Below are 113,761 nucleotides of genomic sequence, written 5' to 3'. Positions count from 1 at the left end.
CAGAACTGGTTTGCTCATATTTTTTTTGTGGTTGATGATATTGAATTTTTTTTGAGGTTGTTATCGTGCATGATGATGCCATTGTTGGCTTTTTAAATTGTGCTAAAATGCAGTTAAAAATTACCATATTAACCACTTTAGTGAACGCTTCAGTGGCATTAAGTACATTCACATTGTGGGGCTAAGATGTCTTAAAACTAGAGTCATCTTTGTTACCTGGAGTAAAATAATTTTTTCTATTTCCAAAAGTCTATGTATTTTTTTTTAAATAACACTTTAGGGAATAGAGCAGTAACTATGACATAACTGAGCCCTTCATTCACACTGGCCAGAATCAATTGTTGGATAGCAGTAATAGCCCTGCTAACATTTACTCAGCAGCACTTACTCCTGGTAAAGAAGTTTCACGTCTGATCTCATTTACTCTACATAAGCATGTAGTTATCTTGCCCAGCTTTTCAGACGAGGAAGCTGAGGCATAGTGCAGCTCTGTGACTTGCCCTTGTTCTCCTAGCGCCAGAAGCAGGATTTTGATACTCACTTGCCAGAGGCTGTCCTTGGACCACTGTGTGTTTGACTGTCCCAACTTCTAGTCCTCGGCAATTACTTATCTTTAAGAACAATAAAAGTGCCCTGGCTGGTGTGGCTCAGTGGATTGAGCACTGGCCTTCAAACCAAAGGGTGGCCAGTTCAATTTCCAGTCTGAGCATATGCCTGAGTTGCAGGCTAGGTCCCCAGTAGGGGGTGCTCGAGAGGCAACTGTACATTGATATTTCTCTTCCTCCCTCTCTTCCCCTCTCTAAAAATACATAAATAAAATCTTTTTAAAAAGTAAAAAATAAAAGGCAGGGATAACCCCTGTCCCCCAGAAGGGCTCCTGCTGCTTTGATACTCACCTTTTCACTTAACAATGTATCATCCAGGAGAACTCTACTGGACGTAGCCCAGAGCTTATAGATCCATGTCTTGATAAAGCTCCATCCTACCACAGTGAAGTGGTTGCCAGCCTTTTCCCCCATGAACAAGGCCTTGCACTTAAATCCAGGCATACCCTTACTTATTTCCTTAGTATAACTTCTTAGCAGATGAAACTGCTGGGTCAAAGCGCAGGCATTCCTCTCAGGACTTTTGATACATGCTGCTAATTGCCCACTGCCAGCCCCTCTCCAGATGCTCTCACTCTCGGTGGACACAAAGACAAGGTCAAGGTAAATGCCAGTCCTTGCCGCCATACCAAGCCACACCCAACATTTGGGAACATTGGGCACATTAAGCAACATCAATAACCTCTACTGTGGAATGTGTATCTCATAAGCAGCTTTGCTCAGAAACCTACTGAAGGTTGTGCTGGTCTAAATGAGCCAATAAGCCAAGACAGTAGGCATGAGATCCGGAAGAAGGAAGGAGAACTCGAAGGAGGATGACGACGGGAGTCCTGGGTTTTGTCTTTTCTGCAAATACGTGTCCCCACCTGAGTGTCCCCACCATGCCAAGCACTGTGATAAGATATTGGCTGTTCGTTGGTGACAAAACACAAAAATCTCTGCCCTCGTGGGACTCCAATACCACTGGCTTGTGGTTCAGGGTGGGGGTGGAGACAGCAAGCATAATAAACAAATCTTATGGGATATTAGAAGGTAGTAAGTGCTGTGGGAGAGAAAGAAAATCAGCAAAGTAAGGACTCAGGAGTGTGCAGGGAGTTGGTACAATTTTGCACAGTTAGTGAGGAGAAATCCTGGGCAAGAATGGGGAACGCACACACTCAAGGGCTTCAGAGAAATACTGAAAATGATAGATTCTCTAGTGGGTTTCACCACGTAAAGGTTGTTAAATTAACTTACAGACTAGTTTTAGAGAGAGAGTGGAGAGAAGAGAGAGGGAGAGTGAGAAACACCCATTGATGCCTTCATTAGTTGATTCCTGTGTGTGCCCTGACTGGCAAGGTCTCTTGATCAGTTCCCAGGGAGGCCACATGCCTGGGTTGCAGAGAGATGAGGAAAACCTCAGAAAAACAGCCATACTGGAGAATAAGCGTAAACACAGTTTCCTAGGCATCTCAACTCATCTCATCTCAGCTGTCAGATATTTACTCGTAGTACAGATGCACTGATTCAACCAGTAATCATCACACTCCACCTTCGTAGGACCTGGAGATGAAGGAAAGTAGGAATCAGTTGACTCTTCACTTTTCCCAGACGGGCAATAGATAAAAAATGATGAATCAATATATCAAGTATCTTAATTTAAAGTAATAAAGATATTATTTAAGAATTTGGACATAAACCACAAGATCATTCAAACCTGTAGTAAGTAGAATACGAGTATGGAGACTGAGGCAGGGCTTCTGTTTCTCATTACAAGCCTTTTTAGAACCACTTGGCCTCTTTATCATTGATGGAAATAAAGAGTAATAAAATGCGTGCTTGTTTCGGCAGCACATACACTAAAACTGGAACTACACAGAGATTAGCATGGCCCCCAAGCAGGGATGACAGGCAAATTGGTGAAGCATTCCATAGTTTAAAGAACGTAGCTGTCTTGTTCATGGAAATTCTAAGAAGCTCTCAGTCATGAATGTAAAGCTGTGCGTGGATCTTCCCAACGTCAGTTTTAATGTGACATAAAAACTGAATAAGAAACCAAAATTATTATCAACAAAATTATGAATTTTGATACATCCAGGTTGAAAAACTCTATGTAGTTCCTGAAAAGAACAGGGCAAAGCTCTGAGGGCAAAACAAGGTACAGAATATAAAACTGGAGTCTTTTAACTCTTTTTTAAATCAGAGCCTATTACAACAAAGCATGGCCATGCAGTTCTTGAGTATCTCAGAGTAGAGGAAGGGGAGAAAGAACACAGTGAACACTAGAGCCTAGTGGGGCAGCAGGTGGAGCCCACCTCAGGGCTCGCCCCTCAGGGAAGGGGTGAGGGGGAGGGGTGATGTGGTCCTGAGAAAGGTGACTGAGCAGAGAGCAGGAGCAGGGCAAGTGTGGCAGCTGAGAGAGGAAGGAAGGACAGTTCAGTTCTTGTGGGGCCTGAATGGCAACCAAGGTGCAAAGCCCAAGCCAGGCCAGTCCAATCCTCAGTCCTGGCAAGAGACAGTGTATGTGGATCAAGTTACCGCAAAACTTAAAGGCATAAAGCACCATTACCTAATGTGTTCTGAGTCAGGAATCAGGAGCAGCTAGGGTGGGGGGAGAAGAGATGGAATTGGCCATGTTGGGATACACTGGTTGGTTGTTAATTTAGGGAACCTCCAGTTTGGAGAACACTGGCTACCTTGTTAAAATTGTGAGAGATAGCCCTGGCTGGTGTGGCTCAGTGGATTGAGCGTGGGCCTGCGAATCGAGGAATCGCGGTTCAATTCCCGGTCAGGGGCACATGCCTGGGTTGCAGGCCGGTTCCCAGTGGGGGACGCATGAGAGGCAACCATACATTGATATTTCTCTCCCTCTCCTTCCCTTCCCCCTAAAGATAAATAAATAAAATCTTTTAAAAAATGTGAGAGATATTCCTCCACTTCACGTTTAACTAAAAAAAAAGTAAATGGCACAGTACTACATATGCCAGTTTATAAAACAAATCCAAACAGAAATGTGAAAAAAGTGCAGAATCACATTGCAACTGTGCCAGCTGTTAATGGTGGAGGGCTTTGGCACCCTCAGAGAAATGCGGAGGATAAGTAGGTTTGCGTTGTCTGGTGGTCCTTAGGATCATGATGGGGTGGGAAACGAGGTAACCAGGAGCAATGGAAGGGGGAGCATGATGTGGCCCCAGAAGCAGTGCAGGGGTGGGAACCCGGCAGGTTGAGGCCACGTCTGGTCTGCAGGGTGTGGTGAGGGGTGTTGGGACTCAGGCTCCCAGGCGCCCTCCTGGCTTCCAGGCCACCCTTTCACTGGTTTAGAGGACAATGCGTGTCCCTGCTGCTTTGACATGGCACATGCCTCCCTTTGGAAATCCTAACTAGCCCCACCCCTCACAAAGGATTCCTAGTGTGCTGTACCCCATCTTGGATCTGAGGTTCCACACTGATCTAGTGCCTCTGGGTGCCGCCAGCCCAGGGTACAGCAGAGCCAACTGTATCTGTGTCGTTTTGGGGGCAAAACTGGTCAGACTAGTCAGACTGGTCCTGGAGTTCTGGCTCAGAAAGAATGAAGACAAGACCCTTACTCTCAGGGAAAGTTTATTTAGAAAGTCACAGAGGTAGAAGTGAGCCATAGAAGAAATGGGCTCAGGATACAAATTACAGAGCAAAATAAAGGCCCTTGCAGCTCAGGAGAAAGAGGCAAGGAAAACGCGCGTGGGGGGAAAGGGGACAGGGAAAGGCTTGGGGGTGCTCCATGGAACTGCTATGGGTCCTCAGTACTGAGGGCTTTTATATGGAGGTCTCAGGAATGGATCTCAGAATATTCACCTGCTTTCCGGCTGTAGCTCCTCAGGGTTGTGATCATTGATTGGTTAGCACCAGGGTAGAGGGTCATTAGTCATTGCAGCTCGCTTCTCTGGGTCTGGAGCTGAAACCCAGCTGAGGCCTGGCATCATCTCCAGGGGCTATTGCTTAAGGGAGGGTAATGAAAGGACTTACAGTTTTGTCCCACTGCTAAGCACCTGGGGCTCTCAGCTCTGGTGGCATGTGGCTACCTTTCCTACTCTGCTCATGCTATTTAACTGCCTACCACAGATTCACTGTAAAAGCCCTGTTGCTCAGACCCAGCCCCAATTCCGGGGTGTGGCTGCTGCTGTCCAACCCCCCACTGCTAAATCCCTTCTCCGATGGTCAGCCTCCAGCCCTTAGTGCACCTTCCCCTGTGATGTCTTTGTCATCCTGATGTGGAGCCAGAGGCTTCAAAAGGGATCCCTCCAGCATCAGGGACCCCATGTGGTTGGCACAGTCTATATGTGTAAAGTGAAAGCCACTGGTCTCCCAAACTTGGCAGTCCAGGAGGCTCTCGCTAAACCAAAAGTCGGCCCTGGGGTCTTCCCATTCACCCACATTAAACAAGCCAGGGAGATGCTGGGGACACACCAGTCACCTCCCCAGGGGTCCCATCCCAGCCTTTCAGTGAGTCACCCTGACTCACCACTGAGTCAGGGACAAACCCAGCATCACCACCTCTGCCCACCTGGTTCACACCCACACTACAGCAAGCTTGTCCTCCCATTTCACTTGTCTCTGGTCTCACTGCTACCTCACAGCCAGCCCCTCAGGGCCTCCTTGCCACCGGTAGCACGACACCCCCTAGCAACTTGAAGGCATACAGTGGCAGCCTCAGACTCAAAACCAAAGTGGGCAGGCCGGTGCGAGGGCTGGTGGAGGGGGAATCTGGGTTAGTGTTCAATGGGTGCAATTTCCGTCTGGGGTGACGAAAATGCTCTGGAAATGGTGGTGATGATTGCACAACAGTGTGTGTGTGGCCTGACACCAAGAGCCGGTACACTGAAAAATGCTAAAGATGGTCGCTGCTATGTGTATTCTACCACAACTTGAAACATAAAAATGAGCTCTGGCTGGTGTGGCTCAGTGGATTGAGTGCCAGTCTGTGAAGCAAAGGGTCACCAGTTTGATTCCCAGTCAGGTACCTGCTTGGGTTGCAGGCCAGGTCCCCAGTAGGGGGTGCACAAGAGGCAACCACACATTGACATGTCTCTCCCTCTCTTTCTCCCTCCCCTCCCCTCTCTCTAAAAATAAATACGATCTTTAAAAAATAAGTAAAATAAAAATGAAAAAAAAGGACCCTCCAGCCACTGTCCCAACCATTCTGAACTTCCTCTGCAACAGCTGCGGGGCCCGGCTCCAGTCCTCATCCCTAGACCACTCTCCAGCCCCAGTGGCCATCAGTTCTCTAAGGCACTAAGCCTGTGTGTCACTGGCCTTTGTAGGGCAGTTCCCTTTGCCTGAAGTGCTCTTTCTTCCCAGCCAGAGCTGACGCCTGTCATCTCTGGTGTCACCTGGCTGGCCACCATCTCAATCAGTCCCAACCAGTCCCTCCATGATTCTCCACCCAGACAGGTCTTAGTGACAGGTCTAAGGGAGACTCCCAGGGTTGTCCAGGCCAAATGCTGGCCCTGATGCTCACATTCTCTGGGACTTAGTGCCCTGGACAACAAACAGGACACCCCTCTGGATTTTTGGCAGGAAATGGAGCAAGTGAATACCCACAGATCACTAGGACAAGGCCTGGCAGCACCACAAAGCTGACAACCACTGCTCACCTTCTAACCTGCCCTCGCCTGGGGACCTCTGCCAGGGCCAAGACTCAGAGGTGGGCTCCAGCTGCAGGGCACAGACACTGGTGAGCAGGAACTGCCCACCAACACCAGACAGGTTCGCCCACAGCCGTGCAAACACCAGAGCGCAGGATGGCTCATCACACCCTCCTGGGAGTGGGATCAGGAGACAGGGTTGTTCAAAAAAGATGCCAGAAGAACTGGAGCCTGAGTGATTTGAGGGCTCAAGAAGATGGAGTGGGGCTGGGCAGGTAACGAAGCAGCGGCCACAGCCAGGTCAGGCGCCCTTCAACCATGCCCTCTGCACCCAGCTGAGGAGCCTGGGGTCCCGGGGCCAGCATGGATTCCTCTGAAGGTAGGGGAGCAGCTGCTGGACAGTGTGCCCAGGCCCTACACAACTCTGGTGTAAAGAGCAAGACCACAGGACCCCTCACATACACCTGGGCTCCCAAACCTCTGCAGTGCCCACCTGAGGCCCTTCCCTGCCCATCTAATTTGTCTCCAGGATCAATACTTCCCTGTTCAAAATTCCAAGATGGATCTTTCCTTTCAGCCCACACAATAATCAAACTTCTGGAGTTGTCTATATTCACTGTCCCCAAGCCCATTCCTGCCAACTTTCAGCTTTCCAATGTATTGCCCGTGGCTTCCCTGCTCCAGTCTTCATTCATTTCCAAATGACACGCCTGCCCATGGGTCTGCAGACCTCAGACACAACCTTGTAACAGAAAGGGGCCCTGCCATCACTTTCATGGACCCCACAAAGCCTCCTCCCAGGGCCGAGCTGAGCCAGAGTCCAGCCACTCCCAACCCTAAGCCACAAACACCCCCCACCCCCCAGGAGGACCATCAGGGTGACAGTGGAAACAGCAAGAAGCCCACTTTGAAGCAAAACTCGGAGACCAGGCAAGTCCTGTGGGGTACAAGGTTTATCCAAGCCAGCTGCCTCCAGAGCCAAGGCCATCCACCTGAGACAGGGTTCCTACTCACTCCCCAGAGACCAGCTCCCACACGACCCAGCACTGACAGTGTCCAGATGGGGCTGGGTGTCCTTTCCAGCTGTAGTCCTTGCCTACTGCCGGGCCTCCTCTGCCTGCCACACCAACTCGCCCGAGATGTAGGTGGCCCAGACGTGGAGGGAGTCGTCGAGCATCACAAAGTCTGGGTCAGAGATGCACTGTGAGAAGAAGGCAGGGGTGGGGCTGCCCCCACTATCCCCAGCCCAAGACCGAAAGGAAACCAAGGTCCGGGACACAACTTGTACAGGATGCCCTGAACCAGCATAGACTGAGGGCCTGGAGCCAAGATTCCTGGCAGCAGGGGGACAAGAGATAAAGGTGCCAGCAGTACCTTGTCTGGCTTTGTCTCAAATGCCAGAAAGCCTGGTCTGATGGGAAAATGGGGCCAGACCAAGGCTGATGGCCAGGTAAGGCTGCCTGGACATAGGGAAGGTCTCACTCTTCTGCCCTCCCTGTTCCTGTCCCAGGCCTCCCAAGAACTCCTGAGTCTTCTGGCTGTTCAGGCCGCTCCACATAGGGCTCTAACCTGCATCAGCCCCGAAGTCCAGGGTTCCCTTGTGCTTTTCCAGTCCTAGCAGCTGGGCAGGGTGCAGGGACGCAGCCTCCAGGGCGGACTCCACACTGCAGCCTGCTCAGGAAACACAGTGGGTAACATCCTCAATCCCCAGCTGGCCCTGTGGGTTCCCCCCTTCCCCCATCCCCACAGCACAGGAGCTCCAAGTCCTATGGACTGGGTTGGGGGACATACCCCAGGCCTCTGCAGCAGGTTGACAAGGTCCCTCAGTCCCACTGTTCCCAGCCACTCGCCCACCCCAGCCCTGCAGGAACCATATGGACCCAAATGCTCGTGGGCCCCTCCTCCGCCTGAGTCCCAGGGAGAGCACCCCACTACAAAGTAGTAGACTGGGCATCCATGAAGCCACTTGGGACTAGATGCTCTGCCCCTACCCTCCACCAAGGAATAAAATAAACCCAATTCTCTCCATCCCCTGTATCATTCCCCCCGACCAGGCCAGGCCACAGTGTCTCTTGCCTCCCAGCCTGTCTCCTTGCTGCTCTAAGCAGAACCTTAGATCTTGGTGACCCTCAGCCCCCCGCATAACAACCCTCCCCTGGGTGCTGTGGAGCATCCCACTGGGCTTAGCCAACCAAAGATACCCTCTGCCCACTTTCCCTGGAACAGACAGTCCCCCGAGGCGGCCACATAGCTCAACCCTGGAGCCTTAATTGCCGCTTTGGTCCCTTTCACCTCCCCACAGCTCTACACCTGCCAAGTCTTGCAATCCCATAGGTCCCAGGCCAAGACCATTCCCTTAGATGCCATGGTTTGGGTGCCTGTCACCCTGAGTTCCAGCCATTTGCTCGCTTGTCCTCCTCTCCCCCTGCCTGTAAACTCCCTACGGGTGGGTTCTTGGCCACATTACCAGTGCCCATCCCCATGGAACCCCACTGGACATGACAGACTAGGGATGTGGGCACAGGACCCTGGTGGTCCCCACTGTTCCCTCCAGCCTCTCTCAGATGCAGCCTCCACTCCCAACACGCACACACACCAGCCTTGCTGACCTGTGGCCTGCAGGAAATGCCGAACACAGACATCCATCGGAGCTATGCTGCCGCTCAGTGTCTTCGTGCCTTGAGAGCAGAGAACAGGCTCTGGGGGGCCGGGAGGGGAATGGGGGGCCACCAGGTACACTGGATGGGGTGTGGGTTAGCAGGGATCACCGAGGCTCTTGCATCCCACCCAATGGGCTGAGGGGCTCTTCTAATGTGGGCAGCCAGTGGGGACAAGGGTCACTCACCTGCCACATAGGCCGTCAGCCCATCTACCTCCACCTCCTGCTGCCCCAGCGTATGACGGCCATTGCCCAAGCCCAGGGCAGGGACAGCATCAGTGACCAGCACCATCCCTGGGGATGAAGAGGCCTCAGAACCTGCCTCACCTGGTATTCCTATTGCCACCACCCTGCCCAGCTGCTCACCCTGGGGATGGGCCCGGTGGGCAATGCGCAGGGCAGCAGGGTTGGTGTGCATGCCGTCAGAGATCATGCCATAGAAGATGTGGCGACCTGGAGGTAGCCGGTCACTGGTCAGGAGCCCCACAATACCCGGGTCACGGTGGTGGAACTGGGCAGGGTCAGGAGAGAGAATGCTGAGCCATACCAGGAGCCTCAGATCCCACCCACCCGGGAGCTGCGCAGCACTCACAGGCAGCATGGCATTGAAGAGATGGGTGATGAAGGTGGCACCGCTCTGCACAGCTTCCTCTGCAACCCTCAGGTTAGCCACTGAGTGCCCTGCACAGGGGCCTTGAGTCAGATTCTGCAACCAGCCCAGGCCCCTCCAGTGGGCCTGCCCCCTCCAGTGGTGACACTCCCCCTCACCTAGGGACACACAGATGCCACGGGCTGTCAGTGCCTGGATCACCTCATGGCTGCGGCCAAGCTCAGGAGCCAGCGTCACGATGCGAACGTTGTCCAGGGACCCGTAGGTGGCCAGAACATCATTGAAGGCATTAGCCTCATAAGAGCGCAGGTGGGCCTCAGGGTGTGCACCCCGCTTCTCCCGGCTGATAAATGGGCCCTCCAGATGCACCCCTGAGAAAAGGGGAGCAGATGGCTCCAGCAGGCCTCCCACGCTCTAGTCCCTGCTTTGGCCCCTCTCATCTGCCCGCCCTACCGCCCCATTTGGGCATCTGGAGATGTACAGGCTGCCAACAGGTCCCCAAGGAACATTCCAGGGTAGGGTCAGGGAGAGGGGTCAGCCACTCACCGAGGACCCCTGCCCCATGGGGACCACCACTCTTCACAGGGATCTGAGGAAGGACCTGGGGGGAACCAGCTGTTAAAAGCCCTGCCTCCCATGGCCCAGCACCCAGATTACAGCCCAGCCAAGGTCAAAGTTCAGAGCCCAGCCCAGTGCCCACTGGCTTCCCACTAGTTATTAGAAGACGGTCAAAGACTCCCAATGGTCAGGGAAAGCACGGTACTCAGAACAAGCAGCACACAAGGTCAGGAGCACCAGGAATTGACAGGCCTTGGGATGTAAGACCAGCCTGCCTGTGAGGACCGGGAGAGTCCCCAGGCAGGGGGTTAGGTGCATAGACACTAAGGGCAGCTCCACCTGTCCTGGCCCTCAAGATGACCCGAGTCCTAGCAGCAGCTGGAACACAGTGAAGTGCATGTCCTGAGGGACTGGACCCAGACAGGGCGATGGGCCTGGCCTCCCCGATGGCAGGAGTACATGCAATCCAAGCAGAGTGAGGGGGCGAAGCAGGGGCTCAGGCATCAATGGTGCAGCCACGCTGTGCCTGGAGCTGGACACAGTTGGGAGAGTCAACTGTGTGACAAGTGTTCACACGATGCAGTATCTTGGAGGCAGGCCGGCAGGCAGGCAAGCATCCAAGCAGGGAGCCCATAGGATACTGCAGAGTCCCTGGGGTGAGCCTGGGACAAAGTACAGAGAAGAGGCTCACACCCAGTGTGACAGAGAAGACAGGAAGGGCAGGATGACTCGGGAGTCCAGCAAGTAGAAGCTGGGCAGATGTGGGCAGCACAGTGGGAGCAGGTAGGAAACAAGGCCCACAGCCCCCAGGGGTTCAGGCCTTGGCAGCACCTGGTGCTTGGAGAAGTGGGGGGACCAACAGCGGGAGTCTCACTGAAGAGCAGCTGAAGCCCCAAGTGTGCCCCAGCAAGTGTCTAGAGAAGTAAACCAGACAGGTGGGTAGAAGTGGATAATGGGGCAATTAAATGAAGTTTATATTTTTAATGCTCCTGGAATGTCACCAGTCAGGACTGTTCCCTCTGAGCAGAACAAGAAAACTCTTCTCTGGGGATTCGATCAGTCCAAGAGAAAAGATTTAGGGATCTCACCCTAAGGGTGCCCTGAGGAACCTCCCCAGGCTGGGTGCTCCTGGGGGCTGAGACAGCTCTCCGTCGGAGCAGGTGACCGAGGCCTCCCAGCAGCATGGGCCAGCCTCTGAAAGGACACACAGAAAGCAGAACAAATGAACAAATGACGGGTACACCCAAGGAGGGGAGGACTTGTGAGAAGAGGTTTCACACCCATGAAACAAGGATGGGATGTTAGAAAAAAAGAACGTTCCTGGGGAAAAGCACGCACTTCCACATGCAAGTGTCCCCAAAATGAATGGAAGCACTGTCAGACGGAGGTAGAGTTGCCATGCCACAGGAGCCACCATGCACGCCTTCTACCTCACATCGTAAAAACAGGGCAAAACAACCTTTGCACTGGGCTTAAACAGCACTGTGCTACGAAGAACTGTTTGCGAAGATCACAAGAAATTATTATGACTACTGAAGTGAAAGTTAAAAATATCACTTACAATTACATTATCCACACCAACAAAAATGCCTTCCTTCTATTGATGTAATTGTTCTCCTTTTCCTTCTCATAAATACCCAGTGCCTTTGTCTCCAAATCAGAACAGTATCTGGACTTCCCCTCAAACAGTACTTTCCAAAAACTATTTTTTAAAATCTCAAATCCTTGACTGCCTCTCACCTTAAAATCCCTTCTTATTTTTAGGTTAACAAAAATGTACACTTAAGCAAAAACAAAAGGGGAGAGAGAGAAGAAATGGAAAATTTAAAAAGCTAAGAAAATGTCCAGAAAACAGTGTCAACAAGGAAGGAAGAGAGAGAAATGAGAGAAGCCGTTCGGGAGGCCCAATAGGAGAGTAACTCCCAGAAGGGAAAGACAGAGAAATGAGGGAGAAAAATCACCAAAGAAATAATTCAAGAAAAACAGCCCTGGCTGGTGCAGCTCAGTGGGTTGAGCACGGGCCTGCGAACCATAAGATCGCAGTTCGGTTCCCAGTCAGGGCACATGCCTGGGTTGCGGGCCGGTTCCCAGAAGGGAACCCACAAGAGGCAACCATACACTGATATTCTCTCCTTCTCTCCTTCCCTTCCCCTCTAAAGATAAATAAATAAAATCTTAAAAAAAAAAGAAGTAATTCAAGAAAAACAACCCCCCCTTGAACTTCCAGATTGCAACTCTGTTTGGGGAAGATGGGGGCCTGGAAGGGCATGCTGAAGCCTAGCATAGTAGATGAACTGTCCCCAGTCCCCAGCGTGTCACCCTGAGACTTCAGAACCCAGTGACAAAAGGAAGATCCTACAAGCTCCTAGAGGGAAGAAACAGGTCACATACAAAGGATCAGGGGTCAGATGGCTTCCAACTTCTCATTGGCAACTCTGGAAGTTAAAAGCCAATATAGCAATGCCTTCACAATTCTAGAGGACTTCCAGTCAAGATGGCAGCGTAGGCAGACATGCACACTCTTTGCATGTTTACAACCGTAACAAAATTACAACTAAAATATAGAACCACCGTTGCTCAACGCTGACAAAAATCTAGTTGAGTGGAAGACTGACAAGTACAGAATTAAAGAAACCACATCCATCCAGATGGTAGGAGAAATGCAGACGTGGAACGGCCCACATCCACGTGTGGTGGATAGAAATGCGGGCGGGATATCTCAGGAGCAAGGAGTCCCAGCCCCACTCCAGGCCCCCCAACCCAGGGTTCCAGTGCCAGGAAGATAAGTCCCCACAACGCCTGGCTGCAAAAACCAGTAGGGACGGAGTCAGTGGAAGAAACTGCTTGAACCCCAAGCAGTTCCTCTTGGAATCCACAGACTCACCTACTCAGACTCACTCCCTCTGGGCTCTGGTGACAGGGTGGCAGCTTGAGCAGCACTAGTGGTGTGTAGGAGGAGGCTGATGTGTCTGGCATTAAGGTGAGCAGAGACCACTGTCCCTTTTCTGAGCCCTCTCCACCCCAAAGAGCTGACAGACTGGTACCACAGCCAAGACTCCAAGAAATGGCTAATACCGTTTGACCAGCCTTGGAGATCCCCAGAGACTCCACCCCACCCACTTACACACCCACCCAAGCTGCTTTTCCACATGAATGGTCTTGCCTCATTTTTCACAACTTCCTAAATCCTCTCAAACAGGCAGCAGCTAGCCTCAGTGAGCTTGAGGCCTGGAACTGGCAACCTAGATTCACAATTTGGCTTTGCCTGGAAATCTCCAAGGCCAGCACCACAAGCAGCCATCTCAGATTGCTTTACAACCCAGGTAGGGTGGCCCAGGGCAAACACAGGCTGATCTTAGGGCATACCTCCTAGGAAACCCCAAGGCCAGCACACCCAGTGCACAGCTGCAGGCCACATTGAAGCGCCTCCACCCAGCCCCTGCACAGCTGATCCTCCACAAAGGGTGGAGGTTGATGGTCAACGGTCACAGCCACTCCCTGCAGCTAACTAGCCTCGTAAATACCTCCCACTGATCTGCCAACAGCAACCAAGGCCCAACTACAAGAGGGAGGTGTACTCAGCCCCTATGAAGGGTGCACCTTGAGATATGCAGCTTGGATGACAGGGGAAGCTGTGTTACTGGACTCTATAAGACACCCACTACCCTAGGCCACATTACAAAGACAGGGAGTCAAAACAGCTCTACCTAGTACACAGAAACAAACACAGGGAGGCTGCCAAAAGGAGGAAACAAAGAAACATGGCCCAAATGAAAGAACAGATCAATACTCCAGAAAAAGTGCTGAACAAAATGGAGATAAGCAATCTATCATATGCAGAGTTTAAAACAATGGTTATAAAGATGCTCAAGGAACTTAGTGAGGACCTATGCAGCATAAAAGATCCAGTCAGAAATGAGGGACACGCTAACTGAAATATAAAACAATTTACAGGGGAACAACAGTAGAGCAGACAAAGCCGAGAATCAATGATTTGGAACATAAGGAAGCAAAAAAAAAAACAACCTATCAGAACAACAGAAAAAGAGAACACAAAAAGACGAGGCTAGCCTGGCTGGCATGGCTCAGTGGACTGAGTCCTGGTATATGAACCAAGGGGTCGCCAGTTCAGTACCCAGCCAGGGCACATGCCTGGGTTGCAGGCTGGTTCCCTGGTGAGGGGCACACAAGAGGCAACCCCACATTGATGTTTCTCTCTTTCTCTTTTTCCTTCCCTTACCCTCTCTAAAAATAAATAAACAAAATCTTTTTAAAAATAAAAACAACAACAATAAAAAAAACAGGATTCTGGGACAACTTTGAACAATCCAACATTCACTTCATAGGAGTGACAGAAGAAGAAAAAGAGCAAGATATCAGAAATCTATTTGAAAAAATAATGAAAGAAAGCTTTCCTAATTTGGTGAAGGAAATAAACATACAAGTCTAGGAAGCACAGAGAGCCCCAAACAAGATGGATGCAAAGAGGCCCACCCCAAAATACATTATAATTAAAATGCCAAAGGTTAAAGAGATGAAAGGGTGGGTGTGGGAGAATGGGTGAGAGGTGAGGGCATTAAGAAGACAAATAGGCAGTTACAGAATAGCCATGGGATGTACAGTACAGTACGGGAAGTGGACTAGCCAAAGCACTTATACACACGACCCAAGGACATGAACAATGGGGTGGGGACTGCCTGAGGGAGTGGGGGGTGCTGGGAGGAGGGGGACAGAGGGAAAAAAGTCAGGACACTGAAACAGCATAATCAATAAAATATAATTAAAAATAAATACATAAAATTCTAGAGCAAAATGGCTATTCACTTAGGATTCTAACATAGCCAAAACATCAATCAAGAGAATAAAGACATTTTCAGACCTCTGAGATCTCAGAACCCTTACAAGTCATGACCTCCCTTTCTCCAAAAGTCACTGGAAGCTATGCTCCACCAAACAAAGGCATAAACCAGCAAAGAGGAAGACACAGGATACTGGACAGAAAGACCCAGCAGAAAGAGGCCAAAGGACCCCCCAACCAGGTGAGAGGAAGGGGACTCCCAGGACAACTCATCCCAGTGAGACCGGCAGCCTGTGCTGGGCAGAGGTCTCAAAGGCTTCCACAGAAAGACAAAACAAATGGAACCTTGGGCTGTCTAAATACCCTGAAAGGAGAAAGAAACAACGGGCACAAAACCTGGAATTGAGTTAGTAGATTAAAAAAGCAAACAAACCCCATGTAAACAGAGTAGTAGCTCCAAGGAAAACAAGAGTTTACAAGTAAGGAGAGTTAAATGAGCTACAATCCCTTTACACAGTCCCGACGACTAAGCTAACCCAAATTACAATAGACTATTTGGGAAGACTAAGCTAACCCAAATTACAATAGACTATTTGGGAAGGATGCGGTGCTGGGAGAGCACAAGAGGGCTCGAGGGGCCAGAGAGGGCCCATCCTTATCTTTCACGGTGGGAAGGAAGTAAATGTATACTGCCTGCCATAAACTGAAAAGTCAAGGAGTACCAGCATAGTTTGTTTAAACATAAGGGCAAATTCCAAAGGGTCAACTGAGTTAAAGGTGATTGTCCCTTGGAGCGAAGGGCTGCTATTTTTCCTAATGAGCCATGTGACATATATAAACTCACTAAAGATTAAGGAAAAGACAATGAGTGGGTTTTACAAGGGAAACTGAGAGCACTAAGCAGAGAGGACCGAGTATCAAGGGCAGCCTGGAGCTGAAGGGAATGAGGGGCCTACAAGGGAAGAAAGCAGAGGGAAAGGTCAAACTGCAGAGGGCACATGATCTTGTCTCTGCAGAAATGGACCTCAAGCAGAGAACAATGCAAGGAAACCTTCCTCCTAAAAAGGTAACAAAGGGCAAGGGTAGAGAGGAAGACCACAGAAAAAGAGCAGGTGGTCTTGATGGACCAGAACATGACATCAAAGAACCTGGGTAACTCTAACAAAGTGGCAGTGCGGTTCTGCTCAGTGTGAAGGGGCCCTGAAGGAAGGTGGGATGGACGGGAGTTAAAAGCTGGGGAGATATCCAAGTAAACAGTCCTGTAGTTTCTAAGATGATACCTGAATTTTATTTTTCATATTCAAAGCCCTCCATGATTTCCACTGTAAGTCAGTTTACTCTCTGTATCCAAGGTCTTAAACCTGTATTTAAAGAGGATGGTGAGCGCAGGGGAGAGAATGTAAGACAAAAGTCCTACTGTCCTTCCCTAAGGAAAAAGACCTCACAGTCTGTATCACGATGGGCAGATGTGCTTATGGGGGCAGATGGGCAAGCATCTGAACCAGCTGGTGCATTAGACACCGCAAGGCCTTCCAAGCAGAGAGCTGGGGTGCAGGTGAGCAAATGCCTCAAATGGCTGGAATGTGCCTAGGGAAAGAGCAAAGCCTTTGCAGGTAGGGAGGGAATGCTTGGGAGGATGGTGTTTATCCTGCAGATAAGGGTGAGAGAGGAGTGTGAGTGAATGTGCTGAGCCCTGTATCTTGGGAAGGGCACTCTTCACATTAGGGTAACAGTTACTAAGCCTCACTGGTGGGGACTGGGAAAGGGGAGGACAAAGAACAAACGGGCAAGAGGGCGGGCATGTTCCAGGATTCCATGTAGGGTAAATCATGGAATGATGACCAAGAGATAACAGAACCAAGTGCCAGTTTGCAGCAGGCAAATGAGTTTGATTTTTAGCATTTGATAGGAGAGCTGGGAGAAGTTCCCAGAAAGATGTCCACAGCTGACATTTGCTAAGTGCTTAACATGTACGAAGCACAGTGCTGACTCCCAACAGCCCTAAAAGATGAACACCATTATTATTCTCACTTTAGGTTTGAGGAAACCGAGACTCAAGGACAGGCATACCCCAGTCTCCCAGCTGATAGATGATAAAGTCAGGAGCCCACATCTACCTCCCACAGCTCCTGGCTCTGGGTGTCCACACACCCAGGAGGAAACCCCACGAGGGTAATGCAATCAGTGACCCTGGAATGGATCCTATATTAGAAAGGAAAAAAACAAAACAGAACAACAACAAAAACCCTACAAAACTGGAACAAACACGGTAGTTTAAAGGATAACTGTTATTTTCCTAAACTCAATATGCCCACTGTGCTCACACAACAGAATACCCACATTTTTGAGTAACAATTAAGTTTTAAGAGGTAAGAAGGCATGACATACACATACACAACCTACTCTCACACACCTTTGGAAAAAAAGAGCATGCACACATGCACAGAACATGAGACCCAATAGAACACGTCAAAGAGCAAAGTGAAGACCCTGCATAAAAAGTGAAATTTCTTAGCCCTGGTTGGTGTGGCTCAGTGGATTGAGTGCCAGCCTACAAACCAAAAAGGTCGCAGGTTCGATTCCCAGTTGGGGCACATGCCAGGGTTGTGGGCCAGGTCCCCAGCTGGGGCATGGGAGAGGCAACCAACTGATGTTTCTCTTGCACATTGTTCTTTCTCCCTCCCCCCCCTTCTCACCTGGAAAAGGCCAGAAAGTGGGAGAGTGTGGGGTAAGAGGGAGACTGTAGGGTGTAGGCAAGAGCAGCACAGGAAGCCTGGGTTAAAACTGGAGCTTCTCCCTGGGAAGTATGTTTACCACATACCACTGGCACACTATGGGGAGAAAAGCCTGAGAAGCAGCTAAGGATGTGAGGAAGTCCCCAGCGGCCTCCGTCCAGCAGGCAGTTTCTGGAGCCTGGAGGTAGCCAGAATGCAGGATAGGAGAGGCAGGTGAAGGTGCTGAGGCAGCCAATGTGCAGGCCTAAGGGGACAGTCAGAGAGGAAATGAGGGAGGAGGTATTAGGGGAAGGGGTAGGGGTCCAGAGAGGCAGGCAGAGGGACACCTGAATTTGAGAAAGACCAGAGGACAGGACCCCAGGACTAGGTAGAGGGAGGCCAGCAGGTTAAGGTCAAATCCAAGTGTTAGGAGGCATTTGTGGGGAGAGAAGAGATATTTAAGTTAAAGACCTAGCTGCTTCTCAGGCCCCCTTTGCATGAAGTCGGGAGCCTGACCTTACCTTGTGATAAACCTCAGGTGGCGAGGTGACTAAGGTGGGACAGAAAGAGGTGACTCCATGTGATAGGATCCTCTGGGCCACCAGAGCTACTCCCGAACCCACGTCCTCTGTGGCCTGAGAGAAGTCAACGCCAAATCCACCTGCGGCCACAGAAAAGAGGAGGTAGCACAGTGCTCCAAGCCCCTCCCCTGGGTCTCCACCACCGGGCCCTGGACCCCACCATTGATCTGCACGTCGATGAAGCCAGGTGCCAGAATGCAGCCTCCACAGTCCCGCTGCTGGTCGGCCACGAGCCGCTCCTCAAAGAACAGCTTCTCTGGGTCCACAATGTGGCCCTCCCGCACCCACAAATCCTCCCTGTGAACAGAGGGGCCGGGGCTCGGATCAGCGGCCCAGCACCCCGCCCCCAACTGAACATTACTGGGCCCTGCGCCCGCCAGGCCCACCCCAGCAGTGCCAGGCCCCGCACCCACCGGCGCCACACACCACCTGAGCAGCTTCCGACCCCGCAGGATACGGCAGTTGGTGAACTGGAGCACCGGTGCCTGCGCACTGCCCTTCCCGTTGCGCATCTTGAACCGCGTGAGGTGAGCTGAGCTGAGCGACCCTAAAGCCCGCAGGAGACTGCTTCGGCTAGCTTGCGGGGTAGCCTCGCTCATGTGACTTCTCAGCTGACTAGGGCACTGCACCACGTGATTGACGTGCCCACGTGACCACACACCCAGCGGCCCACCCCCTCCTGCTGGCCCACACAAGCGCTGCACACAGGCATCCAGTCACATCCAAGAATTTTATTGGACAAGGCTCCAGGCCCGGCAGGCCCGGTACACTGCCCCACAGTCAGGGCTGGAGGACAGTGATTCCATCCAAAGTCTCAGGGCACACGGTAACCCCACAAAGCAACACTCTAAAGATTACTATATAGTTGGGAGACGGGAGGGTTGCTCCACAAACGTGCGAACAGGTCAAATCTTTATAAATAAACATCCAGTGAAAATGACAACTCGAATTCATCCTTATACAGAGCACTCTAGGGCAGGTAGAGGGGTGGAGGTGGCCAGAAACCAGCATCCGCACTGGTCAGGGGACCTGGATGGGTGATGAATGGGCCCAGATGTCCACAGCACGGGGCAGTGGGGGCAACAGACGATGGGCACTAGGACACTGCGCATTTACAAGACCAACTACTGGGGATGGGGGGCAGCTTCCCCGTGCCTGTGTGTCAGGCTGTTCATTCTGGAATGAGGAGAGGGTGGTCTTTACATCATATTCTGTGGCTGGTGGGCTTGGAGAGGGGCTACTTTGTGGAGAGGATGAGGGCGACGATGAGACCATAGAGGCCCAGCACCTCTGCGAAGATGAGAATCAGGATCATGCCCACAAATAGTCGGGGCTGCTGGGCAGTGCCCCGCACGCCGGCGTCCCCCACAATGCCAATGGCAAAGCCAGCTGCCAGCCCACTCAGGCCCACACTCAGGCCAGCGCCCAGTTGGAGGAAACTCCTGGGGGAAAAGGACACAGGAATAGACATTAGCTGCTTGCCGGGGAAGATGGTGGAAATGGGCCACTAGCCAGATGCCCATTCCCCAGCCGCCGTCCCCCGCCCCCCAACTTGTGCAGTGGCAGGGGGTGGGTGTGGTGAGAGGAACCCAGCACTCACCTGTAGAGAGTGATGCCTTCATTCAAGGAATTGGCAATAAGGACTGCCACTACTAGGCCGTAGATGGCAATGATACCAGCCATGACCACTGGGATGATGGATTTCATGATCAGCTCTGGCCGCATGACAGACATGGCTGCAATGCCGGTGCCACTCTTGGCTGTACCATAGGCAGCACCCAAAGCTGTTGGGGGTGAGGGGAGGCAAGGTGAGCCCAGAGCATCTGAGGCCAGGACCCTGGGGGTAGCTCTAACACAGTTGAGGGCCACCTCAAGTTATCACAAGCAATGGGGAGACAAAGGTGGCACCCAGCCAGGGGCAGGAAGTGGCCCTCAGGGGAAATGGTCACAGCAGAGCACTCAAGGAATCCAGGTAATTAACTGTTCCTTTCTCTTACCAGGTCCTTGTGACTGTTGGCTGTATAGCCTATGTGAGCTCCTGCTCTGCTAGAAAACCCCCACCTGGGCTCACCTGAACTTCCCAAGCCTGATATACCGACCCCGACCCCATATTCCCAAGCAGCTTTAGCTCAGCTGCTTACAACCCAAAAGGTGGAACTCTTAATAGCCCAGCAGCAGTCCCACAGGGAAACAGGCAGCTGGGCCCCTGATGCCTTGCTGGAGATTCTGGACACGTTCTATCCCACCTAGATTCTCAGGCACTCAGGTCAGAGAAGGCTTGGGAAAAACATGAAATGATTGTGTCAGCAGCCCAGATGTCAGGCCAGGTTCGGCCCCTGCTGGCCCTAGGGCTGTGCCCAGGGACAACATGCTGGAAGAGCCCCACTGCACACAGGGCCTGACCACTGGTCAGGGAAAGCAGTCTGGCAAGTCCTGGCCTCCCAGGCTAGTTTCCTAACTCCCCAACACCCCCAGCCCTAGGACACACTGCTGGAAGGGCTGCCATCTGTATGGATAGGATGAACCCATCCTAAGCCACACAGCAGGCCTACCCCCTTAAGTTTGGAAAGAATCCTCTCTAAACAACCAGATAAAAAGGATGAGCCAAGGAGAAGACAGGGCACAGGAAGACAATGGGTGTGTGGAGCCATCATCCAGCCCAATTGTGAGGCCTCGGCAGACCTCCCAGAAGTCTAGCTTCTGCCCAAGGCCTCCAGTAATGAAGGCGGGGGCTCTAGGGCAGCCTGTCTCCTCCACTTACACTGCCCTCCTGAGAATTCCCCTTTTCTGGCTTCTGGCTTCAAAGTCTAGACTAACTTTTGCACAGAAAAGAGCCACAGAAGGCCAAGGCAGCTCTTACGACTCCCGTCACCTGTTCTCCAGGGTCCCACTATGCTTCTTGGGCAGAGGACAACAGGGGTAGAAGACAGAAAGAACCAAGACAATCCTGGCCATTCCTCTGCATGTTTTATTCATGTTTGGGCCACAAGGTGCCTACTCTGTTCATCACTAAGCAAGGGTAAGTTCAAAGGGACGCTGCCTTCTCAGGGCTCTAAAAATCCGGTGAGGAGACAGATATGGCACCTCCAAGCAGTGACATGTTCCAGGAGAGTGGGGAAGTTGGTGATGGAGTCTGGGGAAATGCTTTATAGAGGTGACATGTGAGTAGAGGAGTGACAGTGAGCAGTAAGATTCCAAACAGCATTAATAGAGATGCTAACCAAGATGGCACTGGATGGAGGGAGAAGGCAAGGGTGGGGGTGGGGGGGATCAGCACTGCCTGCCTCCTTTCCATGGTCCTGGAGGTACCTCAACACTGCCTTGCCTAGACTTTCAGTGACTTCAGCCTGCTCAGGCCTCTGTCTTCATGAACCTCTCATGGAACTCTCCTGGTTACAGCACCTTCTTTGGGCTTCAACTGCAGGCCCTGAACAAAGGCTATGTCACATATATGCAACAGGCCAGTGCCATGACTTGTTACTCAAGAGGGAGGGCACATGCTGCCACATGGCAGAGTTTACATGGAGATCATCTATAGGGAACTCAGTATCGTAGCCAGTTGCAAGAGGCAGGGAGTCACCTGGACCCTTCTCTTAGAGGACAGCAGGGAGATCATGTAGTTGGAGCCAAGGAAGCTACAAGAGGACAAAGGGAAGAAAAAGGGATGACCATCAGGAGAGAAAAGCAGTCTGGCTGGGCAGCAGCAGGTGTCTGAAAAAGCCTTGGATGCCAGCTCCAAAGGCCAAGCCTGATAGGGCTCCAGATCCAGTGGGAGACGATGAGAAGACTGTGATCAGACGGCCGTTCCGGGAACACAGGACCAAACAGAGGGAGGGCACCATTAGCAGGGAGGAAGTCATAGAAAATATGGAAAAGGAACAACTGAAAGCTTTGTGGAAGGTATGATGAAGAAAGAACTGACAGTACATTTTTTTTGGTCATAAGTTAAGAAAAAAGGGGAAGCTGAAATGGGAGATGGGGACTGTGAAGGCCTGAGAGTTGAGTGGGCCTCATTTGGTTGTAAGAAGACCAATGGTCATAAGAAGACCAATCAGCAAAGCACTACGCAGGCCAAGGGCAATCTAGGCCAGGAGCTGGGGACAGCTTGGAATCAGCCAGGCAGCGACACCTGATGCCTGAGAAATGAGGGGCTTGTTCACATAGGTACAAGGAGGTGGATGAAGACAAGCCTTGGAGAAAAACATGTTTAAACAGAGAAATGAAGTAAAGTCAACCACGTCAAGCCCAATGTAGGGAAGGGAACAGGAGTGAGACTGCATTCAGACCAACGGAATGAGTGGCCTCAATCACAAGGAGCCTGGGGCAAGCAAATAACCCCCCAGCCAGTGCTATCCTACTCTCAGTAACTTTCAGAGACCTGCTGGTGAGGGTCAATCTGAAAGTGCCAAGTAAGTTCTAGAAGAACAGAAGCACCTGGTAAAGAGCGAGGCCAGGAGCTAGGTACAGACAAGGGCTCAGGAGGCAAACTCAGCTTCAGGAACAAGTAGTGACAGCCAGAATCCCATGTGGGCAGGCATCTGTTTTGTTCATTGATGTCTCCATGTGCTTGGCACATAGTAGGAGCTCAATCAAGACTCGCTGAACGAATGAATGAAGGCACAAGCAGCACCCCATAGGTGGCCAGGCAAAGCAGAATCCTGGAGGCAAAACACAGAATAGGCTGGGGTAAGGGGGCACAGCAACCTGCTTGGAGGCCCTGGAAAACAGCCCCTGAAGATGTGGAAAGAGCAGGCGTTGGCTGGGAGGGAAGGGGAAGTCCAGACCACTTCTCCCACCACAAATGACCTCTTACTCGCACATGATGGGAAGGGCAGAGCTCACTCAGTAGCTCGTGACTGACTGAGAGGCTCAGGCAGAGGGAGGCCCCCAGGAGAGCAGAGCCCCCAAGTCCCCACCTCAAAAGTGTTTACAGTCAGCAGAAACTGTTTGGTGTTCAAACCCTCAACATACCTGCGTAGGGAGCCTCCCAATTCACCAAGTCGGGTGGGGCAGGGCGTGGTCATCAGAGCCATAAACCAGACCCAGACCGGGCCAGACCAGTCCATGGGGAGTGCCTCCAGACCAGTCCATGGGGAGTGTCTCTAGACCAGAACTCACCTCCCTGGGTTGCACATTCCTGAGCCTACCCCAAAGGTCCTTCTCCCGGGTAGACCAATCTTCACTTAATTCAACACTATAGGACTGCCAAGATTCAACTTCAAAAACAGGGTGCCATAAAATAAACCCTGAAAGACCCCTTTCTCCATACCTAGGGCCACCCCTCCCAATACCAGGCCTCAGGGAAGGAAAGGAAGGTTATTCATTCTTTCATTCGCTGGGGTCAGAACTAGAAAACTCTCCTAAAGACAAAGCCCCAACCCTCTCAACACTGAGGAGCTGTGCGACCTTCTCACCCACCCCAAAGCAGCTTCTCAGTGAGTGACAACCCAACACTGATGCTGGCCAGACTCCCTTCTTCCTTGGCCTGTTTGATTCTCTACCACCCCCCCTCCAATTCCAAACACTCCCACCTCTGGGTCCCCGCTGGCTCTCAGCACCAACTCCTCAGCCCAGCTTTCCCAACCCACCCACACAAGGCTATTGGGAAACAGTGACAAGTCCTAACCGGAAGGACCTACCTCTGGTTAAAGACCCACCTAACCCACGCCAGGGTGGGGGGAGGGTGAGAACTGTGGACCTGGGCTAAGAGCGCTTGGGCCCGATTCCCCTGCCCCCGCCGTCCACAGACAGGGCCAGCCCCGCATCGGGGGAGCCTTCCGAGTCGTGATGTCACACCTGCCCGCAGGACTGGGAGGAGACGGATGCAAAGCAAGCGCAGGACCGCGTGCATCCACCCCAGCTCCCTCCCTCCTCTCCCGGGGCTAAGATGGCAGCGGCACTACCGCCCCACCCCCGCACCGTCACAGGCTTGGGGCAGAGGCCGACCTGTGTACCCCCGGGATACCCTTGGGACCAGCACTCCAGCTTAAACCCGTATGCCCTGCAGAGAACACCCGACGGCCCAGGCAGCCTTCTGGGCCCCGAACCCCGCCCGCGGTCACGTGAGGCCTGGGACCCCCCAAAAGCTCGGAATCACGTCAGAGTGACGTCACACACTGAGCCCCAGCGAGCTGCGGGCATGAGTACCATGCGCCCTGCCGCCCCCCGCCTCCCGAGTCCCTCCTGCCGCGGCGCTCACCGCTGAAGACCATGGCGGCCGAGGCGCCCATGACCGCGAAAAAAGAGGCGTACTCGGGGCCGCTGTTGGTCTCGGACATGTCTGCGGGTGGGGAAGGGGCGAGGTCAGCGGGCCGAGGTGGGGCCGAGGGCCGGCTGGGCGAGGCGGGAAGGCAGCGAACGGAGAGCAGGAGGCAAGCAAGGAACAAGCGATCTGACGGCTGCGAAGGCGATCGGCCGTCAGCCGCTGCGCTCTAAATATCACCACCGCAGAACAAAATGGCCGCAGCGACCGTGTCACATGACTCTGTCCCCGCCCCCTCGGTCGGTACCACTTCGTGCCGGTGGGGGAGTCACGGCCCCGGCACGCTAAGCAGCTCACTGGCCGCCCCTATACCGTGCCTCCACCCTGCCAGCCCTGACTCCGGAGTTCTGCTCCATCTAGGCCTCCGCGAATGCGCTGCGGCACCTCTCTGCTTCTCGCACCCCAGGGCGCTGCGCCCGTCTGATCCCCCTGCTGGGGCGGGGCGATGGCGTGCCACATTATCATATGGGGCTGGACGTGGAGGCGCTCCGCCTCCTCTGCGGCTGCGCGGCGCCAGCCGGTACTCGATTCTGTGGGTTCTTTTTCTTTGCATTTTGGGGCGCGGGTTGTTGCAGTTGTATTCTCATGGCCTTGACCCCGGGGATCCAGGACCTCTCTCTCCTTCTCCTGAAGCAATCTGAGTTCCTAGCAGGCCGAGCCAAATACCGAGTCCCGGGCGGCTGCCTCTTCTGTCCAGCCCCCGGGGAAGCCCCCAGACTACCTGTGAAGTCCTAGCCTCTGCTTGTATCCCTCGGTCCCTCTACCCCGACCCGGTCCCCAGTGTCCTCCACACCCAGACCCACCAGCCCCTGGCCTAGAAATTGGCAACTTCTCTCTGGCTTCCTAGGAAAAGGAACCCCCCTCCCCGGCATCTGTCTCATATCTTGCATCAGGGGCCCAGACTTCAGTTGGGGGAGGGACGTTATTGCTTCTTAAGATAACGGTGTGACTGGTTTGAATTTCGTCAGTGTTGTGACCTGTGGAGGCTTCCCCGGATTTCTGGGGTGTCCTTCCTGTCCCCACGCAAAGCTTGCACCTGCAGGGCTGCACTTATTTCTGGAGCATCAGCTAATGGTTTCAGCTCAGCACACAGCCTGGCCTGGAACTGACAGCCCTGCTGATCCCAAGTGGTGGTCTGGCACCCCAACTGTCTGCCTCATCTACCTGTTATCTCTGGTACCCTTCCCTCTTAGGAGCCCTGGGTGACTGCCTCCTGGGTGGGTGTCTCTTGAGCTCCAAGCCCTGGTCTGACATTAAAGAGTTTCTCTGAATATCCTGAATGCAGCTGTTCTCAGTCTTTTCTCCCTGTGGGATGTGGGGTTTCTGGGCCTGACCCTCCCACTGGACTCTCAGTCCCATCTTCTAGAACAGGAACGTTTTTCCCTCCCTCTTCCCCTTGATGAGGCTGGGTCAGCCACCCTAAACCTGGAGTCCACAGAAGTGCCAGTTCTGTCCTGCTTGAAAAGAGAGGAGGCAACTGCCACATGGCTACAGCTCTCTGTACCTCTCTCTGCCCTAGACTCTAATTTCTTGAAAGAGGAAGTTAGAGTCTCGACCTCACCTGCCCTCTATCCCTTGTCCCTCCCCAGCTCCTTGCCTTTGCCAAGGTCACCGGTGACTGCCATTTCTCTAAGCTGAGGGACAATTGTCAGACTTTCCAAGTGGGTTTCTGTTGCTGCAGCCTGCTTCCCACTCCTTTACAACTTTATTTCATGCTCATTTCGTACAGCCCAGACACCCTTATTCCTTCCTGGAGTCACAAGAAGCAAATACCTAAGTCCTATGAAGTCCTATGGCCTATGCCAAAGAAGCATAGGCCTAAGTCCTATGATGGATCCTCCCCTCACTGGGTTATCATGTCTTTGGTCTGCACCTTTCTAGCTCTGCCCCAGGGCCAGCCCTCATAACTTCAGACGCTTAGGTTCTAGGGCCAGGGAAGACCAGGCCAGGAAGCTGACTCTGGCTGGGGTTCCAGAGAGGCTGTGTATAAGGGGAGAATTCAGATCGAGGAAAGGAGGACAGTCCACAGGAGGTAAAGTGCACAGAACCCCAGTATGGCTGAAATCCCAAGACTGGGAAGTCAGGACTGTTCCCTCGTGGAGCTCAGGGAGCCATTCAGCTTTGATCCCAGTCCTCTCATTTTCTGCCCAAGTTCTGGTAGGAGACATCACAAGGGGTCTCCTGTGGGGCTGCCGACACTTCAGACAAGCATGTCTCACACTGAGCTTGCCCTCCACCCTCATCACCAGTAACAGGCTTCCACTCGGTTATTTCCATTTTGGGCAAGAGACACACCTATCCACCCTCCTGCTCACACCAGTAGCCTTCGAGTCATGCTCTGCTCATTCTTTATTACTCACCAGACCCTGAGGTTCCTCAGCTTCCCAGCACTCAGCTCTGACCCCACCAGCAGCCTGATGCCCCTTGGGTAGGCCTTCATTTCTGCCCCGGGTCTTTTCACAGCCTGTGCATGATCAGCCTATTCAGTCTTGCCCTGCTCCAAACTGATTCTTCACCTTAAAGCTACAGAATCTTCCTAACAGGCACATCTGATCAGTCTTGCTCCTGGAATCCTTCAGTGTCCTTCTATCATAGTCTGGACCTTTGGTGGTCTCTTCCCAGGCCCTCCCTGTTCCTTTTTGTTTAATTTATTATTATGTTTTAATTTTTTTCCATTTAAAAAATTTATTGTTCAAATACAGTTTTCTGCCTTTCACCCCCACCACTCCCCATCACCCCAGCTATCCCCACCTCCCTTCCTTGATTCCACCTCCCCTTGGTTTTGTCCGTGTGTCCTCTATAGTTTTTCCTGAAAACTCTTCATCCCTTTTCCCCCCATTATCCCTTCCCACCTCCCCTCTGGTTACTGTCAGATTGTTCTTAATTTCAATGTCTCTGGTTCTATTTTGCTTGCTTCTTTGTTTTGTTGATTAGGTTTCACTTATAGGTGGGATCATATGGTATTTGTCTTTCACACCCTGGCTTATTTCACCCATCTCTTCCTCTTGTGTCCCCCTTCCTCACCTCGGTCCTTGAGCCTGAAGTTCTCTCTGTACGAACTTCTACTCCTTATTTTTTTAATTTTTATTTAGAGAGAGAAAAACATCAATTCGTTGTTCCATTTTATTTATGCATGCATTGGTTGTTTCTCGGATGTGCCCTGTCCAGGAATCAAACCCACTATCCTGCTGTATCAGAATGGCCCTGTAACCAGCTGACCTACCCAACTAGGGCTCTTCCTTTCTTCTTACTTAGGGAATGCTACTCAGTCTTTAGAATGTAGAATGCCACTTCCTCCAGGAAGCTCTCCTGATCTCTCTTTCTCCTCCTCAGCCCCCCCTTTCATTTCTTGTACTCCATTACTACTTTTTTTACACTCACTACCTTCCCTGTGCCTCTATTTCTGTATCTGCAACCCCTGGTAGGGTGCCTGGTGCACACAGCTAACATTTACTGATCACTAACTGTGTGCAAGGCCTGTTGTAAGCATTTACTGGAGTAGTAGCTAATCCTCACAATGACCTCTGAGGGACATCTCACTATTACTTTCATTTTGTGAAAAGGAAGTAGTCCTAGGAAGGTTCATCATCTTGCTCAGGGTCAGGCAGCTAGAGAGTGGTGGAACCGAAACTTTGGCTACACAAGTTGGGCCTGAGCCACGTGGCTCAGGCACCACCGGCCTCTTACACCAGGGTTCAGGGAGTGTCCGGCAACCAATAATGGGGCTAGAACGGACCCAGGTCACCTTGCTCTAGCCCTCCCAGCACTGGGCAGGGCTCTGAGGTGGGATGGGCTGGATTGTGGAAGGGAGTGGTCAAGGACACACACCTCTGTCTTCCTCCTCACAGCTAAGTCCTTGGCTTGAAACCACAATGTCATGAGTCCCTGGCCTGTCGTTGTGCAGCTTTATTCTTGGGATTTCCAAGAATAAAGAAGGAGGGGCTTTGGGAAACTTACATCAGAGACGCGGATAGGGAGGTACAGAGAGATATGGAGTGAGGTCTTGACTCCTCCGAGAGTTTTGAGGGGGACAAAAGGACCCACTGTCCACACTGAAAGACCGTGGCAGAGTGAAGGCCAATGGCACTTTGCAAGACCTGAGGGAAGAGAGGGGGATGGCTGGGGAGAAAAAGACATTCATTAAGATTCCAAATGGCCTCAAATGATTAGAAAAATGAACTCATCTGAATAAGCCAATTCAAGAGAAAAAAAAAGAGTCAGGCAGCAGGAGCAGGGCCTTCGGAAGAACACTGGGAATCTGGAGACAAGCGAGCGTCCCAGGCAGGGCGGCCTCCCCCTGTGAACAGTCCCAGGCTCCCTGTGAGTTGCATGAAGATACACCAGAGAGGGCATAACGCTGAGAGATGACTCTTGCTCTCTTGACCTGGCCAGATAAATATTACGTGTGACCCAGGCAAGGCTGGAAGGAGATGGAACAAAAACACAGTTGTGCTAAGTTCGAGAGATGAGTAAAGGTGATTTTTTTGTATAATTTTAAAAATAGGGTTTATAAAATGATGTTATTTTTTTACATCTTTCTTATTTATTTATTTATTTATTTATTTATTTTTAGACAGACGAGAAGGGAGAGAGAAAAAGAGGGAGAGAAACAGCAATGTGTGGTTGCCTCTTGCATGCCCACCACAGGGGACCTGGCCTGCACCCCAGGCATGTGCCCTGACTCGGAATCAAACAGGTGACCCTTTAGTTCACAAGCCGGCGTTCAATCCACTGAACCACACCAGCCAGGGCTATTTAAAAAAAAAATTATTGATTGATTTTAGAGAGAGAAGGAGGGGGAGAGGGAGAGAGAGAAACATCAGTTTGTTGTTCTGCTTATGTATGCATTCACTGGTTGCTTCTCGTATGTGCCCGAATCAGGGATTGAACTTGCAACCTTGGTGATCAGGACAATACTCTAGACAATGAAGCTGTCTGGCCAGGGCTACAAGTTACTTTTTTTTTTTTTTAATATGGCCGGTAGATAAATGCAGCATAGTACAAGCAGGACCTGACTAACACACACAACGGTCAGTGGTAGAGGGTGCCCTAGGGCTGCCTCTGATTACCCGGAGTGGGTGTGAAGTGCTCTGGTTGGGCCCGCCTGAAGGAAGGAAGAAAAGGAGGAGGGAATCCCTGGCTGGTGTGGCTCTGTGGCTGAGTGCCCACCTGCAAATCAAAGGGTTGCTGGTTTGATTCCCAGTCAGGGCACATGCCTGGGTTGTGGGCCAGGTCCCCAGTGAGGGTACCTGAGAAGCAACCACACATTGATGTTTCTCTCCCTCTCTTTTTCCCTCCCTTCCCCTCTCTCTAAAAAATAAATGAATAAAATCTTAAATATTTAAAAGAAAAAAGGGTGCATGGAAGGAAGGAAGGAAAGAAGGAAGGAAGGAAGGAAGGAAGGAAGGAAGGAGGAACTTTGTAGGTTTACAGTAAATCAGAACCTGGTATTGAGCCTGACACAGACAGCAGTTTCTTGGAAAATATAAGTCAGTGCCACATGGGGCAATGACTACTCTGGACCCTCCCTCTCATCTGGGGTTGGCATCCTGAAGGCCAGCACAACCCCCTCACCTCTACCAGTCAGGGTTCCCAACCTCTGGGCCTTGTCTGTCTTCCATCCTAAGCCACTCATCTGACATTTAGTGAGCATCTACTATGTGCAGACACCAAGCTAGGCTATGAGGATAAAAAACCTAGGAAGAGAGCTCCTAACCTCCAGGAGCTCACAGCCATGGAGGCTGGACAATGATGTCCCAGCCTAACTGGAAAAACAGTTACTAGGTGCAGAGGTGATACAAAGGAGAGAGGGGCTGGGCAGCTGGGTGGCTTGGACTGCCTCCAGGGCAGTGGTCTTGGGACAAAGTATTGAAAGAGAAAGAGGGCTTCAGTAGGAAAAGACATGATCCAGTTTGCATTTAAATCACAGACCATCCTAATGCTGGAATGTTGGGCAGCTGCGTATGAGATGGAAACAGGTGGACACACTCTGGTGTGGATGATCTCAGGCAGTTAAGGAACAAGTAGCAGGGTGGGGAAGAGTGCACAGGTGTATTACCTGAACACCCATGCAGACACTGCTAATAGTGGTGACCCCTGGGGACCTGATGAAGAAGGAGACTACCTCCTATGGATAGTCCCATATGTACTGAATTGTTTTTTTTACTAGGTGTGCATTTTACCTTTCAAAAATCGTAAGACAGGTTGAAGTGGGGAGCAAATGCTCAACGGGCACACGGTTCCTTTGGGGACATGAAAATGTTGTAGACCTATACCCTGGCTGGTGTGGCTCAGTGGATTCAGCATCAGCCTGTGGACCAGAGAGTCACCGGTTCAATTCCCAGTCAGGGCACATGCCTGGGTTGCAGGCCAGGTCCCCAGTAGGGGACACATGAGAGGCAACTACACATTGATATTTCTCTCCCACTCGTTCTCCTTCCTGTCCCCTCTCTCTAAAAATAAATAAATAAATAAAGTCTTAAACAAATATTTAAAAGATAAAAGGAAGGGTGGATGGACAGAAGGAAGAAAGGAGGAATTTTGTAGGTTTACAGTAAATCAGAACCTGGTATTGAGCCGTTTTATTTTAAAAATAAAATAAAATGGTTAGATGCAATCTTTAAAAAGATAAAAAAACAAAGCACTTCCATAGATGGCACATGATTACCACGGACCAGGTCCAAAAAGGGCCCCACAAGAGGTGGTGGTGGGAGGAGGGGAGAGGGTGTTCCCACCTTGTCAAGCTGACCTGGCCTGAGACAGGCAGGCTTCTGAAACATCAGCAGTTTCTCAGAAACTTCTCTGCACCCCGGCCCAGGCCAGGGCACTTTTCACCAATTCTGCCCTGTCTCAAAGTGTCTTAATGTCAATCACAAGAAAACCCTAAGCATGCTTACGCTAAAAAGCTGTTACTGCCGGGAATGTTGGTGGCACTGCCCAACCATAGGCCCCAGAAATGCACACTGCCACAAGACCAGTGCACGCCCGTTTCTCTTCCAGAATCACCCTGGACGACACCAGCAGCACAGGCAGGACCATATGGGGGCTCCTGCTCTCCAGCTGACAGTCTCCAGGGGAAGGAATGAGGAGACTCACGAAGTGTTGTCTCCTGGGAAACAGAAGCCTCAGGGAACTTGTCCTGGTGCAGGGGCTCTGCGGCTGACTCGGGGGGGTAGGAAATGGCCTGTGGAAATGCTGGAGGCAGAGGCTGTTGGTTCGGAGGAGAAAATGAAAAACAGCTGGCACCAAGCCTCCATTCACCTGTCCCATCAGGACTTTTCAAATTTGGGCCTTTGTCTTGAGGCAGCTACAAAGGAAGAGAGGGGCGGGAGCCTGTCTCCATCCTGAGAGACAGTGGGAAAGCCGAAGGAAAGAGAAGCAGCAGTTCCACAGGAGTGGGGCAAAGCAGCCCCGCCTCCTCCACAGCAGCTACAGGAAGGGCAGGGCACTGGGATGAGACAGACAGATGGAGAAAAAAGGTGTTGTCTTTTCCTTTATATTATATAGGTATGCCGAATTAAAATCCTAGGTATTAGAGCCCTGGCTGGTGTAGCTCAGAGGATTAAGTGTGGGCCTGTGAACTAAAGAATCGTGGTTCGATTCCTGGTCGGGACACGTGCCTGGGTTGCGGGCCAGTTCCCAGCGGGGGACCCACGAGAGGCAACCATACATTGATACTTCTCTCCTTCTCTCCTTCCCTTCCCCGCTAAAGATAAATAAATAAAATATTTTTTAAAAATCCTAGGTATTAGAGAAGACATTATATTGACTTATATAACCTTCCAGATAAAATATTCTCATTTTGATGAACATGACTTTTTGAGACTGAATTTTCCACATGACAGGCAGGGATCCAAGCGATTCTTGACTGAGACATCTGACCACTCCGCTCATTCTTCTTATTTATGGAGCGCGTCTACATGACAGGCTGTGTAAACAAGAGAAAACAAAACCAAATCAGGGAAGGACTTGGCTTGCATTGACCTTGGCGGCACATGGAGCAAGACATATACCTCCTGTAGTGGAGAGAAACTTTTCTTACTCTTCAAGCTAATGGGGTCTTTTTTTTTAAAAGATTTTATTTATCTTTAGAGGGGAAAGGAAGGAGAGGAGGAGAGAAATATCAATTTATGGTTGCCTCTCGTGAGTCCCCTGCTGGGAACTGGCCTGCAACCCAGGCATGTGCCCTGACTGGGAACCAAACCACGATCGTGTGGTTCACAGGCCCGCGCTCAATCCACTGAGCTACACCAGCCAGGCTAATGTGGTCTTTTAAATTCTTCTTTTTAAAAGATTTTATTTATTTATGTTTTAGAGGGGAAGGGAGAGAGGGAGAGAAATATCAATGTATGATTGCCTCTCATGCGTCCCCTGCTGGGAACTGCTGGGAAGTGGCTTGCAACCCAGGCATGTGCCCTGACTGGGAATCGAACCGCAATACTCTGGTTCACAGGTCCGCGCTCAATCTACTGAGCTACGCCAGCTGGGGCTGTCCTCGCAAATTTTTTACCACATTTACATGCTCCAGTGTCCGTCCAGTTATCCATGTTTTGGCCAATAACCATCCTATACTGGAATGGAAGGTAAAAATTATTCACATATTTTTCTCTTTTTTAAAGATTTTATTCACTTATCTTTAGAGGGGAAGGGAAGGAGAGAGGGAGAGAAATACCAATGTATGGTTGCCTCTCCTGTGTCCCCTGCCGGGAACTGGCCTGCAACCCAGGCATGTGCCCTGACTGGGAATCAAACTGCAATCGCGGGGTTTGCAGGCCTGCGCTCAATCCACTGAGCTACACCAGCCAGGGCATGTTTTTCTCTTCAATCCTTAACTCTTAAGTCTTTGGCAAAACACGTCCTTTGTCAGTCAATGCCCTTCAGTCTGAAATACAGCAAAGGTTTGCTTCAGTCTCTCTGCATGAAGATAAAAACAGGCCGGGATTAGTCCTGACTGGGTAGCTCAGTTGGTTAGAGCATCATCCCAACATACAAGGTTGCAAGTTCTCTCTGATTAGGGCACATACAATAATCAACCAGTTAGCCCTGGCTGGTGTGGCTCGGTGGATTGAGTGCAGGCCAGTAAATTGAGGGATCACAGTTCGATTCCCAGTCAGGGCACATGCCTGGGTGGCAGGCCAGTTCCCAGTGGCGGACACACGAGAGACAACCATACACTGAGATTTCTCTCCTTCTCTCCTTCCCTTCCCCTCTAAAAGTAAATGAATAAAATCTTTAAAAAATAATAATCAATCAATTAATGAATAAATAAGTGGAACAACAAACTGATGTTTTTCTCTCTCCTTTCCTCTCTTAAAAAAAATAAAAAAACAAAACAGAGAAACAGATCGGGACGGCTGGTACTATGTGAGCTTCACCCTGTTGTTGATGGCCTTGCCAGACCGCAGTATTCCTCTACTCAGGGCACTTCTGATAAGACAGCTTCTCACTGGTGAACTAACTGAACAGCCAGATAACACACCTGTGGATTCAACAACCTGAAGTAGGAGGTTTAGTTGTTGGTGTGTCTGTCATGTCATGGATCAGTGTGTCCACTGACTTGCTTCCTCAGTCTCAAGTGCAGTGCTGACAAATTCTACACGATCGGGAGCATGTCTGCAAGTGTGTGGATGCATTTCATCTTTAGCAACAAATCACATGATCCTGCACCTAACTTGAGTACAATCTGACGTTAATTTTACAAAGATCATACACTTTTTACACCAGATTTCTAAAAATATTTTTTATTTCTTTTTAGAGAGAGGGGAAGGGAAGGAGAAAAAGTGGAAGACAAACATCAATGTGTGGCTGCCTCTCATGTGTCCCCTATTGGGGACCTGGCGTGCAACCCACGCATGTTCCCTGACTGGGAATCGAACCCGCGACCCTTTGCTTCACAGGCCCGTGCTCAATTCACTGAGCTACACCAGCCAGGGCTACACCAGATTTTTTTTTAAAGATTTATTTTTAGAAGGGAAGGGAGAGAAACATCAATGTGAGAGAGAGAAAGAGCAATTGGCTGCCTCTTGTACATGCCACAACCGGGAAACAAACCAGCAACCCATGCACGTGCCCTGACCAGGAATCAAATTTCGACCTTTCCCCTTGTAGGACAATGATCAACTGAGCCACACCAGCCATGGCTACACCAGATAATTTTTTTAAAGCCTCACACTTTTCTGCCTATTTAGTGCTGTTGTGGGTGGAAGTGGTGGAGAGAAAGTGGTACCCTCACTCCATTTGGTAAATTCTCTATGCAAATAAGACATCGAGACATTTAGGAAGAGATGAAAACAGTCAAGATCTATGGACACGTGTTTGAGACAGTTTAGTGGCATTTTTCTTTAAGATTTTACTTATTTTTAGAGAGAGGAAGGGAAGGAGAAAGAGAGGGAGAGAAACATCAATGTGTGGTTGCCTGTCACACTCCCTTTACTGGGGACCTGGCCCACAACCCAGGCATGCGCCCTGACTTTGAACCAGAAACCCTTTGATTCACAGGCTGGTGCTCAATCCACTGAGCCACACCAGCCAGGGCTAGAGGCATTTTTTAAAAATCAGTGTTGCCCTGGCTGGTGTAGCTCAGTGGATTGAACACAGACCTGTGAAGCAAAGGGTTGCTAGTTCGATGCCCAGTCAAGGCGCCTGGGTTGCAGGCCAGGTCCCCAGTGGGGGACACATGAAAGGCAGCCACACATTGATGTTTCTCTCCCACTTTTTCTCTTTCCCTTCCCCTCTCTCTAAAAATAAATGAATAAAATATTTTTAAAAAATCAGTGTTAAGTCTTATGCATTTGAGTACATTCTGGGTTTATAAAAATGTGGGTAAGTAGATGTCTATAAAAATTAAATATATTCCTGGAACAGAAAAAAGACTGCAGAAAAACTCACGACAGAAAAGGTTACAGGTTTGGTTTTTTTAACGATTTTATTTATTTTTAGAGAGAGGTTAAAGGAGGGGGGAAGAAGGAGAGAGAAACATCGATGTGTGAGATGTGTGAGAGAAACATCAATCGGCCAGTGCTGGATCCATTGAGCCACACCAGCCAGGGCAAAAAGGATATAGTTTAAGTTAATAGGATTATATCAATGTTAATTCCTTTGTTTTGATAAAAGTATGATATTAACACTGGAAGAAGCTGGGGAAAGAATAAACGGAACTCTGTACCATCTTGCAACTCCTCTGTAAATCTAAAATTATTTCAAAACAAAAAGTTAAGACGGAATCTACTGTCCCAGCCAGTGTGGCTTATGTGGTCGGTTGGACTGCTGTCCTGTAAGCTGCAAGGCCATGGATTTGAATCCCCATCAGGAGGCATATGAGGAGGCCACCAGCTGATGTTCCTCTCTCACGGGTGATGTTTCCCTTTGCAGAACAACACCCAACCAGCTGAGTTACACCAGTCAGGGCTGAAAAACACATTTTAATTCAATAATTAAAACTCTGAAAAATAAAATGGCTTATTCTTACATTAAAAATTATTTTTGAAAAACTGATTTTCTGAAGCCCTAAAGGCATACAGTCCATTTAATGAATCACTGAATAAAGTGGTTTAAACTAATTGAGTTTTTGTTTTTTAAATAAACTTTTAAACATTTCTAGAAAAATAATAATTCATTATGCAAGTCCATAAAACTTTGGCTAATTTTTTTATAGAAAAAGTATTTTTATTTTCCTTTTTGTTGCCCATTCTTTTTATTGTTGTTAAGTACAATTGTCTTAATTTTTCTCCCCACCACTTCCACCCACCCCAGACATACCCACCTCCCACTGTTGATTCTACCCCCCCTTTGGCTTTGTCCATATGTCCTTCATACATATTCCCTGACAATCCTTTACTCTCCCCCACCCCGTTATCCCCTCCCACTTCCCAACTTTGGCTAATTTTTATCAAAAGCTAATAATAAATAACCAAGATGAAATAATAGAGACTATTAACAAATTATGTGTTGTTTGAAAAAAACTAGTATCATATAAGGACAATAATAAGAAAAATAAAGATAATAATCACACATGCCTTTTAGTTTAGCAAAAAAAATTAGAAGATAAGAAATTCAAAGTGGGATGGAAGAGAATATAAGGGGGATAAATGGTAATGGAAAACTATGCAATAAAATAAACTAATTATAAAAAAGAAATTCAAAGAAACCATTTTGCATGCACACACAAAGATCTCACGATCCAGAAATCATGACTAAGCAGCAATTCCGCTTCCTGGGCTGGATCTCTGAGAAGGCTCAAGAGAGGCCTCGGAGCAGCCACAGAGAATCCTCTGGATTTTCCAGAAAAAGAATCACCCAGTTTAGGAAGTTTGTAGAGTGAGCCATGCAAATAGTACTGAAATATACCTTTAGCTGCTTCTGAAAGGCTATGTTTTTAAAAGACCTTCAACGGTCCAGCGATAAAACACAGACAAGCCTCCTGAATCCCACTTGGTGACAAGCCTGGAATGGAGGAGCTCCTGCAGGCCCCTCTAGGTGAAGAGAACAAACTTGGACTACGTAATAAGACCATGTTTAATGAACACCAAAATAACAGGTGAGAGCTGCGGGGGCTCAGCGTAAAGGGGAGTGGCCACGGCTGTAGTGACCTTAGGTGGTGGGTAAGCAGTGCTATTTGGTGGGTAAACATCGCCGCCCACCACCTTTTCCTTCACAGCCTTTCAACAGTCCTGGGGGACAGCAGAGGGGGATGACTGGCCTCATTTTACAGTTGGGGAAACTGAGTTCCAAACAGGTTCACCCGCTCGCCCAAAGCCACGCAAGTTTCCTGGTCCTTTCTTCAGCCCCGCGGTGGTCTGGTTCAGAGGAGATTTGAGCAGGTGGATGTAAAGAGGATGACCACTCCACAGGAAGAGCAAGCACGGTGTGCAGTTGGGCAGGGTGTGGTATGCAGGGACACTGAGGGGGCTGGTGGAGGGGCAGTAACCCTTGGTCACACTGCCACAGCACAGTCACCTGGGTGCCTGCTTTTCCTCTCTTCCCTCCTGGGTGCCCAGGCCTTCAGGACCAGCTGAGGGAAGTCATAGGGTAGGAGGGCTTTTACCGCCTAATCTTTACTTGGCACCTACTATGCATGAGTCGACTGCAAAGCTAGGGAGGACAGGGCAGAAGGGGAGAGGTGGCAGCACAAAAAAAAATCATGCTAAACAGCTGACTACAGTGCTGTGAGAGGGACGCAGAGGGGCTTGTGTTGAAAGTGCCACGTGGGCAGGGACCTGGGGAGGGTGCAGACCTAGCACATGAACTTGTGAGCCCCAATGAAGCAGAGGTGGGTAGGACTAGATAAGACAAACACAACAGGCTGAAGAGTCTGGATGGGATCCTGGGCCCAGGACATCGCAGTGACATGGAGGAGAAATGGGGCCACCACAAAGACTGTAGGAGAGCTAAGGAGGCTCTGGCTGGAGAGGAGGAGGTTTGGAGAAGGCTCTGTAGGTCCAGGCTTCTCCAGGCAGGCCCCTGGAAATGGAGCTCGCTGGTTTGAGGTCAGAGGGCCCTCCCCTGGCCATCCTGGGAGGCCTCTCCAGGTGTGAATACACAATGAGGCCCAGCAGAAGCTTCAGGCTCTGCAGAAACACAAGGACATATGATGTCCTCTCTAGCCCTTCATCCCACTGGCCCTTAGCCCTCCCTTGGGAGGAGCCCAGAGCTCAGCACAGGTCCTGCTTTTCCCAACCTCTTTCACCTTGTAGTTAACTGTACAAGAGGCAGCCCCTGGAGGCCAGCATGGGAAAGAGAAAACTGGGTTAGCGTCCCCAGGCAGACACTCCTGCCAAGAAATAGTCCCAGGGCACCTGTCTCTTCTCAGCGCAAACACACAACTGGGGAGCCAGAGCAGCCAGCCAGGCAGGAGGCTGCAGGGGCCTGCACAGAAGCCAGCAGGGGGTGCTATAAACCCACATTTGGCAGGGTTCCTGCTGCCTTTCCAGTCCAGTGCCCACCACCAAGGAATTAACAGGGGCCGTTAAGAGTAGTCCCTCCCAAGCCTTGGGCACAGCGCAGCCCAGACAGAGCCAGGACGTGAGTCCAAGGTGGAGGCAGTGGCAAGTCTAAGCAGACCCTACCAGGGTCCAGAGGAATAGTCTTGGCCAGCTGAGGCCCTGGCACCCCTGCCCAGCCCAGCATCAGAGCCCCAGCTGTACCCCAACACTGCCCATTCATGCATGTGCCCATGCACTTTCCTCAGCTGGTCCTGAGATCTTCACTCACTGACTCTTCCCTGAAGAGAGGGCCCGGCCACCGCCCCACCACCCCATCCCACAGCAGCAGCTCAGTCCCCATCAGCACAGGCCTGTCACTGGATGTCAGGGTCCTGGAAGCCCCAGGCCTCCACAGCAGCGATGAGGAAGTTCTCACAGCAGAGGGGCTGGTTGTTGAAAGTGTCGCAGTGGCCCGTGCGGCCCCGGTTCAGGTCCCCGTCGATGTAGAGAGCCTGGCCGCCCCCTCCACCTAGAGGATGCTCAGTCAGTGCCTGCCCATTTGGCACTGCCCAGGAGGTGCTCTCCTCCTGCCCGAGCATCTCCACTTGCCCAGCCCCAGCCCCAGCCCTGCCACAAGCCTAAAAGCACAAGGCTGACCTCCAACTCTCCAAAGCCCATCAGCCCTCAGCTGGGGTCTAAGCTCTAGGCCAGAACCCCCTTCCCAGCCAGTTTACCCAGAATACCTGTCCCCACTCCCACTCCTCATGCCTGCTGTCTTCCTCTGCCATCATGGGGACTGTCTGTACTTCAAGGAAGGCTCCTGCCATCTGGGTCAGCAATGGCTGACCCAGGGGCTTTGGCCACCATTACCCTGTACCCTTCTCCCAGGCTAAGTGAGACCAGCCTGAGATGGAGATGCGCACCTATGATGAGGCAGTCATTGGCCCCAGCCATGAACATGGACTCAGTCTTGGAGGGCAGGTTGAAGTGCCGAGTGGCCAGGAACGGTGAGAGGCGGTCAGCAGGGTTTGAGGATGAGGACAAGGATGACTGGGAGAGATGGGACGAAGTGGCAGTGGCCTCCAAGGACACTGGCTTAGTCAGCTCTGGGTGTTTGATGACCACCCATTCATAGCGCTGGACCTCTGGCTGCAACTGAGGGTGAAAAGGCAGTATGAGGAGCCGGCACACTAGGCCCTACAGGGCCCTTCTGGCCACTTTCCTCCCACAAAACTTCACTGAAGCCCTTTATGTGTGAGGCTTCATGCCAGGGCTGGGGAGACAGTGCCATACCGGGCAGGTAAGGGCCTGCCTGCTCTCATGGAGCTAGTGATCTAATGATCACAAACCAGAAGAAAATGGGGAGGTTATCCTGTAGGGTAACTGCTATAACAGAGGTAAACAGGGTCAGGTAAGTGGGCCTGATGAGGGTGCTGGGCCTGTTGGTCTTGGAGCACATGCAGGGAAACCCACTTACCCTAAACACAAAGCATTCTCCGGTCCCAAAGAAGCCCAGTTTGCCTCCAAACTTATTTCTCTCACTCCAGTCTGTTGACAGGTAAGCTCCACACACCTGAGGAGAAAGGCCCAAGGTGATGCTGCATCATGCTGGCCTGCAGGAGCACCCCCTTTCTCAGGCCCTGCTCTGGGGCCATTGTACCATCACAGCGTGGGTGGAGTGGTATTGTCACAGCATCCTCCACCCCGACTGAAGGGCAAGGGCCGAAGGTAAAGAGAGGTGTGGGAGTCCAAGTTTGGAAGGCATGGGATTGGCAGTGAGAGTTGGGGGCAGGTAGCTACCATTGGCTTGTTTGGGGTATTTCCATTTGGGCCCTCAAGCATGGGAACAAGCCCCATGTTCACACTCTGATTTTGGACATCAGCACCTGGGAGGCCCCTCAGATGAACGCTTCCAGGAGGTATGCCTGGTCAACAACATTCTCCCACCCTGTCAGCCAACAAGGTGCTTGATTTCACCATTAGAGTCATGTCCCTCCGCTGGTTGCAGGGTTCTCCCAAAGTGCCTGTCAGAGTCAACTTCTATGATATAGATGCCCAGGCTCTTTCTGGAAACCCAGATGCAGAGTGTCGAATGGGGTGAGGAGCCAACCTAAAACTCCCATGGGTACAGGTCTGGGAGCCACTGAACAAGAAGCCTTTATTGTAGGCAGACACCCCCAGGATGAGGGCACACGAGCTCTGACCTCCCTAGTCTCGGAGGACTTTCCAGGAGACAGGTACTGTGGAGGAAATGGCCCTGAGAACTACCTGTTAGGGGGTGGAGGCAGGTGACAAGAGCCAACTCACCTGGCACTGGCCCACTGTGTTGCGGGGAGGCAGGGCCTTGCTACTAGGCATTTCTGCAATGCTCCTCCTAAGTAGCAAGGCTGTTTCAGCAGGGCCTGGATCCTCAGGGGAAACAAGGAAGCCCTGGGTACTTGTGGGTCAGATAGGGAAGCTGGATTCACTTCTTTGTGGAGGGTGGCTGTGCTCTGTACCCCTAAGTACAGGAAGGCTGGGTGGAGGCTGCAGAAGTACCCACCCTACCTGGGGCACAGGAGCAGCAGACTCCCCAGAACTCAGAGGCCAGGACCCCAGGTTCCCTCTGGTTCCTGCTCACCTCCTTTTGTGTGGTCTTAATGAGCAGGAGGGTGGGCTCGTGTCCTTCGCACTGGAAATACAACCTGGGGAGAGACCATACATGCCAGTCCTGATGGGAAGCAGTTATCCTGTACCATTTTCCTGTACCACCTCTAGCCAGCTTCTACTGACTGGCGCCCCCAGTCTGAGAGTCTGAGAAACCTGGACTGTCTAGGGGTGAATGAGCCTGGAAATGGCATTTCCTTATCTTCTGGGGACCAGGCATAGTGGCCAAGGACCTGGCAACAATCTGGCCTAGGCACTCTTCTAAGCCAAGGTAGGGCTGCCCTCAGGTGGCCTGCAGGCTGAGCACTCAGGTGGGGGAAAGGCAGCATGACAAATGGCCCCCAGCAGACAGAGCTGCGTGCCAGGTGCTCCGAGGAAGCAAGAACAAGAACACATCCCTGCTCTAGAAGAGCTCAGAGTCCAAGCATGTGGGAGTCAGCTGGCACTGGGAAAAATGTGAGGAAGCCTGAGGTTGCTGTTGTGGTGGCTCCAGGTGCCCAGGGCTTGGCTGGCAGCCCTAGCAGCTCCCTTTAACCGTCCCCCAGTGAGCCTCCCATGCCACACAGGTTGGGGCTGGGTGGATGCAGCTCCAGCTGTGCCATAATATTTGTGGGGCTACAGACAGTGCCCACCACATGGGCTGGGCCAACTGCCTGTGGACAGAGACAACTCTGATCTGTCTCTGTCAGGTCACCTGTGACCCAAGCCAGAGCTTCTGAGGCCACCTGCAGTCTGAGGCTCAAGCGGGGGCTAACCTGACAGAGCTGCCAGGGAGGCAGTGTGCCCTGGGGAGGCCGGCACAGCCCCAACCCCACAGGGCCAACCTGTTCCTGGCTTGTGGACTGACGGAGTGGGGGTGGGGAGTTCTGAAACACAGCCTGTTTCCTTGAGTCGTCCTCTCTTACAGTTCTCTAAGCGAAGCCTCTCATGTCATCACAACGCTTACACAGGGACCTGGAACTGTGGCGTACACGGCAGTGACCCTTGAATTGAAGTGGCCTGGGAGTGAAAGAAGCCCAGAAAAGTGCCTCCCAATTCTAGACCCCAGAAAGAGGCAGGGCCTCACCCAGTGTGATCTCCTGGAAGCACAGGCAGAAAAAGAAGCTGGGAAACTTCACTGCTCCCTCTGTCCTTCCTGGACTAACTGCCTCAGGGCCTCAGAGGGCAGGTCCAGCCTCCAGCCTCCTGGGCATTACCTGCTTAGGCTGTACCCATGCTGCAGTGAGGAGAAGAGCAGGAGGGGCTGACAGAGGGCGAACCGCTCAGGGATCCATGACCAGATGTCTCTCATCTCCTTCACACTGACAATCTCTGAGTGGAAGTTTTCCGCATGTACAGCCAAGTGCACAAACTGCCTGAGGAGAGTTTTGAGAGGTTCAGAGCACAGCTGTGACCCCAGTCCTGACCACAACCCCCCACCCTGGAGGTGTGCATTGGCTCTCTTGGAAGCTAAGCCTGGAGTAAACTTCTCACCTATTCAACCAGGTTAAAGCCTGGTCCTAGGTACTCTTGGGGAAAAATCTGGTGCAGCTGTCCCCTGGAGCCCCACTCCCATTTCATTACTAAGAGGGGAGAGCACCCAGCCCAGGTGGGGACAAAAGCACCTTTTCTCTAAGAAATGGGGACAGAAAGTGAGTCAGCTCTGGCAAGATAAGGGCCAGCCAAGCACCAGCAGACAGCACAATTGAGGCAACCGAGCAGACAGAAGGACAAGCAGATGGCACCTGAACAGCTGCCAGGCCCTGAGAGCCAGCACAAGCAGGCCCCCAGGACAGCCAGGCCAGAGACAGAGAGAATCCAGGCATGGAGATATGGTTTCCAGACCTACCTTTTAGAAAGTGAAACACTGAAAAACAGAAGGAAGCAACCGACGTGGAGAAGAAGAAAAATAAACACAGACAAGGAGAGGTTAGTGGTAAGTATTGATATCCAGGACACGCCCGCATTTGGCCTGGAAGAAAGGCCTCCACACCTACAGTCACATCATCTGCCACCGGGACAGTCTCAGGACACCGTGAACCCTTCTCATCTCTGTTCCCCAGGGGCTGTGCTCAGGGCAAGGGGGCCAGGCCCAGCAGAAAGGGAGCCCAGAGCTGGAGGGATGGAAAAGGGGCTCCTGTAAAATGACCAGAGGCCCTGGCTCAGCCCACTGCCCAATCTTCTGACCTCATGGTCCACACCTTGCTTTCATTTCGGTCATGGGCCTCAGGCCTGAGGACTGTAGCTGGCACCTTCCATTCCCACAGTTGCCTCAGCAGCCTATGGCTATAACCAGGAAGGCCCTTTCTCCCTTCCTGTGGTTTTCTATCCATGCACAGATGGCTGGCTGGCAGCAGGCAGAATAAAAGTCCTCTGGGCAGGATAAGCTTAAGCCCAGAATCTCGGGATGTATTCCACCAAAACCCCACCCTAAGTGGGCCCCTGGCCACCTGCCCCGAGGCCTGCCTACCTCTTCTGCTTGACAGTGATGCCCTTCTGCTTCAGAGCTTTCTCATTGGCCATCTGCAGGAGCTGAATCTCCTTCCGAGAGAAGAGGCGGATGGCAAATGCTTTCTCCAGCAGCTTTTCTGGAGACACTGTCTTGGCAATGTCCTTGACAAAGGTACGGATGTCTTGCTTCACATTATCTGACTCAAGTGGCTGCCCAGCTCTCACCTTATGAAAGAATTTCAGGATTGCCAGTGCAACACGGTACAACACCTTGTAACCTTCCACCAGGAAGACATCAAAGACGCGAGCGAAGTAATTGAGGGGCAGTTCCCCAAATAGCCAGCGCTGCCAGTCTGCGTAGACCTGCAGGACATCCTCTGACACGGCCACCATCAGCTTGTGAGCTGCCTGGCAGTACTTGTTCACCAGGTCCCCAAAGGTCATGCAGGAAGACTCAAAGGCCAGAAAGCTCTGGTCGATCAGCCTCTTGCTGGGGTCGTTGCAGGCCAAGATGCGGCAGGCCTTTTCAAAGCACTCAGCCTCATCAATGCTGTAGTGCAGCAGCAGGGCTACGACTGCAGGCAGGGCAGGGCAGAAGGAGATGTCAGGGAACTGGTTGGCAATGCACAGCAGAATCTTCCGAACAGCACCCTCGCCCCGTGTGTTTAGGCAGTAGCTGGGCACCTGCGTGTTGTCCACAAACTCAGGCAAGGGCAGGCTGCTGCTACTGTGCTTACCCACGATTTTGCCCACGATGTCACTGTACACGCTGGCATCAGGCGTGACGGTGCGGCAAGGAATGTCCCGGATCAGGCGCTGGTATACCTTCCCACGCAGAGCATGGCTTTGGGCCCAATAACCTTGGCGTGCCAGCTGCTTCAGCTCTTGCAGCTCTGTGCAGCTCAGTTCCTTGGGTCCCAGGTCCTGGATGGCAGTGTTCATTTTGTCTCTGTCCACAAAGCAGTTGTACCCCTGGGAGTCCATATTGCAGGCCGTACCTGGGAGGAGGGCCCTGGGCTGCCAGGATGGGGCAAAGAGCAGCTAAATGTTCCAGCCCCCTCTCAGAGGCTTTTCTGTTAACCTGTTTGCCATGCAATACCCTATAGGATTAAAAACCATGCTTAGTATGCATGTATAAAGGTTCACATTTTCAAGAACATGTTTTCGTTTCACTCTACAGTATTACAAGGGCTTCCATTTAAGATAAGTGGATATTTTGAGAATTCACTATGAAGTGTGGCACATCTTTTCATGGGGCTTATAAAGTTACAACAGGTCAAACGGATCATAAAATATCGAGAGGCTAGAAACGAGTCCCCAGGAGGGCTTTGAGAGAGAGCCTGACCCTGCTGAAAACAACTCCCAGCTAGGTGGTGGAAGACCAATAAGGCTCCCACACACCCTGAAGCCCATGGACCTTCTGAAAAGTGGTTGATTAAGAGGACCGATTTAAGTCAAGAGATGCTTTGCTTCAGTTCGTGAAGGCTTCAGGCTTTTAACCAGCTGCGTGTCCTGAGGAAAACACACACCTACTCTGCCCCATTGTCCTCAGGTTAGAATTCAGAGGCTAGCTCTTTCTAAAAATGCCAGCTAGATGTCAGGCAGGAACTGCAGAGGAGAAGTACTGGTGGGGAGTAGATGTGAAGGCTGAGAAATGAATGAAGCTGTCACAGCTTCAGAATTAGATATTTTTACATCCAAATGAACCAGAAGTATTGGGGGATTTGGTGCTCTCTCCCCATTTGGGGCAACTATTGAAAGTCAGGCAGACATTAAAAAATGGGTAAATGTGCTATATGAAACTCTCTGGTTGACAGGTAGACAGTGAGACACAAGTCTACTACTGAGGATACCATAATCTAACATTTGCTTTTGCTACAGGCTACTGTCCTTGGCTTTCACAATGGTCCGCCCACGCGCCTCGGACTAACCTTTCTGCCCGCAGTGGTTAAGTGTTTGCAGATGTCACAAGGGTTTGCTTCAGTGAGTTTTGGTAGACAGCCAGATCATTCCGGTTTCTCTTGAATCTAGAACATTCATCTGTAAATATAAAAAACAAATAATAACTTAAGAATAATGAGTATAAAGAATTAGAGTATAAAACCTGTATTATGAGAAGCTGTCTTAAGAAAGCACTTTGATATGATTTTTACACATAACAAATACACATAACAAATTTACCATTTTAACCATTTGCAAGTGTGCAGTTCGGTGGCACTAAGTACATTCACACTGTCTGTGTAACATCACCCCCATCCATTTTTACACCTTTTTCATCCTCCCAAACTGACACTCTGTGCCCATTAAACACTAACCCCTGACCCCCCTCCCTTGCAACCACCACTCTACTTTCTTGTCTCTAAGAATCTGACTACCCTGCCTGGGGCTGGTGTGGCTCAGTGGATTGTGCGCAGGCCTGCAAACCAAAAGGCTGCTGTTCGATTCCCAGTCAGGGCACATGCCTGGGTTGCGGGCCAGGTCCCCAGTGGGGGACACATGAGGGGCAACCACATACTGATGCTTCTTTCCCTGCCTTCCTCCTTCCCTTCCCCTCTAAGTAAATAAATAAAAAAACCTTAAAAAAAAAAAGAATTTGACTACCCTAAGTGCTTCATACTAGTGGAATCATATAATATTTGTCTTTTTGTGTCTGGTTTATTTCACTGATCCCAATAGCCTCAAGGTTCATCTATATTTACAGCATGCACCAAAAAAACTTTTTTAATTTAACAACTTTATTTTTTCGAGTAGATTTAGGTTCACAGAAAAACTGAGAGGAAGGCACAGAGATTCCCCACATAGCCCTGCCCCCACACATGCACAGCCTCCTCCGATACCAACACGCCTCGCCATGAGTAGTGCATTTGTTATAATTGATGAACCTACTGTGACACATCACAATCACCTAAAATTTAGAGATTAATGAAGGTTTGCTCCTGGTGTTTTACATTCTATGTTTTGGACAAAAGTAAGATGACATGCATTCTCATTAGAGTATCATATGGACTATTTTCACTGCTCTAAAGATCCTCTGTGCTACCTACTCACCCCTGCCCCCCATTTATCAGAATTTCATCCCTTTTTATGGCTAAATAACATTCCATTACATGAATACAGTGCAAGTTGTCTATCCATTCGCCTGCTGATGGACATTTGGGTTGTTTCCACATTGTGGCAAAGTAAACAATGCTGCTGTGAAAGTGGGTGTACACGTATCTGTCCAAGCCCCTGCTCCGCTTCCTTTGCATATACGTATACCCACTGACACTGCTTTCAGCGGGGCTTCCCCATAGAAAACATTAATTAAAATAAGGTTTTCTGACCACATCCACTTAATACATCTCACTGGAAAAGCCCTGCCCACAGTAGAACTAGGCCTGCTGCCAGTGTGGAACCTTCTTCCTCAGAAGAAAAGAAACCCTAGTTGGGGTTGACTTGTTTGCTCTGTTCTGGAGAGGAAGCAGTGAGGACTCCCTTCTTCTCCAGGTTATAAAGACCAGGCCAACAGGCCCACCCCCTCCCTCATGGCCATACCCAGGTTGCGCTCCACAGTCTTCCGTATGTAAATTACCTATAGCTTTTAAATCTTCATTCTAGGCTCTGAGCCCACTAACCTCTGGAGAGACCCCAGGCCCATCGTGTTTGTGTGGAAAGGAACGAACTCCTCAGAGTGATAAACGTGTTTATAAACAGAACAAGAGCATGGCAGGACAGCCCCAACCCTCACTCAGCTGGCTTCAGATTCGGGTTGAATATTAAACTGGAAACTCCAAAAGTGATTATCACACTTTGCAAAGTTCCTTCAGAGAGGACCCATGGTTTTGCTTGTTGCAGCAAGTTGCCCAGAGACACAAAGATTCAGAGGGACTCTGAGGCAAGAACACATGCAGGAGACCCTAAAGGAACCCCCTAGGTCCCCACAGGCCTCCTCCCCAAGCCTGCATCAAGAAGAGAGTATGGTGTTGCTGGGGCCGGGCAAAAAGGCTTACAGTGACCTTCTCAGGCATCCACAAAACGAGTTCCAGGGTGGTTTCCTTAGGTTTCTTTTTACACAAATGCATAATCACAAAAAAGTCAAAGAATACAGTTACAGAGTAAAAATGTAAAGTACTATTTACATTACCCCTTCAATCCTATTCTCTCTTCCACCTAAGATAATCAACCATTGCCCACATGTTAGCACAAAACCTTTTCTTATGTTTACACACACATTCACAGCTGAATTAGATTGTTAAGGCTGGCTACTGGGAAAGGGAAGCCAGGAGACAAGGAACAGATCAAAAACATTAAATTATTCAGTTGGATGCTCACACCCTAGAGGTCTGTTTTAGAGTTGAAGTGATGCTCTCACCCTGCTGGTACTCCACCTGCAGCATGTGGCCACGGTGCAGCCATCATGGAGCCATCACACAATACCTGCTCCCGGCCATAACATAAGGCCTCACCTGTTCCCCGCAGTCCCTCAGCTCCTCACAAGGCCAAGGGAGAGAAGGGAGGCAGGAGTAAATGTGGGAAATGATCCAGTTTTAAGTCAGATAGTCCTGGCTTCAAAGTCCAGCTTCACCACTTATTTGCCTGAACCTCAAACAAGTTATGGCTCTTCCCCAAAAGGCGGGTGCCTGTCTGTAAAACTGAGCTGACAAACACAACCCACCTCACCTGCATTAGTCCCCATGTGACACTTGAAGGCTGAGCTCTTACTGGGACTCACTGGCTGGGGTGTGGGTGACATCTCCCTCACTCTGACTTCCACTCACCCTGCTCAGGCCGTCTAAGGCAGGCAGCCAGCAGGGCCCCGCAGGCAGGTGCACTTTCTCTGGTACTCAGAGTGAAAGGGAGGAAGAGAATGGTTTCTCACCACGAACAATGAACTCACCTAAAGGCCACCCCTCTAGGTTTACTGCAGAGGAATGGGGGTGGGAGCAGGACTGGTTCTCTGAGCTAATGCCTCTGTATCAGCCCACCCCTGTGGGAGAGGGCTGGCCCCAGCTGCCTTCAGCTCCCTGAACTTGCAATGTAGGGAAGTGCAGTTGACCTTTGAATAACATGTACTGCACAGATCTACTTACACAAGTATTTTTCTCAATACTGTAAGTGTACTTTCTCTTATGATTTTAATAATATTTTCTTTTCTCTAACTCACTTTATTGTAAGATACAGTGTGTGTGTGTATATATATACATATTATATAACATACAAAATAGTGACAATTAATTATATTATTGGTAAGTGACAATTAACTATATTATTGGTAAGGCTTCAGTCAACAGTAGGCTGCTAGTAAAGTTTTGGTGGAGTAAAAAGTTATATGTGGGTTTTCTTCTTTTTTAAATTGATTTTAGAGAGAGCTTAAGTGATGAGGAGGAAGCAGCCAGAAGAGCTGAGGAACAGTCACGCTGGACAACGAGAAGAGCAAGTGCAAAGGCCCTGAGGTAGGAATAGGCCTAGTGTGTTCCAGGAGGAGAAGGGCACCAGTGTGGCAGAACAAGAGCAAGAGCAGCAGAGACACCCACAGAATGGACTGTGCACAGGGAGGGGCTTGGATTTTATTCTAAGCACAGAGGGAAGCAGTGAAGGGAATCCAACAGATGTGTTTAAAAGCCAATTGTCAGGATTAACTGAGGCTGTTTATAGAAAGCACTAGCCTGATATACCAGGGCAGCTCACTCGTCCTGAGGGCATCTCAATGTTACTGCTCCTTCAGGTCCCCTGGCCTGGCACTGGCTCTGAGATGTCTGGGAAGTGACAGGGTTTTGGTGGGTCAATGTTTATCAGTCCTGCAGAGGTGCAGCACAGAAGGCTACCACTAAAGTTCTCCCACAGGCCCACAGGTCCCCTGCTCTCTCTCAGGGATGGTCCCTCCAAGTGGCCACTCTGACAGACCTTCCCCTTCCCTGCTATGCCACTGCTTCCCACCCAAAAAGTCCCTTCCAGTCACCCTCACATCCTTTTCCCTCATAATGCTTTTGCTTGTTTTGAAAGTTCAGGCTACCTGATGGAAAGCAAGTATTTCTTAAATAGAAAAATAAAAACATTCATGGAAATGAGTGACTTCTGTTTCCCCCGAATATTATCTTGCTGTGTCTGTGACACCTCTGTCCAGTTCCCCATAATGTCATGATGACAAATGCTGCCAATGCACTCCATCCTGAGTCTGCCAAGAGCGAGTTCACATCAGACTCTGAGACCCAAAGCATTACGGGCCCCCTGCAGTAACTGCAGCCCCACAGTCCCACAGAGAACTCCCCAAACAGTGCCCACAGAAAGGAGGTGGCCAGCCAGGGTGGGCGGAGCCCAGGCCACCTATGGGCTCTGCATGCAGACCTCCAAGATTTCTGATCAGGACCAGGGTGGGAGGGAAAGCAGATAAAGAAGGAAGGACAAGACTGTCCTACCTTCAATGTGAACAGTTAGGCAGGAGATGTCAGGACCAAGCAGCTGGGGTTCAAGCAGGACCCCCTCTCACCCCATCCTCGGGGACAGTCAAACATAAATCCCACAGCTGCTGGCTGTCAGGCGATTTATCTTGGCACTTCCATCTCTAGTCCTGAGGACACCGCCATGGCATGGGAATGCGTTCCATCTTACAGATAAGGAAACTTGGATACAGAGAGGTACCTACCTAGGAGGGGGCGGTTTCCAAGTACAGAGAGAACTATCCCTCGTCTGTCAGCCTCCAGAGCAACAGCTCCACTGTGCCTGAGGTCCCTCTCCCACCCAAGACAGCCAGCCCCACCCATGTTCTTTCCCCAGCAAGTTCAGGGCTAGCTTCTCCATGCCACCTGCTGTCCCAAAACACTGACTCAGGTCAGATGAGTCACAGGACCTCTTCATTTCTCACCTCAAGTAGATAACATGATTTTCCCGAAGAATTGGATTTGAAAACAAATTTGTTTTCATGTGACAAACACAGACCCGCACATTAAGCCTGGACAATTCCATCTTTACCACCCACCAACATTGGGCACTGTACCTCCCATCCAGTCTGCCTTTCCTGGGGGACCCAGCACCCCATCATGACTCCCCCTTCTCCAAATTTTTATTGATTTGACAAACTTATATTGAGTTGCCTTTTCTGTGCTGGGTCCTGGGCAGGGCACCAGGGACAAGAGAGTAAAAGACAGCTCTCAAGGACAGTAATGATCACAGCCCACACAGGAAGTGCCATGAGGCCAGGCAGGGCACTGGCAGACCACCAAGGCAGGTCACTGACTCCACACGTGCACCGAAGGAGGAGCAATGGTGCGCTGAGTGTACCATAAAGATAGGTGCATAAGGGAGGACACAGCGAGCTGGGGAGCCTCAGGCAGGTGGTGCTGAGTGGCTGAAGAGGGGATAAGAGGAGGCTAACGGCTTTGAGTGCCAGCTGCACTAAGAAACTGGACATCACCCTCCACATGAAGGAGCTGGAGGAGAGTCTAAGCAGAAGGTAATATGCATTTTAGAAAAATCCCCTTGGTGGCCCAGGAGAAAGGAGGGTAGAGTCCAGAAGAGGAAGCACGAGGAGGGCTAGGCCAAGTCTGGCCAGAGAGGATAGAGAAGATGTGGTGGACCTAAAGACTGTCTAGGGGTTGGATTCTACCAGTCGAGGTAACCTGAGGGGCCGGATCTAAGAAATAAACAGAGAATTATGGCCCCAGGGTGGGGTTTTGGTTGGCAGAGGTGGCTCTCCATGTTGGAGTTGAAAGTGCCTCTTATGACATAGATGCCTCTCAGGCAAATGCCAGGGCCACTCAGGTTGGAGGCAGAACCCTGGGCTGCCATGCCAAGGTCCTGCCCAGACACTCAGCCCTCAGCCCAGAGACCCATGCTGGTTCCTGGACTTCTCACACAGTTGACCTCACAGACAGCCCCCCACCCCACACACACCAGGATGCCACCGAAGTGCCAACTGTGGTGTCACTGGGTAAGAGGCACCCTGTGCAGAGGAAGTTTGGCACTTACCAGGACTGCTTACCCATTCCTACTGCTCCCTCCCCAGCCTGGGCCTATCACCCCATGTTGGCTGCAGGAACAGCTCATGGTTGGCCTTAGTCACTGTCACGGGAGGATGGATGCTCTATGGGCGTCAGCTGCTGTGTCTCAGTTCTTCCTCTCCTGTCTGAGCAATGCTACATCTGTTTTCCATGAGTGGAACCAGGAAACAAAAAACTAAGAGGAAGGAGCCTGCAGCTCCAGAATGGCAGATGACTGGGTGAGGACAGAAAGGAAGGGCAGTGAGGTGCTCTGTTCTGAGCCTACACAGTTCTATATGACAATGAAATGCACGCTCTTCTGTTTCCCCAGAGCAGAATTCAGAACATCTGCTCTCTAGCTAGTCTGTCTGCCTTAGAGACCACCAATCCCCAGTGAGGTGGAGCTTGCAGAGGTGGAGCAAGCAGGGACACAGCAGAATGAATGAGTCTCTTGACACCTACTTGGCATCAGGGGACAGGCAGGCAGGGGTGACAGCACCTCACTCCTTCGGGTGTGCAAGGTCTGGAGATGAGAAAGACACATTATAATTATAGGACATGTTCACTGCCTGATAAGGAGATGCTCAGAGTGCCACAGACAGGGGGCACGGGTGAGGAATATGGCAGCAGGACAGGGAAGGGAAAACCACCTATGTGGGAAGGAGGGATGCATCTGGGTGGGTGAGAGAGAGTGTGACTTAGCTTGCAGGGCATTAGGGTAGGGGGCAAGGGTCATGGGACAGCTGGAAGGCTTCTGGGCAGAGGAAGGTAGAAGGAGGTGAGAGATCAGGAGATACTACTGAGGCCATCCACTGGGGACAACCAGAAGGGGCAGGGACAGGCTTGGAACAAGATGCACTCTAAAGCTGATGGTGAGCACCCTCTCCTGTTACATTATGCAGGAACCTTCCTCTCTCCAAGCCTGAGTCAAGTTCAACTTCTTCATGAGAGGCCCTATCCTTCCACCCATAGGGAGCAGCCAGGGAAACGTCAAACCCTACCCCAGGAATCTGCTATAGCCCCCAGAGACACAGCTTTAGGACTTTGTCTCAGCTGTAGGATGATTCCGAATTCTGTGGATGGCCATTGGTGACACTGTTACTGACTGAGGTGACAACTGTCACTGATCCTCCGCATTCCCTTGCCTTGCTGCCCTCTTTTGGCCTACCTCACCACCATTCTCAGCTCTCATCTTTCTCTGGAACTTGTCTGTGGGAAATAATCCATCACTTCATCCTCTCCCAGAATGCATTCTTTCTCCTCTGGTCAGGCAGCAGCAGGCTTTGCCCAGGACCCTGATGGGCCCCGGCTCCCTTCAGACTTTCCCCAGGACTCTGCCCCTTTCTCTCCAGCTCATGGCCTCCATTCCTTGGCTGACGTCACAAAGCTCGAGGGTTGAGTAGGTAGCCCTGGTGTGAAACTCCTCACATTCAGAAGTCTTTTTTTTTTAATTTAATTATTTTTCAAGTACAGTTTTCTGTCTTTTACTCCCATCCCAGCCCATTCCCCACCCCGTGCTCCCCATCTCCCTCCCATTTCCACCCCCCTTAGTTGTCGTCCATGTGTCCTTTATACTAGTTCCTCTAAAAGAAGTCTTTACATCTCTAGCATTTTATCCACAGCCTGGTCAGCCTCAGAAACTGCTCCACCCAGATGTGGCATACACAACCCCACTCTCTCCTAACCTTTTTCTAGAGCTCTTCATTGCCCTCTTCCCACCCGCATGACTTCATCTCCCTCACCTACCAGTCCCTTGTGGCTTTATGCCTCTGCCTGCTCAGCCTAGACCTGTTCTATCAAACTCCTCCTGTGCTTCTGTCTCAGCCACGGGCAAAATCCTCTGGAGAAGCCAGACTGATAGCATGCTTCTCCATGCTGGTACACCAACCATAGAGGGAAAAATCACACTGCCTTGCTCATAACCTGGCAGCCCCTCCTGGCATGCCTCGCCTGAACCTTCTCCTATTCCTCATACTAACTTACAGCTTCACATCGGCCCTCAGCCCTTGCCCTCCTTCTCTCCTGAGAACGGGATGCCATGCAGGAGCTTCCTCTACTCTCTGACCCTGGCTCTTGAGCTGCGCCCCCATGCTTGGTCCTGGATCTCACTTCCTGGGGACCCCAATTCTCCTGCATTTTAATGGTCCCTTTCTGCTGTTACACACCCGAAAACAGACTCTCACAGAACCTGATGCTCCACTCCAGCTCTGCCTCTCCTCTCCTTCGCAGCCAAATTTCTGGTGAGAGCAGGCTACACCTGCCTCCCACCCCCTCACCTTCACTGCCTGGTCACTGCCTGGCTGCCAGATCATTTAACTGATACCTCTGGACCCTTATCTCCCTGAAGCACAAACAACTGGCCTTAGGGCTCTCAGGTCTCCTCTCCCTGGGCCTCCTGAAACTCTTGCCTCAGGTCTTCTCACCTCTGTGGCCTCTGTTCCTCTGCCTGCCTCTTAAATATCCTTTTTGCAGGAGTCCGTCCTCGTCTCAGCCTAGAATGAACTCAAGTCCTGTACTTCCAACTGCTTTTTTGAACATTTCTTTCTTTGCATACTCCATGTGACTCCAACATGTTCAGCTCTGACTCCCAGTGTGCTCTGCCCTGCACATGTCCTGGATGCCCTGCCATCCCCTTAGGATCTGGCCCTACCTGCCCTCCAAAGGCAGCTTTAGGTTGCCCACACAGCACCAACTGCAGCCTCCACGACACACACACAAAGTATGTCCACAGTCGGGAAGAAAGACAGGACACACCTGTTCTCCTTTCTCCTCTTGGTTCAATCTACTTCAAGCCTCAGCCCAAATGTCCCCTCCTCCTTCCGTAAGTCCCAGGCAGGGCTGAAGGCACTTTGGCTGCATTCTACCCTGCCTTATGCAAATCTGTTTTAACTCTTGGCCATTGTGATGACCTGCTTATGAGTCCAGCTCTTCCCCTACACTGTGACTTTTGAGCCAGGTGTCTCACACCACACTCAGTACACCCAGGAAGAAAGAAAGAGATGGAGACTCAGTAATATCCCAAACTACTTGGGCCCAGAAGGAAAATTTAATTCTAAACAATAACAACAGGGAGCATTGTTTAGGCATATGACCTTCCCAGCAGGCATCTTCACATGATGGGACAGCAGGCCATGCTCTGCCTCAGCCCTGAAGCAGAGCACAGAGATTTCTCAAATATTAATGGCAACTTGCATTCCACAGTGACTATCAGACAGCCAGTTACTGGGGAACTTGATAGTGGGCCCTTTGCTATAGCACACAATGGAGGGCACGTGCCAGCTACAAAGGGTGTAACCATTAATGGCATTAGCATTAGGCCTTAGTCATAGCACCGCAGGCCAGTTGGCTGGCCCGTCTGCCAGCCATCTGTCAGAAGTTCAAATGAAGGTCTTACCAGGGGTGCCTAAGCCTATGGCATGGGCCCCAAGCAGGGAAGTGTCCCAACCTTGTTAGCCACTCAAAACAGTTCCCTGATCCCTTTCTCAGGCAGAAAACTTTTTTCCCTGGACTGGTCTGGCCTACCCACAGGCAGGGGCTGGGGTTGGAAACAGGGGTCTGCTAATTCAGGATCTTTACCAAAGGGTCCTCCCAATAGCAATTCTGGGAAAATGCCCACAGGGCACGAGATAAACCAGCTAGCTGCACAGAAGGAGAATCAGAGAAGTAGAACTAGGCTGTCAGCAGCATTAGGACTTTGACTGGTCAGAATTCCAAGTGGGGTGCCTTCAACAGGTGGGCCTCTGAAGGCCAGGCACATAGCTGGTTCTTCATAGTATTTTAAGATCTGACAACAGAACCAGGGATCTTGCAGATTTATTAATTTTGATAGGTTCTCAAGACACCTCCTGAATGCCAGTGTGCCAAGAGCAGGGATACAAAGATGTGAGGCCCAGCTCCAGGTCTCTATGAGCTTCTGGCTGTGGGGACATGGTGTACTAACACCGTGCCAGCTCAGGTACTGGTGCTATGGCAGGAAAGCTCAGGGTATCTGAATCCCCAGCACATGAGGAAAGAGGGGTTGGGAGCCAGTGCTGCCTCAGCTGAGTCCTGAAGGATGTGGTAGTCTTCCTTCCAGGAAGCAGTAGAAATGGTATGGGGATAGGAAAGGGCCTTGGAAAGCACAGTCACTTGGGTTGGCAAGCCTTTCAGCTCTTTAAGGGGGCAGCTCAGTGAGTGCCATCTATGGCTCAGATTAAAAGACAATTCTGTAGTCCAGCCTCATGGGCTCCAAGAACTCAAAGGACCTGAGACAGAGGTCCAGGATTCACCAGGCTGTTGAGGAAGCCACATGCTTCTGTGTCCTGGGGAAGGGTCAGCCCAGGAAGGCAGGAAAATATGCCAGAGGCAGGAGGAGTTAATGTATATACCCAGATCCTTTTAAGGCCCAGGTTTACCAAGACATGAAGGCTGGAATGACCCTTGCCAGAAAAGAAATTAGAAGAGAATTAGGGAACGAGAAAAAATGATTCAAGGAAAGGCTGAAGTGACAGATGAGGGGAGCTTTTGGCAGGACACAGGTAATAAACTGACATTTAGAACACTTCACAGGGCACAGGGCTTTTATTGGTAACAGAATCGCCCATTGGTAAACAACCCTCAATGTGTATGGTAACCCCATTAAAATTGTGTAACAATTAGGCAGACACATAGCTTCAGATTACGAAAAACAAGCCAAGCCATGTATAGTGTGTTCTCAATCACCTGTAAAAGAAGAGAGTATGCCTGACTGGAATGGAGGGAGAAACCGTGATTATTCACATGTGACCCCTGCCAGCATATAATGTGCAGTAGCCAACCAGGTTAGGGGACCACATAACTAACTATACAGGACAGAATAAGATCTTGTCTCACATCTCCTAAGAGAGCAAAAATAACCAGAAAATACCAGAAACAAAAATAACTCCTAGTAGCCCATGCACTTATCCAGAAGCTGGGCCAAGTCCTGTGAGTAGACCAGGGTTCCTTTCCCAGTATCAGCCTTTCCTCACCCTCCCCACTCACCCCTCAGTGTGGGAGAAACAGTGGGGAGGAGCCATCAAATACTTGGCCTCTGTATCCTGAACAGTGCCCCCTGCTGCTAATGCTAAGGTACCACAGAGAAACTGGGGTCCTGGAAAGACAGTGAGGGAACTTCAAAAGTTCTGCAAGCTTGGATCTATCTCTAGGTTTCAGAAGACCTTTTTTCAGAGATCTAATTGTGAGAATGCTCTGAGAAGACCAATCTTTACTCTGGAGGGAAAAGTGGTCCTTTGAGATGAGTGACAATCTAGAAGTGTCCCAAAATGCAAATAAACAGGAGACAGGAAGACCCCTGCAATTTGCTTGAGTGTTTTTTGCACCTTGACCATTTTTACACCTTGCCATTTACACTAACCAACAAACTGGGCCTTTGTCACAGAAATAAAAAGCCAACTATCCTGACTCCACACTTCAAAAAAGGCAAGGGTTTATTAATGAGAACTCTTGTTAGCTTATCTACCCTGTTTTATAGACATAAAACATTAGGTGCCTCCAGGTTCAGTCTTCTTTTTTTTCCATACACTCTCCTGGGAAGGCCGATCCCACTACTCCCCAGCTTTACTGCTACACAGGAAGGAGTCCCCAAAATGTTCTTGAGCCCAGTACACTCATCTTGGTTCCAGATCAACATATATCCACCTACTGCTGAGAAGTCTTACTATTCCTCAGCTCAACATCTCCAAACTTCAAGTCATCACCTGCCCCCAAGCCTGCCCTTCTCCTACACACTGTGTATGGCATGGACCCAGGTGCTAGTCACTCAATCTTGGACTGTTCCCTAAATCCTCCTTTCTCCCTTGCCCTTCCCCCGCCCCTACAGCCGCTTGTCTCATGGTTTTGCTCTCCTTTCTGTACCCCACTGTCCGTTATTAATGCTAGGGCTTATGTTTCTCTAGAGGTGCTATGGTGGCCCCTCAACCAACCAGGTCTCAGTGCAACCCTTCATCAGTCTACCCTGGCAACCACAATCTGATCAGTCACTCATAGACCCAAGATCTCTTGGTGACTTGCCACTGCTCTCAGGGTAAAATTCAAAGTCAGGCCTGGTACTCAAGGCCTCTTCCAATCTACTGCCAGCTTAGCTCCTTAATTTCATCTCCCTCTCTTTATCTCAACCACCAGAGCTACTCACTGCTCTTGTTCTAACAGGTGGGTCATGCCCTTGTTACTTCATAAACACTGTCTCTGCCCGGAAGACTCTTCCCCTCACATGGTCTTGCCACTCCTATTCATTCTTCAAAATTTAGCTGAAGCCTTTCTCAGAACTGCCACCAAAGGCCACCTGAATGCCACTCTGTCCCCTGTATGAAAGCACTTCCCACAGCGCCATAGTTCATTTGCCTGTCTCCTGACCCTAATGTAAGCTCCATAAGGGCAGATAGTCACTCAACTTTGTAGCCATATAACACAGGGTACAGGCCTTCCTCATGTGAATTATGATTTCAATAAAGTTATGTGGAAAGAATTCTTTGAAATCATCAAATAACGAAGTTGATTCTTAATACAAAGCTTAAGATTTTGTTTCCTTGATAAAGTGACACTTGAAACAGTCACTGAAACTGCTGCTTCAAGTTAAAAAAGGCTTCCTTCTTTCAGGTACAGAGTTTTCATAACAGAAAAGGTATGCTCAAACAGGTAAAACATTGAACAGGGTAAATGTTAAGTGCTTTTTAATAACCTGCTTCATTGTCTTTATGTACTTTAAACCAGAAACCACCTAAAAGCAAACTTAAATAGGTCATCGGAGGTTAGTTTAGACTGTAATGAGAATTAGAAGCAACAATGTGTGCCCAAGGTCACTTAGCTTTCTGGACAGTCCTGGCAGGTGTGTTCAACAAGAGCTGATGAGGCCCACCTGCTGGTGAACTTGCAGATCCAGGGAGTGAATTTTATTATTGTTATGAAAGCCTGGCTAGATTACTTCTACACCCACCTCCTGTACGCCCCACTGAAGGTCACCCTTACTACCAGATGAAAACCACTACACTAGTTATACTTAGCACCTTGTTCCATTTCAAGTGGTAGCCGTGGCCCATTTCATGCCAGGCAATGGGGGAGCAAAGATGAATCCAATGTGCCTCCAACTCTGTTCATAGAGAGAGACAAGCACCTAAACAAAGCATTCACTACCAGATAAGTACTGCATGTAAAGGCTTTATCTGAAGGCTGAGAAGATTGGATGAGGGCCAACCTTCAGAATAAAAGGAAGCTGTATGTTGGGGTGATCCCACTGGCTGTAAACCTTTATAAATGTAAGACCTTTGTGAGGTTTCTTGTGCTATTCTTATCTGGGTTTGTTTCTTCCAGCCTATGTCCTTTAAAATGCAAAGAACCTGCATACTTGTCTTTAAGACAATTAAGCAAACCCACTGCCTACTATGTGCTGGAAATAGAATGTGAAGATGGAGATCTCACCCTCAAGTGGAGGAAACAGCTACATTGTTGAATAATGGCATAGCCTTTAAAAATACAATTGCCTAGCAGTCCTTGCTGAGTCCCAAGCAAACATACAGCAAAATATAGAAAACCACCTTCAAATGCTTCTACTGGCTCTGGAAAAGCAGACAGACTAACGACTTGGCCACCACCACCACCACATCAGCCATCAGGACTGTATCTCCTAGCACACCACCAATCTAATAGTCAACCTGTGCCTCCACACAACCCAGGTGGTCCTTAGACAACCTTTGGCCTTTAATGTTAGCCCAGAGAGTGGTTATCCAGGAGGCCCATGGCACATGTTTCCATACGGGTAAAGTCACCAGTACCCCTGCTTGGAGATGACCAGGTGTAGCCCATTCCCAACCTCTAGCTTAGATAGCACAGTGCGCAGGGACCCTGTGGAAACGCTTCTGTCTCTGAGCCCAGTGGCGAGGCCAAAGGGGTGCCATCCAGACAGGGCTCAACCGTCAGGAAGCAAGTAGTGGGCATGTCATCCTGAGGCAAGCAAAAGGCAGGAAAAGGATCAGTTGCAGGTCTTAGACCGCAAAACGTTATCACAGATTCTGTTGCAATTTCGAGTCCAAAAGAGGATTTCCTACCCCTTAGGGACAGACAGTGGCCCGAGGAAGGAGTGACACAGAGCTCCTTCTGACTGATGCCCATGGGCCAGCCAGCACGCAGACGGCCCTGCTCGTGGGGTGAGTGTCTGGTGGAGCCGAGCTCCGCGGGGCAGCGCCGCGGGCGGCGGGCAGTGACAGGAAGACGACCTTGGGCCGTGGACCCCGGCTCTCCGCGCAGCGGCCCGACCCGGTGCCCCACCTCGTACCGAGGCCCCACAGTCCGACCCCCACGCCCCCTCCCTCAGTATGCCCCCGCCGCAGTGACAGCCGGCGACCTGGTCCCGCAATCCCTGCGGCCCTGGGGCAGGCCATCACGCCCAGCGCCAGCTCCTCTGTGTACCCACCTCCACCGCTGTGCTGCAGGTCGCAGCGCACCGCTTTCTCCTCAGCTCGCCGCGCAACTGAGCGCGGGCTTCTCTACGCATGCGCGCATACTGCCCCGCCCCCGCCGAGCACGCGCCACCAGTTGCCCACCCCGGGCGCCCCGGGTCTCCGCCAAAGTGGACTCTGGGCATGCGCGCCGACGTGCAGCGACGGAGCAATAACCTGCGCCAGCCCGGGACGGTCCTGGCGCGGAGGGGCAGAGGTTCGCGAACTGTTACTCCTGGAGGGAGTCCAGTGGACGGTCAGCTACCAGGCTCTGCGAAGGATAGGGATAGGGGCATCAGAAGCGAGGAGGGCTGTCTGCCGGAGTTGTCGCCCCCTCCCGGGTTGCATGTAGACAAGGGAACGCGCGTCCGTGTGGGCACGAATGTCCGGCTACGAGTGGGAAAAGGGGCGCCGGGGATCCTAAGATCTGGACTTTAGAGAAGCCCAAAGGCGGAGAGACACAGCTGGACGGAGACAAGAGACATGGACACAGCTGGCCAAGAAAGAGGCAGAACACAGGCAGAGACGCTGTAGAGACGCTGCAGAGACAGGGACAGGCATAGACCCAACCGGCAGAGAAAGGGCAGGCACAGGGGACAGGGGGGAACCAGAGGCCTCCATCCTCTCTGGGGGAGGAGTCACAGCGCCCTCTACGGGTTGTGGCCAGGGGTGGGGGAACCAGTGTCACCAATCCTCAACGGGGTCTGTGGACATCTGTGGTGGCCACAGTGCCTATGGGTGAGTTATAGTGCTCTCTGGTGGATTATGAGAGTCCATGAGGAGTGGAGTCACACCGACCCTTGGTGTGTTCTCAGACCTATAATGAATGGGTCCTGGATTCACGAAAAACAGCAGAACTTTTGGGGGGATGTTCCAGTGCCTTTTATAAAGATGAGAACGCCTTTTGAAGGACTATGACATCACGGGCAGGCGGGTCACAGCGGCCTTTGGAGTGTTCACAGAGCCCCAAAGTATTGGACCCCACAAGGAAGTTCTCAGCCTTCTGTAGGTACCAAGGTACCCCCCCACCCCTTGGAGGGGGCAGATAGCGCAAGTGTAGGGGAATCCAGGAATCCTCTGTGATGTGGCCAAAAGAAGCTTCCAAACAGATCTTTGGTTTGGGGCTATGACATCCCTCTGTGTTGCTGTGTAGGTCACAACCCCTCCTGGGCCCTGGCTGGAGGCACAGAGGAAGGTGTCCTGCAGGGCCGGGCGGGGGCCCAGATGGCTACGCGTGGTATGCAAGCACAGACTCATCTGCAGACGATGCACTAGTTGAATGTGCACCTTGATGTAGGAGCAGTGCCCAGCCCAGCCCCAGCCTGGCCCCGCAGGCTCAAGCCACTCCACAGCGTCCCCGACGCTCCCGCCTTTGCAGCCTCCTAAGGCGCCGTGTCCACGTGTCACGCCAGGGCAGCACGAGACTCCCGCGGGTGGCGCTGAGCCCGGGCCCTCGGCCCCCTGGATCCCCGGCTGTGGCTCCCTGGCTGCCCCCCAGCAGCAGGTAGCGGCGGCCAGGTAGCAGGCGTGGGCAGCCGCAGGCAGCATCCCGTGCTGGCACCCACAGTGCACTGCTCCCGCGCCTTGCGCGCTCCTCCCCGCTCCGGAACACAGCGAGCACGGCCACTGGGAAGCGTGTCCACAAGCCACGTGTCTCACTGCGTGCACCCACGGCCACCTGCACCGCTGCAGCAAGGGTGAGAGGGAGGCAGAGTCAGGCTAGAAGAGGGCAGGCCATGTGGAGGAGCACTGGGTGTCCTTGGCTGGGAGGGAAGGTAGAGGAGGGCCACAGAAAACACCCACTGGAGAGGGAGGGCACAATGAGAGACCAAAGGGTTGGGTAATGGTCTGGGGCCCAGCAAGGGTCAGGGTATCCAAAGGAAAAGTGGGGAGGACAAGGTGAGAAGGTGAGGGCAGGAGGCCTGAGGGCTGCCTACCATAGTCCTTCCTGCAGAACTTCTTCAGGCTGATGCGGTAGCTGCCACGAGTGGGTTTGCAGTGCAGATCGCAGTCTGGGGATGGGGGTAAGGTAGTAGGGAGGCTGGCACAGATCCCCCACTTCCTTCCCTCAACCTCTCCTCCTCCCCTTCTTGATCCCACAGCACCCCTGCCCCCCATGGACTTGCTAGTCTAGGACCCCAATCTGTGTCCGCTCACCCTGAGGCTCCACAGGGCTGCTCTCTTCAGTAGGTCCAGGGACAGGGGTCTCTGCAGAGAGGGTGGAAGAATGGCCTGCATTCGAGCGGGGCAGGGGGACCTGGAGTGCTCAACAGACAGGTAGGCAGCAGCAGGGAGCTGGGGCAGCCTAAGCAGAACGAGGTCACTCACTAACACAGGGTGCCACTGGAGAGCGACTCTGCTGGAAACCAGGAGCGCAGCGATTGCAGGTGAGGCCAGTGACACCATCCTTGCAGGGACACTGGCCCGTGGTCTGGTTGCAGGTTTTTCCAGCAGCACCAACAGGGTGACAGTCACAGGCTGAGGACAAAGGAAAAATGGTCAGAAACCCATCTGGGGATGTTGGAAACTAGAGGGTGAGGATATGCAGGCTCACCCCTGCAAATGTGGCGATCACTTGGTGCACGGCCTGGGTCTCGATAGAAGCCCTCCCGGCAGTAGTGACAGTGGCGGCCAGCAGTATTGTGCCGGCAGTTGAGGCAGACACCGCCACTGTGGCGACCTGACAGTCGGTACAGCTCCATGTTGAAGCGGCAGCGACGGGCATGGCCATTGCAGGAGCAAGCTGCAGAGAGGGATGGGTCAGGGGCAGGCTGGCTGGGTCCAGGATCCCCAGACCACCCTCCAAGGCCTCACCAAGGCAGGCGTGGGCTTCCCGGGCTGTGGCCCGCTGCCACGGCCTGTCGCAGTAGAAGGGCTTGCAGCGGCCACAGTCAGGGCCTTCAGTGCCATGCTGGCAGTCGCAGATCAGGTGGCCCTGGGTGTCCAGCAAGCACCGCGAGGCATGCCCATTGCACTTGCAGCGCCCGCCCACCTGGAGCTCAGTGGCTGAGTAAGAGTAAGGGGCCATGGCCTTGGAGTCCCCGGTATCTCCCAGCATGGCAGGCCTTGTGAGCACTACTTGAATGTCTGTAGCGGTCACCCAGTCTTGGAGCACAGGGCTGCTGTCCAGATCCAGGCCTGGCGGGCTGCTGTCCTGCACGCTGAAGGCCAAAAGGCCACCACCATCAGGCTGGGTCTGGGGCTCAGGGAAGCACAAAGCTTCAGGCCCAGGGCCAGCTGGGCCATTGGCAGGGGCAGGAAGGCGGCCATAGTCCAGGTCACAGCAGGAGGAGAAGAAGCCCAGTGGCACCCAGCTTCGGCCATGGTCCTGCGACTTGAGTAGGGCCACTGAGGTAGGGGGCGTGGAGCAGAAGCGTAAGCTCACGAACACCAGCTCAAAAGTTTTGCCCAGGGATACTGTGAGGGTCACGTTGAGGGGCGCCTGCATCAGCCAGTCCGAACGCCAGCACACAGGGCTTGTGGTGCCCCCTGTGAAGGTAAGGAGGGCAGCAGAATGTGTCCGACGAGCATCAGAGGAGTCACAGGTCTGCGTGGGTGGCTGCCCACAGGTGCTGGACGCCAGGACCTCGCGGCCCAAGGCCGCATTCACTAGGCCAGGCACGCAGCCTCGGGGCGCACCCCCTTCGTCGTGGCAGGGGTCAGTGGGCCCTGGTGGCCCCGGGCTCAGCGCGGCCCAGAGCGTGCCCGCGGTCAGCAGCAGTGCCCAGGGCCAGCTGGGCATGGCCGGAGCCTCCGTGTGTCAGCCAGCTGGCCGTGGCCCCACACCGCTGCCCTCCAGGGGGTAGAGCTCCGGTCAGAAGCTCTGTGGACCAGCGCGCAATGCTGAGCAACCACAGGCTCCAGGTAGCCCCAACGGGGGCCCAGAGGTGAGAGTAGACAGGCACGCCCCGGGCCTAGTGCAGCAGCAAGAATGTTGGCGAGTCCTCCCGCTGGGCCTGGAGCGATGACAGCCTTCGCCAAGGCTCCTGGCGCCTCCGCCCGCAGAGGCCCCACCCACCGCACGCTACTCACATTCACCCACGGCAGCGGGTCTCCCGGCCTCCTGGGAATTGCCAAAGGAGGGAGGGCCCTGGGGTGCCCGGGCCTCGCCACCTCCTCCGGGCTGCGGAGAGTGCCAGGTGGGGGTGGGGGGCGCAGCAGGCTCAAGCCTGGGCCCAGCCGGAGGCGGAGCTGCAGGGGCCGGGGAGGAGGGAGGGGAGAAGAGGGGGCCTCCTCGGCATAGAGGGAATCAGAAGCAGATTCAGACACAGGCTAAACCAGTGGGGGAGGGGCCGAGGAGCCAGGAATTCGCGGCCGGGAGGGGTCTGGAGGGGAAAGTTCAGCCACGCAGCCTGTGGAGGACCACCCAGCAGGGTCACTGGCAGGCAGCCAGACCTTGACTGCTCCTGGGGCTGTGTTACATGCTGGGCAGGGGGTCTGGCAGGCTCTCCCCTCAGGCCTATCAGGTAGGCTGTGCCCTGAGTCTGAAGTCTGAAGTCTGGTGCCTGGATGCTCCCTGATGTCGGTAAAGGACATACTCAGGGCATGGGAAACCGAGCCATCCTGGTGGTTGTGGGGTGTCCCCAAGGCAGCAGTCTGCTTCTGCTCTAGTAGAAAGAATCCAGGATGGGAACCAGGTCTGATTTTGAGTCTAAGCTCTAATTTCCAGCTGTATAGTTCACATTCCTTAACCTGCTCAAGCCTCAGTTTCCTCTTTGGCCACATGCCTTGTTATTTAGCATTCCCAGAGCTGGTGTGGGGTTGGGGGATTTGATAAGCTGTCCGTTCAACATGCGTGAATCCCTCCTGCCTTTTGTTCAGGAAGGACTGCGCCCCTGCGACAGGCCTGAACTCATCTAAGGGATGAGGCTGGCATCATCCTCTACCCACATCAGGCTAAACTCTTTTCCTGGGTCTCTGTCTAATTGTAACACCATGATGGGCCCAGCCAAGCTAGCAGGGAGGAAGTGGAAACTTGTGGAGCCGGTGCCTCCAACCAGGTGGCAGGTCTCCTTTGGGGCTCAGGGGCTTGGATACCTATGGAGAGGTAAAGAGAGGGGTTTGATCCATGGGGGTGAGGGTGCTGGTCACAGATGCCTGTGCCTTACCCCTGAGCCTGGCCCACATACCAGTAAGTTTGGGCAGGGAAACTCAGGAGAAGCCCAGGTGGGTAACCTGGACACCAGTTGGGGATGGGGCAGTTGCAGCTGAGAGTGACCCCAGCCACAAGGATCCAGAAATCATTCTAGATGGAGAGATCCCTTCCCAACCACCTTGAGGTCCTTGATGGAGGGGAGCCAAGCATCCCAGAAGGAGTTGGCCTCATGTGGAAAGGGAAAGAAACATGGGAACACATCCTACTTGGGACAGCTCTGAGGCCTGAAGTTTCAGATGGGAGGCTGACTCCAGGCCAAACCCTGCAGCCAGTGGAGGAGGCCACGTGTCTGTATTAGTGGAGCTACCATCCTCTGCTGGGCCTGAGACACCGCAAGGACGCACAAGAGGACGGAGAAAAACAGAATGCCTGTGCTATTTAGGAGGGGAAGAACAGGAGGACACTGGAGCCTCCTGGGAAACTGAAGAAGAGAGAGCAAGAGGCCTTGACCTTGGAGAAGAAGGAGGAAGAGAGGGTGATGAGGCACCTAGAGTGAGTGACACCCTCTGGTCAGGCCCATTCTCAGGTCTGACTGGAACAAATGCAGGGTCAGGGTGTGTATGGAGGGAATAATGAGATGATGGGAGACTCTGGAAGGGCTCACCCAGGAGGCTCACAGGGATTGCTGGCTTCTCCCTTAACATTTAGCAGCAACACGATGGCTGTGGCTACCCACAGAGCAGGTGTGATGAGGCCCTGTCCCTCAACTTCCCAATAAAAAGAATGTGCCCCTTACAACAAAGAGCTGTACACAAATGAGTGAGCTGGCAGAGCGTAGCACCCACATTTTTTTTAAACATGAATCATTCAGATTTTAAATGTATGAAATCTGAATCCTGTCAGTGACATATACATACCTACATGAATTTTTTTTAGGTCAAACTGTGGCTACATTAATTTTTAAATTCACAGCTCCAAGCCACTGAGCCAGCTCTCTGTACCTTGACAACCTTTCTTCCCAATGAGATGAGTCCCCTATAACCTCTGCTAAGTCCATCATAGTATTTATCACATTGTATGTTAATTACCAGTTTATCAGTCTCCCACTAGATTGGGGTTCCTTGAGAGCAGGGACCTTCATGTTCACTTTGCCTTGAGTAAGTACTAAATTATTTGCTAAACGAGTAATGAAAAATATTTCTATTCAAATGGTATGTATTTGCCCATAATTACTGAGCAGAAATCTATAACTATTCTATAATCTGACAAAATCCTCAAATTTAAACAAACTGATACAAGGGTTTGACTTAGTTTGTGCTAAATCATGTCTAAAATTTGTGGCTTTGGGACATTTTATAAAAAACTGGTACTTGTACACATACTGATAAGAACTTTAAAATTCATCATACATTTACTTTACTTTTTAGCTTGACCTAGTAAATCTTTAGCTTCATCAATTTTGGCTGTTATATAAGGAGATCCTCCCTCATCTGGGTGACTTAAAAGCATAATTCGTCAATGAGCATCTCTTATCTTTCCTTTATTGGCAGTAGGGTTCACACTTAGTATTAATGTTGCTTCTGTTTTGTCATTTGGGGTTCAAACCCACCTCTTTAACAGCCACCACTGAAGGCCCTCTTCGAGTTCTAGGCTTCCCATACAGGCAGCAAAGAATTAATGAAAATGTTAAGAAGCCTCACAGATTTTGGTAGACTTTGAAAAACTTGTTTGGTCCTGACTGGCATGGCTCAGTGTACTGAGCACTGGACTGTGAACCAAAGGGTCGCTGGTTCAACTCCCAGTCAGTGTACATACCTGGGTTGCAGCCCAGGTCCCCAGTGGCGGGGGGTGGGGGTGGGGTGGGAGGGTACGTGAGAGGCAATAAATAAAATCTTTTAAAAAAAGAGAAAGAAAAACTAGTTTGATTTCAGGCTCCATATGCTTCAAGGCTTGCAAAACATAATGGACTGCAAATCCTACAGCAGCAATGGTCAGTCCAACTGCTACCACTGTACTGGCCATGGCTCCAGCCCAGTTCCGCTGCCTCCACTGAGAGCACAGTTCATCCCACTCCAGAGGCCGTGGCCACCCACTCCATGCCTCTACCAGAAAGCAAGGCAGCCACCGCCAACAAGGATGAAACGTCCAGACACTGGTGCCCTGGGCAACATGGCATAACACGAATCATTTATACTTTGTCTACACAAATACTTAAATATTGTATTGCACCAGCACCCAGTCATGCCTCTGAGCCTGTGTCCTGAGCCCTTGGCCAGTTCTGGAGGGCAGTAGGCTCTCCTGCCATGTCTACTTCAATCACTCCAATCATAGTAGCAACATTCAGATGGCTGTGAGCAGAGTCCCCCTGCTGGGCAGCAGATATAAGTGCCCCATTGCTCCTTGGTCCCCAACAGCTGGCTAGTCTAGGCTGTAGGACAGAGATCCTCACAGTGGGTCTGATTACCAGTCCATGGTTAGCTGGATGCTTTCAGAGCTCATCCTACTGCCCTGACTCACCACTGGACAGATTCCTCTATTGGCTGGGGAGGGAGGGGGTGCTGCCGTACTTTCCGGGGCTGTCACTGCAGGAAGTCCATCTCTTCTGGGCTGAAGAACATCTTCACCAGGTTGTCTGTCTGTACCCTGTCCAGCTTGCTGTGCATGCACACCTGCTCTGGGAGCGGTCAAGGTCAGAAAGAACACCTTCCCAACCACCTTTTTAAAGGCCCTCTGCTTGCCATCCTCAAATGCTGCCTGGGATGGGAAGAGTTCTGGTGGGAGAGTGGGTGCTGCGATAGATCCTTTGAGGACCTTAGAAGCAAGAAGGTGACCAAATGGCCACGGTGGGGAAAAATGCCCAGGCCCAAAGCAGGAGTTCCACAGGGTTTGAGACAAGCTGTCATGGAAACCCTTGCTGTCTGGATTCAGGACTCCTGCCAGGAGGGAGGAAAGGGGGAACAGCCTCTCCTCTTTCTGTCAGCCTTTGACGCTTTGTCTGCAGCTCAGCCTCCTCACTGAGGTCTGCAGAACATCTGGTGGCTTCTGGTGTGGTGGAAGGAGGCCCCCAGGGCTCAGCCTGTGGTGAGTGTTCATGGGGGTGAGCCCTCGGCCTGTTGCACAACCAGCTTCCCCGGGGAGGAGGCTGCAGGCAGCAGGGTTGCCTCCCTGGAATGGCCCTCTGCACACATTCTCTTTTGGCCCCCAGGGCAGCCCTGGCAGATGATGTGATGGGAGCTAGGTGGGCCTTCCCCACGGCCTCCAGCGCAGCTCATTGCTTGTGGACTCTGCCATTTGTTCTCAGCCCCTGACTGTGGCCTCTCACACCACCTCCCTCCTCCCTGGCCCTTCCCTGCCCTGCCCTGGTACCTTAGAAGAGGCTCTGCTTCCCTGCCCCCTCCAGCAATTCCTCAGGCTGTTGCATTCTCCCTACTCCTTCCTCTTCTCACTCCTGCTGGTTTTGGAGTGTTCTAGGAAACTGTCTGGGGGAGGCACAGAGGGGTCTGACAATCTGAGGCCTCAGAGGGCTGGGGTATTTCCTTTAAAAGGGTGACCGATTAAATACTCCTGGCCTAGCCCAGGGCCTGCTGTTTCTGCAAGAAGCTTTCAAGCCACCACATGTTTACAGAGATACATGTATTTATTAAGCACCTATTATGCCTTGAGGAGCTTCCAACCCGAAGAGGAAGACAGACGACTGGGGACAAGGAGACAGTACACTGCTCCTCTCTCCAAGGATGGTGGCCAAGCTGACTCTGTGGTCTACTGCCAACCTGCATCCTGCACTCACTACAGGACCCCCCATGCCGCACTCTCGCCCGCCCTGTCCATAAGCCAGGCACGCTCTGCGGTTGCAATCAGCTCTGTGCACCAAGTGAAAAGCAGAAAAGCAACAGTGGTCAGAGTGGTGAGAGATGGGAAAAACCGATGGGAGAGGAAAGGGAAATGGCCTCTGAGCCCCTTTCGCCTGCGCCTCCCAAGAATTAGGGGTGGGGGTTCAGTGACCTATGCACTGTACTGTGTCTGCCCAGCCTGCGTGAGGTCCAGAGGGAGGAGGCTCCTGGCTTGCCATGACCTTGCTGGGAATCAGGCCTTGTGCATGAGGCTCAGGGCATTCCTGGCTCATGGAACAATACCTCCTCCCTGCTCCCCACTGAGGCAGCCAGGAGTCTTGAGACAGGTGTGAATGGGACAGCGACTCATCCTGGGTCGGGTCCAAGCAAGGTCCACGCAGGGAGGTGATGGCTATGATCTTTTGCAGGGCAGCCTGTGAGTAGAGCCACGTTGCTGAATGGCAGGACGCATGGAGGCCACAATCCCCATCCCCACCCCCTACCCTGTGTTCCCCATGGCCCACGGAAACAAATACAGGGCCCAGGGATGTTGGCAGGTACCATGGGTGAAACTTGGGTGCACTCATGCCACCAATGTGGAGGCTACACTCGGGTAGATGTGGGTGCCCCTTCAGCCCCTGCTCCCACTTGCCAAGACACCCATGAGAGTTCGCTGCTTTCTGACTTGATGGGGCAGATGCTAATCTAGATGGGGTCTCCTTTTCCTGCTCTGTGGGCCTTGTGTTGGGGCCTACCCAGACATCCCCCTCATACTATCTGTAGCAAGCCCCTGCCCAAGAAGGTCCAGGTCCCCAGTGACCTACAGGACACCACCAGTGCCCAGGATTAGCCTGATAATGTGGGTCTTTGGACACTCGTTTGGGCCTGACCAGGGATCCAGGTGGACAGCACCCCTGCCCTCGTGGGACAAAGGTCCAGTAAGAAAGGTGCACAATAAACCAAGTGAACCAGTGGATAAAATAATTCTAGTGGAAACTACCAGCTATGGAAACTGATTCTAGGGTGGTGGTCAGGTCCACCCTGAGGATTAAGGATTCCTCATGATCTGAGCACTTGGGCAGCTCTGGAGGCACCAGTGGGTTGACCAGCTGTCTGTCAGGGTCTGTCTGTACCCTCTTCCCTGGGTCCTGTCCTGGAGTGGTTGGTACTGTTCCATTCCCTTAAGGCCCCTCATTGCAACAAAGCCCCTGGTTTTTCCTTTTGTATTTTTCCCCCCTTTTCTATCTGGTCCCCAGCAACCAATGAGACTCAGGACTCTATGTCCAAGATTTCTAGCCTGCTGGACGATGGGGACTTTTGTAGTAGGGCCTCCTGCAGGAGACCTGGAGCCACCCTGAAGCTGTTTCAACATCACCCAGGTCACCCCTTGTATCTGCTACACTGGCTCTGAGTTACCTGCCCCCTGGGCCTGGGTGTCCCCTGGGACAGAGGCTGGTGCTACTCCCTGTCCCAGTCACTGTCCACTATAGAGGCCAGTGCCTCAGCTCTGAGCATTGTGCTTGGTCCTTGGATGTGCTCAGTAAAGGTTCATTTAAAGAATGCCACAGCCTCTCAGACCTCAGCAGGGCCCAGCACTGTGAAGCATCTCACATCATCTCATTTATCTTCACCTTAGCCCCAGAGCTAATAACCACACTGTGGACAGTGTGAACTGAGAACTGAGGCTCGGAGTCCTTAAGAATCTTGCTGAAAGTCTCATAGCAGCAAACAAGTCACAATGTAAACTCCAATTTGCAACTGGTTTAAAACCAGAGGCCATGACCTTGACCTCTACTTTTTTTTGCCTTCCAAAGCAACAATTCCTTCAACAGGGGAGGCAGGAACCCCATAAGGGGCAATAGTGGAGAAAGTGAGGAGTGTTCAGTAAAGGGTCTGTTCTCTGGTTGTTGCTCTGTGTGGAGGGCCCACCCTAGCCACAGCAATTGCCCAGGAGGTGGTGGGCATGGGTGCCAAGATAGATAGCCATGGGCACATAGTGCCCACCTACTCCAACACGTGCCTGTGGCTTTGTGTCTTCCAATGAGCCCAGCACAGATCTAGGCACCTGTGCTGGGGCCAGTACATGAGGTGAGTGCCCAGTGCAGCTACCCTGAGTGGCCTTACCCCGTGCCTTACAATACAGAAGGGATATGAGTGTTCTTGGTAAATATACTTGATATATTTTTGACAAACAAAAACACAATAAAATAAAACAAATACGCACAAAATCCCACCTTCGTAGGATGTACATATATATACTTTCTAAAGTAGCTTTAATGTCACACAAGCAGCTTTTGAGCCTAAAGTGAGAAAATAGAGGTAGCTAAGAAAAGCCCCCTAGGGCCTCTGAACTCCCCAAGCCTGTGCAGGGCCCTGCTGTACCCTGAGCAGGTTTAGCAGCTATGAGAAGGGCCCTAGTTCCTCAGGAAGAGCCAGGAGGCCGTCCCCGCTCCTTGGAAATCTGGTTTCCCAGGGGAGTATAGGAATCTCAGCTCAGACCACTGCACAAGTGAAAATCCCTTCAACCCCTGTTCACTAAACTCTGACCAGAAAGGGGTGCTCTCCCCAACAGACCCAGAACCAGCTCGCCCTGCCACAAGAAGGGTTCAGTCAGCAGGCTCATCTCGAAGGATGGTGAGGAAACGCTGGCCTCCTTCGCAGAGAAGGCTGTGCACAGCCCTGTACAGCGCCAGCCAGGCTGGTCCCAGTGGCTCCTGTGTGCTCACCAAAGGGAGGAGTTCTGCCATCAGGACCTGGGATGAGATGCAGGGTCAAGGTTGTGGGGAGGCCTTGTCCCAGACAGCTAGCCCAGGGCTCCACAAGGGGTGGGGCAATTCCAGGGCAGGCTTTGGGGCACCACACTCCAGCACCTCCCTCCTCCAAAAGCTCCCAGCTCTCTCTACTGCCGGCAAGTGCACAGGCCCAGAGGCTCCCATCCTCCTGGGGGATCCTGTGGAGAGGAGCACAGACAGGCTCTCGAGCCCTCACAAGGCTCCAGACCTGGAATCTTCCCCACAGCCCAGCCTCTCCTGGCACCCACCCAGTCACCTACTCCCTACCTCCTACTCTGGGAGTACCTTTTGCAGGTGGATCTGCTGGTCCAACATGCCCACCCGAAGCCTGAGGGCTGCCAGGGTCTGTAGCTCCTGGGTGCTGGAGTAGAGAAGCAGCTGGGGGCTCCAGATGGAGCCTGCTCCTCCTCCACAGGACAATGAGGCCCTGGGGAGTCTCCCTTCAGGCCACGGCCCCAGCTGCTGTTCCACTACTGCTGTGAGGACAGGGGTTGTGGCCTTATGGGTTGACAGCCAGACACCTCCTCCCCACTCTCCTCTAAGGTCTCGAAGTTTTCCTTTGCCTCCTGGATGAAGCCCTATTGTCCAGTCAACTCTTGCAAGGCTAGGCCAGTTATTTGCCAATACTTCTCTGATTCTCACATGCTACTTTTTCAATAACTGGACAGATAAGCCAACTACTTATAGTTGTGGGGCTTTGTGTGCCAGGAAAGCTGCCCCAGCTGGTCCCACAGGACAACTAGGGGAGAACTCAGAACACAGTGGGGTAACGAGGGGAAGGGTCTGTCTGCCTCTGCTCCTAGCTGGCTGTTAAAGTCCCAATGTTACCTATGGCTAGAAGACCTTGACCCCTGACCAGACTTCAGCACAGGGGGTGGGGGTCTCACCTGTCCGCAGCTCCTGCAGCCTGTAGAGACACTGCTCGACAAGGGCCTGCAGCCCCTCCAAGGTAAGCAGGCAGCGGTATTCCTGCATCCAGTCCATGGGGTCTATGAAAGGGCCAGGGAGGGCAGGCTGGGTCCAGGTCAATCCTGCAGCCTTCTCTACCCCAAGACCTATATCAGGGTCCACTGACCTGTTGTGAGTTCCTCCACCATTCGCAGTCTCAGCAGCAAGCAGGCCTTCTGCAGGCGCCCCACTTCTGCCTCCACCTCTGCAGCACTGAGCCCAGAGCTGGGCCAACCTGACTGGACACAGGTCAGGGAAACTCCCCTGTGGTCACGCCCCACCCCCTGCCCCCAAAGGTAGGATCTGGGAGTAGCTCTAACCCTTCTAGGAGTTGCTCCTCATTCTATGAGTTCTGCAACTCCTAGGAAGTACAGAACCAGATACTCCCCCACCCCCAACCACCCTCGCAAAACCAGCAAGGATACAGTCATCTGCATTTTCTGGAGGAACTGGGTTTTGGAGGACATAGTAGCATCCATGGAATCACTGGTCTGTGTAGAGCTGAGCTGGGCCCACAGGCTGGGATGCACACATGGGCACCAGAGAGGCACCAGGAACCAGAGAGGGATCGTTATTCTAGCCAGCTGGGCTGGGCTTTGGGAAGTAGGCAAGGGTCAGGGTAGGGGCCTCAGCCTGGGATGTCTGAGTGCCAAGAGGGTCCTTGGAGGGCTCAAGGAACTAAGAGGATGCAGTCCAGAGAGCTGTCCCACTCTGGGAACTACTAGGAGAGAATTTGAGGAAGGAGGGAAGGCCTGGCAGTGACTGGTGACTAGGATGACTGGTAAGAGCTCTCGGTGCTGGCTCTGTGCCAGGTACAGTACATAACCTGAAAGGAACAACCTCGGTTAACATCTCTACAAAGCTAGTACTATTATCATCACCTGCACATGGAAGACAAATTGGGACTGAAAGGCACCAAGTGCTTTGCTCAGTTTTACAGCTTGTAAGTAAGTAGCTGAGCTGGGGGCCTCAAAGTTCACTATGTCTAAGGTGACTATGGCAGTCTGAGCTGAGTAGAATTTAATATAGTGTCTCCACCTAGCAAAGAAAGCAGAGGGATCTGTTGGAAAAGTCTTACCAATGTGGCCCCTTCCCTGTTCTCCACACTCCCCTGGCTTCCCCTCCACCTCCACCCAGTCGCAAGACTCAGGCTCACCGGGAGTTCTGGGAAGCCGCCTTCCTGAAGGCCGTGGGTAGCTGCAGCAGGGTCCTGTCAGGGAAGCCAGTGCTCTGAGCAGCCTCACCTCATTCTGGGGCTACAGACCCTGCTCCCTGCTCAAAGCCCAGTCAGGGGTGAGGCTAACCACCCCCACCCCCTTGAACAGGGCGTCCAGAGTGACCATGGGAGCCAGACCAGTCCAGGCCTGCCCTGGCAGGCAGAAGAGAGGGTACTAAAGGCACAACCCACCTTGAGCCCCTAGGCTGGGTGGATAAGAGAATAGGACATTGGAGAACCAGGGAGGAGAGTGGGACAGGCCCTAGCTCGTCAAGCCTGGCACATTCACAGCCAGCTGTTCTCCATTCTGCCAGCTTCAGGGCATGGGCCTCATGGGTAGCACTCCAGAACTCACATCCACCTCAATGTCCTGCCCTCCCTGTCACCCCAAACCCTGGACTCCAGCTGCTAGCCAGGGTCTAATCAGGCAGAGAACAGTTTCTCCAGTGAAGGTCTGGAAACCTACCCCTTCTCTTTGAGTGTGAAAGCTTCTGAGGCCCGAGGAGCAGCCAGTGGAGCTATTTGTTGGTCCCCGAGGCTTGGTCCGGGCTTGGCATCTTGGGTCCCTCTCCCCATACAGGTCTGATCCCCCGATGAAAGAAGCCTGGGCTTAGGGAGGCCCTTGGCAGGCATGGTGATCTGGTGGATGCCCCTGGGGGGTTTTGTCTCAGAAGCTCGGGGTGGGGCAGGAGCTGTGGTAGCAGAAGTGGCAGTGGACCCAGACTTCAGGCTGGAGGCCTTCTCTCTTTTTCCAGCCTTAGAAATGCCTTTTCGAACTTGTACAGCCTTCTCCAGTGCCTGGGTCAGAAGCTCCAGCTCCTCAAGGTCTTGGGGGCTGGGCTTGCATGCTGTGAAAGTCAAGACATGAAGTGGTCTTTCACCACTGTCCCCCAGGAGAGTCCCTCAGCACCGCATGCCAGAAGACAGGCCAGGGGCAGCACCTGGAGGTGGGTGCTTAGGCTTACCTGGAAATGGGGCCTCTTCATTAGTTTCTAGCCCTGGGGTTGGCTCCGGAGCTGGGGTCTTGGCTGGTTCCCTGCGAAGACACAGGGCAACCTGTGGCACCACAAGGAGATAGAGCCCAGGCCCAAAAGACCCCACAGGGCCACCTGATCTGGAAGCAAAACCCCAGCCTCAGAGCCTTCAGGGAAAGAGGGGGAACCCGATGACTGGCAATTCGGAAATGGGCGCTAGGCCTGGCCTCTCGGCCCGGGCACTCTGAGAGGGCTTCTGAGGGCGCGAGGGAGGACTACTTGGCGGTCGGGGGTCCACGTACCAGGTCCCCAGCAACCGCCGGGAGACTCGCAGGCTCCGCTCCAGCTCCTGCTGTCGCTCGGCACAGGCGTCCAGGGCGTTCCACAGCTCGGCCACCAGCCTGGAAGGGACACACCGGCAGCTCAGTTCCGGAGCCAGCCTTCCTTGGGCCGCGCTCGCTCCAGCCACGCTCCCTCCACAGCTCTGACCCTACCGGCGAGAGCAGGCGGAGGGCAGTGTGAAGGAAGCAGCCATTCTTCGGAATCTGCCGCCGTCGGAAAGTCCCACCCCTTCCGTGCTATAAGACAACCTTTTCCGGCTGGGCTACCCTATCGGATCCCAGAGCTCAGGGCCACCTCCTCCGTCCCAACTCCAGGGCTCCGCGCCCTGTCTTCCTCCGTGAGCTACAACTCTAGCCCTCGGGTAACGGACATCCGATGCTGCGCAGGCGTCTAGTGTGGGTAACTGGGTAGATGGTGGCATCTGTGATCGCTTTACGGTTGGCTTCTTCTTTGTCCTTATTGACGTCACTGTGAACTGGGGCCTACCTGCCTTGCTGACCCCATCTGGCATAGGGAGAAGCACATGAAGGGGCACAATCTGTGTTTACTGAAAACGGTCGCTAGGGGTGTGGATGATGTGTGTGTTGGGAGCAGGGTTGAGGAAGGAGGGAGTGTTTACTTTTGGACATACTGGCAAGGTGATGACACCCAGAGGAGACATCGGGTAGGCACCTGGGCAGAGAGGGATGAAGCAAGATGGTCCAAGGTGCAGCACTTGTGCATGGACAGGGACAGGTGAGGAATGGATGATAGGACTGCAGAGCCCAGAGTCAAAGAAGCAATGGGAGGCTGTACTAGGAGCGTGTCGGAGGGATGGGGTCTTCGGTGACTAAGGGATTGAACACCCTGAATGGGAGGAGTAATGCAGGCAGCAAGGGCAATGTAATTGGAGATAAGAATAAAGAGATTCCCAGGAATCCGAAAGGACAAATCTTCCGAGAGAGGTTTGTTTAAAGGAGAGCCGGCCATTTTATAGTCTCTAATAGGAAAGTGCTGCAGCACAGGGGAGAAGGACATGGAGGGACCTTGAGGGGACAGGGCAGAGAGAGGGGGAGAAAGGCTGGGACTCAGGCAACCCTGGGACTGTTCTTAGGGTGGCCTCTTACCTGCAGTGGCCCATACTCATGCCCAATAGGGGAATGCTAATGCCATTTCTGCCAAAAATGAGATTCTCTGTGAGGTAGGAGGAGGGGAAAATGCTTCCATCGGTACTTAGGAGACCCCATAACACAGTCACAGGGCACCAAAGTGATGGTTAGGACTTGAGGAGATGCAGGCAGACAGCACCAGTCAGGAGCTATCAAGGTGACCATTAGAACTTGGGGAGACACAGGGAGACCCCACACTGTGGTCACACAGTGTTGTGTTCCACTGGAGTGGTTTTCTACAGGTGTAAGCTGGGGGAAGGCAAAGAACTGGGTTCACCCAGAGTTGGAATTTTGATAAGGGGCTATGGACAAGTGCCCCAATGTGACTTGGGTGATATTAGGAAGTGACAAGAAGGCAGTTTAGATATGCATATCACTCGGATTCCACTATCCTCATCACATTTAATCCTCACAACACCCCTGTGAGGTAGGTATTGCCCCATCTTACAAGTGAGGAAAATGAGGCTCACAGAGGCCCAGGAGCACACGGTCAACAGAAGGTCCATGATCCCAACACTGGGCATCCCCTTAAGCACATACACACGGTGTGGTCAGTATTCTCTTACAGTAGCAGAGAACTCCCTGGAGACACACACACACACACACACACACACACACACAGGCACCCAGGAAAGACCAATGGATCAGCATCTCCACCTCCACATCCTCTGGTTCAAGAGCATTTGAGGGACACTCCTGGCCAGTGTATCTGACATTTTGAGAGGAAACAAAAGCTATCGTAGCATGGTGTCAGTGGTCATCACAACTAGAGAGGTCTGGGCCACTTGGCAGATCCCTCAGCTGTTTTTGACTGTTGCCTCGGGGTGGGGGCGGGGGAGGGTCCCAGTCTCTAGGACAGTTAGTTGTTCTCAGGAACTCACAGCAGACCTACCCTCACCCAGCAGGCAGGTTGAAGACTCTGAATGCTGCTCTTCTGCATCTGGGTCATCTCAGATGTTACAGATGACACTGCGCCCCCCCCCCCACCCCGCCCTGGCAAAACCCTGCCTGGCTAACCTCTTTGGGAAAATTCTTTTTGCATAGTGTCAGGATAGCATTGAGGGGTTTGAATTAGATTCTTTTCAGTTGATTCTAAATAATGTTAAGAATCTCTTACTTTTAAAATTTTAATGTCTTCTATTAAAAAATTTTTTGTTTTCATCTTTGAAGAATGAAGGATAGAAATACAGAAAAAGAAATGAACCAGAAATTCAGCACAAAAAGAGACGTCCATACAGATATTATCTGTTGGGGACAAGACAAATGATTCTGGGAGGAGAGACAGATTTCTAAAATAAGCTGGGAATATGAGAGTGAAGGGGCCTATGACAAGACATTGAGGCCCTGGCCTGCAAAAAGTCAAGGCCGTCACATCTGAGGTGATCACATGTAGTCCCTGACAATGCACAGGGCAGGACTTCCCCATCATGGGACCCTCTGTCCAATGAGAGAGTAGATGACCTCGGCAGGCAGAGGTGGTCATGGGGACAGTGTGCTTGGAGCTCTCGGCTCCCATAAAACCCCAAACCAGGTGGATGCAGGGAGCGAGGAAGCTGTTCCAGACTACCTGGATCATATGTGTTCTCAATTGTGAGAGCTGTCAGCTCCCAGGGTGGGGGTTCAGTGGGGTTGGCTATGAGACGTAGGCTTAAGCTTCGCAGAAAGAAAGGAGGACAGACACAGGAGGAGACAGAAACAGGCTTCACCTGGTATGTTGTTTGAGGTTAAACTTTCAAAAGAGAAGGATGAGTTTTTGTTCTGACTTTGACATTCTGATGGCTCAAATGTGACTCCCCTGGTGAAAGATGGTCAGTGCCCCAAGTTCTCCTCTCTGTTCCCCGTGGAGGCCACCGGACGTCTACATATCATCCATCGCCAGTGCCCCCACTCCTTGCTAGTGCAGCAGCAGCAGCCCTGTTTCCACAAAGATTCCCTGTGGCAAACACTGACACACTCACAGCTTCGTTCAGGAAGCCCAAGTTCGTGTCCTGCTCTTCCTTGATGGAGGTTGATAGATTTTTCCTTTTCACTTGTTGCTGGGGAACATTGCTCTCTGGGGAACTCAGGGGATGACACTGTAAACACGACTTCCTGGCATGATGGTGGCAAGGCTGTATGTTTGAGTCACTGCCTGGGGATGGTGCTGAGGTAGGTTGGGGTGGGCTGCTGTCCATCGACTTTGTGGGACTCACACCGCTGATGGAGGAGTACCCTGAGGTCACAATGTCCTTGCCCAGTTCTCTGCTGTGGCAGAGAAGGGGCTCAGGTCCTGGAGCCAGAGGTGTCTGGGTGCTTGTCACCATGGCGTTCAGGTCCTGATAGCCTTCATCCTCCAGGCAGGCTTCCTCATCGCTCGATTCCTGGCAGCAGTGCTGTTCTGGGTTGAGGTACACCACGGTGACATCGAGGATGCCGCTGGGAGCTGTCACTACAGGAGAAGTCAGGCCACAGACTGAGCACTGGGATAACCCTGTCCAGTTGGGACCCCAGTGGCCTAGAGTCCAGCTCTCACCCAGCTCTCTCAGCTCCAGATCCTGGACCTTGCTACAGTCCCCTGTACTGATCTCCTTTGGGTTAAGTGACTCCTTTAAATTTGGAGTGGCACCCAACAGGACTTAGGGGATAGAAGGAAGTGACAACTTGTATGGACACAAAAGCAAGCAATTGGAAAATTGACAGAAACTCCTTGAACTGGGCTTCTTGTGCTGCCTGAGTACATGGGGACAGAGTCTCCTGCAGCCTGCCTGGGAGGAGCACGTGAGGCACAGAGCCTGAGAGGGCAGTGCAGGGACACCTCACACAATCTTCCAGAAAGACCTTATTGTGAATTCCAGACAGGCTGTCTTCCTCTTCCCCTGCCCTTGTGAGGCCCTTCTGTAAACACAGGCCTGGCTGGAGCCTGACACACATTTGGCCTAAACCCTCGCCCTCTCCCACCTGCTGTGGTGTCTTAGGGCTTCTGCTCTCTCACTTCTATGTCTGGACATGTTCTCCTGCAGGTAATGCCAGGGCCCCTCAATGAGAACTATCCTTCTGCTTGCTGGCCCCTGGGTGGCTTTGTGGCCATGGGACTCACCGTCACCCTCCTTCTCGCCCTCGCTCTCCTGGTCGCCCTCGTAGCCGGAGCAGTAGTCCAGGTTCCAGTCTAGGAAGCTGCCAAGTAGTGTCTCCTCCTGGCTGGACAGCTCTGCAGTGGGCGTGGTGACGAAACTGCCCCTGTCCTCCTGGAGGCTGTTCTCCCGCTTCCTACAGGGGGCGGGGGGAGCCAAAAACCCAGTCACAGGCAGCCTCGTTAGGTCCTTGACACCTGCTACCCTGCTCCAGTGCGCTGTGATGGAGATGACACCGCCACCCGGTGCCTGCCCTTCGAGTCCCAGAGGCAAGGCTGGAGGCACAGTGAGAATCCTGGCTCATCTGGACTTTGCAGGATCAATAAAAGTTCTTCAGGTGGGTGAGGCAGGGAAGGGAAGTTATTCTAGGTGGGACAGCCAGGACACTGAGATGGGAGAGACAGAAGTACATGGGATACACACAGGAAATTAGGGTGGAGGTCAGGGTGAGTAAGGGAGGATCTGAGGATGCTAATCAGGTATAGCTAGAAAGTGTAGGAAGTGCCAACAACACCATGGAGTAGAGGGTCCAGGGTAATGTGACAGGTGTGTGGCAGGGCCAGAGCCTGAGATGGGCTCAACCTGTGCTCAAGCCCATCTTTCCCCATAGGGTACCAGTCAAAGCAAGAGAGACAGCATGTTGGAGGGAAGAAATGGTTGCAGACAGTGCGGCTCAGGCACAGGGGCCCAAGGCCTAGATTCAACTCAGCTTCAATTTCCATGGGATCTGTTCCTTTGCTCTCTAATGCCTTAGGAGCCCCCTGTATACAATAATGGAGCCCCTCAAGAAGTTGCATGGGTCACGAGGGAACCCAGGCTCAGCACGTGGGAGCCAACACTGCATCACACCCTTACAGACACTGGGTTTACTAACCTCTTGGTTCTCCTTGCAGAGGGAGAGCTAAGGAAGGAATGAATGTCCCCTGAGTTGAGGAAAGATGCAGGTTCTGGGCTCTCTTGTTTCACTCCTAGAGCTGCACACACCTGGCTGTAGCTCAGCACCTGAGAGAAAGGCGGGATCAGAGGGAGGTAAGAAGCCCCAAGGGGCAGACAGGGAACTGTCCTTGCCCTGAACGAGAGACGGGAGGAGGGTGGCACCTCTTCCTGGCTGATCTCTTCGTAGCGCTTGTCCTCAAACCTCTGTTTCACTGCGGTCAGAGAGACTTGTCTGTAATCCTTGGGGACGTCATCATGGAAGCTGCAAACAGAGGAACACGAGAGATAGTGTAGGGACAGGAAGGGTTCTGGGACAGGCATTATCAGCATCGCCACTCCAAGAGACTCCCATTTTTAGCTTCCCTCACTGAAATGAGAGGGGACAACATATTTTCAAAAACAGCCCACTGATGGAAGGTAAAGCAGGGTGCCTCGGTGGAAAAGTCTACAGTTCCTAATAGGGTTAAACCTTGAGTCACCTATGACCCAGCAGTTCCCCCCCCCAGGTAATATCCCCAATAGAAATGTGAACACGTTTACACAGAAACTTGTCCGCGATGTTCATAGCAGCATGATTCATTAATAGAAGATGGGAACACCCCAAATGTCCATCAGTGCACGAATGATAAACACAATGTGGTCCATCCATGTAGCAGAGTATCATTACAGTGAAAAACACGAGGGTGGAAGAGGCCAGCCACAAAAGGCCACATATTGTATGATTCCATTTCTATGAAATGTCCAGAACAGGTAAATCCACAGAGACTGAAAATAGATGAGTGTTTGTCCAGAGCTGGAATGGAGGGGGAACATGAGGTGATGTAGGTAATGAGTGCAGGGTTTTTCTTTAGAGGATGGTGAAAATATTCATAAATGGACTATGGTGATGGCTGCACAACTCTGAGTACACTAAGAGCCTGTTGAATTGTACACATAGAAAAAAGTTCGGTTTGTAAACAAATGGTTCCAATTTATCTGGTTTGGAAAAAAGAAACTCTGGGAAGTAGGGGACAACCCGATAATAACTTTTGGTAGCCCAGTAATAACTGCCTGCGCTCCTTGTATAAACAGGCATGGGTCAGACACGTGCTGACCTGTCACCTGCGCTCCTAGTCCATCAGTTTCAAGGTCTGGGCACCACAGGAGAAAACGAGGTGGGCTGAATCCTACATCAACCCTTGGGCAATGCTGACAGGTCCCCCCAAGGCTGGAGCACCTCAGGGAGTGGGGAGAAGAAGCAAGTGGGCCAGAGCAGAGGCTGGCAAAAAGGATCTGGGGCCATGCTGGAGTTTTCTGATCTCATCCCAGAAGGTGTAAGCAGAGGCAACATCGCCCAGAGGTGGCTGGGGGAGTGACCATGGACAGACAGTGGAGACTGAGGGCTTCAGATTCTTAGATGTGCAAAGAAAGTGCATCAGCCTTCAGAGCTCCCGGGATGCAGGAATGGAGAACCAGAAATGGGCTGGCCTGAGGTCTCTGCTGGAATGACTGGGGCCTCATCCGCAGAGCACCAAATGCAATCTGAGGAGGAATGACTCCAGAAAAAGAGGGGTTCCGGTTTGGATAAGCTGGCAGGGGAGTCTGGGACTTTGGGTTTAGAGGGGTTCTGAATCCTGGAAGTGGTTACACCTTCCAGGGACATCTGAGGATAAGCAGAAAGATGGAATTACCCAGACTCTCGTGCAGGGGAAAGGGGCACTGAGGCAGCATGGTCTGGTGGAAGAAGGAGGTCACTGGGGGCAGGGGCTTTAGTAGACATGCATGTGATGGGGAAGGAGTAGGGATCAGAGTGAGTGGGCCACAGAGTGGGAGGAAAGAGTACGAGCTGAGATGGGCAACATCTGGGTATGTGCCAGGCCAGTTTGCCAGCTCCTGAGCTAGATCATGTGTCTTATACTGAAATTCCTACCCCCCAGGGAGATGGTCTTGCTTTTTCTATTATGTTCTGCTGCCTATGGAATTCAACTTGGGTTGGAAAGAGCTACTGCACACACATTTAATGTTAAAATTGAGTGAAAAAAACAGTATGGCCTTGGAATGTTTAAATGTCAACTCTGAGACGCACACCTCACTGCAGGAAAGGCCTGTATGGATGGAGGGCCATCCTATGAGAGCTCCCTCCCTTCCCCCATACTTGAGGACACAACCCCTATGGCAGAAGTGGGGTAAGAGAATCTATTTCCTTTTATAGACTCACCACTTTTGGTGAAGGCTCAAGACACAGGGTATGAGGTCTTCACAGGAGAACCCAGTGAGGTCCCACAGCCGAGTGGTCCAAGGCTGTGCTGAGGAGAAAATAAGAAAAGCAAGAATGGTGGGGTCATTGCGGCACCCACTCTTGCCTACAGCCCTGATGGTTCTGTTGATGGTACTGTTGGCATTTCCTGGAGCTCAGGGTTGCAAAGACCCCCACATACAAAGCATGCCTGCTCACTGTCATTAGTGAGGAAAATAGTACTTAAGCCAGGACCATCCCTGATCTCACCCAATAGAATGGTTTTTAGTCCACTCTGGTGTTTGCTTCTCCAGGAGAGGTGGGCCTGCTTTTCTCCCCCTCCCGACTTATATCTGAGCATTGTCTCCTGACTCCAGGAATTACCCAGGCCCTTGGCTCAGCCTGTGCTGAGCAGCTGGCCTGGAAAGGCAGGCTCCTTACTCTGCCCGTGCGTCAGCCTTGCCAGCAGCAGGGCAGCTGCAGCCAGGTGGGCTGGGGAGTAGACAGCCAGGCTGGTGTGCAGCAGAGAGAGCTCGCAGAGGAAGCTGCACAGGTGCTGGGTTCTTGGCGCCACAGGGATCAGGGTCAGCAGGATGTCCTTGTAATCAACCACAGTGGGGACCTAGACAAAACCAGGAGGTGGATGTGGGGTCTCAGCACACAGAGAACTCATCCACCCACTCAACAGAGCACAGGGTCTTGGCATGACTGATGTTCAGGCTGGATGCCAGGGCACTCAGTGACAAGATGCCCTCTGGGTCCAGGAGGACTTCTTAGAGAAGGAAAGCTCAACACTATGAGGCTGCCCTTGGATCCTGCCACCCCCTCACGTGACCTCCACTTTGATTTACAAGGAATAAGCAAAAGGCCACTTACTCGAATCTTGCCTTCCAGAGCAGAAATGATCTCTCCCATCATCCTCACCAGGTCCTCATACTTGTACGTGTTGTCTGTGAGCCACACAGCTTCCCGGATTGTTAAGATCTCTTTGCTGATGAACCTGGAATATAGAGGAGAGTTGAGCCCAATTTCCTCAGTAGGACAATCACTTTAGGCGTCAGTGACAGAGGGTAGGGGGGATGTCAAAGAGTGAACCTGGATATCTGTGGCTGCAGAAGGGGAACTGAAAAGGTCACATAACCCTGTCATAAGGGCTGGAGAGATTAGTGACATGGACCAGTGGGAGTGACTGGACTGCCTGACACACAGATATTTCTACCAAAGGCACCCATGAATGATGTGATTAGTCAATCCTCATAAAGACTGAGGGAGCCCGGCTTTGCGCCAGATTCTACAGTGAGTATAAATGGCTTAAATATAGAAGGCAGTAAGCCAGCAGAACTGAGCTAGAGGTGGTTTGAAGGTTCTTACACAGCACAGCCTGGCCACTGGAATTTTGACTGTCCCCTATGCAGGCGGCCACCCTCTCCTCTACTCTCCACCGGAGCCAGCTATCAGTGAACAAGCTTGTCCAGTGACCTGTTAAGGGTGCCTTCCCTTGTGACCAGGGCTAAGGGAAGGCACCCTTAACAGGGCTAAGCCTGTGACCATTCTGTCCTAAGGACTCTACAGCTCCCACATTTGCTGTTGGCTTGACTAAAAGAAAGAGGAGGCATGGGGACCACAGGTGCTGAAAAGATGAGATGCAGGGGGGCCGACGAGAGCCCCATAGCTTGCTGGAAGCCATGGTAAGTGCTGCCTTGAGAACAGAAGTGGGGGTATCTCAACCTCTAAAAATTTTTAAAGCAATAATCAGATCACTGCTAGTCAGTTTGTGGTCCAGTAACTTGGTCCCTGATGGCAAGAACATAATTATGCCACCTAGATCCAGGAGGCAGGGACCCTGTCTGGTCAGCCCTCTGGTGAGGAGACCTAAAACAGTGAGGGGCCCAGACAGCATGGCAGGCTGCCTGCTGACACTGAGCCGTGCTCCCTGGACCCATGGTCATAATCCCCTGCCTTCCATGACTACCCGAAGAGATCATGCTTTCTAGGTCCACGTGGCAGTGTGACTGAGCTTGCTGTGAAGGTACACATGGTGACCTTAGGGGTCATGGGGGGTGGTGGCAGATAATAAGATAGAAATGGGTCTCCTCTGTGACCTCATGAAACAGAAAATCCATCCCAATGACATGATGAGCCTAGACCCTCAGCCTCTGGGTTACTGTGCAAAATAAATCAATCTCTGTAGTTCACAACACTGCATACAATAAGCCTGTTCCTCATTCTCCCAAGCCTTGCAGACAAGGCCAGCTGGTCTGGAAAGCACTGCCCAGGGAAAATGGCAGACTATTGGATTTGGGAAAACTGGAAAATACAAAATGTATGGTAGGAATTATCATCTGTATTTCTGCTAAAGGCAAAACTGGGAGGATCGGTATTCGTTAAAGGATGGCAGATTTTGGTAAATATAAGATGGTACAGCTTGAAAAGTCAGAGCTGCCAGGGGTTCGGGCTGCAATGTGAGGAGGATGTGCCGTCTGTGTGATTGGAGTGGGGTCTGGAGTGGGGTCTGCAGGGAGCCGGGTGGGGGATGTGAGACTGACTGTAGGTCTCTGATGACACATACTTGAGAAACGCATTCTTGCGAACCTCACTGCCAACAAGTGGTCTTTCTGTGATCTTGGATAGAGGATGATGACCTACCCGCTTTGCTGAGTCACCCTCAGGGGCCAGGGCAGGAGGGGTCTGGTCTGAGCCTGCCCACCCAAGGCTGCACTCTGGGTCCCGAGACCATGTGCTGGGACGAGTGGCCGCCCACACACCAAGGATCAGCACCCCCTAAAATTAAAACCCCCATCTAACAAGGTGGGACACTGAAGGTTTATTTCACCGAAAAGCCAGCCCATGAACTAGGGCAGGGCCAGTGTGTTATGTGCCAGCCTGTGGGCATGAGCATGGCCATGGGGGTGCTTCTCACCGGGTGCAGATGACCATGCAGGCGATGCCCAGCAGCTGGAGCCTATACCGGGGAACCAGCCTTCTCCGTAGGTACCGGTCCACACACTCCACGGTCAGGTGAAGGCATAGGCTTGTGAAGTCCTTCATGGTGGCGACTTCTACCAGCCAATCGATTAGAATGTACCTTTGGGAAGAACACCACCCCTGAACACTAGAGTGAGCATTCATGAGTGTCCCATCTCCCATTCCAGATGGCCTGTCTGTCCCAAGAGAGAGAATCACTCATGTGCACCACTGGTTTACTCAGACACCATTCCAGGCTGAGATGCCACATTGAAAGGAGTAGGGGAGGCCCACATTCCCCAACTCGGTATCTGGGAGGCAGGTGAGCTCATGTATCTGTGTCTCTGCCTCCCCCGAAGAGTCCCCACAAGCACTGGAAAGCCCTGGCACACATAGATAAGGGGCGAGGTAGGGGTGGGGACAGATCGTAGGACCAGAGAAAAGACTCTCAAAGCTATGAGAGCTTTGGCCTCTCTGTAGCTCACTTGTGGGGTCATTTAACAAAACCTTTTGCACTGGGGCAAACAGCCAAGAACACAAGGCCTGACAGAGCTGACACACTTGGGGTCCTTCCTTGAGAAGGCTAAAACCTGGGGCCAGGGACACAGGCATTGCGAGGGAATGCACATGCAATGGCAAGGATACCACAGTACAGTAAGTGCCTTTCTAAACAAAGGAGAGGGGATTCAGAGAATAAAAGAGAGAAAAACTGTGACACTGTAGGCTTCTGCAGACAGGATGAGGGGCGGGATCCTAATCAGCCCAAACAGAAGCATCTCTTATATGTGGAGGGAAGGAGGGAAAGATGGGTGGAAGGAGGGAAGCAATGGAGGTGGAATGGACAGGCGAAAGGTTGAAGGAGAAAGACAAGCCTCTAGTTTCTCCCAGAAGGAAAGAGGGCATGAGTATCAGGTGTTTGAAATTTAAACCAGCCACTATTGGAACCGAAGAGGAAGTTCTCCTATACAAACAAACTTAATGATTTGACTTACAAAAATAGACCAACCAAAGTATATACGTTAAAGTGGTTAAATCTGAAACTAATATAATGCTACATATCAATTACACCTCAGTAAAAAAAGAAAAAGTTGGTGGTTGCCAACTTTTTGGAAAATGGGAAGATGCTCAAGGGCTGAAATGATATTAATATTTCAATCAAATTATTTTAGTTCTTGAAAAGGAAAAAAAGTGAAATCTGTTACACCCAAACCCCCCAAAATAGCATGTCAAAAAAGGGGGGGCAGACTGAGAGAGGCACAAAGTGTTGTCAGCATACTTCTTCCAACAGCTGAGAAGAGTGGGGAGGGGGCTGCTGCCACCATGGCAGGACATAAAAGCATAACAGCTTTGTGACACTGAATGTGGGGTCAAAGGACAATGCATCCTGCACTGTGTGAGAGAGATCAAGCCTCTATGGGAAGAGCTACATTCTTCAAAAAATAAATGTTTACTGAACTTACTATGTGTTAGGCATTGCAGCCAGAGCCCGCCCATTATAAATCCAAACGTATCTGAAATCTCATGCACAAGTTTAATGATTCACATTTTCCATTTTACTAATATGTTCTATAATTGAGTATACAAGTGTGTTGTCTCTAAACCTCGGAGGAAAGTGGACCTGCAGGAAGAGGTAGATAGTGCTGGGGTTTCAGGCTGCTGGGCACACCGAAGCTGTCCCAGAGGGCAGAGCTCCCTGGGTCAGGCTGGCTCGATGGCCATGGAGTTCCACACCCCAAGCTGATGCTCATTCATGATGGCTTGTAAAGAAAAGGTGGTTTTTTGGCTTCAGAAATTGGGGATGTGAATCCCATCATTTTAGAAAGAGGTTTAAGACGGTTTAACTTGTTCTGAGGCTTAAAAAGGAAAGTTGGAGAGAGCAGGCACTTTATGAGGGATATTTTCTCTTCAAAGCCCTGGATAACTTATGCAGGGTTTAGAAAACACACACACAGAGAAATGGGATCCTAGTGGCATTGACAACACAGAGTGCTCTGCCGCAGGTGGCTTAGGTGAAACAGAAGTGACAGTTCCCTTTGCCCCAGAGACCAGTGGTCGCTCTGCCTTCCAATCAGAAGCTCTGGCTTGAACCCCTCACCTCATCGTGTCGTTGAGTCCCTTCTGCACAGAAAAAACCTCCTGCTTATTAACAGCACGGGAGGCCTGAAACAGCTGGCAGACTATCTCACTGGATGTTTTTGCTTCTAGTCCAAGCTGGTTTCCATTTGCACAGGCTTTGGCTAAAGACAGCTGAGAAGGAAAGACATGCAGAATGAGCACAAAGGGGTGGCTTTTGAGGTTTTCCATTTCTGAATGTGAAGGTTTTTTCAGGGAGAAGACACATGTATACACATTTGCCCTCCTTACGCCTTCTAAACTTTTTGGATACACTATGGCTATGATTTTATTTTATTTTAAATATTTTATTTATTTATCTTTAGAGAGAAAGGGAAAGAGAGAAGGAGAGAAATATCAATGTATGGTTGCCTCTCGTGAGTCCCCTGCTGGGAACTGGCCTGCAACCCAGGCATGTGCCCTGACTGGGAATCAAACCTCGATCCTGTGATTCGCAGGCCCGTGCTCAATCCACTGAGCCACACCAGCCAGGGCACTATGGCTATGATTTTAATTACTCTTTTTGAAATAATACATTACATGGTCAAGAATTTAAAAAAGGATAAAAGGTATATGATGGAATGTCAGTCCCCTTGCTACCCTGGTACAGCTCCTCAGCCAATAAGTCTTTTGGCAACTTAAAAAAAAAATTAAGTTCCTTTCTGTTCAACTCCCCGTTGCGGGGGTGTAGTTTGCACATCCTGGTTACTTCACAGGACAACTCCCGATTGTGAAAGCTTGATGCTCCAGTGGGAAGCTGAGTAACAAAGTGGCAGGGAGCAGGCTGCTGGCTCAGATGACCTGCTTTAAAGTCTGGATTTATGTGGCCACTGGCAAACTGGGGGACTGTTCTGACTCAGCTTCCCTTTTCATGAAGTGGCACCCAGCACCTACTTTGGCAGGTAGATGTGAGGATTAACTGAGCTTTGCACAGGATCCACCCAGCACCAAGCTCTGAAATGGTTACCATCAACCATTTCTATGCATTTCCTTTTAGATTTTTCTATGCACTTCTGATCATGGTATATACACATCTAATGTATTCTTTGCTCACCTAACAGTGATGTGGTTCCTTAGGAAATGAAATATCTATAAGCATGTTTCAACTGTTCTTCCTTTTCAGCTATTTTTTATGTATTTTATTACTTCGGAGAACATCTTTGTGCAGCCTTTTCGGTCCCTGCATCTTTCTGCTTCTGTGGGCAGTCCACAGGAATGGCTCTGCTAAGCACTTTGCTACTTGTGCCCAAGTACTTTCCAAAAGGTAGGCCCCAATGTTTACACACACTAATAGGAACATATCTTATTACATTTTTGCTCCCCAAAACAGCTACTGTTTAAAAATGTGTATGTCCTGAAGTCATTAGCTATCTGGCCAAAAACACATGAGAATATGTATACATATGCATGCATATACATATTTGCTAATGTGATCTCATTGAAACACATGCCCTTCTGGCCAGCAGTGACTGGAATGCTGCTGCTGTGTTTTGGCTGGTGTGATTACTTCCTCTTTTCTCAGAGGGCACTGAGGCCCTGTGGACTTTATCAGGGTCTTACTATTCTTATTACTTTTTTAAGGATTTTATTTATTTATTTTTAGAGAGAGAGTAAAGAAGAGAGGGAGAGAAACATCAATGTGTGGTTGTCCCTCACACACCCCCTACCGGGGACCAGGTGTGCAACCCAGACATGTGCCCTGATTGGAAATCGAACCAGCGACCCTTTGGTTTGCAGGCCAGTGCAAAAACGCACCAGCCAGGGCTTACTATTCATATTGATGAGTTTGAGCTTTAACTAGAACCACATTGTTGATTGTCATGTCTTGTAAATATGCTGACTGCCTTTTTGGATATAAACATGCCAGTGTTTCGTGACAGTTCTACTGCTTTGTGATTTCTTTCCTAGCTTTTGAGGATAGATGATGCTCAACCAACCAAGTGGATGACCTGGTGAGCAGGTTGAGCTTGGCTGGTTGAGCTTCTACCTGCTTGGCTTTGTCTTGAAACTGTAACTTTACAGCTACAAGGAGAGTATTTAAGGAACACTGACTACAAAGCCCTGAGGTTTTGCTTCTCACACCGGATAACCTGGTGAGCAGGTCAAATAATGAGAATAGGACAGCAGTCCACATGCCGACCTGCTCTAAGGAGTCTTGAGTTCTGTTGCTAAGGTAGGCTTTACTCGGCAAGACAACTTTAGGGGCCAGTATGAATATCGATAAAAGATGTAGTCCACAAGCACTTAGAAAATAAGAGGCTGGCTTAAGGGCAATGGGCTTTGAAATGATAGGGAGGTAAAGGGCAGAGATGAAGGAAGCACTGCCAGGGGCTCCTCCTGCACACCCTGGAGCTAAATTCCTGTAAGACCCAGCTCAGTCCTGGGCCAATCTTACTGCTTCCTGAGTGAGAGCCCAGGAAGTGTAGTGCCAGCTCCCCTCTCACCTGGGCTTCCCAGCAGCCTTTGGCAGCATAGTCCCTGAGTTTCCGGAAGTTGTGGAGGCATCGCCCGGGGTCAGACATCTGTCAATGGGAGAAAGTCACCATGACTTTACATGGTTGTGTCTCTGGAAAAACTGAGAACTTACAGGGTCCTTAAATGCTCCTCCAATACCCCCAGAGGGTTCCCAGCTGCAATTTCTTCCCAGTCCTTTATCCTCCAAATGGAGGTGTTCGTTTTGGGGCAGTGCCTGCTGTGCAGCAGCTCCCAGGGGCCTAGGAGCCAATGAGGATCCTTCCTGTGTGACAACCTCATCCCATGGTCAGTTTGGAGACTATGCCTTTGACCAACATAATTCCTCCTCTCCCCAGACTCTGGTCCACTCACTTCTATCAGTCTGTCACTTTCCCAGAGGAGGTATGAGCTGGTCAAACATCCCTGATTAGCAGACTCTTCAAAGAGGTCACGGGCCTGCTTCTTTTTCTCTTCATCCTGGAATGAGTCCAAGCAGTTTATTCTTTTCTTATTCTCCTTCTGCTACACAATTCTACTAACCATCTTCATTTCTCTCCACACCTCTAAGTGACTGCATGCATTGCTCTTTAATAAAAATGAGTTAACAAAATCGGAATAGAAATGATCTCTTTAAAAAGACACAATTTGACAACCAACATGGAAAGTGAATTCATTCATGAGTTCTGGCCTCACAGACTCTGCTTTCTCCTTGAGCAGGTTGGTATGTGGCTTGGCCCTAGGCCACCCAGAGGGCCAGCCATCTACATGGAACTGCCCAGATGGTGACTTTGGAGCTCCTCCCCCTCCCCCCTAATACTCAGTATTCCTCCCTGGTACTGTCAACGCACACCTGTCACCAGAAGCCACCACCTTCCCTGACTTTTCTGCAGAGGTGGTTCTTTCATCACAAAGCTCATTTAAGCTTTCTCAAGACTGCAAGAGGTTAGAATGACGAGTGGGAGAGAGTCACCAATAACCATGAAACAAGCCCCTGGTCCTGTGTACTCTTGGATGTTCTGCCTGGCTCCACGTGGCCTCTCAAAGGAGGGACTCACTCTGGCTTTGAACCCTGGACACTCCCTTTTGCTGCTTTTCACTTACTTTCTCATCCTTGGTGCTATGGCTGCCAGAAAGGTGAGCAGCATGGAAATGGGAAGCTGCTATAGTGGGATGGATAAAACTCACCTCAAAGAGACTCAGCACCTTCCCCAAGCAGTGCAGTATGGAGGCTCTGTGAGTCTAGGAAAAGGAGGAGAAAGGTGTGATCATCAGTGGTGAGAACATCTGAGGGCCGCCCCACCCATTCTGTGGGTCCCACGGACCCCGACCATCCCTCTTTGCAGAGGGTTGACTGTTTCAGGGAGCCTCCGTCTTGCCCTTTCAGCTGTCAGTGTGTCTCCAGCCCTTCATCAGATTCCCCTGACCCCCAGCTCTGAGGCCTCCTGTCCTGCTGGGTCATTTCCAAACATTCCCGTACCTATGCCCTTGATTTTCTGCACCTCTACTTCCCTCAGGTCCCTGACTTTTTATGGTCCATAGTCTCTTCTTGACGTTTTCTCACGTCTCAGGATCCTATGGGGCTTGAATCGCCCAGCACAGCCTGCCCTACATGCCCCACTTGCTAGCACTCACTCTTTGTAGCTGGCACTCCGCCTTGAGGCTCTCATGAACCACAGCTTTGCAGCAGCTTCCAGACACTGACCATGGAGGGCGGATAAAGAGCCAGATGAAAGGCGTGGTACTGACATTTAGTCGCTCGGCAAGACTGAAGTAGCGAGAGGCTTTCAGGCCATTCACTTCTGCACGGGCCTCGTCAGACACAGACACTGTAGAGGCAGACAGAATGTAACTCAGGGATGTCTCAAGGATAAATGTGCAAAGTTCTCCCTGGTCTTTTGTGCCAGTCTAAAACTTTAAGCCTGCTGTAGTGCAAAGCTGCTGGTATCTTAGGAGAAAAGAGCCTCCAGGACGAGGGATTCTCCCTTTTCTTTCCCTGCTCTGTGAATCATGTGCCCCTGCCTGGGTCTTCCCAGCAGCCTGTATTTTGAAAGCTGAGAAGGTGTTTCCTGTGGAGATGTCATATCCCACCCTCCCTCCTGCTAAGAACTGCTGGCAATCACTGCCCCCCGCCAACTGACAAGTTTCTTTTGGGGGTAATGAGAATTTCCAAAATTAGACAGCGGTGATAGCTACACAACTCTGCGACTATACTAAAAAACCACTGGGTCAGATACATTAGATGGGTGAGGGTATGTGAATTATATCTGGGAACTGCTATCTGACGAAACGGTCAGGGCAGGACTGCCATTCTCCTGAGCCTGAAGGAAGAATGCTCATTGTCTCTATTAGTCACAACAGTCTTGTCAAACAACCACGTGATGCGCTATCTTTCAACAAGAGGCCAGATCTTTTAGAAGCAGAAAAATGGCTGCTATACGCAAGTCCTTATGTGTTTTGGGAACCACGACAGGATGGACCCCAGGCTAGTTCCTTGATGTGCAAACGGGCAGGAAGTTGGAGAAGGCTGCACAAGATTCTTTCAAGGAGCACCTGACCTTGGAGGTGAAGAAATTCAGGCACCATGCTGCCTTTGGCCTGCTTGTACCTGCCTTCTGCTTGGAACCTTGGCTACCTGCCATTATTGACAGCCTATGGAATTAGGCACACTTTTGACCGCTGCCCGAGTCCCACAGAGGAGCCGCGGCTGAGGAGAGGAGCCAGAGTCTACACACGGTTTGGGTGTTAGCCTGACAGAGGGTGGGCAACCACGGGGCAGCTGGCTGTAGCCCTAATTCTGAGTCCCTGCTCAGTCATTCTTTGCTAATTGAAAGTAAAGGATTTATTAAAATAAGAGGTGACTCTCCCAACCTACAAAATCAAAGTTCCTCAATGGGTCCCTCAGCAGGGCACCTCTTGGCACCAGCTCCCCAGAGGAGACAGTAAGGCAGACCATCAGACACAGCAAGAAGAGCAACTAAATTACACACGCTGAGAAGGGCTCGTTGTTGTTGTAAAACGTCAGTACTAAGTGGGGTGACACCAGCCCCAGCCCTGCAAGGACTTACAGCCTTCATTGTAGAGGTAGGCGATGCCCAGCTTCACAGCAGCTTCAAAATTTCCCTTTTCAGCAGCCCTAGAACATTAAGAACATAAAATACCACATGATTTTATTCCATAAAGGTTATGCTCCATCACAGCAATTGAAGCTACAATACTATTTTCTGAATAGAAAAATTTTCAGGTAATGCAGTAATATATCTTTTATCCATGCATGACATGCTACAACATGGATGAACCTTAAAAACAGGCTAAGTGAAAGAAGTCAGCCACAAAAGGCCACATGTTGTATGAGTCCTTATATAAGATGTTCATAATGAGCATATCCAGAGACGGGAAGTGGATTAGTGGATGCCTAGGATTTGGGAGAATGCAGGTAAAATAGGGAGTGACTGCTAATTGGTATGTGGTTTCATTTTGGAGTAATGAGAATGTTCTAGATAGTGTTGATGGTTGGGTAACTCTATGAATATATTAAAAACTATCAAGCAGTACATTTTAAAAGGGTAAATTGTACAGTTTGTGGATTACATCTTAGGTGGCCTTCCTGAAACCACAGGCACACTTGGATAGTGGCTCTAGTCATCGGCACACCGGGGTTCGCTGGCCACAGGGTTCACATTGACTTTGGCCCTCCCTCTGGGTCTCAAGTCTGGCAGGGGGTGGGATCAGCCAGTGAATAAATTGTAATAGGATTTAAATCACGTTTTTAAAAAAACATTGTATTTATTTTTAGAAAGAGGGGAATTGAGGGAGAAAGAGAGGGAGAGAAACATCGATGTGTAAGAGAAACATCAATTGGTTGCCTCTCCCATGCTCCTAACCACAGACCTGGTCTGCAACCCAGGCATGCACCCTGACGGAGAATGGAACTGGGGACCGTTCGCTTTGCAAGACACTGGCCAACCCATTGAGCCACACCAGTCAGGGCTACACCACACAGTTATGAACCAAAGAAAAGAGGGCCGAATAAAGTTTCTACCCAGGTGACCTGGGTTTGAGTCACAAGGGATGGGTCACAGCCCAAGGACTATTCAGAAGCACTACTGTGACTAATGAGAGCCAGGCTTATGCTAGAAGTCATGTGACTCACAGGTGAGGCTGACAGCCTTCAGTTGCTTCCTTGGGGGAGATAAGGCAGCAGGGGCTATAGCAAGAACAATATCATTCCCAGGTCAGGGCCTGGGACGTAGGCTGGAATATCAGGAATGTCTCCAAATGGGAGGAAACCAAGCTGTTTTCAGGGTGAAGAGATACCTTTCAAAGAGCTTCAGGTTCCTTGGAGAAGGCCACAGCTCTTGAAAGCTGGCACACGCCCACACACTGGCATGGTTGTCCACCAGGTACTTCAGGTGGGAGTGCACCTGCAGAACAACGGAAGTGGGGTGAATGGAGGGATTAAGGGACCTCCCAGAAGCCATGCTTCTGAACTTCTTGAAGACAAAATGTGTACAGATGTAGGGTCTCCTCTTGTCCACCCCAGTGTCAAAAACCCCAAGTCTCTAGGTCTCAAAACAGTTGCTTTGAATAGAAAAAAGAGCCCGGAAACAAGATTCTCTGTGGCTCTAAAGGTGGAGACAGTGGTCCTGGAAGGGGGAACAAAGCACCTAGACTGATAAAAGGGATGATACCTTTGTAAGAGTATATACCTGCAAGGATCAGGGAAACCAAGTGTAATTGGAGCAGCTAGGACAGAAATCTGTTTTGTGCTGCTCTGCCTGGTGTCTTGCTAGTGGGAGCACAGCTGGACCCTGGAGGTAAACAGGGGCTTTTGGAAAAGACTGACACATGTGACAGTAGCCTCGGGTAGGACCTGGAGCCTCTGCCCTGGGCAGGAGAACTGACCACAGGATAGCAATTTAAACACTAATGTTCCCACTGCTATCGGAAACTCAGCACCCATGGATATTATAACCCAATGGAGGGGCCTTTGGGAGCTGGAGAAGTGAATTCTTATGTTCCCACTAATTTACTATATGCCCTGGGTTAAGTCACCCAAAATAAGGCTGCAGTTCCAATATCTGTAAAATAACTCCCAGAGTCCCTTTCAGTACCAAACATGACATGGAATTTGTCCTCCAGAATATGCTTTTATTCTTTTTAATATTCTCTTATTTCCTCCATCAGAGTACTAACCAGGCCTGACCCTGCTTAGCTTCTAAGATCAGAAGAAATCGGGCTCATTCAGGGTAATATGTCTGTAGACATGTTAGTTATTTAATTTTTTTATTTTTAATTACAGTACTATATTAATTTCAGGTATAATGTCTTGTTCCTTAAGAGATGCAAATTTTGCTGCCATAAGAGTGTTTTCTCTGTTAAACATTACAATGAGCCTGCTATGGTTCAGCTTTCCTACAACCAGAACCTCAAGCATCTATTAACAATATCATCCTTGCTGCTCTGCCCTCTTTTTGTAGCCAAAGTTCTGACATTTAAGAACATGGAGACTTGATGGTATGACCAACGACTCTCGGGCTGATACTATTTTCATCTCACAACTTACAGATCGAACTGCTAGGATGTCCCCAACAGAAAGCCATTTCAGGATATGAAAGAGCACATCTTCTGGGAGACTCAAGATGGTTAGGTTGCGGGGCCTCCTCCTTATTCTTCGCTTTGTAGGATAACAGAAACACTTGGCACACCTACAGTGGATCACTGAAGAAAAAGAATCAGAACAGTCTAAGGAAAGGAGTTGTACATTTATATCTGAAGATAATTTAAAAGTTACTGTCCCACCCCACAAAAGGAACCAATCACATTTCTAGTCTCAAACAAAGAATAAATAAAGGAGTGTATTATAACAGAAGACATCATCATTCATTCAAATATTTAGTAAGTATTTATGGTGAACAGATAATCATTTAACTGGGCCATTGGGAAACTTCCTGTGGGAAACTTTCTGATCCAGAGCCCAGATGACAACCAAGAAGGGTAAAAAGCAGCCAACAATGGTAAGGTCTCTCAATGAAGTCCCCAGGACCCTTGCTTCCATTTGCATACATAACTAATGCACACATAAAATGTTTAATGCTCAGTAAGGATCTGCAGACGTGAACAATCTGGTGTTCAAGTCCAAACTAGGAGGGTCAAGTCCATACTTTGCTCCGCAGGGAAGCCAAGCCAGTCCTCGCTCTGCCCAGTATCCTCTCTCCCCACAGGGGGTCATTCCAACTCCAGCAGCTCCTTTCTCATTCTAAGCTGAAGACTTAGTAGAAACGCCCCGCAGGAGTCTCTCACCTACACTTTACCTGGTTTTCCACCCGATCTTTCCTTTTGTCCCGAAAGGAGGGGGCTGCTCTCCCCTGCAGCACCCCGCCCCTCGCCTAGCTCTTCACCTGGGTCTTCCCATCAGCAGTTAACGCGCGGCGAAAGCCAAGTCTACTACACTCAGGGCCAGTTCCCACAGATTACATGGATTTTGCCACACTGTCCTCATTCCCTTGATGAAGGACAGACTCGGAAACGCTTAACCGCCACGGTGATTACCACCGAAACCACAGCTGCGTTCACAGCCCCCCAACAGGTGTCGGGACCCGCGCGGGGCTTTCACGCGGACTTAGGCGCCGCCTGGTATTTAAACCGTGCGCCGGGCAGGTGCCGCCCAATTCCCAGGCCGAAAGGCTCGAGTCAGCCTGCGCAGGCTCTGGCCTCCCGCCCGCCGCCGCCCGCGCCCCGTGATCCGCGCTCACCACCGCCGCTCCCCATCTCCACCTGGACCACCACCTCAGTAGTCACCGCCTCAACCTAAGAAGTTCGGGTCGCCCGCCTGTCCTGCGCGCACCGCCCCACGCACGCGCAGACCCGCCCCGTCGCCCGCCCTAGTTTTCAAACGCGCCCAGCACTCCCATTGGCCGGCCCGGGGGGGCGCGCGCCGCAGGTCAACAGGGCATGGTTCCCGCCCCCACCCCACTCACCGGCTTCCAACGCCTCGGATTGGTCGCCCCAGGACGCGAATTCGAACGCCGGCGGTTAATTGGTGGAGCCCGCCCGGCTTGGGCCCGGGCGGGGATCCTAGTGGAGCGCGGTCAGACTTCGTGGGCAGGGGATTCTTTACTCTGAAATGGCCTGCGTTGCCCTCGGCTGTTCGGTGTTTGGGCCTCTCTGCTGACTTTTGCGTATGATGTTCTGACCACCGGAATCCACTGCGCACAGTGGGTTGTCAGTGAAGGTCTGTGCGGACGGGCTGCATATCTGGGCGCTGGGTCTTGCATAGGGCGCGGTGTGGCTGGGACCCTGAGGAGTCATCAGCTGTGTGGACGCAGACGAGCAGGCACCCGCGCGCGGCGCCCAGGCGGCCCCTGATCTCCTACCCTCACCCCGAGGCCGCACACTCTGCTTGTCGTTCGTGCTTCTGGCGAGGAGATTCCTGTTTCGGGACCCAGCTAGACTGCATAAATTGTAATGCAGAAAGTGAAGTTGGAGGTCTCTGCTGGAAAACAGCCAGCACCTTTGACCCTTTCTCTCCCAGGAACGAGGCTCATCCTGGACCCTTACTCCATACATGTCTCAAGGCAGCCCTAACCCTCTCACTTTGACCAGATATCGTCTCCCCAAGTCTGTCACTGCCATCTGGGACACCTTTTTTTTTTTTAAAGGGGCGGGGGGTGGGGAGTGGCCCTGGCTGCTGTGGCTTAGTGGACTCTTACACATCACATCGCTGTTTCTCTCCCTCTCCCTCCCTTTCGCTCTCTCTAAAAATAAATAAATAAAAATTTAAAAAGGGAAGTGCACACCTGTTTGCTTTACTGGTTACTGCCAGCCGCAGCTGAACATTCTGCTCATTCTGAAGTATCAGGCACTGTCTGTCAATTTGGCCGGTCTTTTCAGGAACCAACTCACATTTCAGTTCTTTCATGAGACATTCTAACAAGGAAAGAAATGCAATCTTCTGGCCCATTTGATGGAGGGCAGGGTGGTTTTGCCTAGAGAGTCTGGGGAATCTGGGTTGGGTCATGGCTCAGACTTCCCACAGCCTCAATCAGCTGTGATGTCCCCTTTGGCCCCCTGTCCCTCATGCTCACTGAACTTCATGGTGCCCAGGTTCCATGGCTGTCTAGAGCAGGAAATGAAGAAATGAGAAGATGGATGATCACAACAAGGGATAAGAGAATTTCAGTGGTCCCAAAAATGACAAGGGACCAAGCCCCTGGAAGCTGAGGGTGGCAGAGGAGGTGAGGGTGATGTGCACAGGAAGTCCAGTGGAGAGAGAACATGCCTGGGGCCTGCTCCCCAGATGACCCACACTGGGATTTGGGAGGAATCAGTGGAGGATCCCTCGTATTTCTCATCCTTCCTCCCACCTTTGTTTCCATTGGTTACTGTTTCTCAATTTGTTACTTTGTTGTCCTCCATTCCTGTATTGTTACTTTGTTACCAATTTCCTCCAGGCAGAGGTGCATTCTTTCCCATGGTGGATTTTGGGAGTACCTTGAAGTACTAATAACCTGGATCCGCCAATGAGCCACTCAGTCATTCACCACCCTAACTCCCCTGTGATACTATGCCACTGAGTCCAAAACAGCATCCCTGTCCACTCAAAGTTCCTCCGTTGTACTTTTCTTTTTCTTTTTTTAATCTTCACCTGAGGATATGTTTATTGATTTTCTTAAAGAGAGAGGAACCTTGATCTGTTGCCTCCTGAAGCCCCAACTGGGAATCAAACACGCAACCTAGGTATGTGCCCTGACAGGGGATTGAACCTTTTTGTGTACAGAATGACGCTTCAACAAACTGAGCCACCAGGCCAGGACTCCTCAGTCTTGTCCTTATCACTCTCATTCATTCAGCGGTAAAGTTTTCTTAGTTTTCAGGAAACAAGTGTTCTCTTCTTGGTTATGCTGCAGCCAAACCTTCCCTAGCTTCCACCCACTGCTTTAGCAGTAAGAGCCCCTAGAGCTCAGTATGGTAAGAAAAGAGGGTGTGTGAAGAGTCCATTTCTGCCTTGGGCTTCAGGAGAGTGAGAAAATGCATTGGAAAAGTCTAGCCTGTTGGGGGAGCTCAGGGAAGTTCCCAGTTGGAATAAAATGGCGACTGAGAGCCTGGGAGGTGAATGAGAAAGGAATTCAAGAGTGGCCGAGTGTAAGAAAACATGAAGTAGACTGGGGACCCAAATGATCCCACTGTTCAGAGAGAACGGAAGAGGAACTTACAGAGGAAACAGAAGGGGCCATGTAGGGACAGAGAGATACATGAAATGGGAAGAGGTGACAGGAGATGCTTTCATCAGAAGGCTTCAGGGGACATTGTGAAATGCCACAGAGAAGTTACATAGAAAATTCAGGGAGAAGCCAGTGGGTGTGGTGGCAAGAGATGTGATAATGCTGTAGTTTGGGGTGAGTGGTGATGGGAGGTAGGAAGTGTGGGCAGGGGCAGTAGATACAACTTTCTTGGAGCTTGGCTGAGAAGGGAGGGAGAGAACGATCTGCAAAGGAAGAGCTGAGGGGGCTTTTTAGAGGGGTCCAAAGTGACCCCCCCTGCCCCGAGAGAGAGAGGCTACTTGTCAGGGCATGTCTCAGAGGAGATCCTGGTGACAGAGGTGCATAGCCACACCCATCCACCTTCACAGACAATGGTCCGGAGCACACGAGCCTGGGTTCAGTGGTTCTTACACCTGAGCTGCATCAGACACATCTCTTAACATGGGGCTCATTCCAACGCAAATTTCTGAGCCTCGTCCCAAAATTTCTGACTCAACAGGTTTGGGGTGGGGCCCACGAACCTGCATTTCTAACAAGTTCTAGATGCTACTAATGTTGTAGTCAGCAATGCCACTTTCAGAACCTCTCTGCCTGAGTCAAATGTTGGCTCTCTACCTGCTGACCATGGAAAGTTGCTGCAGTGTGGGCTGTGGTATAATGATCACAGTCACCCCAAGGGTTAGAGCAGGGGCACGTGCAGGCTTACCCTAACATTTGCAGGGGCTGGAGCAGAGAGCAAATCCAAATATGTACCTGTTGAAAAATTGTGACTCAGGCTGCAAACTCATCAATCTGTCTCTTCTCCTGTCTTCAGAAGTATGACATCACTACAACCATGGCCACCCTCAGGCCACTGCTCCTTGAGAGGATGCAGCGGGTGTTTCTCTGAGGCTGCTTCCACAGACAGGTCTCAGTGAGGCCTCAGGCCACCAGGTAGGATTTCCAGTGGAAACGATTTTCCACTGAAGTGCACCTGGGTTCTCCACCAAGCCATTAAGACAAGTGGCCTCAATCTGGCAGAGAGCCACCCCAACCCTCTGCTCTTGAGCCGAGCTCACTGGGACCAACAGCTGCCTGGGTAACCCTTGTAGGCAATGGCAGGCTATGCACACTTGGGCTAAATTGGCATTGAGAACTTTTTATGATAGCAAGAGAAACTTTGAGGGAAGTGGTGAGGAAGGTTGGGAGGGAGGTGGTGATGATGAAGGACATGTTGGTTCTGCTTGCCTTTATTTGAGGGATCCAGGACAGGTGAAGCTCAGGAAGATGTCCTCCAGGGAGACCTGGCTGACTGAGTAGTTGTCCAGCATGTACTTCCTCTTGGCCTGCTCCAGAGTGTCAAACACCTATGGAGAGGGAGGAGGCCACTGTGGGCCGTGGGCACAAGGGAGGGGAGAGGAGACAGCAGAGGGTGGAAAGAGGGAAGGCCTCTGGGGTTGTGAGAAGGCCCCCAAAAGGCCCATCCCTCTTTCAGCTGCCCCCAGAGCACTCCCAACAAGTCAGTCCTATGGAATTCAGCTGTCTGCAGTGTCAGGGAAGAGGACCCTGTTTAGGAATAGTGCCAGAAAGCAGAGGTCCTGGCTGGGTTCCTGTCTTGATGGGTGGTGCTGCACATGTCGCGTTCCCTGTCTGGGCCTGCTGCCCTCTCTGTGAAATGAGGAGGAGCTGATCTCGAGTCCCTTCTAGCTCTAACATCTTCTATTCTATGAAATCTCTGTGAACGTTGCCAGGGAGACATCAGAGAGGAACTGCTGCAGCACTGATCACAACTTCTACCCCAAAGAGCAAACACTAGAAAGCAGGTGACATCAGAACTGTGCTCCCTCCCATGCCCAGGGATGTGCTCACCTTCACCCAGATGAGGTCATTGCCTGGCAGGTGGTAAAGCACCATTCCTTGGTGCTCATTTTCCAGGACTCTGCCTGAACAAAGGAGAAAATGTGTGCCCATTAGGGCCCAGCTGGGGGGCCAAGGGAGGACGGCCTGGGCCCACAGAACTGCAGTCCTCTACATACGGGTCAGGAATGTGGGACTGGGTAGGGGCAAGGCTCAGATGCCCTCTGCCCAGAGTCACACACCTGGGAAGGTGAGGTCCACAAATGCCTTGAATTCCTGCAGCACATCCTGCTGCCCGTCACTCCTGACCTTGGCCTGCAGGGAGTAGCGCCACCCAACTTACTCTTGAGGGTGCTGTGGGCTGCCCAGGCACTTGAACTGACTCTGCACCATGATGGCCAGCCTGGTGCACAAGGCCTCACAGTCCTCCATGCTGGGGAGAGAGAGTACAGGCCTGACACAGGGCTGGGATATGCTGTCACCCACTGTCTGTGTCAAAGGCTGGGTGTCAACACCCAGATCAGAGGTGGCCCATGCGTGCTACAGCCTGGGGCTTCTGTTTCAACCGATGTCTGGTCTCTCTCCACCCAGCCCCTCCCAGGCCATCCCTCCCACAGCTCCATCCTGGCCCACCCACTGACCCACAAAGCCCCGAGCTCTATCTATGGGAGGTGGCGATGATGCCCTTGCCGGACTTGCAGACTCTTGCCAAGCACCCCAGAGAAGGCGCCAAGCTACAGGGTTCGTGCCAGTGGATGGCTCATCCAGGAAGTTGACTGTAGGCTCTCCAAGCAGGGCTATGCCAATGTGTAGTTTCTGCTTGTTGCCACTGCTGGGGGCAGAGGGGAGGAAGGTTGGGGTGAATGGCAATTGTCAACCTCCAGTAGTCCAAACCTCCTCCCTTTTGCTCCTCTGTCCAGAAAGCACTCACACTCGCTGGTGGGGCTTTCAGTAACAGGACCCATCGCCTTCCCCCAGAGGGCACTGTAACTTAGCTGTCCACGCTGAGTGTAAACCATCCCCAGACACGGGGATCAGTCCAAGTGAGTATATGGTTAATGAGTCTTCTTTGAGGATCCCTAGAGGTACTGGGCATAAGGGCGAAGTACCATTTTATTTATTTACTTTTAACGTGTAATTCTTTTATTATTCTGAAAACGTAAGAGAATATATAAAACAAAACTTTCCCTTTGTAAAACTAGTGTTACAAACCCATATTACAGTTTATACATAACTACCACACTCTATGGCTGATCATAATTAGGTGTGTAAGCTCATTGTTAAAAAAAAAACAAACAAGAAGGCCCTGGCTGGTGTAGCTCAGTGGATTGAGCACAGGCCTGTGAACCAGAGGATCACAGTTCCATTCCCAGTCAGGGCACATGCCTGGGTTGCAGGCCAGTTCCCGGCAGGGGACACACGATACATTGTGTGTCCCCGGCAGAGGCAACCATACATTGATATTTCTCTCCTTCTCTCCTTCCCTTCCCCTCTAAAGATAAATAAATAAAATCTTTAAAAAAAACAAGAAAAGTTTATGCACACGTGGAGTGTCCTGCGTTGCTCATCTCGAACAATCACAGGATTCTGTCAATTTCGGGAGGCATCACTGCGTGTGCATATCTGTGAGAAAGAGTGCTTTAGACTCGGTTTTCAAAATAATTTTTACCCCCAGAAATATAAATATACAAAGATGCATCCTTCACAGAAATCAAGTACAAATCAATCAGTTGGAGCTAATTTCAGAAAAAAAGTATGGCACAAAATGGAAGCCATAATGTGGTTTTAATTATACTGAAATTTATATCATACATGTTGGCATGGAGTTTGTTATTAAGACTTTAGCCCTGGCTGGTATAGCTCAGTGGATTGAGCACGGGCTTGTGAACCACACGATCACAGTTCGATTCCCAGTCAGGGCACATGCCTGGGTTGCAGGCCAGTTTCCAGCAGGGGATGCATGAGAGGCAACCATACATTGATGTTTCTCTCCTTCCCTTCCTCTCTAAAGATGGATAAATAAAATCTTTTTTTTTTAAATCTTTTTATTTATTTATTTATTAGATTTTATTTATCTTTAGAAGGGAAGGGAAAGAGAGAGGGAGAGAAATATCAATGTATGGTTGCTTCTGTGTGTCTCCTGCTGGGAACTGGCCCTTGCTGGGGACTGGCTTGCAACCCAGGCATGTGCCCTGACTGGGAATTGAACCGTGATCCTTTGGTTCACAGGCCCGTGCTCAACCCACTGGGCTACACCAGCCAGGGCTAAATAAAATCTTTAAAAAAAAAAAGACTTTAGGGGCACCTTTCCTCTCAGTTCACCCAGCCCTGTTCCAAGCATAAGAGGGGAAATTACTCATTAGTCATCATCATCATCATCTTCAGGCCTCTGGCATTAGGACACAAACGGGAAACTGAACCAGGGACGCTTCCAATGGTCCCAGCCCCAGAATATTGCCACTGAAATAACTAATCTCTTTTTAAGGAAACTGGAGTACGAGGAGGGGACCAGATTTAGAGAACCATTCAATACGAATACAAGTTTTAGTCTGCGAGTGACCCTCTGTGAGCCCAAGTGAGAGGCTCTGCCCTGCCCAGTGAGGACCCTCGCGTGGCCTGGGACTCCTCGGCGTGCTACCTCATTGTGCTCCGCCAGCTCTGCCACAATATCTGGCACTTGTCCTGGCCTAGCCTCATGTTCTTATTGAGGATGATGTTGTGGGTCCCCTTGTTCTCGTCTCTGGGACAGCTCACTGGACAGGGTCATAAGCTGCTGCAGCGCACGTTCTTTCTTGGCCTGGGTAATCTGCTTCTCCTCATTGTGGTTATCCAGGATGCCCTCACCGGGATACAGCTCAGCGCTGTAGGCCATGCACTTCGAGCCCTCCTCCTGGATGCAGGTTCTCTCCCATGTGACAGCTCACCAGGCATACACAGAAGGCGGGCAGGGTTGTCATCAACCAGGTGCAGCTCCTCCTTGGTCTCCAGTGGGTCATCCTCAGCTTCTTTGGCCCTGTGCTGCCACTCCTCGACCTTGTCCTCCTTATGGCTAAGCATCTCTTCCAGGAGGGCAATCGCGGTGGTATACTTGGCAAGCTGCAGATCCTGGCTTTGTCTCTGACCCAGCTCCTCCTTGGCTGCAGTGCAGTGCAGCCAAGGGGTTGGCCTCCAGGCACCGGCTCCTTTTGTGTACTTCCTCTCCTCTTCCAGCTGCAGGGCCAGAGGGCCATTTTAGCTGACTTTTCAAAAATGAACACATATCATTTACAGTATACCAGGTGCTATTCTAAGTATTGCAGATATTAACTATTCTTCAAAATACATAAGAAAACACAAAAACCTGCTTGAAATCAAAGCCAAGAGTGAGGGAAGAACCAAATACAACATCCCTGACCCCTGGGCATCTCTGACTTCCCAGTCTAGGGAGTGGGGTACAATGGCAAATGTTCAGGGGGTGCTATGCATAACTCTGAGAGAGTTAGGGACTCAGGAGATGTGTGGTCTGGCTTTGTTTAAGCTGACTGGAGTTGAGTTAATGCCACTGGCAACAGACAATTGAGGAATACCTCCAGGCTTCTCAGCAAAACAAGAACAGCTCAGATGCCTCAGACACAGGGGGATAAGGTCATGTGTGCTTGAAATGCAAGCCTACCAAAATCAGAACTTTGTGTAGTGGCAGAAAGAAAGGTCTGTCCTTTCCATGACAGGACGATGACACCTGTGGTGCTGCTTCCTGATTTCAGCCACGTAACTGCCCAGGGCTGAGAAGAAGCAGTGCCTCAGGGCAGCCAAGATCACTGACCCATTCTTACAGCAAGGCTACCTCCCTGCTAATCCATGAAGTGGCATGGACTGCATAGCTGCCCTCGGCCCGGGGCTCCTGGGCCTTGCCCTACACCCCAGCACTGAGCAGAGCCGGAACACAGCTTATTACTGGAGCTGGCAGGCCTGAAGGAGCTCCAACTCTTACCTGTGGGTCCTCACCAGCTCGTCTGAGTTTGTGTTCGTGAGTAAGTCATCAAGAATTTGGTCCACATGGGCACTAATACATCATTCAGGGATGCCCCACAGTTGGGCGTTGTACATGATCAGTGTCTCCCAGCCTGTCATGTGGTCCAGCAGGGCCCCAAACTAGGAGCAGTAGCCAACCCACTCTGGCACGGCACCCGGGGTTGGAACAAGCCCGAGAGGGAGGCACATCAGAAGGGGAGCTGCCAACTGAACAACTGCCATGGTCTTGCCCCAGCCCAGGCTCCAGTCTCCGTCCTGTGCATACCCACATTTGCCACGTGCACAGACATGTGCCGCGGGGTGAGTGGGACAAATACAGACTGTTGCTGTGTATAAACAGGTGCACATGGGGCTGGAGGACTTACTTGGCGCCCTGCCTCCTGCCCACCTGGCATGAAACCTCAGCGCCTAGCATCTCCCTACTTCTTGTCACCTTTCAAGGGTCCAGTCAACAGAGGTGCTTTATTTTTTCCCCTTTAGAAGTATCTCCTATTAGACAGATGGAATCTTTTGTTGTTCCCCCGCCCCAGGCCTCGTGTGGTCAGTTTGGCATGCACCTCCAGACCTCTACATGGTCATGCTCTCCTTGCAGAGAACCATTTCGCGTTGTTTCTGCCATGCAGTAGCATACCATAACTTGCTTTTCTAGCTCAAAAAATGTCTTAAAGGTCTTCCTTGGTCAATAAACAGAGACCTTAAACCTCTGACTCGGTTTAACTGTGACTTAGTCATCCACGGAAGTTTCCTAGATTTTACTTAGCTGATTATAAAAAAATTCAGGCACATTCGAGTCGTTTCCAGATTTTTGTTGTTATGAACGTTCAGGGAACCACACTAGTCTGTGCCCATGTTCGAACACTTCTCTGGAGTAGATAATGCAAGTAGAATATCATTTTTGAAAGCTAACAAATTTTCTTTCTGCATCTTCCTCCCCACTTTACATAGCTGGATAGCTTAGGCTCTGGGGCCAAGGGAAGTGCTGAGAAAAAAAAACAGACGACTTGAATGAAAATGCTTCAAATATTTCACTATTAAATACGAAGATTTCTGGTAGATTGTCTTTATCTACCAAAGGATTTTAAACTAATGTTTCTTCTATTTCTGGTTTGCTAAAAAATGTTAAAAATCACGAGTTGGTACTGTGTTTTTTTTTAAATGCCTTTTTAACATCTATTAATACGTATTTTTCTCCTTTCATTTATTAGGTAGTGATTCACATTGTTGGATTTTTCTACTATTGAACCATACTTACATTTCTGGGATAAGCCCGACATGATAATAATTTTTATCCCTTCAATTTACTACTAAATTTGTATTGTTAATATTTTATTTAGGTTATTTATGTTCCTACATGAAACTGGCCGATGGTTTATTTTAGGTCCTTGTCTGGTTTTATCATCGCTTATGCATTGGTAGCACCCCATCTTCTCTCCTGTGATTCTGAAGGGTCCTCCAAGAAGGAAATAACCTGTTTGGTGGTGGTTGGTAGACTTGCCCATCAATTCCTTTCACCCTAGACTTTTTTAAAAATGTATTTTATTGATTATGCTATTACAGTTGTCCCATTCCCCCTTTCACTCCCCCCAACCCTGCACACCCCTCCCCCACCATTCCCCCCTTTTGTTCATGTCCATGTGTCACAAGTTCTTTAGTTTCTGTTCTTTATTTCTTTAGTTCCATAGTATTCCTGCCCTTCCCCCTGTCTATTTTCTACCTACTGTCTATGCTATGTATTCTCTGTACCTTCTCCCACCTTCTCCTCCTCCCACTCCCCTGTTGCTAACCTTCCATGTGATCTCCATTTCTTTTTTTTAATTATCTTTTCTAGATTTTATTTATTTATCTTTTTTTTTTAAAGATTTTATTTATTTATTTATCATTAGAGGGGAAGGAGAGAGGGGAAGGAGAGAGGGAGAGAAACATCAATGTATGGTTGCCTCTCGTGCGTCCCCTGCTGGGAGTTGGCCTGCAGGGAACCGGCCTGCAACCCAGGCATGTGCCCTGACTGGGAATCGAACCGCGATCCTCTTGTTCGCAGGCCCGCACTCAATCCACTGAGCTACACCAGCCAGGGCTATTTATTTATCTTTAGAAGGGAAAGGAAGGAGAGAGAGAGAGAAATATCAATGTATGGTTGCCTCTGATGTGTCCCCTGCCGGGAACTGGCCCGCAACCCAGGCATGTGCCCTGACTGGGAATTGAACTGCGATTGTGTGGTTCACAGGCCCATGCTCAATCCACTGAGCTACACCAGCCAGGGCGTGATCTCCATTTCTATGGTTCCGCTCCCGATCTAGCTGTTCACTTAGTTTGCTTTTGTTTTAGGTGTGGTTGTTAATAACTGTGAGTTTGCTGACCTTTCACTGTTCATATTTTTATCTTCTTTTTCTCAGATAAGTCCCTTTAACATTTTAGATAATAAGGGCTTGGTGATGATGAACTCCTTGAATTTGACCTTATCTGAGAAGCACTTTATCTGCCCTTCCATTCTAAATGAAAGCTTTGCAGGATAGAGCAATCTTGGTTGTAGGTCTTTGGATTTCATGACTTGGAATACTTCTTTCCAGCCCCTTCTTGCCTGTAAGGTCTCTTTTGAGGAATCAGCTGACAGTTGGATGGGCACTCCTTTGTAGGTGACTGTCCCCTTATCTCTTGCTGCTTCTAGGATTCTCTCCTTCATTTTAATCTTGGCTAATGTAATGATGATGTGCCTTGGTGTGTTCCTTCTTGGGTCCAACTTCTTTGGAACTCTCTGAGCTTCCTGGATTTCCTGGAAATCTATTTCCTTTGCCAGGTTGGGGAAGTTCTCCTTTATTATTTGTTCAAATAAGTTTTCACTTGCTCTTTCTCTTCCCCTTCTGGTACCCCTATAATTCGGATGTTGGAGCGTTTAAAGATGTCCTGGAGGTTCCTAAGCCTCTCCTCATTTTTTTTGAATTCTTGTTTCTTTCTTCTTTTCTGTTTGGTTGTTTCTTTCTTCCTTCTGGTCCACTCCCTTGATTTGAGTCCCAGTTTCCTTTCCATCACTATTGGTTTCCTATGCATTTCCCTTCATTTAAATTAGTTTAGCCTTCATATGTTCCTCTAATTTGTGGTTAAAATCAACCAATTCTGTGAGCATCCTGATCACCAGTATTTTGAACTGTGCATCTGAAAGGCTGGCTATTTCTTGGTCACTTAGAGTTATCAGCTCTGGGGCTTTGAGTTCTTCTTGACTCATAATGTTTGGTCTGTTCGCATCTGTTATGTTTGAGGGGTGGAGCCTTAGGTATTCACCAGGCCGGGTGACTCAGTTGCTGGGTTGTGATGCTGTATGTGGGGTGGGGTCAGAGAGGAGGGAAAAAAATGGCGCTTTGCTCCCTTCTGCTCTCTCCCAGATTTCTGTACCCTCTGCAGCTTCCCACAAGCAAATTGGGCCCCTCTGGTGCTGGTTCCCGGGTGTGTGGGCCCATGTATTCTCCAGAACCCTGTGGGTCTCTCCAATGAACTCTCTGTGGGCCTGGGAGCCTCTCCTGGCCCCTCGACCCTGAGAAAGTCTTTCCAGTTGGTGCTTTCAGGCTCTAATTTCCATTGCTGGGGCCCTAGCCTGCAGGGTCTATCTCACTGTTCGCTCCTTTGCTTGGTTTATCTGCACATGAATGTGTGACTTCAGTCAGCCAGCTGCCCTGCTCCCTCACTGGGTCCGCCCAATGCCGCCCCACGCCTAGGATCCACCAACTGCCTCTGCTTTTGCTCCTGGGTCAGTCGGACCCAACAATCTTTCCAGTCCGACCCCGCTCTGCTGCTGACTCCGCCCCTCTTACTGGTCTGGCTGAGTGGTTTGTTGTTGTCGGACTTCCATACAGTTCAATTTTCACTGTTTTGACTGCATCTTTGTTTCTCAAACTTAGCTGTCTTTAAATTTAGTTGTGGGAGGGGGGCACAGTGTTTCCACCTACGCTTCCATCTTGGCCGGAAGCCACTCCACCCTAGACTTTAAAAAAATATTTTATTTATTATTTTTGGACAGAGGCAGGGAGGGAGAAAGAGAGGGAGAGAAACATCAAAGTGTGGTTGCCTCTTGTGTGCCCCACACTGGGGAACCCGGCCCACAACCCAGGCATGTGCCCCAGCCAGGATTGAACCAGCAACTCTTTGGTTTACAGGTCAGCACTCAATCCACTGAGCCACACCACTTGGGGCTCTTTCAGCCTAGACTTTTAAAAGAAGGGTTGGGTCTTTGGCCATTATTACTATATATATTTTTATCCTCATCAGAGAACACTTTCGCTTGATTTTTTTAGAGAGAGAGAGGAAGGGAGAGAGAGACACTTTGATGTAAAAGAAGCATCAGTTGGTTGCCTCAGTACACACCAAGACTGGGGTCTGGAGGCCCCAGTCCTCTATGGGGACTGGAGGTCACACACACCCATGCCAGGACCGGGGATGAACCCACAGCCTAGGTATGTGCCCTGACCAAGGAACTGAACCCACAACCTGTTGGTTGCAGGACAGTGCTCCAACCACTGAACCACACCAGCCAGCACTGACCATTATTTTAATTTCTTCTCTGAAGTTTTGGTCTATATAGACACATTTTCTCTTTCTTCTTAAAGATATTTATTTTAGACAGGGGAAGGGAGAGAGAAAGAGAGGGAGAGAAACATCAATGTGTATTTACTTCTCATGTGCCTCCCCCTCAGGAAATCTGACTCAAAACCTAGGCATGTGCCCTAGACTGGGGATGAACTGGCGACCCTTTGGTTCGCAAGCCAGTGCTCAATCCACTGAGCCACATCAGTCAGGACAAGGTTTTCTATTTCTTAAACCAATTTTGGGATAGAAATCTTGAAAATGTAATTTAATTTGGGAAAATGAAGAAATGTGGCATTTCTTACACACCTGAGTTTGGCATAAACCTGTTGCCATGTTGTCGTCTAAGATGGCCAAGGAGCCCTGTTCAACACGCAGTGGCACCGTGGACTAATGACAACTCCACAGCGAAGCGAAATAATTCTGAGGGAGTGAGCGACTCAGACAGAAATGAGTGCGGACTCTCAGAAGTCACTGCTGATTTTTGGAATAACAACAGCTATGACAATACTATCTTTTTAGAAGATGTGAAAGAATGCTTTACTATATATGTACAGATACAGGGTGGTGAGCAGAAGGCTCACAAAGGCAGAGAGCAGGGATGCAGCTGTGTTAGAGTTTTCTAATGACATTAATTCAAGTGAGACTTCTAGAAAGAAAGAAGCAGAGGAGCAGTTTAATATGGCTTAAGTTCCATATTTACAGCTATGAATTTTTATAAACTGCCAAGAGGTAATGTGCAGATGGGTTCCAGGAAGACTGAAATCCAATTTCTTGCCAGCTGGGCAGGATGAGGGGAGATGTCATTTGATTTTAAATGATATAAAGAAATACATTTCTTATCACCCACAATTATGGAATAAATTTATATTTTCTTCTATGTGAGCTTCAGTAAATGTGTGTTGATGGATAACTAATGACAATAAAGCCAGGTGGAGAATCTGCCCAGGACCATGTGTCCTTGTCCCATCTTTTCCCCTCCTTCCTCACTTCCTTCCTTCCTTTTTTTAAAAATCATTTTTATTGTTATTCTATTACACTTAACCCAATCTTTCCCCCTTTGTCCTCCTCTGTCCATCCCATACCCAGCTCCCACAGTCAATTCTCACACTGTTGTTGATGTCCATGGGTAATTCATACATGTTCTTTGTCAAGTTCCCTCCCCTTCTTTCCAACATTATCCCCCTCCCCACTCCCCTCTCCATGTTTCTGTGTCTATTGTTCTAGTTTGTTTGTTAGGCTTTTTTTTCATTAGATTCCTCTTATAGTTGAGATCCTATGGTATTTGTCTTTCACCAACCAGCTTATTTCACTTAGCATAATGCTCTCCAGTTCCATCCATCCTGAGGTGAAAGGTAGGAGTTCCTTCTTTCTTTCTGCTGCATAGTATGCCATTGTGTAAATGTACCAGTTTTTTGACCCACTCATTTTACTGGTGGGCAATTAGGTTGCTTCTAGCACTTGGCTATTGTAAATAGTGTTGCTATGAACATAGGGGTGCATAAGTTATTTCGAATTGGTGATTCGAGATTCTTAGGAAATATTCCCAGCAGCAGAATCACTGGGTCAAAAGGCAGTTGCATTTTGAGTTTTTTGAGGAAATTACACTCTGTTTTCCACAGTGGCTGCACCAGTCTGCATTCCCACCAACAGTGCACTAGGGTTGCCCTTTTCTCCACAACCTTGCCAGCACTTATTGTTTGTTGATTTGTTTATGATGACCATTCTGACCCATATGAAGTGGTATCTCATTTTGGTTTTGATTTGTATCTCCCTGATGGCTAGTGACACTGAGCATCCTTTCACTGGGCCCTCTGTATGTCCTCCTTGGAGAAGTGTCTGTTCAGGTCCTTTGCCCATTTTTTAATTGGATTTTCTTCCTGGTGTGGAGTCATGTGAGTTCTTTATATATTTTGTAGAGCAAACCCTTGTCTAATGTATCATTGGCAAATATATTTTCCCATATGTATGTCTCCCTTTTCATTTTGCTGATGTTTTCTTTAGGTGTGCAGAAGCCTTTTAATTTGATGTATTCCCATTTGTTTATTCTTTCCTTTATATCCCTTGTTCTAGGGGACATATCAGTGAAAATATTGCTGCGTGGAATATCTGAGATTTTCCTGCTTATGTTCTCCTCTAGGACTTTTATGGTGTTGTACCTTGTATTCAAGTCTTTTATCCATCTTAAGTTTATTTTTCTGTATGGTGTAAGTTGGTGGTCAATTTTCACTTTTTTGCATGTAGCTGTCCAGATCTCCTGACACCATTTGTTAAAGAGGCTATTTTTACTCCATTTTATGCTCCTGTCCCCTTTGTCTAACTTTAACTGACCATAGAAACATGGGTTTATTTCTAGGCTCTCTATTCTGTTCCATTAATCTATGTGTCTATTCTTATGCTGGTACCAGATGGTATTAATTACAGTGGCCTTGTAATATAGTCTGATATCAGGTATTGTGATATCTCCTACTCTGTTTTGTTTTGTTTTTTCCTCGAAATTGCTGAGGCTATTCAGGGTTGTTTATTGTTCCACATAATTTTTTTAAAGATTTTATTTATTTACTTATCTTTAGAGAGGAAGAGAAGGAGAGAAGGAGAGAAATACCAATGTAAGGTTGCCTCTCATGAGTCCTCTGCTGGAAACTGGCCTGCAACCCAGGCATGTGCCCCAACTGTGAGTCGAACCATGATTGTGTGGTTTGTAGGCCCGCACTCAGTCCAGTGAGCCACACCAGCCAGGGCCCACATAAATTTTTGAAAAATTTGCTCTATATTTGTGAAATATGCCATTGGTATTTTAATAGGGATTGCTTTGAATCTATAAATTGCTTTGAGTAGTATGGACATTTTGATGATGTTTTAATTCTTCCAATCCATGTCACAGTGTGTGCTTCCATTTATTTGTGTCTTCTTTAATTTCCTTCTTCAGTGTTGTGTAGTTTTCCGAGTACAGGTCTTTTACCTCCTTGGTTAGGTTTATTCCTAGGTACTTTATTTTTTCTTGTTGCTATAGCAAATGGATTTTTTCCATGATTTTTGTTTCTGATATTTCATTGATGGTGTACTAAAATGTCTTTGATTTCTGAATATTGACTTTGTATCCCAGTGTTTTGCCAAATTCTCTTATTAGATTGAGTAGAGTTTTGGTGGAGTCTATAGGGTTTTCTATGTACACTGTCATGTCATCTGCAAATAAGGACAGTTTTACTTCCTCCTTTCTAATTTGTATGCCCTCTATTTCTTTTTCTTGTCTGATTACATTGGCTAGGAACTTCTGATACTATGTTCAATAGAAGTGGTGAAAGCAGACATGCTTGTCTTATTTCTGTATCTTAGTAGAAAGGCCATAAAAAGAGACACAGAAGGACACTTTATGATACTCAAGGGAAGAATCTATCAAGAAGACATAAACATTATAAATATATATGTACCCCACATACAAGCACATAGAAATCCCACATGGGATATATTATTTATTTATTTATTTATTTTTATTATTTTTTTTGGGGGGGGACCCAAAGTAGTTCNTGATTTTTGTTTCTGATATTTCATTGATGGTGTACTAAAACGTCTTTGATTTCTGAATATTGACTTTGTATCCCAGTGTTTTGCCAAATTCTCTTATTAGGTTGAGTAGAGTTTTGGTGGAGTCTATAGGGTTTTCTATGTACACTGTCATGTCATCTGCAAACAAGGACAGCTTTACTTCCTCCTTTCTAATTTGTATGCCCTCTATTTCTTTTTCTTGTCTGATTACATTGGCTAGGAACTTCTGATACTATGTTCAATAGAAGTGGTGAAAGCAGACATGCTTGTCTTATTTCTGTATCTTAGTAGAAAGGCCATAAAAAGAGACACAGAAGGACACTTTATGATACTCAAGGGAAGAATCTATCAAGAAGACATAAACATTATAAATATATATGTACCCCACATACAAGCACATAGAAATCCCACATGGGATATATTATTTATTTATTTATTTATTTTTATTATTTTTTTTGGGGGGGGACCCAAAGTAGTTCCTTTAATATCAGTAAGGGTGGTCTTAAGGAGAAAAACTGTGGTTCAAGAAAAATCACTATGCTCAGTATTAGACATCAAAATGGCGTAGCTAACTATCTTAAAAATTTATTTTTTATTTATTTATTTTTTAAAT

The 113,761-nt window shown here is 50.6% G+C and overlaps 6 protein-coding genes, 1 non-coding gene and 1 pseudogene across 19 annotated transcripts; 1 reads left to right on the top strand and 7 right to left on the bottom strand.

Annotated features, from left to right (window-relative positions):
* Nucleotides 1-2,419: 2,419 nt before the first annotated feature.
* On the top strand, nucleotides 2,420-2,523 carry LOC118978908 (U6 spliceosomal RNA). The gene has a single exon (XR_005064803.1). It is a non-coding gene; the product is annotated as a U6 spliceosomal RNA (small nuclear RNA).
* Nucleotides 2,524-7,140: 4,617 nt separating this feature from the next.
* AMDHD2 (amidohydrolase domain containing 2) lies at nucleotides 7,141-18,729 on the bottom strand. Of its 6 annotated transcripts, none has more exons than XM_037034424.1 (11): nucleotides 18,552-18,729; nucleotides 18,286-18,422; nucleotides 18,066-18,205; nucleotides 10,021-10,075; nucleotides 9,633-9,845; nucleotides 9,457-9,545; nucleotides 9,231-9,375; nucleotides 9,051-9,158; nucleotides 8,815-8,904; nucleotides 7,775-7,876; nucleotides 7,141-7,390 (listed from the first exon to the last, which is right to left on the bottom strand). In XM_037034424.1, the coding sequence occupies exons 1-11, from the start codon at nucleotides 18,722-18,724 to the stop codon at nucleotides 7,302-7,304; spliced, it is 1,341 nt and encodes a 446-aa protein (XP_036890319.1). In that variant the 5' UTR covers nucleotides 18,725-18,729; the 3' UTR covers nucleotides 7,141-7,301. The 6 variants fall into 6 exon arrangements, with proteins under 6 accessions (XP_036890319.1, XP_036890322.1, XP_036890321.1 ...); XM_037034427.1 differs by having other exon boundaries at nucleotides 8,815-8,883; XM_037034426.1 differs by having other exon boundaries at nucleotides 9,457-9,536.
* A 107-nt stretch (nucleotides 18,730-18,836) lies between these two features.
* Nucleotides 18,837-24,592, bottom strand: ATP6V0C (ATPase H+ transporting V0 subunit c). Its single transcript, XM_037034459.1, has 3 exons — nucleotides 24,325-24,592; nucleotides 19,726-19,909; nucleotides 18,837-19,567 (listed from the first exon to the last, which is right to left on the bottom strand). Exons 1-3 carry the CDS (start codon nucleotides 24,401-24,403, stop codon nucleotides 19,363-19,365), a joined length of 468 nt encoding a protein of 155 aa, XP_036890354.1. The 5' UTR covers nucleotides 24,404-24,592; the 3' UTR covers nucleotides 18,837-19,362.
* Nucleotides 24,593-36,882: 12,290 nt separating this feature from the next.
* On the bottom strand, nucleotides 36,883-44,389 carry TBC1D24 (TBC1 domain family member 24). Of its 3 annotated transcripts, XM_037034421.1 has the most exons (7): nucleotides 43,402-44,389; nucleotides 42,781-42,798; nucleotides 42,149-42,307; nucleotides 40,927-40,990; nucleotides 39,784-39,879; nucleotides 39,230-39,461; nucleotides 36,883-38,835 (listed from the first exon to the last, which is right to left on the bottom strand). In XM_037034421.1, exons 1-7 carry the CDS (start codon nucleotides 44,364-44,366, stop codon nucleotides 38,681-38,683), a joined length of 1,689 nt encoding a protein of 562 aa, XP_036890316.1. In that variant the 5' UTR covers nucleotides 44,367-44,389; the 3' UTR covers nucleotides 36,883-38,680. The 3 variants fall into 3 exon arrangements, with proteins under 3 accessions (XP_036890316.1, XP_036890317.1, XP_036890318.1); XM_037034422.1 differs by lacking the exon at nucleotides 42,781-42,798; XM_037034423.1 differs by lacking the exons at nucleotides 42,149-42,307; nucleotides 42,781-42,798.
* Nucleotides 44,390-44,398: 9 nt separating this feature from the next.
* Nucleotides 44,399-63,970, bottom strand: NTN3 (netrin 3). Of its 4 annotated transcripts, XM_037034418.1 has the most exons (7): nucleotides 62,602-63,970; nucleotides 62,342-62,530; nucleotides 62,116-62,265; nucleotides 61,945-61,995; nucleotides 61,725-61,799; nucleotides 45,314-45,422; nucleotides 44,399-44,482 (listed from the first exon to the last, which is right to left on the bottom strand). In XM_037034418.1, the coding sequence occupies exons 1-6, from the start codon at nucleotides 63,527-63,529 to the stop codon at nucleotides 45,331-45,333; spliced, it is 1,485 nt and encodes a 494-aa protein (XP_036890313.1). In that variant the 5' UTR covers nucleotides 63,530-63,970; the 3' UTR covers nucleotides 44,399-44,482; nucleotides 45,314-45,330. The 4 variants fall into 4 exon arrangements, with proteins under 4 accessions (XP_036890313.1, XP_036890315.1, XP_036890314.1 ...); XM_037034420.1 differs by lacking the exon at nucleotides 61,725-61,799; XM_037034417.1 differs by lacking the exons at nucleotides 44,399-44,482; nucleotides 45,314-45,422 and adding an exon at nucleotides 59,976-61,473.
* A 1,779-nt stretch (nucleotides 63,971-65,749) lies between these two features.
* On the bottom strand, nucleotides 65,750-67,046 carry LOC118978792 (mitochondrial import inner membrane translocase subunit TIM14-like; annotated as a pseudogene).
* A 3,920-nt stretch (nucleotides 67,047-70,966) lies between these two features.
* TEDC2 (tubulin epsilon and delta complex 2) lies at nucleotides 70,967-75,202 on the bottom strand. Of its 3 annotated transcripts, none has more exons than XM_037034659.1 (10): nucleotides 75,137-75,202; nucleotides 74,945-75,043; nucleotides 74,634-74,704; nucleotides 74,135-74,516; nucleotides 73,609-73,662; nucleotides 72,878-72,971; nucleotides 72,580-72,691; nucleotides 72,392-72,493; nucleotides 71,790-71,980; nucleotides 70,967-71,465 (listed from the first exon to the last, which is right to left on the bottom strand). In XM_037034659.1, exons 1-10 carry the CDS (start codon nucleotides 75,175-75,177, stop codon nucleotides 71,319-71,321), a joined length of 1,293 nt encoding a protein of 430 aa, XP_036890554.1. In that variant the 5' UTR covers nucleotides 75,178-75,202; the 3' UTR covers nucleotides 70,967-71,318. The 3 variants fall into 3 exon arrangements, with proteins under 3 accessions (XP_036890554.1, XP_036890555.1, XP_036890556.1); XM_037034660.1 differs by having other exon boundaries at nucleotides 71,790-71,977; XM_037034661.1 differs by lacking the exon at nucleotides 73,609-73,662.
* Nucleotides 75,203-76,566: 1,364 nt separating this feature from the next.
* On the bottom strand, nucleotides 76,567-96,764 carry CCNF (cyclin F). The gene is made up of 17 exons (XM_037034650.1): nucleotides 96,676-96,764; nucleotides 95,487-95,641; nucleotides 94,238-94,344; nucleotides 92,989-93,056; nucleotides 91,556-91,749; nucleotides 91,109-91,162; nucleotides 90,296-90,400; nucleotides 89,914-89,991; nucleotides 87,453-87,604; nucleotides 85,314-85,478; nucleotides 83,270-83,393; nucleotides 82,835-83,015; nucleotides 82,376-82,463; nucleotides 80,341-80,440; nucleotides 80,117-80,244; nucleotides 79,209-79,378; nucleotides 76,567-78,560 (listed from the first exon to the last, which is right to left on the bottom strand). Exons 1-17 carry the CDS (start codon nucleotides 96,689-96,691, stop codon nucleotides 77,998-78,000), a joined length of 2,448 nt encoding a protein of 815 aa, XP_036890545.1. The 5' UTR covers nucleotides 96,692-96,764; the 3' UTR covers nucleotides 76,567-77,997.
* Between the last annotated feature and the right edge of the window lie 16,997 nt (nucleotides 96,765-113,761).

Source organism: Sturnira hondurensis, unplaced genomic scaffold (genome assembly GCF_014824575.4).
Source record: "Sturnira hondurensis isolate 20B ecotype Veracruz unplaced genomic scaffold, ASM1482457v3 Scaffold0022179, whole genome shotgun sequence".
In the NCBI taxonomy this organism is placed as follows: domain Eukaryota; kingdom Metazoa; phylum Chordata; class Mammalia; order Chiroptera; family Phyllostomidae; genus Sturnira; species Sturnira hondurensis.
Note: the sequence above shows the minus strand (reverse complement) of the source record. Positions and strands in the feature narration are given on the sequence as shown.

Excerpts from the sequence above, each read along its gene's own strand:
- ATP6V0C (XM_037034459.1), bottom strand. The coding sequence starts at position 24,403 with ATGTCCGAGACCAACAGCGGCCCCGAGTACGCCTCTTTTTTCGCGGTC. Across the intron at positions 19,910-24,324 it reads GGCCGCCATGGTCTTCAGCG|CTTTGGGTGCTGCCTATGGT; the intron begins GTGAGCGCCGCG and ends CACCCCCAACAG. Across the intron at positions 19,568-19,725 it reads GAAGGCATCACTCTCTACAG|GAGTTTCCTCCAACTGGGCG; the intron begins GTGAGTGCTGGG and ends CTTTTCCCCCAG.
- NTN3 (XM_037034417.1), bottom strand. The coding sequence starts at position 63,529 with ATGCCCAGCTGGCCCTGGGCACTGCTGCTGACCGCGGGCACGCTCTGG. Across the intron at positions 61,996-62,115 it reads TCCAGTGGCACCCTGTGTTA|AGACCCCTGTCCCTGGACCT; the intron begins GTGAGTGACCTC and ends CCCTCTCTGCAG. Across the intron at positions 61,474-61,724 it reads GTTCTGCAGGAAGGACTATG|CGGTGCAGGTGGCCGTGGGT; the intron begins GTAGGCAGCCCT and ends CCCTTGCTGCAG.
- CCNF (XM_037034650.1), bottom strand. Across the intron at positions 93,057-94,237 it reads AACCTGAAGCTCTTTGAAAG|GGCTGCTGAAAAGGGAAATT; the intron begins GTATCTCTTCAC and ends TTAATGTTCTAG. Across the intron at positions 78,561-79,208 it reads GGGCGAGAAGGAGGGTGACG|TGACAGCTCCCAGCGGCATC; the intron begins GTGAGTCCCATG and ends CTTCTCCTGTAG.
- TEDC2 (XM_037034659.1), bottom strand. The coding sequence starts at position 75,177 with ATGGCTGCTTCCTTCACACTGCCCTCCGCCTGCTCTCGCCG. Across the intron at positions 74,705-74,944 it reads CGGCGGTTGCTGGGGACCTG|GGAACCAGCCAAGACCCCAG; the intron begins GTACGTGGACCC and ends GTGTCTTCGCAG. Across the intron at positions 72,494-72,579 it reads GGTGGAGGAACTCACAACAG|ACCCCATGGACTGGATGCAG; the intron begins GTCAGTGGACCC and ends GCCCTTTCATAG.
- AMDHD2 (XM_037034424.1), bottom strand. The coding sequence starts at position 18,724 with ATGAGCGAGGCTACCCCGCAAGCTAGCCGAAGCAGTCTCCTGCGGGCT. Across the intron at positions 18,423-18,551 it reads GGTCGGAAGCTGCTCAGGTG|GGAGGATTTGTGGGTGCGGG; the intron begins GTGTGTGGCGCC and ends CTCTGTTCACAG. Across the intron at positions 7,877-8,814 it reads GCATTTCCTGCAGGCCACAG|GCTGCAGTGTGGAGTCCGCC; the intron begins GTCAGCAAGGCT and ends TTTCCTGAGCAG.
- TBC1D24 (XM_037034421.1), bottom strand. The coding sequence starts at position 44,366 with ATGGACTCCCAGGGGTACAACTGCTTTGTGGACAGAGACAAAATGAAC. Across the intron at positions 39,880-40,926 it reads TTAAGACCACACAAAAGGAG|GTGTGTGGAGCTTACCTGTC; the intron begins GTGAGCAGGAAC and ends CTTTCTCCTCAG. Across the intron at positions 39,462-39,783 it reads GAGAATGCTTTGTGTTTAGG|TTGCAGCCAGAGGTCCAGCG; the intron begins GTAAGTGGGTTT and ends TTTCACCCTCAG.